This window comes from Macrosteles quadrilineatus, unplaced genomic scaffold (assembly GCF_028750875.1).
Source record: "Macrosteles quadrilineatus isolate MER2022 unplaced genomic scaffold, UCM_ALF_1.0 Scaffold_1__1_contigs__length_201487025, whole genome shotgun sequence".
NCBI classification, from domain to species: Eukaryota; Metazoa; Arthropoda; class Insecta; order Hemiptera; family Cicadellidae; genus Macrosteles; species Macrosteles quadrilineatus.
In genome coordinates, this window is record NW_026542594.1 from 143,765,067 (window position 1) to 143,886,962 (window position 121,896).

The following is a 121,896-nucleotide window of genomic DNA, read 5'->3' on the forward strand; positions in this document are numbered from 1 at the left end:
ACAACAATCTACTAACACCGGTACCTAACGTAAACATTGTATACTTTCTGATTAAGTATTGTACATTTCTACCAAACCTACAGTAAGTTATAGTATCAGTAACACAGGAGACAGAGATCTTTTAACGCTTTTAATTCATTATAAGTATTTTTAATACATTTTAATAGAATGTTTAATACTATTGATGAGTATGATTAAGAAAAATGTGTTAACCTATTCAAATAATTAAGCCATATAACTACTGTACTACTTGGAGGTACTATTACGGAGTTCCAGTTGAAAACCAAGAGGTGCTAGAAAAACTCCTTTGAATTTTACAACACTAAATCAAACTAATTCATCAAAATTAAAGACTATTTTAATAGGCACAAATTGAATTATTAGCCAACAAAACATAGATAATGTAAGAACATAAATACTGTATCAATAGATTTTATTTTTGTATATTCTTAGCCATGGTAACAAAATAATAAGTGACAACAGCATAACTATGTTGTGGTTACGTCTAGCCCCGGTAGATACTTGAAAGACGTTTCTTTTACATACTGCTTGACAAGTTCTGTTAGAGACAGGCCAATCTTGGTTTTGGGGTGGAGATTATTTGTTTCTTGACCACAAAGTCAAAACAAAAGCAAAGGGAAAGCCAATATGTGAACCAAATAAATATCTATTTAGAATCATTTTACTGTCAAATAAAACAAGTTCAATTTTTTTTCATCAATATATAATTTTTAAAATTAATTATGAGTTCTAAATTTGTTTGTCTGCTGTAATATTTCAGGCCTAAAACTCCATTAGTCGAGTGCAAAGATTTTAGTTACCGTGCTACCAAATGCAGTTTTTTTCTTTTTTTCAGCATAATCCATAGGTTGAGATATGGGCGTTATTGGCCCACTAATCAATTTTGTCTGCACTACAACTTCACACATCCATCAATGTTAGCTACAAAATGTCCTAATCCTAAAATTCCAGCATAATTACACTCCATTATAGATTTTTGGATCAATATTTTGATTGGAAATCCACAATATTGCTCGTTTCAAAGCATAGTATAAGATATTAAATCTTATACCTGGATATTAAGCTCTCCTCGGGGGTAATCATTAGTGTAGGAAAACCCTAAAAGAATACCTACTCTTAACAAAACCATCAATAGGATTAATAAGTTATATCTTTATATGCAAAGTACCAGGAGACCGAGCGCTCAGTTGTGGTTAATTGGGTTTAATCGTTTAAATATTGCAAACAGATATTGTATAATTTACGCAAATTTTTTTAATAACGGAATAATTACAACTCTATAATGTAAAAGTATTAAATTAAACAATAATAAAATACACTATGGTCTTGCTGAATTTTAAGTGCTACTCACAAAGAATGTGGTCTCTAGTCATTGAAACCGTTGTTTGACTTTTATTATATCCAATGACAGCAGATCAAGATATAATATACAGTATACGCAATCATATTAGTTTCAAAATGGCTTGTGCGAACGATTTTTCGCTTTTTTGCTACTACTTCTAAAGAAATTGAGATTATGTATGGTTTTTTTCATTGGGATTTGGTAATTTTTATGTTCAATGTATTCAGGGGATTAAGTTTTGGTGGGAGAGGGCTAAGTAAAATAATCAGTATTTGATCGAAACTATTTTCAACTACATTTAATTGAGTATTCTTTGTTCAATAGTTATACAACTGATGTTCTTCCCTTTGTACTGTATTTGGTAATTTGCTAGTATACTGTGGATGACCTGTTATAGCCTAGACACACGTGACAAGTCTTTTTTACAAAATAACAAGGAAAAATGTCCTTGTTACTTTGTTCAACCAACATAGTTCCTTGGCTACCCATCAGGCCAATGTTAATTTTTTTTTTCAAATGTGTTTTGTAGCAAAAAAAAATTTTTTCTGAGGCAGTGGCTGTCACTAATCACGTTAGGACTAAGAGTTCCTAATTCCAAAATGCAGTCAAAATCCTTCGCTGGATTTTGAGATATATAACAGACAGACAGACAAACAGGTAGCTTGTATCAGAGTATAGCATTCCAATGACATTTCTTTGAAAAGAATCATGTAAAAATACGTTTCTTTATGTAATAAAAGTGTGTGATTTGGTTGCTTATGACTAAACTAAATCTTTAGATTAAGTTGAAACTTCAGCTTAAGCCTTCAGCCCTTAAAATTATCATAATAAAGATACAAAATAAAATATATAATCTAAAATCTAACCAAATCAATCATCATTGTACAATGGTAATAGCAGCATTACAACAGGAATATAAACAATTATCACATGGGCTTTTGCCTGTGCGTGATAAGAGTTATCACTGGCTGCTTAGATGGGCAACTTGCTTGTGCCACACAAAGGAAAAACAAACATTTACACTTTTTTAGTCAACTTTAAATGTAAATACACATTTTTAGGCAAGACAAGAGGGCACTATGGATGGATATGGACTATTTGGTCAGTAATGGTAGGTTCAGTTTATATTGACATATGAATCTCGAGACATACAAAAATCTGTGTGTGTACAACTAAATCTAGAGTTCTACTGGACCGATTTTATTAATTAATGGGTCGTTGGAGAGCTTAAGTCGTGTAGATTTGCAAATAATTGTGAAAGTTTGTTTTTGTTATTGTTTATGGTGAAAAATAAAAAAAAACATGTTTTCCATAAGAAATACATTGAAAACGGTGTGTTTCACACTTTTTATTTGGGGGCGACTTTTGGCTGCCTTTTTTGAGTATTTCCAAGAAGTGCATGGTATCAGTTTGTAGGAAATTTTATTCTCTTTCAGAATATCACCTTCCACTTTGGTCGATTTCCTCAACATTTAAAAGTTATTTGCAAAAAAGCTAAGCAACCTCCAAATTTATAGAAATGAGAAACTATTGAGTTTGGGATATTTTTTGTTAAGTTTTGTACAACTAAATCTAGACTTCTACTGGACCGATTTTGTTAATTAATGGGTGATTGGAAAGCCTAAGTCATGTAGATTTGCAAATAATTATAAAATTGTGATTTTATTAAATATTTGTGGTGAAAAAGTAAAAATAACAAAAATACATTAAAAACTGTTTTTTCAAGTTTCTGTTTTTAATATTACTAGTGGAACCCCGTCGAAATCGACGGTTAATCTTGAGGTTTTATGTAAATTCAGCTAACTGCGATAGATAGAGTGAAGTCATTAAAATCTTAGTTAAATGAAGGGAGGTATTAGGGAGGATAAGCATAATAATAAGTATGACGATTGTGTTCCCTAAAAACGTGATTGTTGAATTCGTTTAACACAATATTTCCTACCTTTTTATCGGCTTTAAATCTAGCTTTAAATCGGCTTTAATTTTTTTTTATGTCAAAGCCACTTTCACTATATGGGAGAATGAGTTCATATAATTAGTCTATCATGTTACGGAAAGAGTCAATATTTATTACTAACAACTAGTTCCATCTGCTTTGGAAAAATCATTCAGATTGTATCCAGATTTATAAGTAAATCTTCATCTTTGGTCATAAAAATACAGAATTTTATCAGCATTTAAATAAGTTTTTTTTGTATTTGATAAAAATATCTGATTCTCCAGATAGCAGTAACATTCTTACTTCGATCTAAGCAATTTTAATTCCTTCTCTTGCCACATCGACCCAAGACAGGATTATCATCCTGTTCTTACTTGATAATTCATTAAATTAGAGTAGTTTTGCCTGGCCATATCTACCACATAAAACTGTGCATGTTTTTCGTGGATGGAATGAACCATAATTGTAAGAAATTTGATCACAAATCTTGAACATTTGCGGAACCAAATCCATAACCTAGTCCAGCCTTGGTAACAAATTATGCAAATGCGATGAGATGTGATGACACTGTTGTGTTTCCGAATGTTTTGTGAGTGAGGTTTAGATGCGTTGTTCGACCTAGCTACATGTGTACATCAAAGTAAAAACCCTGTAGGCCTACACATTTTTTTTAAATACCTGAATTGACATTAGTTCACCTACTTCACCAAAACCATAGATGAAACATACTCCGTAGTTAGTCTATTCCAAAACTTGAACACAGCTCTCATCCTCAACGTAAGTTACTCGTCTATGACACAATTTTCAACCCGATTATCAAAAACTTTCATACCAATAAATGAGTTTCTGGTGTTCTTTCTTGAATTCAAAAATAAATGGTGATTGAAAGTAGGAAAAAAAGGCAAGTGCCAACCTTACAACATATATAAGCTAACCCGATAAGGAATAATTATATGTTCCTTTGAAAATGATATGTCACACTTATTTCATAATTTAAAATTTTCTAAGAGCAATAAAGCATAGATTTTTGAACAAAACATTTAAAACGTATCATAAATTCATCATTTTGTTGAAACTATAAAAAAATTGCCATGCAGTGGAGAATCAATTTAAAATCATAAATAATAATGTAAACATTTAATTTTGACAGTTTCAGTAGACCTTTGAATACAATTTTAATATTAACAGCTGGTTCATTAAAAGTAGTGTAAAATTATCCATATGGTCATAATATAAACAAAATTGCTGAGTGAACTTTAAAGGCCTCTGGGGCAGAGCCCCACGGAAATTTACCTCGTTTCTCTTTTGAGAGCTCAACTACAGACCAATACCTTTCTTTAGACACCCCTACCAAGTTTCTACACCCAGCCATTCTCTCAAATTAGCTGTGACAAAAACCCTGTTTTCCTCCATAAGAATAACATGGGATGGGACTTTAAAGGCCACTGGGGCAGAGCCCCGAGGGAATTTACCACGTTTCTCTTTTGATGGTTCATCTACAGACCAAGACCTTTCTTTAGACACCCCTACCGAGTTTCTACGCCCAGCTGTTCTCTCAAAATAGCTGTGACAAAGAAAAACAGTTTCAAATTAATATATAGACTAGTGTACCTGTTGCTCGAATTCGAGCAATCGCGAAGCATTACAGGCGACTCAAAGATTATGGAAATACTCACGATCTACACAACAGTTAGATATAATCAAAATCTTTTGTAAATATCTTATCTTTTTTCGAAAAGGTGATCTTGTTTTTTGAGCGTTTTTAGTGTGAAAAAACATTATTTCCATTTCTTCTACTTGGTTCTATGACTTTTTCTATGTTTCCATTGTTTGCAAATCGGTTATTTCAATGATTGCTCAAGAAATGTAGCACAGTGATAATTGAGTTTAATTATATCAAATTGCCTATATCAAATTGTCCAGGATTTCTCGCTCTTTTCCATTGTAATAATTACACCAACCCAAGTTTCGTCTACAGATGCAATATGCCAAAGAATATCACTACGTACAATCTCCAAGAAGTGGTAAAAAGGCAGAAACCAACCCATACAATAGATATAAGTTAACTCCATAAGAAATAATTTTAAAATCTAGAACATTATATTGAAAAACATGACACGATGCAGAAGAAAATCAATTTTAAAATCAGAAAAATCCATATTGCAAATACTGTACTTCATTTTGACAAATTCAATGTACAATATTACAATATTAATATTCAAATCACAATTTAAATATTAACAGCTGTTGCATTAAAAGGTAGTGTAGAATTATGCATATGGTCGTAATGTAAACAAATCTGTAGAGGCAACTTTAAAGGCTTCTGGGGCAGAGCCCCAAGGGAATTTACCTCTTTCCTCTTTTGATGGCTCATCTACAGATCAAGACCTTTCTTTAGAGACCCCTGCCAAGTTTCTACGCCCAGTTGTTCTCTCAAATTAGCTGTGACAAAAACCCCGTTTCCCTCCATAAGAATAACATGGGATGGGAATTTAAAGGCCACGGGGGCAGAGCCCCAAGGGAATTCACCATGTTTCTCTTTTGATGGCTCATCTACAGACCAAGACCTTTCTTTAGACACCTCTACCGAGTTTCTACGCCCAGCCGTTCTCTCAAAATAGCTGTGACAAAGAAAAACAGTTTCAAATTAATATATAGATATTTGTAGCCAGCTTTTGGCTGCCTTTACTAAGTATTTTCAAGTAATGCATAGTAGTTATTTGTAGTAAATTTTATTCTCTTTCACAATATCACATCCACTTTGGTCGATTTTCCCTACATTTAAAAGTTATTGGCAATAAGCTAAGTGATCTCCAAATTTATAGTGGTGAGAAAATACTGAATTAGATATACCGTATTTTTGTTAAACTTTGTACAACTAAATCTAGACTTATACCGGACCGATTTTGTTACTTAATGGGTCGTTGAAAAGCCTAATTTGTGTAGATTTGCAAATAATTATGAAAGTTTGATTTTATTAGATATTTGAGGTGAAAAAATTAAAATAAACAATAATACATTTAAAACTCATTTTTTTCCAAGTTTATATTTCTAGCCAACTTTAGGCTGCCTTTATTGAGTATTTTCAAGAAATACATTATAGTAATTTGTAGGAAATTTTATTTTCTTTCAGAACATTACGACTTTGGTCGATTTCCTCACCGTTTCAAAGTTATTTGCAAAAACGTTAAGCAACCTCCCAATTTATAGATGCACCATTGACTTTAAATACACCAAATAGCAATTTCATTATGTGAACCAAATATAGGCCTACCATTGAGTTTGGATACTGCAAGTGGACTTTCCATTTACGTGAGCTAGACGCTAGACGTACCATTAATGCAGACTTTGAATAGGTATTGCAAATAGGAGTTCAATTTATGTGGACCAAAAGATACTTACAAGTAAAAATATTCAATTGACACTAACCAGACGTATTATTGAGTTTGGATACTGTAAATAGGCACTCCATTTACGTGAACCAAATGTACCATTAAGTTTGGATACTGCAAGTAAACAACTCGTTTATGTGTACCAGGCGTACCATTGACTTCCATTGAAAGTTTACCATCGGTATTTTTTAGGGATGGTCAAGTCTCGAAATTTCGGGAAATTTTCGGGAAATTTTCAATCTCGTTACACGAGACGAGATTACTTTTTAGCCGAGATTTTTATCAAGACGAAAAAAAAAAAAAAAAAAAAAATTTTAAACGCCTGCAGAAAGTCAATGCAATACCCGCAATACAGGAGCGTGTTGTAGTTGCGTTTCCTTTTCGAAGGCGTTCTTATTTAATTAATTCTTTTAATGTAAATATTACTTTAATTCTTTTAATGTAAATATTACTTTCATTATTTTAATAATATTACTTTAATAACATTTGAGAAATTTTGTTAAGTGTAAGCAGTGTGAGGAATGTTTTATTACTATAAAAAAAGTCAAAACAAGTAACTATTTTATAAAAATTAATATTGCTTTTATTTTATGATTTATTTTATTTTAGGATAAGTTGAACTCTATCCTAACTGATATCACCATGTTTCCTAATCGTAGGCATTTTTAATAAGTTAGGCGTGATTAATAAAAAAATGTTATGCTGATGTTATTTAATGAAAGATTGTAAATATTCTTGCCTATTATCATTATTTTAGTATTTAAACAGTCATCTAACAATGTTACAAAATCAGGTAAAAATTTCGAACGTGCATTTCCCGTTGTGTATGAGAAGAGAAATCTCGTCTCGATCTCGTCTCGAAATTTTATGAGAAATAAAAAATCTCGTCTCGTCTCGTCTCGAACTAAAAATCCAATCTCGTCCATCCCTAGTATTTTTGAAACAGGTATGGTAACAAAACTCTTCTTGTGAATTATGACAGAGGGTCAAAAGTTGCTGATGTACAAGCAGCTGATGAATCTTCTTTGAAAGGATAATCAGGATGTGTCTTTGCTCTAAAACAAAAATGTTCAAACATTTAATTAAAAAATTAAAGTAGGTATATGAACAATTACTGTTATTAGTTATGGATACCATTCTAGTTCATTAAAATGTCCTTTGCAATGTTTATAACTATCATGTTTGTAAATATAAACCTATTACAAGTTGATTTATTTTAATAGAATACAGTAACTGTACATAAAGTGTCTCTGATAAATAAGTATTGTGCATATTGTGTGTTAAATATTGTACAAAGAATTATATTATAAAAATACCATATTAGTCAATGGTCTAATATTTATACTTTTGACAATGATGTTAACATAAGAGACGCAAATTTACTTACGGGAGGTAAGGAAACATTCTGAGGTGGCAATCCAGTGAGGAAAGAGTCTCCATTTCTCGACTGCTCAGCTCAAAGTTGAATAGGTCCAGGTTTGCTTTGATGCGAGCTGGTGTCACAGATTTGGGCAACACAACTATACCTAGTTGTACCTGCATACAAATATTGATATTACAGTATCATCATAGTCATATTACTAACAACTAAAAAAACACATAATTATACAAGATGCCATTAACTTTGGTTATAACTAGACATTCTATTCTCATGTTGAAATTTAGCCAGGTTTAGAGTAAAATGAAGATAGCAGAATATTGAGCCATGCAAAAGTGTTTCTGACTAACATTACTGATTACTGAACATTTCTCTCAAATACACAAACTTGTTAACCAATCTGGAAGAACAAACTATTGTAAACTAAAGTATATTTTATGCTAAATCAACTATATCAGAGAAAATATCATTATATACAGCAGAACACTAAATGAGTGGTTCATTGAAGTACAGTAGGTATGATTTTTATAGAAAATTGGACAGTTGTCAATGTCAATAATTATACAAAAAAGACAGTAAACTGACCAGGTATCTGAGTATAACTTGGCCACTGGTTTTGCTATGCGTTGCTGCTACTTTCAGCACTTTAGGGTCGTGGAAGACATTGGCTGCATCAGACGGGGCATTGGGACGAGTGGGGGAACCAAAGGGGGCGTAACCTTCTACAACAATGTCTACACTCTTGCAGAACTCTATTAGTGGCTTCTGGTTCAGCAACATGTGGCACTCAACCTGCATCAGTGTCACAAGCAATGGATAAAGCTGTAAACAAGCTGTTACCAAGTAAGGGAGGTTGGATTAGATTTATGATATGATTTATACAACGTCTTCTGAATTCTTACATTCTTCTGAATGCCGAAACATAAAGGTCCATATTTTATTTATAGCAAAGATGATGAGTGTTGGATGAACAAGATGACAACTTTGGTACTGACTTATAGACTTAAAGCTTCAGTATCCAATAGTCAATGCTTAAAGTGATACGGACTTAAAGACTTATAGTGATACTGGTTATACCCACTATTTCTCTACTTCTCTAGCCAGGTCATTGGGTCAATTTATCAAAAGCTCAAGTCCATTAAAAATCTTAAAGACTTTTCTCAGGATCCCACTGGCAAATTCCTGTTTGCTGGGTAAACAGTTCTACTCAGCTTTCTCTTGGTAATCCTAGAGGTATTGATTGTAAACAATGTGACAGAACAGGAAATCATCTGACTTCAGTTAAGCAATAAAAGAATTGCCTATATTTTACTCATTGTTGTGGCTTGCCCCTGGACTGGTAAGACAAATATAATGGTTTATATACTTTATTGTCGTCCCATTTCAAAAATAGTTGAAATTACAACCAATGTTTTGACGCTGGTTTAGTCATGATCACATAGATAATATTGTCAGAAAATCATATGAAAGTTGGTCACTTGGACATTGTCAGGGGGTTTCTATTTACCCAAACACAAAATCACTGGGGCACACATTGTCAATGAAAAAAGACAAATAGGTAATGTTTTCACATACAGAAACCAAAAATTGTGACAAAAAAACCAGCCTGTGACAACGTGTATGTATTTAATTGTACTGTTGCGGGAGATGGCCAAAGAAAACTCCTCTACGCCAAAACCTTGGTTGTAGTTACAACTATTTTTGAACTGGGACAGAACTAAAGGTCAATTAACCACCAAGAAACCTGAGCAAAAATGTAAAATGAATTATATTTACTGATTCTATGTACTGATACTGTTGCAAAACCTAATAACCTAGAAATGCTTAATCTTTAACTTTCAGTAAAACAACCCATCGCTTTTTCTTTATTTTTTTCAACTTTTTTTTTATTATGTCTATTATTTTATTGCAATCTATTCCCAATCACTGAATAAAGTGTTAATGATTAACTAAGGAAATAAACTGTTTATGTTGTCATAGTTGGTACCTGGTTCACCACTGGCTTGATAGTGGCTGTGTCTAGGACCCTTTGCACTTGAGTTTGGTTGAAGTTGGACATCCCGATGCTTTTGACTAACCCTAACTCCACACATCGCTCCATCTCCCGCCATGTATCCTCTATAGAGGTTGTGTCAAACGCCTCAAATGGCTGAGGAATCTGAGGAGGGTGTTTTGACTGGAAGTCAGATTGACTGGATTAGTTACACAAATATCAATAAATTATTATAATCCTTTTTAAATCTTTGACCTGCTACATGAGCATAGTTATTAAAAAAAAATAGAAAATTAATTCAACCATTGAAATTTGATTTTTAAGCCATTACATTATTTTTTTTTAAGTAGATGGATTTATAAGAACAACAGTTTTGCATAGTGTCTTAGTAAAACTAATAAAGCAATTCAGTACCTAAACCCATAAAACATAATAAAAATAAACGGTATTAGCAATCTGACACAAACTTTTCCCATTCGCTCAACAACCTTTATCATGGCTAAGCGGTGGGAGTAACTATGATATTGTATAGGGAATAAAAGCTGCAATAGCTTTTGACCCATAATTTCTATAGCAATGGGTGTTGCGCTATTTTTTTAAAAACTATTAGTAATAACAATAACAGACCAATTTTTTTTAGAATAGTAATAATAATAAGTTTAGGGAAACAACTGTTTTGAATGTAATCAATGTCCCTGTGCCTGTGAATATTTACTGAGTTTTTTGTTAAGGCATAAACCTCTCATAACGATTGAGCTTTACTAACCTTGAGCCCAAAAGGCCAGTGGACGAGGTACAAGTCAATGTAGTCCAGACCTAGCCTCTCCAGTGACTGTCTACATGTAGGCACCACGTCTTCCACAGAGTGATAAGTGTTCCACAACTACAATGTAACAAATAAAACAACACTGAGTAATGGCACTCGCCAGGTATTATTTAGATTGAGGACTAGGATACTTACTTATCATATGTTATGGTACTAAAAAAATTACTGAAATTTGTAAACGTACTGGCAACAATGGGTACCATGCAGACTACATTATCATTGACGAAGATCAATATGGACAACCTAATGCGGCTATAAGTGGGAAACATTTGTAGAATACACTAAAAAACCAGATCAGCTTTTGAAAAATGATAAAATATTTACAAGAAATGTTGATAATGTGGAACTGTTAGGTACGTGATCTATGAGTTGAGTCTTATAAACCATCGGAAATTATGTCTTTTATTCGTTTTTAAATAAGTTATTTGTTTTTAAATAACTACTTAAATTCTTTGCAATTGCTCGATTTCGAGCAACATGTACACTAGTTATCAATTATCAATCATTGAGATGGGGACGCCACCTTAGGTGCATATTTTAACCCAAATTTGAGTGAAGGATGAGTGTAGAATGGTGTGTGATGACCTGTGTAGCTTTGTAACTGAATTATCAGCGGTTTCATTAGTCAAGATCATTTATTTAAAGCCCAATGATCAGGAACAGCTGGGTCCAGTTTCAAACCATCAAAAAGCTACTGACTTTTCTCAGGATCGAACCGGCGACCTTTTGATTACTAGGCGAGCACTATAACCACTCAGCTACCCAGCCAGTTCATTGACATTAAGTTTACTCTTGTCAGTATATTACATACTGACAAGAGAAGAGGGATGTCGGATGGTCAGATAGGAGAACATATGGATATACCCAGACCCAGGAATGACCAGAAAGGAAGAGAATATGTTTGTATAATATGCAAATAAAAGGAACTAGTAGTTTTATTGAACTAGAGTTTGTGGTGCTTAATGGATCAATTTTAGATATTTAGGCTTATAGAGAGAGCCCAGTGTTGGGTAATTAACCCCACCCTTCAATGAAAAAAGGGTGGGCGTAAAAGTGGGTTACTATAAGAGATCAAAGTCATTTAGGCGCTAGCAGCCAGACCCACCAGATGGATGTGTTGAGTCCCCAATAACCCCAGGTGCTGGATGGGCTTGTTGATCCTCAGGTACCATTTCATTTTTTTAATGCATGGGAGTGTTGAGCACACACTGATTGAGTCCATAACACTTCTTTACCTTTCCCTTTGGTACTGAACAGGCATGCTGAGCCCTCAGTACAACTCCCTTTTCCTCTGGTGTTTGACGGGTGAGTTAAGCCCAGCTGTCCTTTCAATTGACAATCTTCCTTTCAATGTATAGAGGATAATGTAATAAGGGTTTTAGGCATGGTAGCTGAAGCCAGACAAATGACCGATAGGTGTTCCAGCAGGTTGTTATTTAAACGCGGACTGTGCTACTAGAACTACTTTGGGAGACATGGCATCTCTTGGGACATTTGAGGAAGCACCAGGCACATCAGAGTTGCTAATGAGGTCTGTCCTGTGTTTTAAGGCAAAATCATTTACCTTGGAAGCCGAGATTCATGTGTAAATAGAAAATAGGGGTCAATATATTAGAAGGAAGGTCTTTTTATTTAATTCATTGAGTCCTCACTTAGACCAGGACTAAACCTCTATGAGAAAGTACATTAGGAGTGTGAAAGAACTTTTCTTCCTCAATGGGGAAAAATCCTTACAAATTCTCCTTTAATACATAACACAGTACTGGTAATTAGGTATAGGTTCTAGTTGTTTTTCTTTCATTTATATAGTAGACTACATATTTCAGTAAGGCTATATTGTTCAAGTGTACATGTACAGTGACTCGCCTTGGTGGTGATAAACATGTCGCTCCTGGACACAACACCCTCCTCCACCTTGTCTCTCACGGCTGCTCCAATGCTCTTCTCATTGCCGTACAAGTGTGCAGTGTCAATGTGGCGGTAACCCACATCTATGGCGTACTTCACTGCAGCTGAAACTTCGGCGTCAGGTGCCTTAACAAACCGGGTCATCAAGATTAACAGAATTACTGTAATGTTTTTTCTGTTGTTTGTTAGCAGGACAAAACAGCTTTTATCAAATTAATTATTGGTTATTGTGGATCTGTGTTATTTCTGAAGGTATAGTTAGTTATTACTGGTCTGAAGAAAAAGTAAAAAGGTTTGACGTTTTAGAATCAGAAGTCTCTCTTTCTGAATATGGTATAGTTAATTATTGTACTTTGTGATTATTTTTTGCTTTTCCTTTTTTTTTTAATTTTCTTTTATATGAGGAATGTCTGCGAACTAAGGTCTCCATCGATGTACTGTCACAACCAAGCAATCTAGTTCAAATTTGAAACCAACGTTGTGTTCCTTACTTCATTCGCTGCCATTCTAGGTGGTTTTTAACCCCCCTCCCCCCAAGGGATTCAATTCTATTAGTCTTGAAACAGTCTTAAAAAACGTTGCAAAATTAAATTGACACAACTACAAAGAATAAAATGTGTTTCATGATTTTATTTCTGTGTTCTATCATAAACTGCTATTGAAAAAATACACTTTATTACCCTCCCTGTAGCATTAAACCTAGGTAACATTTGGACCGACGTGTTGCATGCTATCAGTAAACAATTCTTCTACATAGGGAAGTACCTAAGGATAAAATATTAAGAATAGGGTCAGTTTCTGACATGGATAACATTATTTCTTTGAATCCAGTCCATGTTCGTCTGAATAAAAAGATGATGTTCTGTCTGCAATATCCGATGGAGCTTAATCTGAGCATTGAAACACCGCTGCGATTTCATAAATGAAAGCTATGAGAGGCTTGGTTGGAAGCTTACCTACGTTCTTGGTTGGTACTTTTTTGTTACTAAACAACTAATAGGATAACCATTGTAAAACTCATTTAAGAAATTTAGAGGTCCAAAAACTCTAAAAGAAAATAATATTCCACGCCGTAAGAAAAGTGAACAATCTCTTTTCATGGGGAAACAGAAAATTATTGTAAAATGCGTCCTGTGGACAGGACTATCCTCTATTCCAACCAGAGGAATTATTTTAACTAATCCCATAGTTATCAATAACCTTTTTGTTGTATGTTCTTGTATGACAAATGTTTCTGGTACTCACATATGCCAATTTGATAATGTGAACTGACTAAAAATTTAAATTGCCAATGAGGGCAAGTCGTACTTGAGAAAATGAAGAGAGTACAGCTTTTAAAAAGCCAAGAATTTATCCTGCCAGCTATTGACTACGTTTTTTTTTTAAATGTGTTTGAGCAAACTAAATGCCAGGCAACTTCCCCAAGCCTATGGTGTCAATTTCTCAGCTCATGGATAGTTATTCTGTAGGAATAGATAGTTAAGGTACCTGCCATGTGCCCAGTCCCACCAATGGGATGTTCAGGCCATTGTTGAGAGGTAGAGCTGGCACCACCATACTGTAGTGAGTACACTACTGTTATTGCTTGATAGCCACACTTCACCTAGTCCAAGGTCAACTTTCTATATTTAACTCTCTACTATCACTTTTGTCTGAATAGCTCACCTTCCACAAGGCATTCTGTATTTACAAACGGTAAATTAAAATCCAATATTGCATTATTGATTTTTTTCTATTAGTGATGTCTATGTGTTTGTGTTTGTGTGTATGTCTGTATACAGATTTTACAGACCTGTGATGTGTGGACCTGTGGTCCACATTTTTGTGGATATTTATAGGCATGATCTGTGGATGTGATACTCCCTAGTGTGGATTAAACGTCCGCACTAGTGAGTACTACGACTATCCGCAGTACTATCCTGATAATTAGACAAATTTGTAAATTACAATGTAAAAATGTGGTTCGGATTCCACAATAAACTGTAGAGTCTTAGTTGCCATTGGCTGTATAGGCTGTTAATAGGGCTATTAATTAATAGCCCTGTCTAAGGAACATGTAGGCCTTGGTCAGTAACAAGACTACAAGATCGTGCCACTCATCCTACACTCATCTCCATTCATACTTTGCTTAAAATACCTACCTTGTATGATCACTATTTCAATTAAAAGTATTAAAAGTATTTTGTTTAATTGGGTATATGGGTACTAATTCATGGTAGTGTATATCCAAGCACTACTTTCATTTTTTTTTTTTATTTTGATTTTTAATGGTGATTTTTCCATAAAACCCGACAAAACTTGATTTTCATAAAAATGTTCCGAACACTTTTGATTAAAATTTAGTATGTTGTAGCTCTTTTAACTTTAAACAAAATGGTATAATCCTCATTACTGTGAAAATTCAATGGTTTAAACGTTATTGCAACTTGTGTGATTTTCTTGACTGAAAAATCTTAAGGAATGTGGAAAAACAATGTAGAGGAAGGTGGTTTTAGAGGTTTAAAAGATTATTTTAACACATATTGAACCTTACTTGATAGGAATCATTCCAGAGGCACATGTTTGGGTGAGATGTGGGGTATTTTGAAAGGATGTGTACCTTAGTTTGGAAAATTACAATACAGTTACCTTTAACAAATTGTTTAATAGAACTCAAGATCTCCAATGGTATATGTTTTAATATCTATTTACAGTTACCTTGACTAAGGAACACAGTTTCTCTTTTAAAATATGACACTAATTTATTTACACACAGTGCGAAGTTAGTATACTTAAGATCTAGATGTAAATGTTAATAACTGAGCCTACAATGCTCATGAAAGTGTAACTTTTATTTCATAACCACTTACACCTCAATAACATTATATTTATAAAAAATTAAAATTGGATTGGAGTTTTAGCCATTCACCATCTAGTAACATTTTCACAATAATATGTTGCTTGTGTTATTTTACTTACAGTAATCACCTTGTATATAAAAAAATATTTTTCTGTAAAAAAATAAGTTCAGATAGAAAGTTGAGATTGACTTTAGCCCCACCAAAAGGGATGACTAAGCTAAGTAAGTACCGGTATCTGAGAAAGTTAAGTTTGGTACCAACATAAATGCTAGATCTGTTAGACTAGAGAACAAATAAATTGTGATAATGCTTTAAAATGCTTAGTTACTTTGTGTATATAGGACAATTTTATCATTATCACTTGAGGAGAACTGAAAATTTAAAATAGATCACACAACTTTATCAGGTTTGAAAACTTAATAAATTAATAGGCTTGTGAGTATGTTTGAAATGCTAATGTTTAAAATTCAAAACAATTTCTATTTTTTTCCTTGCAATGCCAGCCATAATATGTTTTACCTTTTCACAGTACATCAAACACATGTTACACAAATCAGAAAGAATTATGAAATCATTTATTTATATGCAATGAACGATAAGTGTTTTGTAACTGTTGATAATTGTTGTATTGTTAGCGAATTTCCCATATAGGGAATAAGCTATTACCGTAGTACTCATGGTAAGACCTGGACCCGGGACCGATTTTTTTTCGTTTTGAGGTCCCTAGAGGCCAAAAACACCATTCGTTCAAATTCATATATATATATATTTATATATGTGTCCGTTAGTGCGATAACTCGAGCAAAAACGATCCGATTTTGATGAAATTTGGTACAAACGTGTAAACCTACGTTTATTCAAACGAGTTCGCGAACCAGCATGATCGGACCATGGGAACGGGGGTTTATGGGGGGTTTTATGGGGTAAAAATGGGTTTTTCCCATTTTTGACTCAAAATACATAACATTTTGCAATTTCTTTCCAAACTATTTTGTAGAGCTTAAAAAAACAAATAATTTAGTATATTGAAGCGTTATAATGCACCTAATGGTTACGGAGAAAATTCAAAAAATTGTAAATTTAAAATTCCCATGTTATTCTTATGGAGAATAAGTAAACTGTTGTAGTTTGCTTGTTTATTAACATATTTTGCCCAAATTTGGAAAATGTTTTTATTTCTTACTAAACTATTTAACTTTAAAAAACATAAAAAAAACACTTTTACCCTCCCTGTTGCAGCAAACCTAAGTATGTGTTAAACTGATTCTATTTAAATAAGGAATGTGATATTTTTAAGGAGACATTTTAGTGTAAATCCAATCAGGCAAATGGAAATTCGCTTAGTCTGCAGGTTTGCTGCGGCGGGGGTATTTTTACTACTTTTAGCCTGTTGAAAGTTACGTTTAATTAAAATTAAAAGCATAATACACACAAAGTCTTGCAATATTAAGACCATGATTAAAAGAAATAACAGATATTTGCACAAAATTAGGAACAGAAGAGCATGTATAAATTGCAAGTCAGATCTATAACTTAGGAACTAATCAGCAACTAATAAAGATAAAAGCATAGTTTTTTAAATGCAAAATACAAATGTTTAACCACTAAGTACAGTGGAGGTAAACAAATCATTACTAAACAGAAACTGCATAAAATTTAGCAAAATAGGCCTAAGCAATGTTTTTATCAAAATGAAATCCCAAATTAGCAATATATTTAAGTTTCTAACAGTTTTTAGAATTGATCTAAAAAAATACTGACTCAAGAATAATTTAAACTAAATATGCTACATTATGTACATTTACAATGTCTCAATCAACAGACAAATAATTTAAGGTCTTAGAAAAAAATCAAACCTTTTATTTTACCACAAAGTCAGATAGAATTTAGTTTTATAGATTAGTCCGTGAGATTTTACCCCCAATGCCTGCATCACAACTCAAAATGGAAATACCACTAGCTAAAGAGTGTAGCTTTTAAAATAATTACAAAACCATTATAAACATCTGTAACCACAGAGAAGTATGATACAGAGGATACAAGGTAATGGGACAACCGTCCACTTTTAGCTGTGGTATGTTGAGGCGGAAATGTACTTGTACCAAGCAAGGTAGAGCCTGAACGGTGAATGCCACATAGCATTTTGTACAGCAGTTGTAGTGCACAGGGTCTTCCTACAGTGTGAGCGCTGTAGTACGTAATGGTGAGGGGGAAAGGAGAGCGGATAGGGACGACAAAAAGAATTTGCTCTTGACACCAGCGACTGGTGCTAGACACCACTTAAGTGTACCATTGAATGTATCCTCTGTTTCTTATTTCTCTGTGCTTGTAACCAATATGCCAATATTTAGTTCATTTCAATAGACTTACATTAAATATATTATATCCATACATCATTTTACAAGTTAACATTTTGATAAAACAAAATTGGAATATTTCTAATTTTGACAGCAGATTTTGTAAAAAAATGTATTCTTGGGACGTACTATATTTTCCAGGCCAATAAACTTAAAATAATTTTTCGATACAGATTTTTGATTGTAAGAATTTTATGTTACAATATACTATGTGACATTTGGGTATAACCATTGACTATTGGATACTGAAAGTATAACTTAGCTTTAACTCAAATTTTATAAAACTCAAAAATGTTTAAAAATGTTAAAAACATTACAATTATTGCAGGTTAAATTATGCACTTAATTTAAAGGGCCCATTTAAATAAACAATAAGTTCAAGACAAATTTTGAAATATTGGGTTGTAACGTTATAAAACCAGGTCAGGCCAACGTAGTCACTCTGAAAATATGATCCATATAATTTGTAAACCATCTGTTAAGATGGCCTAGTTAGCATAGCCAGATCAAAATGCTTAACTTTAAAGAAATGTGTACAGAAATGTTTTTACATGCACAGGAACAAATCGGTAAGTTAACTCCAACAAGATTTTCAAAGACTTAATCCTACCAACAATCACTGGGCAACAAAAGCTTTCAATTAGGTGACAATATAACCTGTATGTGTGTGGTGTCTTTAAGTACTGTATTTTCAGTTAACATTCAATTGATCTGTTGGGGTTGAATACATGTCTGAAAGTGAAAAGACGGTTGTACAGCTTAATATGAATATATAGTGATTTTACGTTACTCTCAAGGGGAAAATTTAAGGCTTAAATTATTTCAATTCCGATTCCGAGATATACAAAAATAAGATCACCTAAGACAAAGGATCTCACACTAGATCCACATAAATAATTATAAATGAAAGGTTTGTTTTGATTACCGCACTTAAGATAAAAGCGTGAAAATACTTTTTTTCAGTTTAAAAATTAGCTTTGATTCAGGCAAAAAAAATTATTAAAAAAACAATGACTACATTTAAAATAAACTGACAAAAATGTTACAATTAAAATGCAAATAAGCATGCATAAATAATAAAACTGTATAGTAACCATCCCCTGAGTTGACCAGTGCAGGGCAAGAGTCTTAACTTATGAGAAACATTACAATGGTTAAGCAATATAACCTGTCTGCCTTCTGGCCTTGTGTAAATACAGGTAGATACTATAGTATATTTCGTACCTAGGGCCGAAAATGAGGTTTTGACGGCTCGAGATAGTTTTTAAGTTCGAGACGAAGTCTCGAACTTAAATCGATCGAGAGCTGCAAAACCATTTCGGTGCGTAGTATGAATGCTATTTTTCACCACACTATACCCTATTACCACTATTCACCACTATAATGCACACTGATAGTCAACACAACTACAACTTTAAGGTTATGTGAAGAAATAATTTGAGGAATCAGCAAAAATTAAAATAAATAGTTGCTAGGCAACGGTGACAATAACACAATTCTATTGCAATGCTATGGATTTTTATTGTGTATTTCAAATGCATTCATGTTTTAAGTAAGTAAGCGGACAGCTGATTTTGCGGCCCCGGGATGTAAAAACCTGCTCAGTCCCCAAATTACGATGACAGCTGGCATGGCCAGCAAAACGTTACTTTCAGCCACCAATTAACGTATGTAATACAGCCAAAAACATCATAGTGTGGTGAAAAACTGTTTAAGAACAAATAGATTTTGTTGATAAGATTATTTTATACAAAATCTTTAAAAACTACTTTTCCAGTCACACATGACACATTAGGCTAGGATTATTCTAGGATGCTGGCGTCCAAGAGGCCAGCGTCCGGGACGCTAGCGGGGCATTAAATCAAATGGGGGCGATCATACTACGGATGCTAGCGTCGGATGCTAAAAAAAGCCACCGGACGCTCGAAGCTATTACCGTAGGTGGCATGGTAAGACCTAGGCCCGGGACCGATTTACTTTTTCATTTTGATGTCCCCGAGGCCAAAAACACCATCCGTTCGTATAGATTTAAATATTATATATATGCCTGTAAACGCGATAACTGGAGTAACTTTTGTTCTATTTTGAAGAAATTTTGTTTTGAGGTGAGGGGTGGGATAAACTTGAATGAGTTCGCGAACCAGCATGAACAGACCTTGGGAACGGGGTTTCATGTGCTATAAAAGGGGGTTTGTCATTTTTGTCTAAAAATGTAAAAAAAATACTAAAAATGTAAAACTGAAAAATTCCCAATTTTTCTCTAGACAATTTTAATGAGCTTAAAAACAAATAATATAGTATATTTAAGTGTTTTTGTACAGTTATTAGTTATGGAGAAAATAAAAAAAAGAGTATATTAAAAATTTCCATGTTATTCTTATAGAAAATGTTGTTATGTGTTGGAATTTGCTTGTGTATGGATATATTTTGATTAAACTTGGACGATTTGATTGATACTAAGCTAATAATACAGTATTTTACTAAAAACACACTTTATTAGCCCTCTTAAAGCATCAAACCTTGGTACTCGTTAAACCTAATGTTATTTAAATAGATATAAACAAAAAGTGACTAAACATTGAAATAAAATGGCAGTCCGAGAGGCTAGCATCCCAACACAAATCACGTCATTTTTCGGCTCGAGGTGGGACGCTAGCCTCTCGGACGCCAGCATCCCGGATGCCAGCGTCCTAGTATAATCCTAGCCTTAATCATACATTATACATAAATTAATGATAAGAGCACTTGCTGCTTCTCATAAAGTAACAGTACATACTATTATTTGAAAATATTTAACAATTATTTAAAAACGCCTTGTGTTTCAATCATTTGTCTTCAAAAGGTTTCATTAGAGATTCATAGTTACTCTTACAGAATTTTAGTGACCTATATAGTGGCAGCATGAGATTTCACAATCAATTATCACTGGTAGGTTGTGATGTTATCACCTGGTAAATAGTGTTCTGGCCAATTGCAAACAATTTATCTCAGTGTATTGGTTAATTTAGATGGTTTGATTAGTTTGGATTCAAATAGTAAACATTATAATATAAAATATCAACCATTTGATGTACAGAACAAGTACTCCAGACCTTGATTATCTGGAGGTGGATTCAATCCAAAACTAGCCAATAATTTTACTACAGAATTAAAGTTTTTCCTGATCACAAAATCCTTGCCTCAATGGTCTCGCTTACATAGACTGTTTTATCTAAAAGTGATTATTTTCATGATTTGTGGTAGCTATGGTTTTCACCAGTCTGTTGTCCCAGTTACCTTCATTACCCCAGATAAGCGAGGTTCTGTTTTACAGTAGAACCCCTCAAATCCAACCTTGGCATAACTGACTCCTCAGGATTTCCGAACCAGTGTCCGACCCTTGTTTCCTGTCTGAGTGTGTTCCGTTAACCGAGAGGTCAATCACGAGTGTCACCTAAAAGGGCAAACTCACTGCTGTCTTTAAGATGTGTTCTCAAGTGTTGCCATAATCAAGGTTACAAATTAAAATTATTGTCTGTCCGAGACTGCAAGACATGTTCACGGGTGTTGCCGTGATTAAGGGAGATGATTACATGTGTCACCGAGACTGTAAGACATGCTAACTGGTTTTGCCGTGGTCCAAGGAGACCATTACTGGTGTCACTGAGAGTGCAAGACATGCTAGCATGTATTCATGTGGTTGCCCGAGACGATTACTGGTGTCGCCAAGATATGCTCAAAGGTGTTTCCACGGTCTCAGAAGATGATTATTTGTGTCGCTGAGACCGCAAGATATGCTCCTCCGAATATCCAACCTTTTGGCCGTTGCCACCATGGCCCAATCCTGTCATGGTCTGATATGAGGGGTTCTACTGTACTTTTAAAAGCTAATAACTCTTGACAAGCAAATTGTTTAAACTTTTGTCTTCAATTTTTTTTTTTTTTTTTTTTTTTTGTCCTAGGACGCTAGGCACGAGTTTGGGACTGTTTTTCACATTACTTCAGGCTAGACCTAGGGGTTGCGGCATTATCACTTAGATAAAATCCATTGGTGACTTGGCGGGGATCGAACCCGGGACCTCAGGGACTGAAGTCCCGCGATCTAACCACTACGCCAGCTCGCTCCTTTGTCTTCATATTAGCAATACATAAAATTTGACAGATCCGTAAGATTTGTTTTATTGAGATTCTTCAGTAAAATAAGACAGTGGAAAATATTCAAAAGATATAGTGTCAATAAAGTTAGGAATTAAACATAGTTAGCTTGGCCCCCTCACAAATGGAATGTTATTTTGCCTTTTTCTTGCTGAGCTGGATTTGTTTTTGTTGAGGTTGTCCCCAGCATAACTATGTTAGACACTCAATAAATCTAAGAAAATAAGACAAGTCAGAATTTTTAAACGAGTCTTGGGTTTTTGTGGAAGTGAGATGAGGGATTGAGGGGTTCAGTCAAAGGAGTTACAGATGGGGATGACCCCGACACCGACCCCGCCCTCGTGAGCACACATGGTCGCCACAAAGGACCATGAGTCAGTGGAGGGGTCATAGGCCTCAACAGTGCTGAGGTTGGACACTCCATCGTAGCCTCCAATGGCCCACAACTTGCCCATGTTCGCTACTAGCGCCACCCTACTGCGCATCACATTCATCGGGGCCACGTACTTCCATCTGCAACAGACAACAGAAATACCATTGATGAATCCTCCATCACAGATTGGGCATTGTTCAATTAAGTATGCTACATGTTCCAAATATGTATACATGTATATATCAAAGTTGAGTACAGCAAAAATCTGTTTTGTCACTAACTGCACTAAATTTTGGACAACATTTTTTTTTCATATAAGCAAGTTTGGTTGGTTTGGTTAGGTTATGAAAGTTTAATTTTATAATAAAAAAATTATAAAATTGAATTTAAGACATTTATAATTTTATTTTTAGAAAAGAACTATTTTTTCGATTAGTAAACCTTCATTCGAGTTTTTCATTATCAGCAAGTTTGGCTAGGTTATAACAGTTTAATAATTATGTTTAATTCAAATTGAACCTACAAACGATACGTTTTAACAGTCACAGTGATAGAACCAACAATTTACCACAACAGTTGGGCTATGCTGATGCGCCGGTATGATTCGGAAGCGTACGGCATCGTGCGGTGGAGGGGGGTGTTACGATTGGGAGAGTCTTGTCAATATGATCAGCACAAAAATAAAAAATGTCAGACAGACATCATGAGAAAGCTAGAATCTACGGAAAACAATTATACCAATTTTGATCTAGTACGATCCGGTTCAGTCAGTCCCAAAGCCTTCGCCGTAAACGATGTTTGTGTGTCGCAAATTGGACTTCCAGACTGTGATTCCTATGACCTCGTCATATGCCCAAAATAATGTTTTAACACCATGGGTATAATACTGTTGTATAAATAACTTACCATCAGGGCAATACAAGTTATTTTTCATTGTTTACCCTGTACATTGGAAATATTATGATTAGCTCAAACTTGGTTATTGTTTTAGTTGTTAGGGGACAAATGAAAAATTAACAAACGGTTGAGGTAATAAGCTGGTAAATTTTTAGAATATGAACTTACTTGTCAGATATCGGATCATACATCTCAACAGATTGGAGGAATGTGGCTCCATCATAGCCGCCACAGACGTATAATTTGTCATTGAGAGTAGCTACTCCGAGGCGACATCGCTTGGTCAACATGGGGGTCACTGATGTCCACTGTCCAGTTGTAGGGTCATACCTCTCAACCTGCACACAATATCTTTGAACTATCATAGCAGACTTAAGTGTAGCAACTCTGCGAGATTTAGTATAAAATTTAATCATAGTAATAATACTATTAACTATCAGGGAAAACTCACCGAGTCAAAGATGGATAATCCATCGTGGCCACCGAGAGCGTAGACGTAGCCCTGGAAGCCTATGACACCGCCAGCACTACGATGTTTCAGCATGCTGTTGATGGTGGTCCATGTGTCAGTGTCAGGTTGGTAGCACTCTACTGTGTTGAGGGATGACACTCCGTCATAGCCGCCACACACATACAGTCGATCGTTTAGAGCAGCGGCACCCACAGCACTGCGAACACAACAGTAGGCCTATTTGTCAGGTGTATGGTCAAACCATTTTTCCTTGGTGCTTTTCTGGATTTTGGAACTGACAACCACTCAAAGACTATTAGGTAGTTAGCAGATTAGTACATTTAGGATTTGCCTCTATAATCAATGATGGGTGTGTAACAGTTTTTACAACCAATTTAAAGAACCACATCCTTTGCATTCTCATCCCGTTGTGAAGCACAGGCAGAGCAGTTTTTAAGTAATGTTTCAAGCAAGCAATCATTTAATTAAAACTACAAACCAAAAAATTACCTCCTTTTGCAGTTCATGGGTGACACCTGTCTCCACACTCGTTTGTCTGGATCAAAAACCTCAACCGTAGAGAGTCGCTCGGAGCCATTGTATCCACCAAAAGCGTACAGACGGTTTTTCATGACTGCAACACCAACTCTACTGCGCAACATGCTCATAGCCTCTGCCATCTGCCACCGCCCAACGATGGGATCAAACACTTCCACAGTGCTCAGTGAGTCACCTACAGTACGGTTACAGGCTTTATAACCAACAATTCCCATAAACTATATTCATAAAACTATATTTCGATATAAATAATAATAACCAGTTAACAAAATAATTTAAATAATTATATTAGGGCCTAATTATGTGTTGCTGATAATTTAAATCTAAATTGTACTTAACAATACTATACAAAAAGGGTTTTGCCTCTTTCCTTTACCTTTATAATTTTAAATCCTTCTAATTTTTGTGATCCCAATAGAGTAAAGTATTTTACAATAGATCAATATCAAAATTTAAAGTTTCAAATCCAATGTACCATTTTTAGTGAGTCCTCCAACAGCAAATATATGTCCCATGATGTAGTTACAGCATCGTGGTCGTGTGCGGAAACTCTGAAGAAGTGGCCTTCTTTCTGGCATCAGATGATAATCCTTGGCTTCATCTAGCAGATCTCTGTGGTGCAAGCAAACTGTTTTGTCATCAAGTGAAAACCAATATCTTTTGGTTATGTTAAATTCATATTTTAGGAATATAACGTTTTGAATTTTGAATGTGAACTGCAAAGCTCGCCTCTACCAATAAATATCTTCACACGTTTGTTAATAGATAAATATGCACCTGTTCTTTGATCCTATATCACAAGTCTGAAGGGACTAAAGAAGTCTCTTTAATTGATATTTCTTTTAATTTTTATTTTTTTTTTAATTGTTATTTGTCTTTATAGGAGGTTGTTTGTCTATTATAAGTTTGCATATCATGCCCGTCCACATAGGCCTCACAGCCGCGCGTGGAACTTAACCAGCAAAGCAAGGCGTAAGCCCATACAAACAAGAAATTGAACTGTACTGAGAAAATGTAGTGGTGTATCAGGATTGGAAACCACAACACCGCTGTCATGGATCCAAATTCTGTCGCGCTACCGATTGTCACCAGCTCACCTAGGTTAGATGTTCTATAATTTGTATAACCTAACAACTATCAAATGTAAAGTACCTAACAACATTTTAACCAACTATCTGAAAGTGTAGTAAAACTGTTATCCAGGAATACTCATAAAAATGAATGGTATTTCTGATCAACGATCGAACAGCTACTGACTTGATGTATGTTTCAGCCGTGAAAATTGAATCAGGTTGACTATTGACTGCAGTATTGGTTACACTTGTGTAACTTTACTGAGCTGTATGAAAGAGATCTACTTAAATATATACAGAGGAGTAAAACTTAATACTCTATAACAGATTGTAGTTTTAAGTTTCAGGGTTGTATAACTATTGAACAGGGTTGCATGATAAACTCACTAAACAGTAAACAAAAGGTGAATTTTTTTGGTTACCATTTAATACATTGAGGTTTCAATCAACCTATTGTTATACACATTGTACACCTATTGTTATTAAGAGGTCTATATTCTGTTGGACATCATGGCAATTCAAGTTAGTTTTGAGTCAGTGTTATTAAAGGAATATTCAGTGTTATTTGTGTTATTTGAAACTCATTTCGCCTATTGGGTCTGATGAAGATTGGAGTGTCCAATCGAAATCGATCACCACTTTCCATCTTTTGTATATTTACCGTCTTGTGAGTAACAGTAAAGCGTAAATATATGTTTTAAGTGTTATAAGACGTATCTTTATTTACTTTACGTAAAGGAATACATAGAGGTCCGTTACCTTAATTCTTTACAACGCTAGGATTCAAAATAAATATAAAATTTAGTCCTAATTTGTTGCAAACCTGCACTCGTGAGATGTGCGGACCAGCTCCTCAGTAGCCACACTGTCTGCCAAGTAGTGAGGCCGCAGCAACGGCAGTCTCACCGCAGACAATAGCTGCGGCAAGTCACTGCGGCGGATCTCTGGGCTCTTCTTCACCCACCTCATGATGGCCTCAAATACCTAAACATCAATTCTTCTTTAATTGTAAAATTGACTTCAAAGTTCTGCTGATAGTTTTTTTTTTTTTTTTTTTTTACTTTAAAAGACTATTGAAGAAATTATAGTACAATACTCCTGATTAACCAAGGTTGTTGGGTACCAGACTATTTGGGTTACCGAGAATCTGGGATAACATGGAGGTCGCTTAGTTATTGAGGTTAGGGGTTGCGGTGCAACATTAGAAAGTCAAAATACTGTAAAATATATGTTTAAACAATACATCGGGATCGGGAATAAAAAAGATAGGCCTAATTGGAAATTTCATACAAAGATAGTCTCGTGAAAGTAAAAGCTCGGCTACAGCTCAATTTCCATACTAAATGCTCGATACTCCAGCTGATACTCTAGGCTTGGCTCATCTGCTTGTACACCTCTACTATATTTGGTTCTGGCCTGAGTAAAATTTTTTTGTCAAATTAGTAATATAAGGGTATAATTTGGTTGTTAACAAATAAAAGTTCAATAGTTGTTTATTTTTATTCATAGACTGTTCCTTCTATTTGTAACTTTTAATTGGGTCAGTTTAAAATCAATTTTCAACTGACAAAAACTTGTGAACAAAGTTCAGTTGTACTGTAAACAGTTGGCCCAATCAATTTCTGTTTACCTGCTCCTCAGATATGACATGTAGCTCATCCCGTTTCACAATATCTAGCAACTCGGTGGCACTGAGAGTGAGATATTCCTCACAAAGACTGACATCGTGAAAATACTGCTGCACATACTTGTCAGCTGATTCTACTAGCAACATACATCCCAGTGTGTCTGCAAACTGTCTGATGCCCAGTACATTCTGAGGGTGGAACCTGTGAAATATAAGAGGCTGGTAATGTTGCGGTTTGGGTAACCACTGGGTGCGACATGCGAACTTGCTTTGCTCCGTGTGAGGTTAGCTTTCGTTCATAGACGTTCTCACATCAGTAGTACTTCTTGTCAGTCCGATATAATCGTAATACATATTTTATTAAGGATTAACTTACATGTCTTTAGTTTCCAGGTTTTTTGCCCTAGCTTGTTTCCTGCATTTAGCAGTACGATGGAACAGCTAACATCTGTCAAGAGCTGCTATCCCTACAGGTATTTTTAGTTGAATTACTAACACAAACACTGGAACGTAGTGCATGCTATATTGTGGCTCTTATGTTGGATAGAACAAAATTGAACATTTTCTTGCAACCGCAGCAAATGTTAACACATTACATCAAGCACACAAGAGCTACAGTTAGCACAATGTTTCCTGACCCGTGGAAAGCGTACCTTCAGCACCATGAGACCAGTTGTGTTGTTGTCAAGTTTCCAGTGTAGGAATGCTCACCACCGACTCGGTCAAGGATCGCGTATTACTATTTAGGATTTTTAGAAAAAGCAGAGTAGGAACGGTGTTCCTGTCCCACTAAATTAATGGCTTACTGGCTTAGACAACTTAGGTGGTACCTGGTGACAGTGACAAAGTATGAGTGAGTACTATTATATTTCAGGATTGTTTGGGTTGGTGCATTAGTTTTTGGCAACTGTGTAAAATCAGCAAAACAAAAGATCAGGACAAGGTTATTTTGTTAGTTTGTTAAAATAGTACTGTAGATAGTATAGGCTAGTACCTATAGTACTCTTAGTACCAAACTCTAAAGTAATATGAGTAAAATTAAAACTCACACCTGGTGATCAGTAGACTAACATTAATACAAATGACAATGTTACAAAAATTTGTATAGGCCTACTGACTTTTATTGAAAAAAACTATTTTGGGCAAAATATTTTTTTAATTCAAATTAACTTATGGGCAGATTAGGATTTAAAACGCTATAACTAAAAAAAACCAATGAGCTATAGATAAATAAAAGCTTAGTATCTTACCTCTTTTTTAAGAAATCTGCACAAGCGTTTCTAACTTTGGGTAGTGACAAGAACGAAGCACCCACCATGAGACTCTGCACATTGTTAGTGTTGATGGTCACTCTTCCACTGTAGGCAAAGTTTATAAGGGCTTCTAATGCTCTGGAAAGTAAGTTGAGCTTGTTAGATTATAGGTCATCATACTACTCAGGTAATGACCAGCAGATACAATTTTAACAATAAGTTATTAACTGTAAATAAATAATTAATCGGATCAATAGTTTTAATTTTCTGTAACTGTACTTTTCAGCTAGTCCTACTAATATTATAAATGAGAAAGTTTGGATGTATGTTTGTGACAAGTAAACACGAAAAATACTGGTCGGATTGGGCTGAAATTTGGCATGATGATAGCTCACATTCCCGATTAACATATAGGCATATTCTTATATCTCAAAAATCCTTTTGGGCTCCGCCCCAGTGGCTCTGCAGTTCCCCATGTTAACCTTATGAGTATTCATATTTAAAGGGAATTAAAGAATTTAGCCAGCTGTTTCAACTAAAAGGGTTGGTTCTATGATATGCAAAAGCATTAAAAATTTATAAGATTAACCAACAGGGTTCAGCACTATTATTTTTTTCATTATTTATGAAAACAGCTAATTTGAAGCAGCAACAAAAAACTGTGATAGGTACACAATGAGAACTGTCAAAGTAGGATTGTTTACAGTTATGTTTATGTTTTTAATTTCATGAATAATTTATGATATTTCACGAATTTTTAATAGTCTATCTTTCTCTATTGTGTACGTGAAGTAGTAGAACATTATGGCTATGGTATATGTGTAATACTATCGCATACCGTAAATTTGATGAAGCAAATTTTCTCAAACAGTGTTTTCTCACATCGCAAACGCAAAGATTGGGTATAACTGCAATAAGCATTTTATACTTATTTGCCAACCCTGTACGAAGGACGCGTACTCTGCTAGTATTAAATAAATAAATGTTTAGCATGCAAAATATCAGACCATGGCATGTTTCGCAAAACTGCCGCAGCCCGATATATCAGACCGTGGCGGCAAAAGGGTTAATTTTTAACATACTTACACTGCATCAATTCCATGAATTGTGATGTCCCTTTGTTTACTTTCAACCATATCATGAGTAAACATTGCATGAAAATATGGTATTGTTGCAGCCAAAATTATACGATGTCCACTAAATGACTGATCTTCAACCTAGAAAAGTATATAAAGTCAATAAGCAATGTATTAACAGGGCCCTCTAACAGTAAAAGAGTTGGAAATCGTTGAATGCACAACGGTTTCTAGAAAAATTAGAAACATACACATAACATATTAAGGAACACACTTTAACCACAAATGTGCAAATTGTAAACAACAAAATGTATAAACAAAGAAAAATCAAGAATATATTACCGGATTAAATATCAATATATCGGTTTAATATATTGCTTCCATGATATTATTTTTACCAATGTAAACAATGAATTGAGTTATGATCTCTTTACGTTTGTAGGCTATTGATGTTTATTATTATTGATGTCGCAGACTTAGCGAAATTCCATTTGCCTGATTGGATTTACACTAAAATGTCTCCTTAAAAATAACACATTTATTCCCTATTTAAATAGAATTAGTTTAACGAGAACTTAGGTTTGCTGCAACAGGGAAGGTAAAAAAAGGGTGTGTATAAGTGTGTTTTTTGTTGTAAAATGTGAATACTGTAGTTTAGTAGGAAATGAATGTATTTTCCAAATTTGATCAATCTATGTTCATAAACAAGCAAGAAGCAAACTACAACAGTAGTTGTATGTTGTAGTTGTAGTTGTATGTTATTCTCCATAAGAATAACATTAAACACATTAAATTTACAATTTTTTGGAATTTTTTCCGTAACCATTAGGCGCATAATAACGCTTCAATATACTAAATTATTTATTTTTTTAAGCTCTACAAAATGATTTTGAAAGGAATTGTGAAATGTTGTGTTTTTAGGGTCAAAAATGGGAAAAACCTATTTTTACGCGATAAAACCCCCCATAAACCCCCGTTCCCATTGTCCGATTATGCTGGTTTGCAAACTCGTTCAAATAAATGTATGTTTACACGTTTGTACCAAATTTCATAAAAAATCAGATCATTTTTGCTCGAGGCTAAAGTAATACAACAAAATTGAAAAAAATAAGACAGATGTAGGCTACATAAAGTATTTTGGAAAGTTATGTATAACTGAATTTTAAATATTACATTGTACTGTATGTGCAGTTATTAAACAAATATGCCTACATATTATTTGACACTAATCACTTTATATATTTGCAAAGCTTTTCCCAAATTAAATCTATATCATAAAAGAGGAAGTATGTATGTATGTATGTGTGTACCCTATGGACTCCGAAACCGCTTGACAGATTGTAATGAAACTTTCAGGAATTATTAAGTATTTTTGTGTGAAGTTTGGTGCAGATCCGTCAAAAGGGCTCCGCCCCAGAGGGTTTTAAGGGGTCCAATGTCAGACTTTTGGAACTAAAATGTTTACGAATAAATATAATTTAAAAGCAGATGTTTACTTTCACCAACTGTTTTGTAGGTTTGAATAATCAAAACATTCTGTATTAGTCATGATTTGAAATAGTCCCACACTATTTCCAAAGAATGCAGCACAGAAAACTATTTTACTTTTGGATAAGTCCAAATATATTAAACCCCAATCTCAGCACACCTGTGCACTCAACAATGTTTAAATTCTCCACTATTAAATATGTAAACATAAAAAGTAAAAACCTATCAAAGTATTATAAACAAAATAAAAGGGATGGCAATGCCTTAATATTTTTATCTTTTCTTCTATACCCACAAAATCTAACATAAATTATTAAGTGAATAATAATCGTGCTAATCTCAGGTATTGAAATTCCTTCCAATTTTTCATTAACCCACCCCATTACCATCTTTAAAAGAAGGAACTCCAATAATATTAATGCAAAACTTAAATGCACCCAAGCTGTACAACAGAACGTTACTGACAATTAAAAAAATTACACAATACTTGATTGAAGCGAAAAAGCCAAAAAGCTAAAAAATTATATATTTATACACCTAATGAAATAGGAGAAAAAAATTGTTTATCCACAAGCAATTTAGTAAAATAAATATTCTATTTTTGTTTTTGGTAGGGTGTACAGGGGTAAAAGGGATCAGAAAATCATAGGCCTATAATTCAACTTTAGGCCTGAGTGACACACTCAACATCTGAGTGAATACTTCAATAACATTCAAATTTTAATCAAGTATTAATAATCTCTTTCTTCATACTTTAGTATTTTTTCTGATTATTAAAATAAACTCTAACTTACATAAAAAACCTCTGTCCTTGATTCCAATTGCCCCACACACTTGGGGTAATTGGGATCACAGCTCCTATCCATATAATGCAATGCAATCAGATATGGGGCTATTGGGATATACAACATTTGATAAGCATTCTGGAACAATTAAAATTTTTATTTTATCTTAAATTAGTTTTTGAATTATGAACTTTTTTGTACGGTCTGTCAGGACTTCCTAAATTTGATTTTTTTTTTGTAGATAGTGTAAATACCTAACTAAAATAAAATAGGCCTACTAGCATTTATTCATACCTTTAGCTTAAATAAGAAGTTTCCACATAAAAATAAACGTTTTTCAGTCTTTTTTTGGCTAATTGATATTTTTAGGCATTGATTTAGGCATTGAATCACGGTGATTCCAATTGCCCCAACACCCGTGATCCCAATTACCCCATAATGCAATATTCATTCATTTTCTTCATTTATTCATTTATTTATATTTATTCATTCATGGGGTAAAAGGGATCACAGCTGTAACGTTTTCTTCTTAAGTCCTAGAGCAACTTGGTTTCCAAATTTAGATTCTCCGTAAAAAGTTCATAAAAACTCCATTTCTCATTAGGCCTAAACTTTTTAAAAAACTGGCAGTAATCTAGAACAAAAAGAAAAATTGCCGATCAAATTGATAAAAAAGTTGATTTACAGGCCAAATTTCAAAAATTCATAAAAAATATCTACTTTTTACATTTCAAACAATTATATAAATAGAAAGAGAAAGTTTTAAGCTTTCTAAAATCACTTGGTTTTAATTTTTTTTATAAAATTTTTTATTTTTACATCCCCTGATCCCAATTACCCCGAGATCCTAATTACCACTGTACACCCTATATATTTTTATTATTTATCGTAAAGAACAAATTACCATAAAAATAATGTTGTTAGCGCAGCAACGCACGGATGGAGTAAGTTTGCTGGATTTACTTGTATAGGCCTACTACTTTTAGTTTAGTAATAATAGGCTAGCCTAGAATAATGAACCCCACTGTGGACTTGAAGGCCCCGCCCCAACTTAATTGTCTTAATATAGGCTAAATCAATATTGCAATGTCTCAGTGTCGCTTTGTAGACACGAGTAGCTGCCATATTCTATTTTTATTTCACCCAACCGGCCGATAGTCGACCTTGGTACTCTGAAGATGACTCACGATAGTGTCAATGATTTCAAATACGCACGTTTTGACGTGTCGCCCCTCCCCCACCCACCACCACCCCTACTCCAATCACTCCTTTCTCTTACGGCAGTCTCTCTCAGTTCAGCTATTTGAGCTTAGTTTGATGAGTGATTACGAGTTATTTAGGTGAATATTATGTTAGTGTCCAATACATCCAAAAAGTTAACGGGAGCTCAGCAGAAAAATTAAATAAATAATATTTTCTTACGTTAATTGTATGGATTGATTGTCATCAATTTAAAAAGATTTTCATCAAAAATTAAAGTAATTTAATCCCCGATTCCTGACTCTAGTATTTGTGTAAGGTAATTCAATCTGTTTATTAGGTGTCTGTTGTTGAGCATTGGACCAAGATAGCGGCGCAACCCGCCACACAACTTTGTATAACGAGCTAGCATCACTCAATGTGTTGGGTGGGGGGGCACCTGACAACATCCTGCCCCGGGAGCCAATAAACCGCACGACGGCCCTGAGCAAATTAGATATAATTAATAAAAAAAATTAAGCTAGGGTAAACAAAAACCCTACAATCCAGAATAAGGTTTGGTAAGCTTAATTGCCTTTAGAAAATCGATTTAAAATTATCTTGACCTTATACTTAACTAGAGGTAGCCTATTCACATTAAAGATGATTCAAAAATTAAGACCTAACTTAGTTTTTTTTAGTCGCATATAAGTGTGTAGGATAAAATAAACAAACTATAGGCTAGGTTATGTTTTTTGTGCTTTTTTATGCGTTTTGTTTTTGTTAATTCAATGTGATATTAAGTTAATATTGAACCAAATAAAAAATTGATTTATCGATATTTAATTCAATAATATATTAAAATACAGGTTTTCTGTGGAACTGTACCAACCAAAACAGTAAAATTATGAAAGTAGGTAGGCTATAATAAACTAATTTTCTAAAAAATATTGAATGAATGGATTATTTCTTTATTCCAACAAAGTATTTACAGAATTTGTATACAAATCATTAAAGGGGGAAAAAACCTAGGCTAAGTGAATTTAAAAGAAAAGAATAAAATAAATTAACCTTTGAATTAGCGTACATATTTATAAGGAATAAGCTGACATGGGCAGCGGGCCTGTGCGTCGACTGTAGTTGCGTCCAAACATAACATTATTTTATCAAAATACAAAATCTAAATAAATAAATACTTAACAGAAGATATGACGAGGTGAAAATATGATCTAAATGGAATTACAAGAACAAACCATGTGAAAAAATAATGTACTACATGGCATAATTCATTTAAAAAAATAATATAACTGTAGTAGTGACAGGGATTCTACGTTTTTCAAAGTGTGTCTAAAGGTGGTGGGGCGGGCAGTGGAAAACGAGTCGTCAGAGTACAATGGTCAGGTCGCATGTCGTGTCAGGAGTGTCTGTGTCTATAATCAGCTGTGATGATAAGCTCAGCCTCGTCCCTGACTAGACCAAACCTACCTATTAATAGCCTACTTTAATTCATTTTCAAACGGTAAGTATTTCTTAGACCTAACGGATCTCATAATGTGTCACGTTGAAATTTGAAGGTCTGGTAGGCCTACAGCCCAGAACAGAACTTTTAGAGTGTTAAATGTTTTAGATTTAACTAATAATATTCCATTGTACTTACTTTTAAAGTTACATCACAAAGCTTTCCTTGTCTTCTAATTTCTTCCATCACAGGGAAACCACTTGAAAATAAATCTAACTGTTGAAAAATTATGCATTCTTCGGTTTCAAGAGTGATTGGTTTATTGTTAAATTGCTTCATTTTGTATTATGGTGGGAAAATCCTCCTACATAATAGATCAAACTTAACATAGGAAAGTTATCATTGTTGTTATTTTAAGTTTATTTAATAACTTAATGTAGGCTTAAAGTAAAGTGCCTCGTTCAGACCTGAAAATCATTGCGTTTTGTCTAACGTTATGTGAACTTTCTAGACTAAAAGTGACTTAAGTTCTTAATTTTACATATTGTTTTTACAATATTAATTTTACAATAATTTTTCTATCCTAGTGTAAATTTACAAAATTCAAACCAGTGGACCCAGCAACAACCAAATTTGACACCATTCACCATAACACCAACACCAACACCAACCACAGCCAGAGCCAGAGCCAGCAGCTGCAGTGTGCAGACGATGTCGATTGAAACATATGAGAATAATTCTTTTCTTTTTCTTTTCAGTTTAGGTTTTCAGTCAGCAAGAATCAGGAAACAGCCAGGTGCTGATTGTTGGAGACCGTAGAGTATTAGCATTATTAGAGAGTGTTAATACTTACTTACTTAATACTTGAATACTTGTTGTCTTAATCTTTGACCAAAGTATATCGGATAGATTGCGTCGTTATGCTAATATTTACAAAATTATTATATACAAAACTTGCTTTACAAAATACCATAAAACTTAACACTTAGGCTGTGTTAAGCGTGTCTGTTTCTCAACCTGCCATCAAAGGATCATTTGACAACTCATCAAGACTACAGGGGCCTATTTGTGAGCAAGTTCTTCAGCTCGGTCTTAAACGCTGTACAGTTGAGGTTCCTTAGGTGGTTTGGAAGGGAGTTGTAGATTTTGATAGCCGAGCGGGGGTATCTCCTTAAGGTATGGCTCAAACGGCAGCGAGGCATATCCAGGTCATGGGCCCTTCTTATTCCATACTCGCCTATCACCACGGATCACAAAATCACTAAGGTTCTCCTTTAGCAAGACCAGACTATTGAGTACATACTGGCTCACCACTGTGAGGATTCCCAATTCTCACCAGCTCAGGGGCAAACCACAATATTGAGTATATAAGATTATTAACAGGATAAGACAAAATTTGTTTAGAGATATTTTCTATATTATTTATCGCCGAAACGTAAAGTGCTCACCGATAAGTTACCGGTATTCAGTAGGTCTATAATACAATCAAATAGACCAATTATTTTAGAAAATAAGTAATATTTATTCATCAAATGTCCTACACACCTTTTGTTATAATGCTTGTATATAAATATACTACTTGATTTGCCTGTGCTCGAAAATGAATAATGTGGCTGTCTAGCTGTCTTAGTCCACTGTAAAAACATTTATATGTCTACAATTTACTATGGAGGTAAAACTCTATTTACTACTAGTTTCAAGGAATATCTTTGATTTATTTATTTCAATCAGCTATGTTGCAATATCAGAATTAAAGAACTTCATTGAGATTTGGCCAATAAAGATTTGGCGGTATCAAAAAATTGATACCATGAGTAATACAAGAACACAATTCTCTTTCACACAACTTTAACAAATTATTGGATCAGGAAAATAAAAGGTATTGCGTTATGAAGTAAGATTCGCATTGCTAATTCACTAAATCTTCAGACAACAGAAGTTGTACATTTTGAATGTTTTAGTATTGTTAAAAAACTATAGGTTATAAGTTTTAATTTGCCAAAATAAATTATAAACATATTTTAAGGTTCAAAACTACACAGTAATAAGCATTGCCTTTTCCAGAAAAATAACATATTCATTTGAAATGTTTATGTCAACAAATAAGTGTAGCAGAGCAGGTTGAGTGAATGTATGTTTGTGTAGAAGAGGTTCATACTACCTGCCGCCTCAGTAACCCACCGTTTCGAATGGTGGGCACGGCCCATTTTCCACCACACAGTGCGCTATCCAGTAGAGAGTATTGAGAGTATACATTGGTATATAACAAGTAAAAATGACTGTAATATCTAATACTGTGTTAGCTCACCCTATAAAAGTTAAACATCACTCACTGATTATGTCTTTACTGTTGAATCAATCGTCGGGATCATCTCGTCAATGATTTTACTGTCACTGCTGCAAATGTCATTTCCCACATTAATAACAAATCTCTCAGTCATTGCATCGATAGCTGCCATGTTGACCATATATATGTCCTGGTCCTGCATGTCCCAAACATGCTCGTACCTTTTTGACTTTCTTCAGAAGTTATGTGTTTCCTTGCTGAATTCAATGGAGTCATTTTTCTGAGACATAATTTTTCGCAACACCCTAGATAATTTCTATAGGGTTAAAATCTGGGTGGTAAGGTTTTAGACATACCAAAACAGTTGTGTAAAATTGGATCTATGCAATACATTTTACTGTCTTGATCATCTCTCCTGTTTTGCACTGCTGCTTAGCATTTGTTGTATAAGATATGTCAATAACCACTACACTTTTGGGAGGAAGATTTTGAATATTTTTTTCCTAAAGCCATTTGTTTTTAATTAATCAAATGCGTGGGAAACGGACTTTCGGCCTGCGCTGCCCCTGACTCGGCCTGGGCTGCCCCTATTGTGTGTTGTAAAGGGTAGGTTTCTCGGGAGCAGGTACCTGACCTCAGCTTGCACTTTACCCATTAAATCCCAGGAATCTCCCAGAAATACTTGTGGGGTAGTAGTCAGGGTCGTCGACACAGGAGGCATGGGCCAAGCCTTCTAAGAAATACATTACTATTGTTCTAGAATATTACTGTAATCTTTGGCATTAAAGATTCAGGAAGTGATGGTGTGATGGTGGTAGTGAATATCCGCCACAAATAAACGTCGTTTTGTTTCAACATTTAAAATACAAAAATATGTAAATGTCTACTACATATAATTCATCAGTTATGCTTCTTTTTATGGGATATTTTGATAGTGATTTTCTAAAAAACTAGTTTTTATCGATAATTGTACTTGGAGAAATACAACTTTTTAAACATGCTTCGCAAACAAGTGAACCACTCTAGGTAAAAGATAGTTGAGGAAAAAAATTGTTTAAAGTCAAAGACATCAACTGTCTTTGCTTTGAATTGTACATTATGTTTCTTGTTTTAAAATAAAACTAAATCTTTAGATAAGGAATTCCATTTAATGAGCTACAAGTAAGTTTGTTTACTAAAACATTGTTTACAAAAAACAACATAATAATAATTAAGAACCATATGACTTTATAGTCATATGTCACATTATGAAAGATTTCAATGTAATTGTTAGAACTTGAGTTCTTTATTTCGTTTGCCGCACACGCTAAATATAAAAATAACAGATTTTCGTGTACAGTAGTAAAACAATACAAAATAGTGCATTTTATCACTAGAGGGTGCCTGTTGAACTGTATTGCGAACAATTTAAATGTAAAATACCTGTAGCAATTTGAACTTGAATTCTTTATTTCTTTGGCCGTGTGCGCTAAATATAAAAGTAATTGTGTAAAGTACCTAGTAAAAGAATATAAAATTGTGCATTTCATCACTAAAGGGTGGCTATTTAACTGTATTACGAAATATTTAAATGTAAAATACTTGTAGTAATTGGAAATTGAATTCTTTATTTCGTTGGCCACGTACGCTAAATATAAAAGTGTTCAGTAAAAGTTAATTTTGACACATTTCCTCTGATATTTTACCTAATAAAACATTAAATTTAATTCTACCCAACTGATTTTTTTTTGGAAATACAATGTTGAATTATGTGTTCCAATTATTATATTGCAAATTGCATTGATTGTTGAATGAAATTCACAGATTCATATTGGATTAGATATATTATTATATCTAAATATATTATAAGATGAAAATGTTATACCAATTAAGCGAGATATATTGAAATATACAGGATGAGTCTTCTAAGGTGTCCTAAACAGATTGCAGACAAACGGCTTGACATACAGAGATGAAAAAAAAAAACTTTTCCCCACTAATTCATATACAAGGAACAACGTGGTTGATACCAGGGTTAGAATCTTAGAGTTTTCAAATGTAAACGTGCAGGACTGTATTGAAAAGTGTATCTGCATCCACTAATCTCCAGTACTGCACGTTTAACATAGGTTGTATATGGGCAATTGGAGTTTTTGGTTAATTACTAGAAAACTACTAAAGATGGGTTTAAATTTATAAGTTTTTTTGCAATACCTTCAAAATGATACGCCATTTGACATATGTTTCTATTTAAATTTTTTTATTTACATGGCTACCAATATAAAAAAAATCATTGAAAAAATATTTAGTTTTTAAAACTTTGACATATTACATATAATATTAAAGCAGAACTCACGAGGATTAAGAATTTTTAAACAGAACGAAAACAGGTTTAGTGGTTTTAACAGGGTATTCTGTAAATATCAATTAATATTTTCAATACAAATGGCCGCCATTTTGAAACGGATAGAGATAAAGGAGTTCTGTTTTCACTAAATTGCTTGTCTAGTTTAGAGCTAAAAACTATGCATAACATGACATATGTTAAAAAAACTTTTTACGTTGTTCCTTGCGTATGAATTCGTGGGGAAAAGTTTTGTTTCATCTCTGTAAGTCAAGCTGTTTGTCTGCAATCTGTTTAGGATAGCTTAGAAGACTCACCCCGTATTTGGTTGATACTATGGAGTTGTCTTTTGGATTTCGTTGGAATTATTTTAAATGTGACAAAAATAATTTTATTTTGGATCTAAGTCTAAATAGACGCCTCCATCTATAAAATAAATTGCCTTTCCGGATTTACCAAAAGGATTATGACCAGTTAAATTAATAAAATTAGAATTTCGCTAATTCATTGTTGTTTTGTTTAGCATAGTTTTATTTTTATTTTATTTTAAGCCTAACAACTCAATTGTATCTGTTTGTCTGATATGGGTGTGGTTGTTTGTTCATTTGTTACGCTTAAGCACCATATTTGTTACTGTAAAAAACAAGTGTACAATTATTGTTAATCAAAATGTTTAATGGTATAGTACCTATGAAATGGTGAGGTGGTGTTAAGCAATTTTTAACTAGGGTAGAAAGGAGTCCTAAATAAAAAAAAATAGTTTTCTTCATGTTAAGTGGTCTGGAAATTCTTGATTTACTCAACGTTTAAATTTGTTTCAATGTTTAACTCCTATGGCAAACAAGTCTTAATTAACTTTTGTCACCACAGATCGTTCCACATGACGAATTTTACGAAAAATTCGGTAACGTGAAAGTAGTTAAAATAGAGTCACGCAATTGCTTTTTTTTGTACAGTAATAATAACATTTTTAACATGCAACCGATTGTTATTTTTAAGTATACATGTATACGTCGTATAAACATTCTGTAAAAGTTAAATTCATCGTATAAATGCTTTTTCAAATAACGTGTACACGTTTCGTGTAAATAATTTATTTAATTTATAAATGGTTTATAAAACTTTAATACATATATTATGTAAGGCGGATGTTGTCCCCACCTTCTACAGTAGCCTGTCTATAAAAACTATAACGTCTTTAACTAATATAATGGTAAATTTATACATACACCACTGTTTTGGTATCTTTAACTTTTTGGGCTGACCCATACGTGGTCAAATTGTCGTTAAAGTCGGTTAAAAACTGTTTAAATGAACAATTTCAAGCTCGGTGTTTGTGGCTAAGCCAGTCTAGACATTGAATTAAATCCATCTAATGCCTGCTCTAGAGTGCCCTGGGGCTCAGGTCCTTCCTGGAAGTACTAATCCAGAATCCTATTCATAGTTTTTGCCCAGCTTGCTGTGTCACACACCCCTATCTCCCCTTCCCTACTTCCTTTTACCCACAAAACCCTTGAAATTAACCTATAGGGAATCTTTCGGGAGCAACAGACTCAGAGCTACCTATGTTCCCTATTGTTTGTTGCGGAGGGTAAGTTCCTCATAATCACCCCAGGCCGAAAGTCCTACACTCCAAATGCGTTGAGTCGTAATAATCACCACGCTTTTTGACCAGTCTTGTGAATCAGAGATGTAACGATGTAACAAAATCTGTTGCTAAAAACTCTTTTCATTTCTGGCATGTGTACTCTTATTGTCTACTGATCCTTAGAAATTGGTGTTAACAGACCCCTCTTGGTCATCACCAGTGGAAGAAATATGACAGGGTAAGAATTCTCAAGAATACATGATACAAACTTTATTCATCTCAGTTTTAAACATTACTTGTAACAATATAATTATTATAGTATAGTGGTCAAAGGTAAAAAACAAAACTTTAATTAAAAATGAATACACAAGATGAGGTACCTACATTTAAAATATTAAAATAATTGTATAAATTATCAATAATATTTCTTTTATAGTTTGTTAACAAAGGATAGCTTCTGGGGCATATCATTTTTTCTTGATATAAAGTCTAGAAGGATGTTTTTCACTTCCAGCATAATGATCCTGGAAAAAATAAAACAAACATAATTTACAGTTGTTATAAAACAAATTGAATTTTAATGGCTTGGATTTGACTGAGTTGATTTGACTTGAATGGCCTGTAGTGTGAGACTCCTGTGCTTATCAGACTACTCACTAAAACATCCTCTACTCTGTTGGACACAGACCTGGGATTGTTTGTCACATTACTTCATGTCAGGCCAACGTGTGACCTAAGCCGCGGAGAATACCCTGGACTAAATGTAACATACAGGTCCAATTGTCTTCACCCTCCATCATCATCGGAATGACCGAGTCTACCGACAACTGTCCTACATGTTATTGAGCCTCCAGGCGGGAACCTTGCCAACGATGGCAGCGGAAGGTGTGCTACGCGTTGTCGGGAGTGCCCAGGTAGATGCAATCGGGTGACACGGCTTTGCCCATCCTGAACAGATACGACCGGAAAAAACTGTGATCTGTCAGAAACTGGGTAAGGTAATAAATAATCCACTTCAAAATACTGTCAGTCAAGCCATGGTTGGACTTGCTGAATCAGTCTCCTGGTCCAGTGCCCCCGCGTCTCCTGTTCCCAGCTCTCCTGCCAGAGCTGGCAGGTGCATGTGGGTGTGCTCCTCCGTTTTTGCATGGTCCTCCCCACGTTGCTGATAAATCTCTTTCCTCTCCGCCGCCAAAAGTTTGACGGGGATTACTCCAGCAACCACCAAGATGGCAGGTTCAGACACACTGTTCGGTAGGCGGATGCTACCCTGAGTGCTGCCTGACGCTGCACTCTGGCGAGCCGCATCCTATCCGCCTCCTTATTGAGCGTGTATGCCCACACTTCCGCACCACAGGAGTACAGACTGAACTGCAGACATCAACCGCCTTTTGCGTCTGGAACCAGGACCTCCCACATTGGCCATTAACCGGCTAAGAGAAGAAAACACCTTAGCGGCCTTGTCTGACGTACGGAATATCTGGTCCCACCAGGTAAGCTTAGTGTCCACCATGACACCAAGATACTTTGCGGCACGAATGGTTTGGACTTCCACGTCCCCCACCCTCAAGGCAAAATGCTGTCAATCCGCTTTTTGGTCAGAATCACAATCTCAGTTTTGTTCAGAGCGTGTGAGACCGTGATCTGTCATCCATGCGTTTATAGTTCGCATGACTCGGTTTAATTTTAGCTGGGCCAGCTCAACAGTACGAGCAGCTCTTAAAGCAGCAATGTCACCCAACTAAAACAGTTTCCTCAGACATTTCAGACCTAAGGAGGCTGTCATAGGCAACGTTCCAGAGGTCCGGGCCGTGTATGGAACCTTGGGCAGCACCAGAAATGACACTCATCATTCGCAGGACTTCAGTGGTATCAACCGGAGGTAATCCTCTATAATGCGCATGAGGTATGCCGGGACATGGAAGGTGTTCACAAGAGCGTCCAGCACCATCTCACCAAATTAAATGCTTTTCGCTAGAGATGGGCCGATACCAAAAATTGTCGATACAGATACCACCAAAGTACTCTCAATACCTATCGATACCAATACCTACAAAAATAACAGCTGGAATAAAATAAAACATCATTGTTAATATGGACACATTTATTTTTGATCGTAAATAAGCATAATATCTTTGTTTATACATACTCATTAAAAGAAAACACTAATGCGTGTTGTGTTTGTAATAATTTAGACTAAGTTAGTAAAATTTGGTTTAGGTTTGTACCTTTAATTTGCTTACTATTTATTATGCTAAGTTAAGCCTAGATTAAATACTTATAGCAAGACAAATGATTAATCTGAAGAATTTCTTAACAATACAAATTTAATGAAATAAAAATAAGATATTACAATGATGAATGGGGTAAATGAACAGATAACAGATAAGTTAAGTTATAGGGTTGCCATCTTTGGTTTAGCCTAGCTCAGTAAAAACAGAACAATGAGTTTACAATTTAGTTTAATTACATAAATCTCAGGGAGGGGAACTCGGCTGGCTAAAAAGATCTTCAAATATTTAAATTTATGAAATAAACTATGTCAATTATTATGAAAAATGGGATAATTTTGATATTGCTCTTAGGTTTGGATAGGTAAATTAAATAAGTCCAACAATGAATAGACTAGGTGAAAATTTATTAAAGTTGAATTTAGTTCTCTTCTCAAATTGTTTTTCTGGGATTATTCTTGATGAAATAATGTAGTTTTTGAGTTCAAATAATTAGGTTCGATGATCAGAAAGTAAATAAAATAGGTCTATTAAGTTAAATTTCTTGAAGGTAGGCTAAGCCTATACAAAATGGAGAGTTCTCACCAGATCTTCAGTAATAGTGTCCAATTTATATAAATCTTGAGGTGGCAGTACAATTTTGAAATGAAAAAAATGTATATATAAAAACTAAACTGTTCTTCTGTTGTTAAATTAATGATAAGTTAAATAATTTTGATCACTTTGACTTTATAAATATTAGGGATTATACCCTCACTTGATTTAAGGTGTTGATGTTGCCATGTCCCAATAGAGAAGGAGGAAAATCTTTATTTTACACAGGATGATCAGAGTTCATTGTTGAAGCCAGCTGTCTTCTTTCTTCATCACTTGCACATGCACTAAATATTCAGGCTTTTGGATATTAATTTAATGTTGGGGTTTTAGAAATAATTTATACTATATTAATAATTTTGGATAAAAGTGTTATTGCAACTATGGACTTAATTGATTTTATTAACAATAATTGTTGAATATATATAGGCCTACAATATATTTTAAAATGTGATGATGGTTTCTGAGGGGTGATTAAAGGATAATATAATTTAAATTTACTATTATTTTTCTGACAATTTATTTAAATAGGCTATATGGCGAATTTTGGTACGATAAAAGAAGAATTATTATATAACTAAAGAATGAATGTAGTGAAAGGTCTAAAAATGACATGTAACATTGCAATTATCCCCTCAGAAATTTTTATCTGAGAACTCAATGAAAAATTTCGATAAAATGTGAAATGTCATGATGATACAGAAGTATGAAATAAAACATCTTAAAGTTAGAATGATAAACATTAAATGATTGATTATCTTGGAAGTTGACTTATATCTATAGGGAAAAACAAGTTTTTAAAAGAGAACAAAACATAAAAACATTCAAAAATTAAAACAAAACAAAAGATAATTACATTGTAGTAAATTGGGGAGTAAGGGTGATAGGTTTCTGAGCATAGAAAATAACATTTGTATCTTCTTGGGATTTGGGAGTTGCATAGATATGGGAATGATGGGGTACGCACTCGCGATTAGTGTCCGATATCACAGTTTATATGGGTATTCTTGGGAACGCACTCGCGATTATTGTCTATTCTGCATGCACGGTAACTGTATCTTCTGTATGTTTTGGTTTGTGGGATCTTGATGTGTCGGTTATATATTTTTTGTTGTGTAAAATGTGGCATAGTCCATAAATTGTTTAGTTCATATTCGTTCAATTGGAAAATTCCTGGCGTTTCAGAGAAAATATGTTTATATTTGAGAATCGGGTTACCTAACTTGGCTCGTTGTGTATCACTCAATAATTTATTATCTTTTAAAGATTCTTTAACTTTGGATTCAGTTATACTGTCCATCAATTGATTATTATTATTATTTGGTTGGTGCTCATAATGAAAATCCTTGTTATGTATATTTTTATTGTTATAACTGCCCTTAATATCGGGATCTGGCCTGTGGCTGTAATTATCAACAATGAAACAAGTGATTCCTTCAGTAAAAACTCGATCAAACTTCATTACAATATCTTGGTTATTTATATTCATTTTGATATTATTATTAACAAAGTTCACCTTCGCCTTCATGCTTTCTAAGCTATCACATCCTAAAATCACTGGTCTATAAAGATTTGGTACGAGCATAAACTGTAGATTGATGGTTTGTCCATTGATATTAATGGGAATGTATAAGATATGGGTGATACGTTTGGTTTTCGAGCCTGTAGCTGTACGTATTGTGGTGTTAGTTAGAGGTAACTGTTCGAATTTTCCCATAGAGTGAAGGTTCTCTTTAACAAAATTCTCGGAAATGCAACTTATATTAGCACCGCTATCAATTAATGTGTGTGTTGAACATTTGGATATCTGTATTGGAATTTCGGGACAATTGATTGAATATGTATTTTGTTCATTTTCTTGTTTATTATTTTCTTCTTCATTGTTCATTAAAAATTCTTGGTCACAATATATGTTATTTAAAATTACAATTTTTTCTATTTCTTTATTTAAAATTTGGTTAGTTTCTTCTTTATTGTTTGGCCGTCCGAGGTTTAAATGAGTTTTCGCTGCGAATTCTGCAGAAAGGTGAGACGTGTCCTCCTCACTGCAGCGGCCGTGAATTGCAGCGCTTAGAAGTTTGAAGTCCCCGCAGCCTGGTGATTTGGGGAATTGGGTATTGATAAGTTCTGTCGACTTTGTTGTTGGCCGAACATACTACACACTTGGTTTTGTTCTTGTGTGGGATAATTACGTGGTGGTGATCTATTTGGTTGATTTTGTTGTCCGCGTGGATAGTTGTTGGTGGGTTGATGGTATGGAGGTCTGTTCTCTTGACTTTGATATCTGTTCTGGCCCTGTTCCTGGTATCTGTTACTGTTATGGTGATTAGGTTGTTGGTGATATGGTGGACGATTGTTTTGGTGATGATTGGGACGGTAGGCGTTGTGATTGATGTTGTTGTCTCTTCTGCTATGTTGATTTTTGTACTGATTATTGTCTTGTTCTCTAGGAGGTTGAGGATTTGTGTTCCTGGTTCTTCGGTTAGGATCACGCAAGTCTTCACGTTCTAGCAGCGTAATAAATCCCTTGATGGTAGTGATGTTCTGTACAGCTCTTGCGTCATTAATCAGTTGGTCAAAACATTCAGACAAGATCAAAACAATTTCGTTTTCTGGTATGGGTGGGGTCATAGATTGAAGCGTTATGGCCCTTTCCATAAAAAAATCTGCTCTTGACAAACTGCCGTTTGATTTGTAGCGTTCCGTTTCAATTTTTCTCTTGATGTACTGCTGCACGTCACGGCTCCAATATTTCAGGCGGAATTCATTTGCAAAATTTTCCCAATTGTAGATGTCTTCCCTGATGAGCTGGAACCATCTCGCTGCATGATGTTCGAGGCTTACTTCGATAATTTCTCGGAGATTTTCAACCGCATCAGATGAATTTAGGTAGCGCTGTGCACTCCTGTCATAGTATCGTTTCAATTTCAATAAAAATTCATTAGGATTGTGACTTTTCCCATTAAATTTTGGTAATGTCCGGTTGGAAAGAATCGGATCACTGCTTGGACAGATAACATTTATGTTTCCATTGTGTGGTATTGTTGTTTGAAATTTTTGTTGTGAAATTTGGTTTACTGTGTCTGTTAATCGACTGATTTCATTTTGTTGCTGGTTGAGGGAATCAGTGTTCTGTTTGATTTGTGGAATAATTTTGTTTTCCAGGTCTAGTATAGATTCTTTCAATTTTTCATCATCTTCTTTTTTCGATATTAGTTTTTCATTTTGAATCTGTATTTTGAGGTTTTTAGCTTGTTCATCTAATTTATTTACAAAATAATTGGTTATTTGGGATGATTGATTTTTAAGGGCATTTTCAAAAGTTTGACCTTGACTTGTCACCCTTGTCTCAATTTCATGAATGAATTCTTGCCGGGTGCGCTGATTTTCAGTTTGGCATTTATGTTCAATATTTTGCATTTTTACTGCCGTGTTTTGATGTAATTTGATTGACTGATCTAATTTAATATTCATTTGAGATTGAGTTTCAAATAATTCCTCTATTTTTCCTTCGGTTACTTGAAAACGTTGATTGAACTTGTTTTCAAGTTGTTCGGTTAAATTTTCAATTTTTGAGTTCATTTCTTTCTGGGATTGTCCAATTCCTCTTATTTCTTCAAATAGTCCTGTAAGAAGGCAAGTAATGTCTGGGTTTGCCGTTTGAATTTGTTGCATAACTTTGGAATCGTCCTTTACGCCATTATCAACATCAGCTGTTAACGTTACTACGTTTTCATTACTCATTTGACGGTCTTTAAAAGATGAATGAAGCGGGTTGATTACACTTTGGGAAGGTTCTCGAGTGGTGCTGCTACTAGCGGCTACTTCAGTAACTACGACCTCTTTTTGAATGGATTTGGAGCCGGCGTTGTTGATTTCAAAATGGCTGCCGCCGTCGTCGTCTGGGTCGTCTGTAACTGTCACTTCGCCGTGTTCGTGTTGTGTCGTCATTGTGTGTAGATTATGCGTACTCGGTGGAATAAATGTGTTTTGCGTATCTTCTATGTCATGGAGGGTTTCTTGCGTAATATTTGATACCGGTGGAATGTTTGTGTTGTGTACAAATGCGTCAATGTCGCCTTCGTCCTCTGAACTATTGAATGCAATGTCGTGTAGGTTATCAGAGTTCATTGTGTTTGGGTATTTTCTAGGCCGTCGGAAATTATATCTATGCTCTGTCATTTATCATTGGGGACGCTTATTGCAGGGAGGATAACTTATTACTAACATAAAATGCTTATATTCAATATACTTAGATTAGGCTAGTTGCAATAACGAGATATTTGAAGACCTTTTGTAGCCAATACGTTGGACGCCATTAAAAGAAAACACTAATGCGTGTTGTGTTTGTAATAATTTAGACTAAGTTAGTAAAATTTGGTTTAGGTTTGTACCTTTAATTTGCTTACTATTTATTATGCTAAGTTAAGCCTAGATTAAATACTTATAGCAAGACAAATGATTAATCTGAAGAATTTCTTAACAATACAAATTTAATGAAATAAAAATAAGATATTACAATGATGAATGGGGTAAATGAACAGATAACAGATAAGTTAAGTTATAGGGTTGCCATCTTTGGTTTAGCCTAGCTCAGTAAAAACAGAACAATGAGTTTACAATTTAGTTTAATTACATAAATCTCAGGGAGGGGAACTCGGCTGGCTAAAAAGATCTTCAAATATTTAAATTTATGAAATAAACTATGTCAATTATTATGAAAAATGGGATAATTTTGATATTGCTCTTAGGTTTGGATAGGTAAATTAAATAAGTCCAACAATGAATAGACTAGGTGAAAATTTATTAAAGTTGAATTTAGTTCTCTTCTCAAATTGTTTTTCTGGGATTATTCTTGATGAAATAATGTAGTTTTTGAGTTCAAATAATTAGGTTCGATGATCAGAAAGTAAATAAAATAGGTCTATTAAGTTAAATTTCTTGAAGGTAGGCTAAGCCTATACAAAATGGAGAGTTCTCACCAGATCTTCAGTAATAGTGTCCAATTTATATAAATCTTGAGGTGGCAGTACAATTTTGAAATGAAAAAAATGTATATATAAAAACTAAACTGTTCTTCTGTTGTTAAATTAATGATAAGTTAAATAATTTTGATCACTTTGACTTTATAAATATTAGGGATTATACCCTCACTTGATTTAAGGTGTTGATGTTGCCATGTCCCAATAGAGAAGGAGGAAAATCTTTATTTTACACAGGATGATCAGAGTTCATTGTTGAAGCCAGCTGTCTTCTTTCTTCATCACTTGCACATGCACTAAATATTCAGGCTTTTGGATATTAATTTAATGTTGGGGTTTTAGAAATAATTTATACTATATTAATAATTTTGGATAAAAGTGTTATTGCAACTATGGACTTAATTGATTTTATTAACAATAATTGTTGAATATATATAGGCCTACAATATATTTTAAAATGTGATGATGGTTTCTGAGGGGTGATTAAAGGATAATATAATTTAAATTTACTATTATTTTTCTGACAATTTATTTAAATAGGCTATATGGCGAATTTTGGTACGATAAAAGAAGAATTATTATATAACTAAAGAATGAATGTAGTGAAAGGTCTAAAAATGACATGTAACATTGCATCATTTATGTACAGTATACATATCAGTGTGTTATGGATAATTATAATTTAAACAGACCCTATTTGAAACAGAACAAAAAAAACATTATTGGGAAACACAAAGAAAAACACAAACATTAATTAATGATAGCCTACAGTAATAATGATCATATATGTACATTTACAAAATCTTGAAAAAATTAGCAGAACCAGGGGTGAACCAGTCAACCGCACTAATAGTCTTATCCCTCGAGTCTATTGTGCGTTGTTGGAGCTGCTCGGGCAGCCGGTGACCTGGCCAGTGAGTCATCTTGCATCAGTGTCAGAGCTAGAAGTATGACTCACTGGCCAGATCACCGGCTGCCCGAGCAGCTCCAACAACGCACAATAGACTCAAGGGATAAGACATAAGACTATTAGTGCGGTTGACTGGTCCAACCCTGGTTCTGCCTCGCTCTGGCATGCATTTCAGTATAGGTACGGTACTCAGTTTATTTAATTTTCAAATTTTTTTTTAGAAATACTAACATTTGGACACGATGAGGATCCAAACGGTTTCGCTTCTTGTCACAAATTATGCCAGATGTCGAAAAGAGTCTTTCAGAGAATACTGTAGCTGGTGGAGCTGACAAAAATTTGTTGGCAACGTTCCCAAGCCTTGGAACGGACAACCGCTTCACCTTCCAAAAATTCCAGACGTTGCAGTTGTGTGGCTCCAAGGGTTCCAAAAAATACTGCATTACCTCATGTTCAACTGATCTCTGTGTCTCGGTGTTGACCTCCGTGTCTGCCATCAAGGCAGAGTAACGTTGCCACATCTTTTCTTGAGTTTTGTTACTTGATGTCTAAAAAAATAAGGGGAGGAAATTAGAATCATCATCAGCATATAAGGGTTTATTTATATTGTGTTAAAGTAAGAAAAATTTAACACAAATTTTGAATAGCCTATACATTTTTTATTTTTAACAAGTGTAAACTCTATCTGATTATAATGTGTTTGTTTTTATTATTCTTATGCAAATTTAAAATTAAAAGTTACCTGACATGAATAAGTTTTGATACCTACTTTTTATTTGTTCCTGGCTCTAAATATTTGTTTGGTGAGATACAAAACCGGTAAGTAGCTAAGCTAAAAAAAAATCATTATTATAGAATTACAGAGGAATTTGGAAAATTCTAAGCTGAAGGGACCACAAAAAACTTGTAATTATCCAAAAAATTTAAATTAACCAAGTTCATTTAACATTAAGGCCTAGTTCCAGGAGAACAATTTTAACCATCCAAGTTCGTGTAATTTAAAATTTAAGTTTATCTTAATTTGTTTTACAGTATTATGCATTGATAGAGATAGGTAGGCCTAAATTAAAAAAAGGTAGGCTAATAATCAAGTTAGCCTATCTTTGACTGGGAGGAAAAAATTCAACTTAAAAAATATTGTAGGCCTAAAAAAATCCAATTTTTATTAGGGCCTATAGGCCTAACAAAAGAAAAAAAACCAGTGAAATATTTTAGTTACCTGTGCTTGGAGATTGGCAGAACATCCATCGCTGGGTGAAAGAAGCTCAGTTTCTTCCAACAAATCCCTCTTCGCCTTCCTTAAATTGTCTGGTGAAATAAACACTGCACCCTTCAATCTGGGATCCAACAATGTTGCAATTGTATATTCCTTTACAGTCTCAACATCAGCATATCTAGTTTTAAGAGATTGCAACAGTTCTGTAGCGAATGTTTTTATTCCTGGTACCTGCATCAAGTTTTCAAGTTCTTTGACTGCACTGTTCACAATCGGTATCACTTCTGATATGGTAGTGAGCGAAGAAGTTGACTGGAAGGTGGCATCATCAAAAATCTTCATCACTTTCACAACATTAGCCATTAGCTCCCAATCAGGTGCAGTGATTTCAGTCGGTAGGTTTAAGTCTGGTGCTGCTAGAGATATCGCCCGTCGTTTTTCTATCATTCTATCCATCATGTGCTTGGTGGAATTCCAACGGGTAGGTTCATCTTGTACGAGTTTGTGTATCGGTAGGCCCAGTGTTGCTTGTGCCGCTCTCAGTGCTTTTGCAGAGTGCTTGAAATGCCCGACTGTTCTCCTACAAACCGCAGAAAGGTTTGCAATACTTCTCTGGCCTAATAGCCCATCTTTTATAACTAGTTGCATTGTATGGGCAAGGCAAAGTATTGCTTTAAAAGCTCCAGCATTGAGAGCTGCTACGATGTTCCTTCCGTTGTGGAACAACATGCAACTTATTTATTATGTTCCAATCAGTCAACACCTGGGTTTGAAACATACAGATTGCCTCGCCAGTGCGACTGATTTCCGGAAATGGAACAACTTCCAAACATATATGGTTCCATTTGTCTTCACTGTCAACAAAATGGCATGTTATCGACATGTAGTCATCGTTGGCTGTAGAGATCCACATATCAGCCGTTATACTGATCTGTTTGGCAGATTTCATGATATTTTGAACTTTTACTTTAGTCTCTTCATATAACTTGGGGATTGCAACAGTACTAAAATGCTTCCGTTTCGGTATCTCATATTGAGGTTCTATGTGGTTCAATGAGTTTCTGAAACCAACATCTTCAATCACAGAAGGAGAGCAAAAGCTGCTGCTAGTTGAAGTTGAACTTGCTTGACTTAAAGTGGGACTTACGATAGGCATATTTGTGGCAGATTCAATTTCATCAACATCAATAGACAGTGGGCTAAACTCATTTAAGTTTTGGTTTGGATTTGCAACATCCATGGGATGCACTTTCATCTTGGCCTAGGCCTATATTTTCTTCCCCAATTGATTTCTTGTTGATTTCTTCAATTTACTCTGGATGGTGAAGTTTCAGATGTTTAATGAGGTTAGAAGTCGTACGAGACTTACCCCCATGAGAAATATCTTTTTTGCACAGTTTACATTTTGCCACATCACTACTTTCACTAATAATATTAAAAAAGGTCCACACATCACTTTTACGCTTACTCATATTAAATAAAAAAAACTAAATCATTCAATAACTAAAATAAAAAACGATATTCAATTAGAAGTAGAACCAATGTGAAATAAATAACAAAAACATAACCATACAACTCAACATTCACTGTAACTGCAACACCACGATCGTGTATATAACAGGACTACTGCATCTCTAAAACGCTAACCGTGATTGGTTTATCGTCGTCCTCCGATTCAAAACCAGCCAATGAGAAAGGTTCTAATAAGTTAGGAAAGACACTAGCACTCGGTGCGACGTTCAACAGCAATCCAAATTTCAATGTCGCTAAAACATAGCACGTGATTGGTTGATTGTCGTCGCAGGGCAGTATGTGAGCCAATGAGATCGTGTCTATTAAAATCCCAATGACACTAGCGCTCGCAGTGGTGATCAACCACACCAAGTAGGCCTATCCACGTCGCTATAATATTACACGTGATTGGCCGAACATCGTCTCTGCATGAGAAACTAACCAATGAGGTCGTGTCTATCAAAGTGACAAGACCACTAGCGCTCGCAGTGGTGATCGACCAAACCAAGTATCCACGTCGCTATTACATTACACGTGATTGGCCTACACTAGTGCTCGCCGTGGACGAGCGCAAACAGCTAGGATTCGTAACGGCAATTTACCCGCTCTTAACTGACGTAATCCACACCGATACGTCAGTATCGGTATCGAACCTAAAACAGGCAAGTATCGAGTATCGACGATACCTCGATACTGCTGGTATCGAGAGTATTTTGGTATCGAGTATCGGCATCGGCCCACCTCTACTTTTCGCACATCGAGTGTAACAAGCAGCACAATCCAACGAGAGTAGTGATTAAAATACCATTTCCTCTGTAAAATTGATAAAACCTCTTGATGATTATTAACCAGGTTAATGCCTCTCCCCCAAAAAGTTACTTAACAAAGATGTAGTGTTGATGTCAAAGAACAGTTTAAAAGCGTTTTTAGAACATTATATGTGACGTGTGGTACGTAAACAATAACCACTCAATAATTTGTTATTGAATATTTGTAACCTTGATAAAAAGTCTACCTTGATAATGTGTGATGATAAGTCTTAAACGTAATAATCCTCTTCAGAGTTACTGAGGTTCTATTGTAGTTAAGGGTATACATGACTATAATAGCAATGATAATACAGTAAACCTCAGCAATTCGACAATTCGTGAAACCAAGAGGTTCTCGAATTGGGGGTTCTCAAGTTATCCAGAATATTGAAATTTTTAATGTGTTTTAGTATATGAATACATAATAGACTAATTTTTACATATATATATATAGCCTAATACAAAAAAAAAACTAATTGGCTTTACTTACATGAGTATTTATACACATTTGAGTAGGCTAAATAATGATCAAAAAAATTTTATAGGTACATATTTAATAATTAAAACCACATTTTCTGAAATAATTGCTTGAAAAGTCAAATGCACTAGTTAAAGAAAAGGCCAGATAGACATGTCACCTGTCGACTGTTGAGTTAGTGAGGTTTCACTATACTCGAATGTAACCTTTTACATGACTTATTTAGGAAAAGTTTCTGATAAAACTTTATGGATTCAATATTAAGTAGCCTATGTAAGTGTTTTTTTTTAATACACTGTTATTAGGTTTTTGCTACACACTCTTTTTATCTCTGTTGTCCAATGCACCAAACAAATAAAAAACTAACAAGATGCATTGTAAAAATCATATAAAAAAAATTATGTTGCATGAGTAGACCCTAAATTACATATTTCAGATGGGAGTATTTCATTTGGTCCAAAATCGTTTGGTCCAACAGTTGTAAACCAGTTTGTTTGGTCCAAAATCGTTTGGTCCAAAAGTACAGGCAAAACCAGAAGTACAATTTTGCCTTGTGGAGTAAACTTATGAAATAGACTGTACGTTTCACGGGGAGTATTTCATTTGGTCCAAAATCGTTTGGTCCGACAAATGTAAAACAGTTTGTTTGGTCCAACAAATGTAAAACAGTTCGTTTGGTCCAAAATCGTTTGGTCCAACAAATGTAAAACAGTTCGTTTGGTCCAAAATCGTTTGGTCCAACAGTATGAACTATTGCGTCACTCACATTGAAGGCGTATAAATAATCGCCGTCACGTCGTCAACCCAACCGCCTGCCTTCCGAGGCCTATATTTGTTGTTTTGTGTTATGTTTCTAAATAATTGGTATGTTTGCATTTACATACACGTACATATACATATATTTATTTATATATAATGTGCTTGTGTTCTGTTAACTTTTTATCCCCAGTCAATCTTAAAACAACGTGTTTTAATTCCATAGATTTGTGGATAAACATTGACCTTGCTTTGAGTTTGCATTTATTGTTAAACAGATGGTTTATTTAATTTATCTATATACTAGCTGTACCCGCCGGCTTTGCCCCGCTTAACTTCATAAGTATTCGCATGGCTCAATCACTTCCTGGTTGAAGTTCGTTCGCTACGCTCACTCACCTTCAGGTTGGAAATCGTTCGCTGCGCTCACTTGTTTTCAGGTTAGCTCGTTCGCTACGCTTACTCGCCTCCAGGTTGATGTTCGTTCGCTACGCTCACTCACCTTGTGGTTGCAAATTAGCTGTTGTCATAAATTTAAAAAAAGTCATCCCTTTAATTGTTTATAATACTTTGATAAAGGTTTTTATGTTTTAATATTTAACATTGGAGAATTTAAACGTTGTTCAGTGCACAGGTGTGCTGCGATTGGGGTTTAATACATTTGGACTTATTAAAAAGTAAAATAGTTTTCTGTGCTGCACTCTGTAGAAACACTGTGGCACTATTTCAAATCACGACTAATGCTAATACAGAATGTTGTGATTATTCAAACCTACAAAACACAGTTGGTGAAAGTAAACATCTGCTTTTAAATTATATTTATTTGTAAACATTGTAGATCAAAAAGTCTGACATTGGCCCACTTAAAACCCTCTGGGGCAGAGCTCTTTTGACGGATCTGCACCAAACTTCACTCGAACCATCCTTGAAAGATGCTTAATAATGCCTGAAAGTTTCATTACAATCTGTCAAGCGGTTTCGGAGTCCATAACGTATATACACACACACACACACACACATACATACATACATACATAGTTCCTCTTTTATAGATATAGATTAATTTCAATCTATATTTGTTGTGTGTTTGTCATGGTATTTGTAACAATCATTTAGTTAATAATACAAAATATATAAAGTGAATTTCTCAGTGAAGGTATATCCTATTTTTCTAAAACTCCCCAAAATGTTATGTTTACTCCCCATGAGAACCAAGAATAAATTATTGAAAAGAAAAGAGTTTGTATTTGTTGTGGCTTATTGTCAATAGTATTATCTTAACCATTAACTCTATATATATATATATATATAATAGAGGAGGTATGTATTTATTTATGTACAAAACATGGTATATTTAACGTTTAAAACATAGAAAGTCGGCATGTTTAAAGCAAAAATTGTATTAATATTATTATTGTATACGACGGTGGATATTTGAACGCCTTCAATGTGAGGGACGCAATAGTTTATAAATTTACTATTTACAAATTTACAAATTGTACAATTTGTTTAATACAACAAATTTACAAATTTATTTACAAATTTACTATAGCAAAGATGGCTAAGTGATACATCTTTAGCTATCCAGTTATGCCGAACATTTAATATCAGAATCACACAACTACACATCTATTGACAAGAACATGGAAATAGTTGAAGTATTACCAAAAAGTTTTAAACTTGATGCCAAAGAAGAATTCACCATCTACAAAGCTAAAAAACTCGACCCATTCAACATTTTAAATGATCAGACTTCCTTCCAGTCAAATATTATATTTGATACATATATTGACAAGCTACAAATCAAAGAAGTATCAAATAAGAAGAACAAAACAAACTGAAATACAGGTGGCACTGGAGAGATGAAGATGAAGACACCTCATGATTCAGTCAGTTTTATTTAGTCAGTGACAGTGATAAAGAGAGTGCTGGCCAGCCTTTACAGTTTTAACCAGTTTTATCACTTTTTATTCAATTTTAATAGTTTGATCAACATGACTAGTTTTTACTATTGTGATTCTGACAGTGTTTTTAAAGAATCTTTTGACATACCACAATGTACATACATACATTGAAGATGTGGTTGCATACAATGACCTGACGATGTTCTAAGGAACGAAACTAGTTGTCATACTAGCAACTGTGGTTGGATAAGGTAATTCTTCCATTTTATCAATAGTTTATACCGTTGGACCAAACGAACTCGTATTAATGTGTTGGATAAAACGATTTTGGACCAAACGAACGAGTTTTTAACTGTTGGACCAAACGATTTTGGACCAAACGAACTGTTTTACAACTGTTGGACCAAACGATTTTGGACCAAATGAACGGCAATATAAACGTACAGTATATTTCATAAGTTTACTCCACAATGCAAAATTGTACTTCTGGTTTTGCCTGTACTTTTGGATCAAACGATTTTGTACCAAACGAACGAGTTTTTAACTGTTGGACCAAACGATTTTGGACCAAACGAACGAGTTTTTAACCGTTGGACCAAACGATTTTGGACCATTTGAAGACCATCCTTTCAGATTGAAATATTTTGTTGAAACTTACCTAACTTAGCAATCATTTGACACTGATCTTATCCTTCCATGAAAACCAAAATTAGCTTTTTTACACTTTTCTATTAACTCGTGCTGTAACTCCAATTTACTTATACATCTTGAGCAAACAGTTTTTGGAAGAGGATCATCAAAATGTACCTAAAACACAAAAAATATCATTGCTAATAAATCCATCAAGTCTACAGACAGACAAACTTCTTGAGAACTGGAAAGCCAGACAGAATTTGAATCCTTGATCTAAGGTCTATAGCCTTCTGTCCATGGGGATGACACTTTAAATTGCTTGGTCATCATTTAGACTTAACAACCACTCTAACAAATGCATTAATGAGTTATAGTTCAATGTGTAGCCCCAAAACTGCAATAATGACTAAATAGGTTTTTATTACCTGTCGTGCAGTTCTAAAGTAACAATAGTGTTACATGATATGGCGAGATTTCATCGTTAGACATTTCAGTCATGGAATAAATAGCTACATTGAATCCGCTTGATTAGCTTAGTTGGTTTTTAAATATATACCAACACAGATTCAACATACGACATGTCATACAGATAGAAAATAAATACTTTTGTACAAAGATGGGCCTATCCCGGAGACACAACATTGCCTTTACAAGAGCAGAAACAGACTGTCCATTTTCCAGGAACATGGGTGTCATTCACCTCTTAGGCATGGGTAGCTGAACTGGGGACACCACTGAGGTTCAGCTGAAACAGAAGCGAAAGGAAGGGAGAAGGGAAGAAGAGTTTTTCCCAGAAGGAATGCGACAGAAGAGCCAGCAAAAGAAGTTATGCTGGTCATAGAACCCAAACGAAGAAGATGGGTAGTGTTAGAGGGTAGCCTACCTCAGGGTTGCCAGTCCAGAAGAAGCATCCTGTGTATTTGAGGCATCCTGTGTAATTGACAGACAATTAATCCTCTGACAGGAGTGCTTCAGATAAAAGGAGAATAAAGTTAGGCGGAAAGGAAAGAGGCCACCACCTAAGCCAGGATTGGAGGAGAAACCACCCCCTGGTCCATGGGGCTTTGCACAACCATATCCAGAGGTTTTCTGCCAAATCTGCTTACCATTTACAATAGGCCTACCCTAACACTTGATCTATATAGCAAGCTGCTCAAGGAAGTACACATTGCTAGATTTTTATCATTCAGTAATTGTTTTGTTGATTGCAATTATAGCAGCACTCTGAAGAATTTTTACAATACTGACACAGTAGGCTAAGTTTTGGAATAAACCTATTCAACATTTTTTGTCTTTATTAACTTGGACCACTACTCAGGTCTTTTGTTAGGCTAAATTAACGACATTTTTGAATGAGCTGACAATGGGAACTTGGCTGATTTTAAAGTCTGTCATCAACCACATCCATTTCATGTTTAACTAACTTAAGTGTGTTAGTTGTTAATGTAGGTATGAGTTGGCCTACCTATAAGTTTGACATTTTATAAACAAACTTGTTCTATGTCTTGTTTAGTCTCCATTTGTCGAGCAAACCCATTTGGCTTTCAAATATTTTGGTCTGATGAATAGCAAATGACATACGGTGATGTTCTGCTAACAACAGTCAACGAAGTTTGCTGAAACACTCACAGATAGCAGCACTGCCTGGAACTAGCTGGTGCCATTGTATTGCCAATAGGAGGGAGAAAGACAGGACAAGTTGACTACTAAGCTTGCTAAGTAGAAGAAAGGAGATTCTACGGAGAAATTTACTATCAACCTACACCACAATAAAGCGCCCATTCCTAGCTAACGCAGACATATTAAACGCAGACATAAAAATACCCACTCTTCCCGGTGTGCTGCTGTGCAGAAATTGAATGAAACGTAGACAATGTCGTCACTCAAGGGTGAGCATTCAGGGTGGCAGAAAGGAACAGGAGCACTCACCAATGAGTGGCTCACAGCAAACGTGTTAGGCCTAGGTCCTAACTCAATCCATTTTCAAGAGCCACCAGGTATGTTAGGCCTAGGTAGCCTTAAGTTTGTCATGGCCTGCTTTTATGTTTGCATTGCATTAAGACCTAAATTAACTTAAACTACAGTTTCATAACTGGGCTATGCTAATATTGATTGAAACTATCAAATTGAAAATATTGATTAATAATTGATATTTTTAAGTAGGTAGGCCTATATCTATCTACCGAAACGGTTCCCCTTAAACTTAAGAGGTACTTACGGTAATGGGCAAATATTCATTAATTTTCTTTGCTAGCTGCATCCGAGCCCCTTCTTCTCCATAAATATGAATAACAAACCTGCTCATTTCAGAGCATAATCGGCATATAAAACCTGTTATAACAGCATTGTCCAAACTTCCCATCTTTGAAGAAAAATAGAAAATCACTTAAATGTATAGATGTGTAACAGCATCTCATTTTATGGTAACTTGCAAGTGAAGAACCACATAACCTAGCCAACATTTAAGAAATGATCTATCAAAACTAATAGTTTCATAATAAAAATAAGTTTGGTTGTTGAAAACTAGTTTAATGTATTTATTTGGTTATTGTAAATCACTGTGGCAAAATCTTTCAAGTTTTCAACAACAGAGGGTAACTTAGTACAAATTACAAAAGTATGGCAGACGCATAATCAGATCAGAATGAGAATGAGAATAATGTTTGTTTGTCCTGCCTGACTGACTGAGACTGACTGACTGACTCCAGACTCCACTGGCTGGACACTGACATGGACAGTGGAAGTGGACTGACTGTGCGCTACGACCAGTGTTTCCATCCGCAAGAAAAAAATATCCCTGGGCCAACGTCAAAAAATCCCTAGTTATCCCTAGTCCGTGTTCTAATAATCCCTCCAATTATCCCTCTATATCAAATCTAGATAATTTATTATTTTTGCAGCAATACCAATGGATATCATCATAGACTAACCAACACAAGGGAGTATGTTTTATCTATGATATCATGTATAGCCACCTAAAATATGGTAACTGGTGATATTATTCTTCAATAACCCATATTATTTATAAAGTAATAGGTACTATATAAAAAACATTTTTGTAGCATTAAAACCACGGCCATCTTTAACTCCAGGCAGGCCGCGGCCTGGTAGAATTGGCAACGTTGCAAGTACTGTAGTAGGTATTGTTTAGCGCAAGACGTCCCATAAGTTAACATGGAAATAAAACATAATATAGAATCGAAAACCAAAACAATATAAATTGAAAATCTATTTCTGTACATTCAATGTGGAGTCAATATTTTCATAGCTCAGTAACCAAGCTTTCGTATTCTTAAAAAAATACATAAATATCATTATAGCTTAGCGTTCTCCAAACAAACACCTTTACAACAATAATATACTTGCAACTTGCAACGTTTCCACTTCGAAGGCCGCGGCCTCCGGCCTGGAATTAAAGGTAGTCGTGATTAAAAACTGTCTATGTGGTACAAAACAAGATTAATATTGGTATACAATCGTTTCAAAAATATTATTTAAGTGTCCAATTTTCAAACTCAATAGTCTTTTTCAAACATGGCCATCATGCCTTGGTGAAAAGGTTACACCAAGTTACTTACTAACCAAAGAACATCACAGACATCACAGAAATCACCGGCAAACAAAATCAAAACGAAAACAAACATTCGACATTGACACAGGGCACAGGGCTACTAAAAAAAAATACAGTAATCTAGATCCGCCATTCCATTCCACCGACCAACTCCAACTTCGCTTGTTTCCTGCAGTGTTGGCTGTTTGTTACTCTTCCCCGTGAGTGTCCCGACTTCGAAACACTACGTCACTACCATACCACTAACTACAACCATAGATAAAACATCCTCCTTGAAGAGTATCTTTTATCTATGCTACAATCGATTTGTTAGCAAAACCTAGGGAAAAAGTAGTACCAATCAATGTGTTATTAATACCTTGGAAAATTAGCCAAAAGGTCCTTAACGTTGTTGAAATACAGCCATAATGTATTATTTTATCAATATTTCAATTTTATAATGTCAAAGGACTGAAATCCCTAGAAAATCTCAAAAATCCTTCAATTTCGCTGATTATCCCTAGTTATCCCTCAATCCCTTTTCAATCCCTCGAAGGCCCTAAATATCCCTAGAAAGGGATTTTTATCCCTCAAATGGAAACACTGGCTACGACTACAGCGACAGAGGGTCAACATCAACAACCCGGTGGGGCACACGGGAGGGACGATGGCTAACATAGTGTCAGCGTTCGCCGATAGAACCGCTAAGTTGGAAATTTTAAATTAAGTTAATTTTATAATTTTAGTTATAAAATTAACTTTTTAATTATAAAATTAAACCGTCATAACCTAACCTAACCAACCTAAACTTTCTGAAAATATAAAAAGTATATAAGATAAAAATGAAATGAATGTTTACTTATAATTTTTAATTATAAAATCAATTTTAAAATTTAGTATTATAAAATTAAACTGTCATAACCTAACCTAACCAACCAAACTTGCTGATAATATAAAAAATATATAAGATAAAAATCAAATAAAGCAAAATCTTTGACAAAAAGTTAGTGTCCCCGACGGGTTTCGAATTCGAGACCTCCTGAACACTAGTCCGATGCGCTAAAGCATAGACAAAAAGGCTAAAGCCACGAACGCCGCTGGAATCTCATCGTCTCGTTACGGTAATCGTGTTGCTTCAAGAGAAGACATTAGCCACTATAGATATGACGTCACCACACCTTTAGCCATCGTCCCTCCCGTATGTCTATTCTGTCAACCACCAGCCAGCAAGCACCATTATTATTCCTTTCCCTGAAATAGACTAGTTTACATTTTTACCAAAAGGAAACAAAGAGGTCCGTGAAGTTGGCGTACCCATATTAGTGTAGGTCCGTGAAGTTGGCGTACCCATATTAGCGTATCCACTTTTGATCATACCAATCGTTAGTTCATCGTTAGTTCTCGATAGTTCCCAAATTTTTTCGTTAGTTCTCAAAAAATAAAAAAAGTTATAGCCGATAATAAGTGGGTACGCTAACTTCACACTTCCGGGTTCTAGCGCGCGCCGTTTTCTGATGAGAAATGTTTACATCTATATATCAATCGTTAGTTCTTCGTTAGTCCTCGATAGTTCCCAAATTTTATCGTTAGTTCTCAAAAAAAGTTACAAGGCATACAAAGTGGGTACGCTAACTTCACAATTGTACAATTTCCAGCGGGCACAGTTTTCTGACTATAAATGCCTATATCTATATACCAATCGTTAGTTCTCGATAGTTCTCCAATATTTACGTTAGTTCTAAAAAAATAAAAAAGTTACGAAGTGAGTACATACAAAGTGAGTACACTGTCTTCAAAATTATAAAATTTCCAGCGGGCACCGTTTTCTGACTAAAAACGCTTATATCTATATACCAATTTTAAGTTCTTCGTTGTTTCTTGTTAGTTCCCCAATATTATTGCTAGTTCTTAAAAAATAAAAAGGCAATAAGGTCTTAAACGTGGTTATGCCAACCTCACACCCAAATCATTCCTAGCGTGCACCCTTGTCTGACTAAAAGTGCCTATATCTTAATATTAATCGTAAGTTCTTGATACCTCACCGATTTATTTTGTTAGTTCTAAAAAAAAACATAAAAAATTGCACCTGATGAGTTGAAGCTGACCTAACGATTGGTATATAGATATAAGCATTTTTATTCAGAAAACTGTGCCCGCTGGAAATTCTATAATTGTGAAGTTGGCGTACCCACTTTGTATGCCTCGTAACTTTTTTTGAGAACTAACGAAAAAATTTGGGAACTATCGAGGACTAACGAAGAACTAACGATTGATATATAGATGTATAACTTTTTTTGAGAACTAACGAAAAAATTTGGGAACTATCGAGGACTAACGAAGAACTAACGATTGATATATAGATGTAAACATTTCTCATCAGCTTAAAAAACAAATAATCCAGTACCGTATATCAAAGTGTTTTTGTACGGTTATTGGTTACGGAGAAAACTAAAAAAATTTGTAAATATAAAATTCACATGTTATTTTTATGGGTATTAGATGGTATTAGGTACCAGTATTATTGTAAAAAGTTGTTGTTTGCTTGTTTATGGATATATTTTGATAAAACTTGAAAAATGTATTGATTTTATAAATTTTTACTTATTACTATTTTATTTATACGGCAAATAGTTTACACACTTTATTAGTTTCCTTGTATCAGCAAACCTAGGTACTCAATAAACATAATGCTATTTGCATAGATTATTGAAAATCATTTCTGGCAAATGGAAATTCGCTTAGATGGCAGGTTTGCTGTGGCGGGGATATTTTATATTAAAATTTCTCCGTTTATATGTGTAAATGCTGGGAAATTATTCCGAGAATGATTCCAAGGTGGCAGCCCTGTAAAAACAGTTATCAGTTAAACATGTCGGCTGCAGTGTCAACTTCAAGCCGTATCTTTGGCCGATTAATCAAAAAAGTTAACCTCAACCTCACTGTTAGCAGCACTATCAGTATCAGCCAACACCACGAACGTTGTTTCCACCGCGACTTTGTGCCGATAGTTAATCAGCAAGCTTTTAGCTCTAGGTTTTATAATATTAACAGTTTCACTGGACCAAACAAGAAACTTTTCTTTTTCTCGCGCAATTTCTTCAGCATGGCTAATGTTCCAACCATCAAATTTAACAATGGTTTGACTTGTCCACAGTTTGGTTTGGGCACTTGGAAGGTAAGCTCACTAGTTAGGTGTTTAACAGTTTAAATCGATTTATTATTAAATTTTCTGTTACTGAACAGAAAATGGGTTACTTATTTACAACCCCCAACTCACCTTAGACCACAAATTCATTCATTGATCATCTAAATACCAAATCGATAAATGTTATAAATTAAATTAATCAATATTTTCAATTAATGGTTTCAATCGATATTAGGGTAGCCCAGTTAAGAAACTTTATCGGGTACAGTTTCTTAACTGGGCTACCACCAGCCCAATCAAAGCTATCAAGGTTAATCAAAGCTAATTAAGGCTATCAAAGGTTAATTAATGAATCAGATTATACTAATGCCGATTGAAACTATCCATTTTGTTTAGTAAACCTGCATGCGATTTTTTCACCATCAGTAAGTTTGGTTGGTTAGGTTAGGTTATGATAGTTTTTATAATAGATATTTAAAAATATTGATTATTAATCAATATTTTCAATTCGATAGTTTCAATCAATATTAGCATAGCCCAGTTAAGAAACTGTACCCACTTTATCCATGATGGGTGTAAAATGTTTAAAAAATAACTTAACATTTTTACCAAGCATTTAGGCCCGGCGCATATAACTTATTGAGACGCAGTCAGAGCTAGGGATGGCCGATTTTCGATTGTACGATCGATACTATCGATTGTTTTAACAATCGATAGACTAATTAATGATAGTTTCTTTTCAACAATTGATTGTATTCCGGCGGCAAGGCACGCTGGTGGGGCGGGGGCACAAATTAATTATAGAAACTAGAAAGGACCCGGTATGGATCATAAACATAAACAAATTACGTTTATGGCCCGAAATTAAACAAAACCATACGTTAATTAATGCTATTAGTATAGGAGTTTGTTTACTTTATTTCGGTCCAAAAACGTCATAAGTTTATATTAATGATCCATACTGGTATTTTTCTAGTATTTGTGGGCAAGAATTTGTCTTTTTTATGTCCATAATGCTGATTTTTAAAACATTACACTTTAATTTGTTTACCATAATACATATTAATAAACAACGTTATTAGCATTTGTTTCATTCATGCAATTTCCTCTTATTTAAGTTTGATTTTAAAGTAGTACCATTGAGAAATACACATATACACGTGAGTACTTAAAAAGTTGATTGCCTATCGATACTATCGATTGTTAAGCTCGATATTATCGGGACAATCGATTGTAAGGGACTATCGACAATCGGCCATCCCTAGTCAGAGCAGCGCAGCACTGGACAGGGCAGTTTTTTGTAAACCAAATTTACGCTATAGCTCGCGTATATTGAGACAAAGCGCAGTGCAGTCCCGCAGGTGGACTGTGCGCACTTGTGGCCAAGACAGAAGTGCCTCCGTCGCATTGTTCACCTGCGCCGTGTGACTAGTGTTGTGTAATGGATTTAGAGAAGAAGTTTATAAAAACGGTGTGTTTTTATCCACTTTTGTTTGTTACCAGTCATAGTATATAAGTTAAAGAGTAGGCCTAGTTACAAAAATGAAATCTGGGAGAAAATACAAACAGAACTAAACATTGAAGATTTTTCCAATTTTTCTTTTTTCTCTGGTGAAGCAGTAACAATAAATCTAGATCAGCATCTGAATCTGTCTCAGAACTCAAACCTTATATTTATAACTACATGCTCACACAATAAACTGTATCACTCAGATAGAACTGTACAACACTGCTTCCCAATATGCGATGTTTACTGTTCGACACAGAATTTTTACTCCTGTGTAATGCTCCTGTCGCTGTGCTGCACAGCTCAATATGCGCCTGGGCTTATAGTGTTTGATGTATGCATGAAATAAATTAACACGACCAGTGTGGTTAAAAATAATCATTAACTTACTGAAATTATTATAAACTAGTTTCTAACTTTGTTCTATTAAATAATATTATTTACTTTTCTACCCAAAATGTCCCATTCATTTTAAGAGATTTAATTTGAAGGAAGAGTTACTAAAATAGTTTTAATTAGCAAATTGAATTAACAGATTACATCAGCACTGCGGTTTATCTAAGTTACCGCTCTTGAGGTTTTATAACCTATTTAATTATGTTAAGTAAAGCAAGGAAATATTGGACGTAACCTTGGAATCCAACCGTACTTTAAGTATTGTAGTTTTGACAAACGCATAGTGGAATTTAAGGAAGGATAGAAATACAATAAGTTGTAGGGTACCACAAAAAATAAAGATAAAAGCTTTATGATCATTTATTTACAATAATTATGATTTTTAGATGAAAACACTGTAGTTCGTTTTAGTAATTTGTCACTATATTTTATGTTTAATCTTAATAAAGTTGGCGTATATTATTAATATTGAGCTGTGACTTACTTTAAGCATTCGGTAATAAATAAATTGAACTATTTCCCCAAATCACATTAAACTTGTATATGAATACATATTTTTATTCCATAGGGTGATAAGTAAAGCCTCTTGCCGTTATATATTGTACTTACCAAGTGTTATATGTTCCTGAAAGTACAACATTAATTACCTGGTCCATAACTCATGTCGACAACACCCAGTTTGTACTACGACGTTGGCCCAGCTTATATGGAAATTACAAATCCTTAATTTATAACATCCCTTAAAATAATGAGTAAGAAACTTGTTTGACGATGCTAAGGATTAAATTTGATCCTGTTACCATTTGAAAATTTCGGTCCCAAGTATAACAACATTCTTAGGACATGTTTACTTTAGGTACCAAAAATTCCCTTTACATAATAAAACGAATAACAGTCATAATTTTCGATGACTTAAAAAGAGTCAACTCAATGATAATGTAATCAATCACTCCACTCCAGTTATCGAAACTGAAAACGAACGCTCTTGTGTGTGTTTACTATAAACAGCTGTTTTAGTATGCAATTAAAACAAATTATTCGTCTGTTAAAGTAATCATAATCATTTCTTCATAAGATTTACATTGGTATTTTGATGGCCTGTGGGGCAAAGCCCGAGGACCTTTATTACATGAATTTGTGAAAGGGGGCCTACAGAAAAAATACTTTATTTTGAGACATCGTTTGTAAAAATCCGTCCATTATTAACAGAGGAGTAGTGTTCGTAGAAATCGCCTGCACGTATTATATATAAGGATGTCCTCCCCTGGCCCAGATAACTGGTTTATGAAACTCAAAATGTTATAGGCTAAGTCAAACAAGATTTTGTCACTTTGGTAACATTTGTTCAACTTCGGTAACGACAAACATATAGGCCTACCTAATTTATGTTTCAATACATTTTTCAAAATTAAATAAACTGGTTTCCTCATGAACTTGTATCAACCTATTGCTAGGTACTAAAAAGGTCCATAACTTAATTTCATTAAGCCTATGACTAAAAATAGGTTAATGATCTTTACATTAATTTATATTTTAGTTCCCAACTTATTGCTTAGGCGTAGCAAGACCTAACAACAATTTTAATAAATCCATATTTATACTACAAATAATGATCTGTTACATTAACTAGTGTAAGGCCTACCAGTTGCTCGAATTCGAGCAATTGCTAAGTGTTACAGGCGTTATTTTAAATAGCAGTCATAATTTCTGATGACTTTGAAAGATGCAACTCAGATTATGTAAATACTTAAGATGTCATAATAGATTGATAATCAACATTTCTTGTAAAAAATATCTTATCATTTTTCAAGAGCTGATCTTGTTTTTTAGTGTTTTCTACAAATAGCCACATTAAGTTGTCCATAGTAACGATGAGGTATAAATTCTAAAATAAAAAAAAAACATTATTTCTATTTCTTCTCCTTGGTGGTGTTCTATGACTTTCCCATGTTTCCATAGTTTGTAAATCGGCTCTTTTAATGATTACTAAGAAATGCAGCACAGTGTTAATTTAGTTTTCTTTTTGGTTTTTAGAATATCAAATTATCCAGCCTACTTGGCTAAACTTGTTGCTGATTAAGTTAAATCATGTATTAGTATTGTTAGTAAGAAATTAGGGGTACAGTTCCGCGTAGATCCTGCGATATATTAATGGATTAAATATAGATATTAAATTATCGATTTTAATTCGGTTTGATAAATTTCTTTTTAGGTTTTTTTTCCGACGTAAACATCTAAATTGGGTTATATGTTTACGTTTTTATTGATGTTTAATAAATGTTAACATTGAATTGAATTACATTAAACATTTTAATTGGGTTAGGCTCTACCTTTTATTTGATATTTATTAAATTAAAATATCAATATTCAACCAAAAACAAAACATATTTTACGAATGTTCACAAAAATAAAAATAACATAATATTATAGGTTAAATAACAAATATAGTTTGTTCCATTTTTAGTCGTACAAATTTGGTATAAAACTAAGGATGAAATAAAAAAAACTTTATTGATGTTTTTTGTTTTTTTTATTTACATCTTAAATTTGATGCCATATTAATATCAAACAATAAAATTCTATGACATCGGTATTTAATCCGATAATAAATCGCAGGTTCTCTGCGGAACTGTGCCGAAAGTAGAATATTACAACATATGGTTGTTATAGTCAAAACCTGGTGAGGTGAGTGAGGCCGTTTTCCACGCCATCCAAACTGGCTATCGGCACATTGACTGTGCTCTTGTATACCAAAATGAGCGTGAGGTAGGACAAGGAATAGAGAAGGCTTTGCAAAATGGAATTTGTAAGAGAGAAGATCTCTTCATCACCACTAAGGTACTGTAATTTAAATGTTACATTTTTCAGCTAAAGTTATCTTAGAAAAATAAAAGATTATATTGCATTATTTACTATGCCTCGGAAACAACTTTTGAACCCTATTAAAATGTGTAAATTGCATACAGTACTCCTATTTTTGTAAAAAACATTTCTGTTTTGTCTTTCTGCTTCAGTAATTATAGATTCTTATTTAGTGAGGTAATTTTGTTTTACTTTTCATTATGTTCTGTTCTTTTTTACAACAATCCTCCAACTTGTGCAGTGATTATTCTCATTCTTCTATTTTTCTATATTGATTGTCCACTGAAGTCATTAGTAGCAAACTTATAGAAATTTACTTTTCCTGTCCTCCCATATTCAATATTTAATTTCTAATTTTATGTCTTTAAATGTGTTTTCCTAGGCAATTACTAAAATCAGTATTTTTAGGGAATTTCCCATATAGGGAATAAGCTATTACCGTAGTACTTATGGTAAGACCTTGACTCAGGACCGATTTACTTTTTCGTTTTGAGGTCCTTACGGTCCCTAGGCGGGGGGGGGGGGGGTCCTGGAGGTCCTTGGGGACATCAAAACTAAAAAGTAAATCGGTCCCAGGTCCAGGTCTTACCATGAGTACTACGGCAATAGCTTATTCCCTATATGGGATATTCGCTAAAAGTGGTTTTTGAAGTGATGTCTGTGTGTGTGTGTGTGTGTGGATGTGTACAGAGCTACAGACCACACCTGTAGTCCGTATTTAATGAAATTTGGCATGTAGGCACTTATCCATGGTATCTCTCTTTATAATTTTTTTGAAATTTTTAATTTTTTATGGTGATTTTTCCATAGAATAACGGAAAATCGGATTTTCTCAAAAATGGCCCCAACGATTTTAATAATAATGTAGTGTTTTATAGCCCTTTGAATTCTGAACAAAATATTTCAAATCCCATTTCCGTAAAAAATAGGGTTCCAAAGCTATTGCAGCCTATGTTATTATACAATAAAACCCCCATTAAATAACAACAAATTGGATTTTAGAAAAAGACCGGTTTTGAATAAAATTATTATGTTATGGTCCTTTAAATTTTGAACAAAATGGTAGCCTACAAGTCGCATTTCCGTAAGAGATACGGTTCCAAAGTTATTGTAACTCATGTTATTTTCCCATAAAAAAACCCCATGAAATAACAAAATTTGAATTTAGGAAAAAAGCCGGTTTTGATTAAAATTTATGTGGTATGGTCCTTATAACTCTAAACAAAATAGTACAACCCAGCATTGCTGTAACAATTACGGTCTAACTTCTTCTTCAAAATATCATAACCCACCACTTACCCATGATAAAGGTTAGTTACTCCCACCGCTTACCCATGATAAAGGTTGTTGACAAGCTTATGGGAGAAAGTATGTGTCAGATTTCTGATAGCCTACCGTTTATTTTTTCCGTTATGTCGGCTTCACTTTTTCTTTTATTGGATAATCATTGAGTACAGTACTTGGTATCTTTCAGCTATGGAATACGTTCCACAAAGATGAGTTGGTTGTGCCTTCACTTAAACAATCCTTGGAGAATCTCAAGCTGACCTATGTGGACCTTTACCTCATTCATTGGCCACAAGCTTACAAGGTAAGCAATATATTATATTATGTTTCTAAGTTTTACATGATAAATTATGATTTATACTCTTAAGTCAAAAGACTACGGGGCAAGTAATAATGTTCTAATAGATTGTTTTATTTGGTGAAATACAAGTTAATATTAAAATGAGCAAATGGTAATCAATAAATTATCCTCTACGTAAACCGGTAGGAACTAACTTTAAAATAGTCTTTAGCTGATCCGCCGTTGTTGGGAAATATTGAACATCTCCCCTGATCGCGGCAAAGTCTTTAACAACCCCGTTACAGTACAACTCCAACTTTCTGAACCAATTGGGACTGAAACAAATTTAGATGATAAAAAAATCGGACAATTGGAATTTTAATTGAAATCCAGAGTTTTTTTTACAGAAAATAGGCTGAGTTGACCCTAGCTTTTACTATTACGATCGCAGAGCGTGTCTGCAAAGTATTTGAGATTGAAAAATTCAAGGTTTCTGCCGTGATTGTGGGAGACAAAGATGATGTCCACAAAACCTAGGAAGATCATCAATTTTTGGCCACACTCACAAAAAAAGATTATGTTGTTTCCATGGAGGCGATGATGATGTCTACAAGACCGCGGCGGATGTAAGAGATTTTCTTCGATTGCATAATGATTACTATGTTTCCATGACCGAGGGAGTTAATAAGGATATCTACACAACCGTGGGATATACTTTACATTTTGCTGCGATCACAGAAGAAGATAATACGTTTCTGTGACCGCAAGAGACAATGATGATTTCTACAAGACCACGGAAGATGTAACTACGAGATTTTGCCGTAATTAATTTAATAGGTACTTATACTTGACTTAATACTTTTCAATGAAATGGCGACCATACAAAGTAGGTATTTTAAGCCAATTATGAATGGAGATGAGTGTAGGATGAGTGGCACGATCTTGTAGTCTTGTTAGTGACTAAGGCCGACTTATTCCTTAGACACAGCTGTTAATTAATAGCCCATACAGCTAATGGCAACTAAGGGACCTACAGTTTATAGTGGAATCCGAACCACAAGGCAAGTATATTGATAGTGTTACAGACCTCGACAACTGTAACTTTCAACATTTATCATCACAGATAACCTGATAACACATAAGCTTAACCAGACATCTTATCAGAAAGAAAGCCAATAGATAGATGGAACTTTAAATCCCACTTTGTTGGCCAATCCCCTTTTAAGCTCCTGGTTATTAATTTCTTATCTCTTAGTCTCATTCAACAGTAGCTTATGAAATATGTAGTTAACTTAGGGGTTTAAAAGTAATATCTGTGTGTAGGGTTGATTACTTTCATGGCTTTTAGCGAATTTCCCATATAGGAAATAAGCTAATACCATAGGTCTCATGGTACATCTGTTTAATTCACATTCATTCAAACAAGTTTGTGAACCAGCATGATCGGACTGTAGGATTAGGGTTGTATGGGGTTTTTCATGGGGTGAAAATAGGTTTTTCCCATTTCTACCACCAAAAAAAGAAATTTGCAACTAATAAACGTGTCCCAGCAAACCTGCAAAACTAGCAAATTTCCCTTAACCTGGTTATATTTTCACTAAGATATTCCCTTAAAAGTATCAGATTTATTTCTTAAAAAAATAAAATTATTTTAATGAGTTCTTAGGTTTGCTGCTACAGGTTCTTAGTATGTTGGTACTTATTGAAATGTTAAGAATTACACTAAAAGTTTTTTATTTACATTTTTATGGAATTTTCTTTGTAACTGTTCAACAACGCTTCAATATTACTAAATTATTTATATATAGTGGTTTAAATTACCTTGTTGCTGCCAAAACGGTTTTTTAGGACTACAGCTGCTTCATGCTTCAAATGGAACATATCAACAGGTCGAAAGAATGTCAAGTAGTCTTTATTTAAATATTCCTTGTGGTGGTGTTTGTCGAAAGTTTAATGAATAGGTAGCAAAACATATAACACAAACAATCTAAACAAAACCTTTTGCACTGGTCGATCAGACAGTAACAAAAAAAGTAGTACGGCGCTGGCTAAGGGTTAGTCGTGACTGGTCAACCATCCGTTCGACACTATATTTTATATTCTTGCTTATGAAGGGTTAACTGATCATAAAGGCCATGAAGAACCACCACTAAAGAGGGTGGATTGTCATAACAGAAATATTATTTTATCCATGTATTGTGAACAGGTAGACAAAAAGTATGTAAAACAATGTGCTATTTGGTTTTTGGCACTTTGATACGCCTTTTTAAGCCACCCAAAAAACCAAACTTGGTCATGCTAGTATGTCAATCAACCTGGATGTTATTTAAGAGTAATAGTGGATTCCCAGTGTTTGGCATTCTAAGTAGATTTGATTCTGCTACAATACCATGATATTTTATATTTTAGTTATTAAAAAAGCCGTGTTACCAATAAACATAGGCTATACAATTTTCAGCAATTATTGCACTGTAGATTCTACTGTTTTGACTTGCAAGCAATGATGGTAGATTGTTTCCCCGAAGGCTGTAACAGCCTAATGTTAGCGTGAGAGTTTGATTAGTGACCGACAGTGTTGTATGTAGGAAGGCGATGAGCTGTTCCCAGTAGATGCTGACAACAAGACAGTGTACAGCAGCACCCCCTACCTGGAGACTTGGAAGGCTATGGAGAGATGTGTGCAGCAAGGTCTGGCCAAGTCTATTGGAGTGTCCAACTTCAACAGCAAGCAGGTCGCCAAGGTGCTGGAGAATGCTACCATCAAGCCAGTCACCAACCAGGTACTGTGCTTAGGACCATGTCCAATCCATATCCTTACAAGCACAAAACCTTTTTTAAATTTAAAATACAAAATAATAGGTAAGAGGTAGGCAAGAAGTAACATACATTTCTATATACAGCCTATATTTATGTTAATGTTTTTAAAATTAAAATTTAGTGTAGCCTACTGGCTGGCTGACGAGCTCAGAGAGAAAGGCCGAGCGATTGAGTATTGGTAGTAAAAGTGTTGCACTTTCAGTCGTACTAGTCTTCTTCACCTTCAAAGAAAGTTTCCTATAGGTTGCCATTAGGTTTGACCTTTTCTTTTGTTACACTTTAAGAGTTAATTAATTATCTGCTGTATATAATAAATGATAAGTTACTTACTAACACCAAACCCATCTCTAGACCAAACATCCTTAAAAATTACAAAAATCATCGTTCCAATTACTTTCATCACCATACGTAATCGGATCTTCATTGTGTTCATCGTGAAAAATGTTTCTAACAACAGAACCACTTGGCCTTTCTCTTTCAGTACTTGACAAAATTCTCAATGTTCTCTCATCATCATCCATTAAAAATGACTGAAAAAATTACAAAAACAGCAACACCATAGGTGACACACGGAATTATACTCTGAGCGTCTAGTAGCACGATCGGTGACACACGGAGGCGAGCTCCGTGCTACGGGACTCTCTTGCTTCAACTGAATAATAGGGGTAGTAGAGGGGGGAGAGCGAAATGGTGTTCAATCAGTTCCTCATAAAAGACAAGTGAGGTCGGTTACTCTTGAAACTGCTGGCCAGCTCAACAATGCATTATCTTCTATGAAAACAAGTGCACCCAGAAGAAAACTCTGTGGTGTCACCAATGGAGGGTTAAGAGACCTTTTGAATTGAATGTCTATAAAAATGTGCAAACCTTTTTAGGCAGGTATGACTTAATTTTAGACAAACAGAAATCTATCCTATCAATTGTAGATAGTATATGTGAACCATTTAGGCGAGTTCTTCGACCTCATTTTTACCATAATTGCACACCACTTTAACTACTACTTTTGATAAGAATTCCTTTAACTATATCAATACCCTGTTACGTGTATCAATAGTCAAATTATTTAACTAGTATGTGCAATGAGAACACTACTTGAATACAATAATACAATGAAGTTTTGTTTGAAAATTTAAACTTTACAGTATCAGAAAACAATTCTGATAAGTAAGTGTATCAGTTACTGCACTTTTGTCTAGATAGTACATTTTCCAACTCGGTATAAAGAAATAAAAAAACTTTCTAAATATACTTGATATAACACTTGATATATTATACTTGATATAACATGTATGCTTGATTTGAGTTGAATGTGCAGTAGGAATACTCTATCCCGTGTTCTGATATTTTTACTAACATCTTCTTAATAACCTAAAAGGTGAAATATCAGATACAAATAGGCATCAGCCGTGTTCTAAAGCCATAAACATAACCCAACGTTCCAACCTGTGCTAGTCGATACAATGAATGAGTGTGTCTAGGTGGAGTGTCACCCCTACCTGAACCAGAAGAAGTTGAAGGCCTACCTGGACTCTGTAGGAGTGACACTGACAGCCTACAGTCCCCTGGGTTCTCCTGATCGTCCATGGGCCAAGCCTGATGAACAGCCTCTCTTGGCCAATGAGAAGATCACCAAGATAGCCGAAAAGTACAACAAATCCCCAGCTCAAATCGCCCTTCGCTGGCAGGTAACAGAATTACTGGCTAACCATAATTTAAGTGAATCTCCCAAAATTGGTTATTTCCTGTTTTTCGAAACAAATTTTTTATTATTTTATTTAACTAATTTAAACTTTTATGAAATTTGCATGTACGGAAAGACTTGTCACACAAACTGGCATTAGTTGCAATTATTTATATGAGGAAGGAACGGATCAAATTCAGTGATTCTCTGTTAGTTTAATGAGGTAACTTGTGAATCATTAAACAAGCATCAATATAAGAATCTACAATCAGTGACCATGGAAGCCTATCCAGGAAACCAGCATGAAGATTGTTTTACATAGTTAGTTGGCTTCTACATATGATGTTTCACACACTCATTTTACAGGAACTAATTGCCCTAGTATTTGCTGCTTATCAACTTCCTGTCACCTTGAATTATTTCAGTAACCAAACATGCTGAAAGTTTAACATTGTTTTCTAATTGGAATTGTCATTCACTAAAAAAATCAATTGGGTTGAGGTATCAAATACTTGATGGATTAGTCAAGAATCTGATAAACATTTTGCATTTTAAGCTTGGTAGTGTTTGAGATATGTAGGCCTAATGCTACTTTGTTGCTAAACTAAATAGAAGCAAAGATGTACACTTATGCACAGAAAGCATAATTGAGCGTGAAATATTTTAATTGTAGGGTGATGTAATAGGATAATAAGATTCAATTAAATGTTAACATTTAATTTGATCAATTTCACTAGCTATGTAACAAATTATAACATAAACGAAGATAACTTAGATTGTATTTCCTCTATAGCCTAGTGTTGTAGAGGGAAACATATACAGTCTTGTTTAATCTGCTTCTTTTAGCTATCTACAATTATCATAATTGTGAGTTTCGCGATGTAAATAGATAGGTGTTCACAAATGTTTACTATTTAAACTTGTACATTGTATTACAGATTGAAAAGGGCAACATTGTTATCCCAAAATCAGTTACCAAGTCAAGGATTGAAAGCAACATCCAAGTATTTGACTTCTCTTTGAAACCTGAAGACATTGAGACAATCAACAGCTTGGATTGTAATGAACGAATGGTCGGACTTGCTTGGTAAGCTCAATTTCATTTCTGTCAACATATATCTCGCCAAGTTATGTATCACATGATGATAATATTTTTCTGTCACAATTTGATTCCAAGATATAATATTTATTTAATTTTCATACAGGATTTCAATACTGCTTGAGGTTTATCACAAAGTAGGCCTACTATGTGCCATAATTTGTAACTTTTGTTATAAAATGAATCATGAAATCAAATGCAATCTTGCAATCATTGCGGGTTTGGTTAGCCTTAACTCTTAGTAAACATAACTGTATCCCCTTGACCATAAATTATCGTGATTTTTCTATAAGTAATTATTTTGTTTTGCAGGATTAAAGATCATCCCGACTACCCTTTCAATGAAGAGTTTTAAGTAAAGTAAGTTGAAAAAATATGTGTTAAACTTTGATAAGAAGAACAAGTGGTTCTGAAATGTGTTGATATTTTTGGTGCTAGGATTCGTTACAAACATTGGCAAGAAAGCCAAAGACCAATTAAGAATAGATATTTGTTGTGATAAAAAAAATATTCTTGTACTATTTGCTTTTGCTTGTGGTAGCTTTCCTTTTATTACTTTATCAGCTTTAAAATGATAGGCCTCATTAATAAAAGTGCAAGTAATCTTGATAATGTAGTTTTCCTTTTGTGCCCATCCAATATCATATAGGCTAATATGTTTGTCTTGGGGGTGTGGTCAGTCAACTTGTGTACATTTCTCATAATGTAACCAGAGATGATGACTTACTCCATTATCAGGCACTTGCATGTTAAACAAGTGTTTAAGATAACATGGAGGAAGTTAATAGCATGGTCAAGTACAGTATGTTACAATAAGATGAATTTGATTACAATTCTTAAAAGTTTTGGCAATTTCGCCACCGGATTGTTCTTGGATTATTCTTACGGTATATTTTTTTTATCAAGAGTAAGAACAACAATTACAGACTTAAATCATTTTAATTTAGGAAAAATCTTGTACAAATTCAAATTAAAAGGCTAGTTGCTAAAAACTATTGCACCAATCGGTTAATGTTTTTTAAGAAGGGCGATTGGCATCAAATGCAATGTTGATAATACTTTACAGACGATTACGTTTTACAAAAATTACCCTCATGCCATACATTTTATAATTTTTTTTAAATTTCAGTAAATCTTCATTATTAAAATCATCTATTAGCTATAATTTTTTGTTTATAAAATGAATGAGATACTAATAGCTTTGAACTAATTTTATTCGTGCTATAAAATCTTTGGCGCTCCTGCAAGGTCTGAACTTGCAGATGAAGATTATAAAAATTGGCATCCTTGGAAAACTTGCAATCCATGATAAATTATAAAAGCAAAACACACATCGTAAACAAATGGTTTATTTAAGTACAAAAGAATAATACTGCTATGTTTCAACAGTATTGTGGCATATATACAAAAATACAATTAATTATACAATATCAGTTCTCCTTAGTGACTAGAATGGTTGTGGAGGTGTGACAGCAATCACTTGTTCTGACCTCGGGACGGCCCTGACTTGTTAGGTTTGCCACGGTTGCCTCGTCTCCGTTGCCGTGCGGTCACTGTTGTCGCCTCACCGTGGCAGTTGCGGTTCATCAGCTCCAGTTGGTACAAGTGTTTCTCTTTACTCAACTGAGCTACTTGCTGCTCTTTCTCAATCAAAGCTTTCCTCAGATCCTCTACCAGTTTGCTGTCCGAGCTCTGCTCAAGTCTGAAATAAAACACCCAAGTCCGGGCAATAAAGACCATTTTGTACCAAATATTAAGCAGAAATGTTCCGTTTGTTTACAAATCTTACATTTAATTTTGATCCGTATTGAATCTAGATGAACCAACAAACAGTTAACAGAAAGTTTACATTTTTTATACCACACAAAAAAATACTGGAAAGGACATATTTTCCATGGTAAAAGTGTTAGCCATTTTTTGTAGGCTTTGCCTGTTGTTTTATAAACCTAACGTTATTTATGTCATATTACTCGAAAAATCGTAAAAGAAGGAAAACAAAATCAAACAAAAATAACACACTCATTCTTTGCTACAGCTGAACTTCGCTCAATTTCATCCTCGGCTCATCTGAACCAGCTAAAGCTATCCTCCATTTGTTTAAATTCAGTATATACAAGTCAGGTAATACAGTAGAGTCCCGCAAACTCGGCGTAATGTGGACTGGAAGGGTGCCGAGTTTGTGAAATGCCGGGTTATGGGAACTAGGGTTTAAAAGAAGAACAATACAATTTTTAAGCTAAAATTAACTACCTCTTTTATGTATATTTATATTTCAAGTTAGTATTAAGTCATCAGATATAGTACAACAAATTATTTGTACGAGCTGAGAATGATTTGACTTGAGCTGGTTAAAAGTTATAGTTTAAAAATACTCCCGCTGCAGCAAACCTGCAAACTAAATGAATTTTTATTTGCCTGTTAGGATTTTCATTTCACTAATATATTTTGTAAAAATTTCAGATATCTCCATATTTTAATAACATTAGGTTTAATGAGTCCCTACTTAGGTTTGCTGCTAGACGGAAAGTAATTAAGTGTGTGTTTCAGTAAAATGTTAATAATATAGCTTAGTTAGTATAAAATAAATAAATTTGCCAAATTTGATCAAAATATATCTATAAACAAGCAAACTAGAACTGATTACTTATTCCCCATAAGAATGACATGGGAATTTACAGTTTTTGTCGAATTTTCTCTGTAACCCATGAGCATACAACAGCTAATTGGGTGTTAAGCTCTACGTAATAGTTTGGCTAGAAATAAAAAAATTTAACGTTTTGAGGGTCAAAAATTTTAAAAACAAAAACCAATTTTACTCAATAAAACCCCATTCCTACTGTCCGATTATTCTGGATTGCGAAAATGTAGGTTTGTACCTAATCGTATCAAAATGGTGCTAAAACTCTTCATACTAGATATATAAATTTGAGTGGATGGTGTCTTTGAAAAAATCAGTCCTGGGTTTAGGTCTTACCATAGCTTATCCCCTATATGGGAAATCTGCTAAAATGTTAATATTGTTTCAAATATACATTTGTGCAGTTATTAAATAGCATTCCTTTTATCTAAGCCACAAAATAGGATATCACTTAATTCTTAATTTCATAAGGTCTTGCATTAACATGAAACAGAGTGTTTGAGTGATAAGCTTACTATTTTATTTGGATTCGTTGCATGACATTCAAGTGTCATCTCATCATAACCAACAGTACAGTAAATGCAAGAAACATAATCTCTCTACAAGGTTTGGACATCATGGAATTGGTCATCGTGTGACAGCACTTTACACTCTTAAAAAATAGCAGTTAAAAATAACACCACGTCCAAAGCCTAACCTAACCTTGTCCAGCGGCTTTGGTCGTGGTGCTATGGGCTACGTTTTTATGATTGCAACAGTTGAATAGTTTATTTTGGACGCCTGTGACATTGTACGTCGTGCAACACTCCCTTTTACTTATGAGTACCAGTAACAAGATAGTAGTCTTACTGTCTAGTCTGCTGTGTGAGACGACTCTGCAGCTGGTGAGCCGTGGTGCGCCAGTGATCCAGCTCCTCCGTCGTCTGCTCCAGCAGTCTAGGATAGGGACAAGACTGGAGGTGAGAGGAGAGAAGGAAACAAGCGCAAACACAACCTTCCCTTTACTTGTGTGGGTGGTTAAGTGTTAAATAACATGTATAAAAAGTATAAAATCTACGTTAACTAAAGAGTTTTTCCCTCTAAGGAGGCAAAGAAGTAAACTTCACCGTATACTACTTTTTGCAACTAATCAAGCTGTTATGACATTGCTTGATTGCACAAATATGTAATTGATAATCTTAACTAAACTATCAACATGCTCAAACGATATGAATATAACATGCTTATGAGTTACGAGTTAAATCAATGAGCAAAGCAGTGCAGCCAAACTGACAATAAGGAAGAAAAGGTCAAATGAAAGGGAATCCAAAAAGAGCCATGAAATTACTGGAGATAGGATCAGGGAGGCTAGGATTAAGAGATGAGGTTTGCTATAAAAAATAACATTGAGTTAGGTTCATGCAACTCCAAAAATATTGCACATTGTACTTTATAGGAGCAGTTTTCTTCTATTAGTACCAAAAGTTTGCTTTTTTATTTTGGGTCTTTGGGAGTGAAAGTGAGGCTGCATTATTTAAAAGCCAAATAATTATAAGCATTCTAGTTAAAGCTTCGCAGTTTGATTATACAATATGGGATTTTGGGGTCATACAAACTACTTCATTATTAATTTTAACTATAGTGTCTTAAGCATTTGTTTTTTTTATAGAATGAAGCTGGCACTTGCAAACAGTCTTGATCTGTAATGCAAATTATTTTTACAACACCTATCTCCCTATTTTAATTTTGCATCAATTGTTTCACTGTTGAAAAGTGTTGTCTCCCACAATTGAACTGAAGACAAAGTCTTCAATTATACCACAGAATAACATGTTTACCAACATAAACATAAATACACATGCTTCATGATGCATTCATTCTATCAAAGTCTGAGACAAGATTTAAAGTGTACAATACTATGTTTCATTCCTTCTCTACCAGTCAAACAATCCCATACCATATCTGCTTTCAGTAACAAAAGTCAATAAATCATCTACACAACCGTTGCAAATCTACTGTATTTATTGTTTATTTGAAGGCCTTTATACAGGGTGTCCAACAACAACAAGTAAAGTACAAAACTCCAGGAGCTGGTTTTATGGTCAAAAATACAGAGGAAATCAAGAAGGAAATGTTTTCCTAAGATAAAAATTTAAACTGGGGTTTTCTCTTTTTATTCTTGTCTCATTTCAAAAATAGTTGTAACTACAACTATGGTTTTGATGCCGGCTGTGTCATGATCAGGTAGGTGACATAGTCGAGAAAATCACATTGTATGGCATCTATGTGTTCATGACGCTACCAGCATTGAATGAACATTGGCTGAATGAGACTGTGAATATATTTCAGCACTTTTCCGCTATCATTGCATTAGGATGACAACCTTCAGTCATCTGGCAATGAACGTCAGCATCTGATATGTTTCTTGTGGTCAAAAATCACTGGCCTTATCTGGCACATGGTTGTCTCCAAGATTCAATAATAAAAAAAAAAGTTTTACACATATAACAAAGCGTACACCTCAGCTACAGAGCTGCAAATGGTCTAATTTTTGTTCACTAATGATGCCAGTAAGTGGCGAGGAGTCTTGTGGCGGCGTACACGCAAACCACCAAGCTATACACAAAAACAGCTCTTACTTAAAAAACTACCCTCATAAGTATATAGATAGATTGATAGATGTTTAAATAGATTAAATATATGTATGTTTTGAATATAGTAACTATATTAGTGTTTTGATACTTGTCCTTAAAGTCTACTTACTTAATTTTTTTCTCCATTTCCTCTTGCGCTTGATGGAAATGTTCTTTTTGATCACTATACTTTTTGCTAATTTCATTGATATTCTCTTCAAGCGTTTCGTTCTGCTTTGTCAAATCTCCTATGAGACGTTTTTTCCCACAGTCTTCATCTTGCAGTATCGATATTTTGTCAACTAGCTGCAATGTAATCAATTAATTTATAATCAATATAATCCAGTGCATTTTATACTAGTTAAATATATAAAATAATTATTGAAAATCCACAGTAAAATAGTTTTGCTTGGTTTTACTATAAACTACTGTAACATTTTTAGACAAATTAAAATTCAAAAATTGTTTTAGCATTATATAACACTACAAAATCTTACATACGGTAATTCATTAAAATTCTATAGGTTTTTAAACCTGAACAAAATTAGTTTTAAAAATAAAATTTTTAATATTAGACCATCAAACTTACTAAGTGAACTTTCTGAATGAAGGGCATGAAACTTAATATAAGGGTTGTCCGTAAATGAAGGTCTCTATTGAGCTCCCGTTGCAGCCAAGCAAGTGAGGTCCAATCTGTGATCGACATTGTGTTTCTTACCTCATCCACTACTATAATAGTCGGGTCCTACCCATACGGGATGATTAGTCTCATCATAGTATTCAACAACTTTTTGAAATCAACATTTACACCAAGTATGAATTGGGTAAGATTTCTGTGGTATCAATCGTGTCTCGGTTGATGGATGTGAAGGAGTAAGTGTGTATGAACGTAGAAAATGTGCGCTAGGGTTGCAGGGGGATCAGAGGGGGTTTTAAAAATGTTCACGATGTTTTCCATAGAATAGGCAGACTGCTTTCGTTATCAGTCTTTTTTGAAACAGTGAATAAAGTTTGACGAATTTGACACGTAAAATCTATAGTACCGGTAACTGAAAACCTCCCTCATTGTCATGTCTCAGTGAATACTATCAAGGACTACAATCAGTCCTGAAAGTCTGAAACATGCTGAACAGTTTCCTCAAATCCAATCACAGCCCCAATGATGAACACCTGCTTCCGACCCCGTTGTGCAAATGTGTGTCCTTAAATTTCTAAGTTGCTTATGCACATTTTCTGCATCAAATCCTGTCAACTGGAAGCAGTAATCAACAGGGGTTGACCCCCTTCCTACAAGAACCTAATCGCAGATTGTCATCCATTTCTGGGCGGGAGTGTCAAGTCAATGTTCTTTCACAATGTTTTTTAATACTATAACAAGACCTGAAGACAAATCATACCATAGGGAAGAGAATGCTAGAATAGTTAGTGGATAAAGTAAGGAACTTGTCGTTTTTCTCAGATTTGAACTAACTCACTCAACTGCAAAAATACCTTGACGGGGACCTTAATTTTTAACCTCAGAAAATAACTTTCAAACAAATATTTTTCTATAAGAAACATTGTATTTTTAATAAACAAAAAGCATTACTGATAATATAACTATGCACACGCAGAATTCTATATGGTTACTGTACTTTACTCTGATTGTATGGATTAAATTTCGTCAATAAAATAAAATTTTAGTTTACTTTACATTCAAGATCTTTCTACACAAGACACATGAAAATGTTCTACTTATCGCATGTAATCAAAATAAAAAGTTATTCTAAAAACATAAATAATGTGAAAGATGAATAATTATTCTATTCAAAACTAGGTTGCAAAAACTATGAAGGAAGTAACTGTGAAAAGCCAAAAGTTATGAACGCAAACAATATTACACAACCAAGGTCCTAGGGGCCTTTTTATATGACAGGTTTTAATCAATTAAATCTGCCAAAACTACATTCAGGAAAACACTAGTCACCAAATTATGCCATGCTTTTTTAGAAAAAAGCACAGATGTATTAATTTGTGCTGCTTCCACATCAGTTCAGGTAACTATCCCTAAGTAATTTACTTACTCTAATTAAGTAAAGAAGCCTTCATTCTGATTGTTGTCTTATACCTAACTGTAAAAGTATTTTTCATAGAACTGAAGAGTGGATAACAAACTACGTGTAAACCGATGAAAACCCTGTTTTGTAACATAGCGACTATTATTGAAAAGCATTTATTCCATCCCAAAGTAATAAAAATGAGCAGGACTCCAGTATAATTTAACATAAGAAACAAATCAACAAACACCAAGTCGTTGTGCAGAGTTGAGTAGTGATAACCTAAATTTGCAACATATTTTACAAGCAGAGTTCACTTGGTAAGTTTGTTAAATGTTCCTGCAATAGCAAGGCAATAGTTCTCTAATTTGTTCAATATGTTGACCTCTTGCTCTTTGGAGTTACAGCTCTTGTAAGTCGCCTCTAATTCAGCTTTCAGTTTCTCTATATTGGCTTTATGTTTCTCTTCTATCACAGCAATGATTTCATCTCTCTCTTGCGCTAGCTGGTCCCATTGTTCCTCTAGCTGACGACGGTGGTTGTTTTGCAGGGCCTCCTCTCTCTCCGCTGCTTCTCTCTTGAGTTGCTCTTTGACCAGCTCCAGCGTGGCCCGAGTAGAGCTCAGCTGCATCTGCCAGCTCTGCTCACAACTCTGTAGTCTGCGCTCCGCCTCCTCCACCAGCCTCTCTGACACACCAAAACTCAATTCAATCTTTACACACAATAACACAATAATTAATTGTGTTATTATTCAAAATAATAACAATAATATTAAGAAAATGTTCACAATTATTGTGAAGCAAGGCTGACAATTTTTTTTTGTTTCCTCTATTTACTTGATCTACAACTGTAAAATCTTCTTCAGTCAGAATCACTAATGAAAATCCCAATAATCAAAGCCAAAAAGTTCTTAATCTTCACATTACAATGTGAGTTCTTTAACTACTGGACCATATAACATTCCTCGTTTCCCGAATTAATCCTCAACTATTGTCACTTGTATTGAAATAAAGAGTTTTAAAAGGCAGAAGAGACTAAGCTGGTTTGTGATTATGGCTATCCGATCCCCTGCAGTCACCACTGGCTTTGCCTATATTACTTAAACTGTAAAACTATTTCACTGCCTTTAGACTGCACAGACCACTAGTCTGTGATAACGGGCAGTAGAGGTAAGAACATATAAATAATCGTCAAACTACAGGTAAACCAAAGGGAAGACAAATCTAATCCTCTTGCTCGTGTTTTTTTTATGGGTTTTTGATTTTTTAAATCCTAACCCCTGTATTCAAAGTTTTTATTTCTTGATACATATCTCTGCTTGCTGACACCATATTGTTTAGCATTTGACATACCCATATGGGCCCTACCTTTATACCATAAAATTCAAATTCAATGGTTACTGTACTTTGTAAAGTGTGAAAACAAAACCCATAAGTACTTATTTAGACCCCAAATACAGTAATGGTTAGAGGCATAAATATATCATTAACATAATAATAAATACCGTGATCAATTTTATATTTGATATTTTCTAGATATAAAAAGTCCTTCTGAAAAATTTTAACAAAATGTAATTTTACTTATTTGCTTTACCTTTTTCTGCTTCGTGTTCATTTTGGAGTTTTTCAATTTTGTCTTGATATGATATATCTATCCTATCTAGCTTTCTTCTTAGCTCAAAAATATCACAATCTGCACTGGTTCTTATGTTTTCAATTTTGTTCTTATGTTCTTCTTCTTCATCCAGAATCTTTTGTTTCAGAGCTTCAATCTGAAAATGGATAGTTATAATATAGGCTAATTTAAGTAACTCTCTTGAAATATGACCCACATTTATTATTTTGCTTTAATTCCATAAGCTCCCATTTGCAAAGAAGTTTATACAGGGTGAATAAAAAGTCAAGACCCCCCCCCCTCTAATATTTTTCCAAGTAAATATACAGAGATATCCTTTTGATGGTCGAGCAATCTTAGCAGGAAGTTTCATTTTATCATTTTGAAATTTTTGAGTGTCGCAAAAGGGGGGATTTGGGGGGCAACTCAAATATTTTAAATGTAAACCCCCTTCAAGTGACACCTCATTTTGAAGTGTTTACAAAAACTTAAAGAATGGAGAAAACTAGAGGTCACTATCTCATCTCTATCCAAAATGGTAGCCCGTCAAATGTTGTGGAAAATCAACGGTAAAATTGTTAATATTGGCTGCCATTTTGGATAGAGAAGAGATAGCGACCTCTAGTTTTCACCATTCTTTAAGTTTTTGTAAACACTTCAAAATGAGGTGTCACTTGAAGGGGGTTTACGTTTAAAATATTTGAGTTGCCCCCCAAATCCCCCCTTTTGGGAGGACACTCAAATATTTCAAAATGATAAAATGAAACTTCCTGCTAAGATTGCTCGACAACCAAAAGGATATCTCTGTATATTTACTTGGAAAAATATTAGAGGGGGTGTCTTGACTTTTTATTCACCCTGTATAGTAAATACTGTACTGTACTATACAGACTACTTTGTTGAGTTTGGATTACTATAGGTTGCACTTAAGAACTTTAACTGATAGCTTACTTTAAAGGTGTATTGTTAGCAGTTACTAAAAATATTCATTCTTAACATTTATTTTAAGTCTCACTGAAAAGAAAGAAATGTACTAATCTAATTAATAAGAACATTTTACCTTATATTATTAGAAAATATCATTCTTTTTAGTAGATGTTTTATTTTTTTAAATATTTCAAAACTACAGTTTATCCTACGATTTTAAGAATCTTTACCTGGTTTTGAAGCTCCTTAAACTGATGTTCCCATAGCTCCTTGGCCTTCTGAAGTTCTGCCTCTTTTTCCAGCCTTGCAGATTGCAATACCAATCGCTTCTCATCTCGATTGACTTGATCCAACTCAACTCTCAGTTTTATTGTTTCTTTTTTCAACTTTTCTTCCCACTGAAAGTTTTTATACGATGAAAAACTCATCCAAGTAAAAACAACAATATTTCCCACTACTTTAATACAATACTACTTTAATACTAATACAATACATATTTACTGTATTTATATATTGTCTCAGGGAAAATCCTTATATATAATACGTGAAGGCAATTTCTACAAAACACTACTCCTCCGTTAATAATGGACGGATTTTTACAAACGATGTGTCAAAATTAAGTATTTTTTGTTTAGACTTTTACCAATTCATGTAATAAAAGTCCTCGGGCTTTGCTCCTCAGGCCTTTGAAATCCCAATGTATTTCTTATGAAGAAAAGATTTTGTTTACTTAAACAGACAAATAATTTGTATTAATTACAGCTGTTTGTAGTAAAGGCACATGATACACACAAGAGCATTCGTTATCAGTTTCGATAATTGGAATGGACTGAGCGTTCGATTTTAGAGTGAGTTCGTTTCCAGTTTCGATAACTGGAGTGGAGTAATTGATTACATTATCTTTGAGTTGATTCTTTTAAGTCATCGGAAATTGTGACTGTTATTTGTTTTAAAATATATATAACACCTGTAATACTTCGCAATTGCTCGAATTTGAGCAACATGTGCACTAGTTTTCTAAATTTTCTGTGATGGCATTTACTTCAAATCCTAAACATGGTTGTGACAATATTTAAAAAATATTTATTATTGGTTTTAATATGTTTTATCCTAGTTTCTAAAACAGTTTTAGTTTTAAAAATTTACCAAATGAGTCAAAAATGTATATGAAAATGTTATTTTTGAGTGATAACGAGGTGGCAATTTTTTACTGTTGGGAAGGACTTAAGCTTACGAAGTTTCAGTGAATGTGCTTATAGTTTTTAGTCTCTTGGCAATTTGACATAAATCGAATCCTGATGTTTGCATGGCAATACTTCTGTAAACTCTATAAGTTAAAACATATTGTAGCTTTATTTTTATATATTTTCTGGATTATGTGCGTTGTTTCAGTGTTTAGCATATTTAAAACAAACCTTCTTTTGTATGATTGTGTTAATTACATTTACTAAACCAAAACTTTAATTTTAAACTAGCAACCCTTCATATCACATCTGTAGCTATAAATGTTTCTATTGTCTCAACACTTGTCATTTACCTGGTTATTTAGCTCAGTCTTTTGTTGCTCCAACCTAAATCTCATCTTCCTCTCCTTCTCGTCTATTTCTCTGTTATGAATTGCCTGAAATATTAAACAGTCAAGTATTTTTTACAAAAATAACACCTACAACTTAATATGTAAACCGAAATTACAAAACATATATAAAAAGTAGTACATGGTTCTACACATGGTAGTATATGGTACATAAGTACACATGGTTCTATGAGTGTGGAGTGGTTACACAAAGTGCATTTTAATAAATGTATGACTACCTATTGCAAGTATGGTTATTTAGAAAATACAGATATTTACTACATTTTAGCTTCTCTACAACAAAACTTCAGGAAATATTGGTGGAACAGTTCTTGTCAGTGCTCCCAATAAACAATTCCTATATCCTGTTCAGCTTGACGATGGTTGTGTTGTAATAACGGCCGAAACCTAAGTAGCAAGTTTTTCCACAGTTACTCTAGGCCTACTTGTTAGATATTGTTAAATATTAGTCTTGCAAGGTAATTTGTAGCTATTATTTGTCATTAAAGACAATCATTAAAGCTTACACTTTAGAAGAATATACAAGTACGCAAGCACTTAGCACAACTTTTGTAATAAATATTACTCTATTGTTATATTAAAGTGAAGAAATTAAAGCATACCATTTTATGTACTTAGTCTCATAAGCAGCCGCTAACATATCTTATCCACACACTGGAAATTAAGTGCTAAACAAAAATTCCAGACTTAAAATAATTTTTAAACTTTCAGAATGAAAAACGAGTACACTTTACTTGGAGAGTATTTTGTCCAGAACATATCCTACCTGCATGGTGGTCAGTGCAGACTTCTCCTTGTCCAAGAACTCTTTCAACTTTCTCACCTCCTCGTGCAGAACCTTCTCACTCACTTGCAGCTCCTCCTTAGCCCTCTCAGCAAACCTCAGAGCTCGTTGTTGCTCCAGGTTCAATCCCCTCAACATCGTCGCCTCCGCCTCGAACTGCTTCAATCTCTCCAACTTGGGAAAAAGGTAAAAGAAGAGTTCAAAATTGGGTATAAGTGTAATAACCACATAATCAAGAGTTTAACCTTCCAGAGGTCGCATCACGGAAGTAACCTCCAGGGATGTTTTATTTTTCGCGTTATTTTGAGTGGTGTCGGCAGTGTGAGTGTCACTGTACCTCATTCCTAGAATCGAGTGAAGGTCAAAACTCACCCCTACTATTTTATATTTCTTAGTTTTGTTCAGTTTTGTAAGAGGCTGGAACTGCGCTCTGCCGATTCTTATACAGCCTGGAGGCAACTTCCGAGATGCGACCTCTAGTTTAGTGTGTGCGTTGATTATTGGGTGTAAACGATTACTGTAAATAATTATTTTTTTACGATTTGTGGCATTATTTAGTAAATATATAGATTTTACAAGATGAGTGAAGAAGTTAAATTTCGAATTGCAACACTCTTAGCCGTGCTGAAAGGGAGATTCACAAACAACGTATGTACAGAGTCATTTAGTATTAAGATACCCATTATGTTAAATTACTTAAAACATCAGGTATTGCGAGAGTGTTATCATCTAAAACCACATTATAGGACATTGTGGTTAAATTTAAATTAACTTCTTGAATATATTCTTGTAAAAGATTTCTTCATATAAATTCATATAAATTGAATAAATGTGTTCATTACCTGAGTCAACTCTTGTTCGGCTGCATTTAGCTTATCTTCCATAGTTTTGATTCTCTGTTTACAAGAGTTTTCCTTTTCATCCAGCCTCTTTTTGCATGCTTGGTTCACTTCCCTCAGTTTCCACTCAAAGTCGTCCAGAAGTTGTTGTTCCCTGTCTGTGTTTACTGTCCTCAGTCTCTCAAAGTCTTTTTCAAATTTTGTTTGTATTGACTGCTTTTCAGCTAATGCACTGTCTAACGCCTGTAATTGTAAAAAATATCATTTTTTGCTTAATAAAAAAAATTGAAATGCATTTTCCTTAATTATTTATCATTTTTGCATATATATGTTGTATACTCCTTTTTATAATTTTTTTAAATTTTAAACCAAAGTCAAAACTCTGGACTTTTTTTGTTTCCATTAGTAAAGCTGTATTTCTATCATGTAATTAACAGTTTATATTTACGCCAAGCTTGGAAAGATAAAGTTAACTTTTGTTAAAAATGAAAAATAAAATTTTGTTGATGAAATATTAAGTAATAACCCAAGCATTGAGAAACAATGAGAATAAAATTGAAACATACCAACTAGAGCCTTGGTTACCAACCAATACCTCCACCACTACCAAAACTGGGTTTATCAATAATTTGAAACATATTATTACAAAACAATTAACAAAAGTCTAAAGTCTAAAAAAATCCAATTGATGCACAAAATTCCAAACAAGAAACTCCTGACTAGTCCACAAAGTGTGTCAGCAATATAAATCATTCATTTGAACAAAATAAATGAAATCCTAACTTTTAGTGTCATGATAGCTACCCACTTTCAGTTGACAAAACGATTTGTTAACTTGGATGGAGTGGATTTGGGATATCACTAAGAGGCAAACAACTGATAATTCTGCAATATTGGGTCAACAGTGAGTGTACATAAAAATGCATTCACCTCCTGAATGATCCTGCGCTCCTCTAATCGCTCAGTTTCAAGGGTTTGAGCTCTTTGTTCTAGTTGGTTCCTTTCTTGTCGAAGATGTTCTAACTGGGATTCTAGCTCCTTCACACGTAACGTCAACTCTTTAACCTGCTTCTCAACTTCCAGTAGGTGGTTGAAGTCAAAACAATCTTCCGCATCAATTAACTCCACTGAAATTAAGGTTAAATTTTCAATAGTAGTCCACGGTTTTCTGTAGTAAGGATCTGATAGGATCAACAAACTCTAAAAAAAGAAGTTGTAGTATAGAATCCATTTCCTACCACTGGAACGTCAAATATAAATTATAGAGATAATATTTTGATAATATACCCTCTGGCGTTCCAATATTTGTAGACACTACTATGTGTTTTGTCAGCACAGTGACATCATCAGGTAGTTAATTCGCTATGGCTTTGTCTTGAATATTAAAATGAAACATTCATGACACACAATAAATACACAAAATTACACTTAACCGATCGGTAATATCGTCGCGGTGGCCACATCACTCGTACGCACATGTTTAATTCTGGGTGGCGACAAAACGTGTATTAGTGTCTACAAGAATTGGAACGCCAGAAGGTAATATTATCACTATGTAGTATCTCTTTCAGTCTGCTCCACTTAAGGCATCTACCATCAATTACTGTTATGATATGAAATCTACAAATACAGTAACAAATAATTTCCAATGTTTAAGAGCCAAACATTACCAACAATTGAAAAACATATCTTGTGTTGCTCCTGCTACAAAAACCAAAAGATGGTCCTGTCCTGATGAGGAGTTGTAGCCTGCCAAGCACAAGCAGATCCCAGCAGGAAGAAGAAGCTGTGCAACCTAAATTTGGTTTTGTATTTGTTTTTTAATTTGTTGTTTGATTAGAAGTCGGACATGACTGCACAATTAAAGACTATTTTGCCAGAATTTTCACAACCTTATTAAGAGTATCTATTAACCTCTAAAACGATATTAACTTGTTATTTTACCTTACATTTTTAAATCCAATTACAGTATGACTGTTTTAAAGGAAAATTGAAACTTTTATTTTAACTACAGAATAGTCTGCAATTGTAAAGCTAGGTACAGTATTTGAATATCTACATGTTTAGTTTATCTTGTTATGTTAACAGCTCCCAAGGGACAATAAGAATAAGTTGGACCAATCAAGTAGTTTCTTGCATAAAAATCTTTTAATATGTACAAAATGAAACTATTCTGTAATCTATTAAAGCAGAATTATTTCCAGTACATATCGCAGTACATGCAATGAATTAATTGGTACATGTCCACTTTAATCAATGAATACAAATCCTTTGCTTTCATTCTGTGTGCCAAGGTTGTCTCCAAGTATTCAATTATCAATCGTTGAGATAGGGACGCCACCTAGGTGCATATTTCAACGCAAATATGAGTGAAGGATGAGTGTAGAATGGTGTGTGATGACCTGTGTAGCTTTGTTACTGACTAAGATCAGCGGTTTCATTAGTCAGGATCATTTATTTAAAGCCCAATGATCAGGAACAGCTGGGTCCAGTTTTGAACCATCAAAAAGCTACTGACTGTTAAAATATGTACCAACTTTTGTATAAGGAAGATGTTCCATATAAAGGACCAGCTGTCACCAAATGTTTATTAAAAAGAACGCAGAGAGATGCGAGCCAGTCTCTGCCACTATCTTAAATATTATTTTCTACCTTATTTTTGCTACTAGTTGACATAAAATATTCTTTGGCTTACAATATGCCATCCCATCAGTTTTACTTGGTTAAAAAGTTTGCATATGTGAGAGAAATAAGTAATTTAGTCTACATCAACATCAGCACAATCAACTCACATCAACTACGTCCATTTTTTATTTAAATATCTTTAACATTTGGATGGGCGATGGAATGTCTAGTTTTATCAATAGTCAAAAGATTGTACTACAACTGCAGTGTTCATATCCGCTAGTACAGTATATTACATATTAACACATAGGAGGTACCAGTACCTGACTTTTTCTCCAGTTCTTCCGTTAGTTCTGCATTCCTTTGTCTTAAAACATCCAAATCTTCTTCCACTTTCTTCAGCCGCTTTTTCACAAATTCAGATTCTTTGTAAGCAGCAGTCAATTCTGCTTGCAGACCTGTTCAGAACACATTATAACATATTTGATAGGTTATTTAAAACATATAATTTATTTTTAAAAAACTAGCGTTACCCAGCGCCTACATTCATTTAAAACAATTTACAAGGAACCTTTTTATAAAAAAAGGCCAAGCTAGTAAGGTTTGCCCCATTTTACAAATACAAATCGTAATATTTCACATATTTCTTATTCTGTCTTTTTGAACTTGGTATCGGTTATAGGGAATAAAGTGTTTTGTAATTTTTCCATAAAATCAGCCACTTTTTAGTAATTTTAAGTTTAAAAAATTAAAATGGCCGCCATTTTGAAATTTTATGACGAATGATGAGTTTTTTCCATCATGGGTCTCTATTACCTTAACATACATACCGGTACCAAGTTTCATAATGATCGGTTGAAAAACTTTGAAGATAAAAATGTTAATGTGAAAAAACAAAATGGCGAATATCTAATTAACGAAGAGATTTTGGAAAATATGTTATCTTGATTTTCTCCTTATTTTGACCCATAGAACCATTATTTCCCGGAGTTAGCTGTATACTTACGGGACACCCTGTATACAGGGTGTTCAAAAAAGGTGGGGACATAATTTTGGCAGTAATTCCTTGTGTCAAAATAAAGAGAAAATGAAGAATAACATTTTTTTCCAAAATCGCTTCTATAACCAGGTATCCGCCATTTTGTATTTTTTACATAAACATTTTTATCTTTGAAAATGTTAAACTGATCTTTATAAAACTTATGTATGTTAAGGTAGAAAAGACCCATGTTAAGGGGGAAAAATTATCTTGATCCAATTTAAAATGTCCAAATGGCAATCATTTACATTTTTTAAACTTAAATTACTAAACAATTGCAGATTTTATGAAAAATTGTCAAGAATACTTTTATTTAGCATTTTAAATTCCCTATCAAACGATACCCAAGTTAAAAAATATCGAACAATAAACAGCTGACGTATTACAACTTTTAATCGTAAAATGGGTTAGAATAAGGCTAAGCTAGTAAGGTTTGTCCCATTTTACAACTAAAAATCTTAAAATTTCAGCTATTTCTTATTCAATATTTTTTAACTTGGTATCATATGATAGGGGATTAGAAGTACTAAATTAAAGTGTTCCTGAAATTTTTTCATAAAATCAGCAATTTTTTTGTAATTTAAGATTAAAAAATTAAAATTGCTGCCACTTTGAAATTTCAAGATGAATTTTTTCCTAATATGGGTCTCTTTTATCTTAACATACGTAGGCTACCAAGTTTCATAATGATCTGTTGAACATTTTCAAAGTAAAAATGTTTATATTATTATGTAAAAAATATAAAATGGCGGATATCTGGTTAACAAAGCGATTTTGGAAAAAATTTTACTCTTGAGTTTCTCTTTATTTTGACCCAAGGAATCACTACCTAAATTACGTCCCCACCTTTTATGAACACCCTGTAATAATGGGCCATCAACATCGAACTAAAATGTTATTAATTTAGATTAGGCTACACCATTTTTATTGTAACCATCGTAGTGCCTCTTGATCTCAAAGTTAAATTGTCCTTGAACAACTTTTTTCTTTCTTAAAATAAAAGGATTTGAGACATGTTTAGATTAGTTCTTGCGCCTTTTTACTAAGTTTAACCGTGCCCCAGAGCGTGCGTGTGCGTGTGTGTGTGTGTATGTGTGTGTGTGTAACAAGTTGACATACCACATACCAGTACCACAGATTGTAAACAAAACAACCTAAATATAAAAAAGGGTGGCTGATAAAAATGCTGACTGGTAATCAAATAGCAGTGACTAAATGGCTTATATGACTTAAAGTGTAAAGAAGCTACTTTAACGCCGGTTTTGTACAGCCCTATAGCTGGATCCTGAATTACAGTAAAGCAGTTAAGAACAGCAGGATCAATTTCTCCGGCAATTAGTAGAGCCATTTGACCTGAATCGGAAACAAAACCTGCCACTTAAGCACAGGGCCGGATTTCCCAATAGGCCCGGTAGGCCCGGGCCTAGGGGCGCAAGCTCCCAGAGGGCGCACGGCCGAGAGGAAAAATATTTCTTCAATATCTAAAAATAAAATAAATAGCCATAGCTTAACATATTTTGCGAGTTGATATAAAAAATAACTCTTGCCAATAAAGCATTATAATTTTTAAATTCATTAGAAGAAATAACTGTTAGAAAATATAAACAGTTTTTCAACATTACTCATCAATTTCGTTACAACATTGATAACGAACATTGGTTATACGGGAGTAGGCTGTAGGGATGCTGTCGAGCGCCCGAGCAGTACGCACCGTATTGCCACTGTACTCTTTGCACTGCCACTATGCTGGCTCGGCACAACACAACTGATCGGAGTGATTAGGGGCGTATGCGTGTTAGACACCGTTACCACCCTTCAAAAAGAAAATGTATTAACTAATCTTTTGATCAGTTTAAAGCAACCTGCAGGGTCAAGTTAAAATATATAATATACGTTTTGAATATTAAAAATACGATAAGTTTATCTTTAAAATTCAATAACGAAAAAATATCTGAGTTTGCAACAGGTTTTAGAAAAATTAAATCCCCTCCAAAGCACCATTTGATGTCATTTTCTCCTCAGCTCAGACATGAGGATAATTATGGTTGGCCGGACTATTGCTCTGCAAATATAATCTGAATGCAGTACCACCATAGATTAACCATAAACTCAAGTCGACTAGTTATCATATTGTTAATCCTAAATATAGTTTTTAATGTCTAGTTCATATAGGTTGGTCACACTGGAAGTTAGTTTTGACCACTGAGCTATAATTCTAACTGGAGGTAGCACTGAATGTCAAAGATGCGTGTCGCCAGCCGCCATGTTTGCGTGAGGTGGGTGTCCATAAGAAGCCATGTTATTGCTATGACAAAAAAACTCACTGCTATACAACCTAGTTATAAGAAGCCATGTTATTGCTATGGTAAGAAAACTTACTGCTATACCAACCTAACAAAATCAGCGACTCGCTTTTGACATACTTCTGACATGGCAGTGCTACCTCTAGTTATAATTTTAGCTCAGTGGTTTTGACGTAATTTTGTTTCTATTATTCTATGTTGTCGTTGTGAGAGTTTTAGTTTCTTGTAATATAACCAGGGGATCTGGGGACGACCTATTGTTTATGATTAGATCGTTTTATTTTGGACAAACTAGGTTGAAATAACATATAACTTAAATAAAAAGAATTGTTTTCAGCTAATCCCTACGTACTGTTATGGAGTTCATGTTTTGGGGCCTGAAATTGGAATCAATGGACATGCTTTTTTTGCAGAAATGCTCTGTGGGTTGGATTGTTTTGTTTCAGTCCCACAAGCGTGAGCATTTGCTAAAAGCATAAAATTGCCAAAAGTGTTTAAGACGGCATTTTGTTAAGGCTAACCAAGACAATTCTTAAAAAAAACTTGCAATGATAAAATTCCGACGATGAGTGGTGTTAAGCAATTAACATAGGCCTTTAGGCATGATATAGTTTTTAATAAAGGTTTGTAGGAAAGAAACTGTTACCAGAACAGGGGGCGGAAAAACCATTTGGGCCTAGGGGCGCCAAAATGCTAAATCCGGCCCTGCTTAAGCAAAAAGATAGGACAGTGTGAAGTTTGTATTTGTGGGAATCATCAAAAACGTAAGCTCGTACATCTGTCCAAGCTTATAGTAGTTGTTAAATAAAACTTGCGAACGTTTAGTTTTATCTACATACATTGAAAAACTAACGATTAAAAAATAGGTACTTTTAGTTGAGAACTAAATCTGGAATATTCGGGCATTTCTCCAAATAACAGTATATTGGCGCAATATTGCCCACATATTACCAGTGGTTTATTAGGTTTATATTGAGGATGCATGCGCATGTCTGTTTATTTCCGTCAGTCTGTGGGACGTGCTCTGACGTCAGCGCACTTGAAAACTCTCAGACCTGACACTCTGGCCTGCCCAATGTTTGCTTGCAGAAACTTGTTTACTCCTACGGCCAATTTGCCCTGATTCTAGTCAATAACGTAATAAAATTCCGTTGATGTTGCTTACATCTTCAATAGGAATTTACTGGACATGTTCCAAAGGGTATTTTAGAAGAGTGAATATATTTGGGCTGGTTTATCTTTGAAAAGATATCCTTATAATACGTGAAGGCGATTTCTACGATCCACTACACCTCCGTTAATAACGGACGGATTTTTAGAAACTCAAAAAAACTTTTTTGTGTAGACGCTCCCTTTCACTAATCCCTGTAATTAAAGTCCTCAGGCTTTGCCCCACAGGCCAATCAAAATCCCAATGTATTTTTTATGAAGAAAAGATTTTGTTTACTTAAACAGGCGAATCATTTGTGTTAATTACAGCTGTCGTATGATTGATTACATTTAATTATCTTTGAGTTGACTCTTTTAAGTAATCGGAAATTGCTTTATTAGTTTTGAAATAACGCCTGTAATACTTTGCAATTGCTCGAATTCGAGCAACAGGCGCATTAGTATCAGAAAATGAGACAAAAAGCAATTAGAATAATTCAACATCGTGTATCTATATATATAAAATCCAATGTATGTTTGTATGTTTGTCCTTTATGGACTCCGAAACCGCTCGACAGATTGTAATAAAACTTTCAGGCATTATTTATCATTATTCAAAGATGGTTTGTGTGAAGTTTGGTGCAGATCCGTCAAAAGGGCTCCGCCCCAGTGGCTCTGGAGTTTCCCATGATAACCTTATGAGTACTCATATTTAAATGGAATTAAAGAATCTTAACAACTGGTTCAACCAAACAATTTGATTCTGTGATGTTAAATAGCATTAAAAAGTTAATAGGTTTACCAACAGGGTGCAGCACTGTAATTTTTTTAATTTATGAAAGGTGAGTGAGCGTAGCGAACGAACTTCAACTGGAGGTGAGTTAGCGTAGCGAACGAACTAACCTCAAGGCAAGTGAGCGCAGCGAACGAGCTCCAACCTAAAGGTGAGTGAGCGTAGCGAACGAGCTCCAACCTAAAGGTGAGTGAGCATAGCGAACGAACTTCAACCAGGACGTGATTGAGCCATGCGAACGAGTTCATCTTGAAAATGAACGAGCATTTGACATAAAACCACATTAGGACAGGACGACGTCTGTCGGGCCAGCTAGTTAATTATATAATTTATTTTTGTAAAAAAATACAACCGACTTCAAACGCTCTAAAAAGAATGAAATAATTTCAATAAAGTAAACTTTTGTATTAGGCAAGCTGACGTATTTTAAGTCGGCGCGACTCTATGATGATGTTTGATACAAAATTGAAAGAGGGTGTCCATATTGCAGGTGACTCTATAACTAAAGGTGTTAATCTGCATGTCTTTTTCATAGTTATGCGTTAAGTGTTATTTTATTACCGTAAGTCAGTAAGTAATTGGGAATGTTGCTGAAAGTCAACCGTCCCGGAAGATCAAATAATTTATACCTGTGCCGCTAGGTCAAAAACTACAATTTTTGCAGTGTCTGTAGATCAAAAGTCCCAGTAAGTCAAATAGTACAGTCCGAGCTAAAAACGTGGTCTATGTTAAAGCAATTGACTTATTGGGAATTTGACCTAATGCAACAGCAGTTTTAATATAACGAAATACGGTAAAATACAAGTTTAGTTTCGCTGAGTCAACAGTGCCGGAAGATCAAAAGCAATGAAAGTGAACGTCGATTCAGTGTAAAGTAGACCTCCTGCAACGCTTACTACACCAACAAAACTCGCTTTTAGATACTTCGTGTTTTGTCATAATTAGAATAGAGCTAAAATTATCATATTTGGTACATAGCTTATCTATTAATGCTTCTTGCCAACTGTTTGGTCAACACTGTAAATAGGTATAGTTTATGTAATAAAAAGCCTTTCGTCAAAATTTGTGGCATGAAATACACGCAAGGACGATCTGAAAATTTCTGGTTATTATATACGCTTGTAAAAGGAGATCCATTTAATTTTAGAACTATTTTATGAGTTATAATGTAGTCTACAAATAAAATGTGTAAATGTATTACGCCTCGGAAGGGTTGAAACCTTTCCAAACTATCATATATATTATTAAAACGTAAATGGGGTTTTTTCACATTCTGAATCAACCAGTCGACGGATTTTCATTATTTTTGTGTTGAAAGAAAGATAATTTTGAGAACTAGGGAATGTCAAAGCCATAATTATAATTAAGGGTCCCAGTTTTTTAGAAATTAAGTTTTAATTTTTAAAAAGTCTAGCAGCCGACGCTTACCTTCTAAGCTAGCTTTTAGTACAATATAATTTGCTTAACATAACAGCTGTAAACATTCATCATTTGTGACACAAATTCAGCATTTGGAAACAAATTTAAAGACATATTTAGAGTTGACATATTTATACTATGTGTAATGCTGACCATTGATACATTCAATTCTTAGGTATGAGGATGGCAAATTAATTAAATATGCATAGTACAATTGTAGGATGTTCAAATTATTTTTTAAAGGAATCTTTGTAATCATTGATTTGTTTTAGTCCCATAAAATTTGTTTTAACTAACAGCTGGTTGAATGTAATGTTGTTCTATATAGGCCCCTAACTATTAGGTTTTTGGCGAATTTCCCATATAGGGAATAAGCTATTACCGTAGTACTTATGGTAACACCTGGACCCGCGGGACCGATTTAATTTTTCGTTTTGAGGTCCCTAGAGGCCAAAAACACCATACGTTCAAATTCATACATACAGGGTGATCAACTCAAGGAGGCCACCATTGGGAAATCGGAAACGGTAAGAATTAGAGAAAACTTTAAATGGGGCACATTCCTTAATTTTTTGTGGCAGTTAAAAATATGATTTTAGTTTTTTTTTATCATTTTTTTGGATAGAATATGCAATTTAAAAACTTTTTTAGCCTTGACATTTTTTTGATAAACCCACTGTTTAGGAGTAAAGCCTATGGAAAAATGACTTCCGGTGTACATTTTACATCATGTAGCTCCTAAACGAGTAAGTTTAGAGCAAAATTTGAAACAGTAAATTAGTCTTAGAATTGCATCTACATTCCTTAAAGACTATAAAATAAAATGTTTTCCACTTTTCAAGTTTGCCGCCAGTTTTTAAATAATATAATTCATATTTTTAATTAATTTTATGGCCTTTTTGAAATGTGGCTGCAATTGTAAGACTTTTTTACTCTTCCCATTTTTGCTATAAACTTACTTGTTTAGGAGCTACATGATGTAAAATGTACACCGGAAGTCATTTTTCCATAGGCTGTAACTCCTAAACGAGTGGGTTTATCGAAAAAATTTCAAGTATAAAAAAGTTTTTAAATTGCCTATTCTATCCGAAAACATGATCAAATATAGGGTGTTCTATAAGAAATTTCAAATTTGGTCGCCATTTTGGAAACTGGCGGCTGAATAAAAAGGAAAACTAAAATCATATTTTTAACTGCCACAAAAATAAAGGAATGTCCCCCATTATAAGTTTTCTCAAATTCTTACCGTTTCTGATATCCCAATGGTGGCCTCCTTGAGTTGATCACCCTGTATAGCCTATATTTATTTATTTGTATATTTTTCCCGGGGGGAACCCCAGCACCCCCTCCTTTTTAGGCCCCCGGTGACCCCCCCCCCCAAATATATGTCTAGGACCGCCCTTGTCTTCTTTACCTATAAAACACATGGGATACACCCTTTCTTCACTGATCACGTAATGCGTGATTTTCTATAAAGTCTTGGAAAAATAAAAGATAAAATAGATAGAATGCAGGTGTACTGTATGTGGTTTACACACAAATATTCATCAAACTGTGTGATATTTTGTTATTGCAATGAACAATTTGGGAGCATCGTATTGTTTAAGTCGATGGAAAATCTCTGTTGATCCTGTTTTACAAGCAAACCAAAAAGATACAGTAGTCACCACTCTATGCGACATATTCTAACCAGAAAATTGTAATCGTATGATTCTATAAGCATTGGTAGGATTGCAAAGTACTACACAAACATTATTTCAAGGGTAATAACAGTTACAATTTCCGCTGACTTTAAAAGTGTCAACTAAAAAATTATACTAATGGACACACAACTAAATGGAACAACTAATGGAAATACTCACGATGTACATATAACAGTTCGATATAAGCATTGAGTATACACGTCAGTAGATACATGTATACCCAATGATATAAGCAACGGTTCTTGCAATTTATTGCTTATTGTTTTTTAGAGTTGTTTTCGGACTTACTCTGTTTTCGGACTTATTCTGTTTTCGGACTTACTCACACTCGTATAAGGTTGTCCACGTTTGTCATTGATAATGTAGCCATGTTACACCCGTTGTCACGAATATGTTTACAAGTTTTCCGTCTGTTTTTGAATAGCGATACATTTTTTCACATACTTAAGAACCACCTGATTTCGTGCGTTACATGTTCGTCTCAATTTTATTTGCTTTAGTAGGCATTCTTTTGGTTGATGAGGACTTCAATAGGTCCTTTCAATGATTGCTCATGAGATATAGTACTTTGTCCATTAATTTTTATTGTTTGATAAAATGGATTAAATTATCCAGCAAGCCCAAATCAAAATAGTAAATATAGTATTTCGAACAAATCAGTAACATGTTAATAATGTAGCCTACATTATTTCCTTGAATTGCATAACATCAATTAATTGAGCTGATCCTAATATAAATAAATCAATATGTTCTTTATAGGCATAACATGGGTTCTTTAAGAGCCACTGGGGCTGAGCCCAAGGGATTTAAAAATGTAAGGTTGATTTGCAAACGTACGTGACACGCTCTTTCTAATGAGACATGAATGGTCAAAATCGCCTGAGAAATGCGGATGAGTTCAACGGAAAAATTTCGTGTTGGCGTTATACAGTATGGTTTAAAAGTCCTGGATTGGCTATATTTTTTTAACAATATAGATAAAGTAGTGAGACTTGGTATATCAATAATAGCCATAAATATCTACTGTCTTAAGCTATTATCACTTTTTTATCCCTAAGAGGGATGGGCCACAAAGACCAAGACAAAATTCTTATATAATTTTAATACTATTTTACCTGTTTTTGAAATGGCGACCATACAAATGTATGCATTTTAAGCCCAGTATGAATGGAGATGAGTGTGTGATGAGTGGAGCGATCTTGTTGTCCTGTTAGTGACTAAGGCCGACATAATCCTTAGACACAGCTGTTAATTAATAGTCCATACAGTCAATTAATAGCAGCAGAGGTCAAGTTTGGTATCAAATTAAAGGTTTTATTCATAAAAATACATTGCCGCAAACCCAAACTCAAACGATGATGATGATAATAACATTAATGATGTCGCTAAAACGTATCGTTTGAAATTTAACAGCTGAAAATAAGTGAAATAGAAAAGGTTTTGGTTAAATCCGTCAAATTGTAATTGGACACTAGTAAGTACTAGTGCACTTGTTGCTACCTCCCCCCTTCGGTTTCATGTATTCCTCTCAATCAGTTCAAACCTAGGAGGATTAAACATTAATGTTAATCGTTATTTACCATCGTCTTTTTTTATATATTTTTCAAAAAGAAAGATTATATTGATTGAATTTGGATTTTAAAAATGTTAACGTTTTATTTTGTTAAAGATTTATGGTGATACGTAAATATTGTGGTGTAGTAAAGTATATTATATTGTAGTTAAGTGTTAAATTTTGAAATTTTAGGGTGAATTGAGATGAATATTTTTTTATAACATGGGTCTCTCCTACCTTAAACATACATACCAAGTTTCATAAACATTGGTTGGAAAAGTGCAAAGATAAATATTTGTATGTAAAAAATACAAAATGGTGGATATTTGGTTAACGAAACGATTTTGGAAAAAATGTTATCCTTGATTTTCTGTTTATTTTGACCCAAGGAATTACTAGGTAAAGTATCTCCCCGCTTATTTTTAACACCCTGTTTATGATGTATTCTTATAAGTGAAATATGTAAGCTGGTAATACAGAAAGATGTTTTATAAATAATACGAATGTACCGGTGATCTGTATATTCATCTTTTTCTTGTCCTTAGAACTGTAAATTAAAAGTCCACTCAGCTGTCGCATCGTACGATGTAGTTCTTTTCGTGCGTTGCGAAATGCTAAATTTGCCGTCCTCTTCAACCCAAGTTATCTATTGAACCACTGATTGTAATAAATAAAAAAAAAAAATATTTTACGCATCACACTTTTGGCTACAACTTTGCCACAGACAAAACCTCTCTAACCCAAAAACAAAAAAAATCTCGCATGCTAGCTTTTTCATGTTAGAAATCACGATTTAAAACTATTTCACCATACATATCAATTTTTATTAATTAGATCGGTAAATAGTTTAAAGTTCCAACAAAATAGTCATCGAGTAGGACTAACCAAGAAGCTCTGTGCCAATTTTCAAAATTTTAGCACAACTTTAAGTACACCAAAACACGAAATTATTGAAGTCATGCGTCGAGAGGACTATCGTAGTTTTTAACAGCTTATACTTTTGACCTTCCGGCACTGTTGACTCAGCGAAACTGAACTTATATTTTTATCTTATTTCGTTATATTAAAACTGCTGTTGCATTAGGTCAAATTCCCAATAATTCAATTGCTTTAACATAGACTACGTTTTTAGCACGGACTGTACTTTTTGACTTACTGGGATTTTTGATCTACAGACACTGCAAACATTGTAGTTTTTGACCTAGCGGCACAGGTATAAATTATTTGACCTTCCGGGACTGTTGACTTTCTGCAACGCGTCCGCTTCTTTCTAGACATATGAAAACGAAACGGAGTGGCAGGCTGTAAATTGGACTTTTACGATCCTGTTAATCAAACTCATTTAGGGTTGCACAAATTTAGTAGTGGTACGCTACTAGCTCACTGGGATATAGCTTGTTTCAGGAAACATGTTAACGGCCGTGAAAGTTAGTTATTAACGTTAGGAACACCTAGTAGTTGATGTATCACTCACGCTCCATGCCGCCGCTCTTGACCATCACGTCTCGCTGAAGCTCGTCTATTGTACACAGAAGCTTGTTGGACTCTGTCTCCCTTGCACTCAGTCGAGCCTCCAACTCCCGTGTCTCTTTGTTCACCTGGTTTTTCCTAAAACAATATTCACAATTTTACTAAAAACTATTAGGATTATACATATTTATCAAATGATGGTACAACGATACTTCAATTGTGAAGATCGGTTAATAAACAACTATTACAATTTTTGTGAGACCGATTTGAACCGACGTGACGCGGCGCGGCACAACAACTATTAAAAGAATTACAACATTTTAAAATTCATATACAGTACAAGGTCTCACAAAAATTAAATCATAGTTGTTTATTAACCGATTTGTACAATTATTTAATGGTAGTTTTCGAATAATCGTTTTGATGATGACAAGTTTAAGAACAACTTTTCTGACTTAAACTTTCGCCGTTTCAAATCGGTTCAATTTAGAAATTAATTGTATAGTTTGTGAAAAGATTGATGCTTTAAGTCAATACAAATCTACTAAGTTTGAACTCAATCACTTAGGGGATTCCAAAGTTATGGATTAATCTGTAATAATCACATACAGACAGAAAACCATACATATTAGACGTATTTTTACATGATTTTAAAAAGTGTTTTGAACAAATATACAAAATCTGTCGAAGGAGTTTGTATAAAATATAGTTAAAAGTGTTAAATTGTTATAAAATGTGAGAACAGGACAGGAGCCCATGATGCAGTGCCTACGGTTAGATGCTGACAGGCCAGATGCATAACAACCATCTTGCCAGTCACGACCTCTTGGAACACTATCAAACAGCAGACAACAATTGACACGAGACACGTACAAGGCTGGCAAACGGAACGCATCCGTCAAAGTCTTAAAATAAGAACAAGCAAGGATAACATAAAATATTACGTCTACATGGCGTCATCGTGAGGTGTTAGCCAGTACCGGGTCTAGGGAGAACCCTGGGCCCATCTCCCAGAATTAACAAAATAAAGTATCTACCGTAGCTGAAAACGAGTTAAACACTGTTTGAAGGTCAAATACTGATTTACATTTATGTGTTTATGTTTAACAAATTAATCGACAAAATATTGTAAAAAAATACTCTTTTTGAGAATTTGGTGGCTGAAGATTTGGCACTCTAGGCTATCAGTCCATATACAAAGTGGTGTCCGAAGTACTAATAGTCTAGTGATAGGTTAAGTAGATTGGAAAAGTATTCAAACGAATATTGTCAAAAATACAGTGGTTGAATATAAACGTATACACAGCATAATATGAGTAGGTGTGTGTATGAACATACTGCACTGATAAAATACCCCCACCCGCACCAAAGATATACGGGCAATAGTTGCGGATATGGGACGCTGTGGACACATTGAAGCGGGCAATTGCGGACACTAAGGTACCACTACCTGACAAGGGTTCGCTGGTACAGTATCTACAAATATTTCGAGCCCTAAACATTGCACATATATTTTATATCTACGACGGGGAAAAGGGTGAAAGGGAGGCCACTATTTTAAATTTGCATTTAATAACCGAGAAAGAAAAAAATAGTAAACTATTTAAAAACTGCAGTTTAAGGCCGATTTCCATCACACTTCTACCCAGGCGTTTGTTGTCATCGAGATAGTTATGAGATTCGACTAGTACCCCTAAGTTGAGTTTCTTAACATCATGTATTTAAAAAAAGCTTTTTAATTAATTTTACATTATTTTATAGGGTCGATTTAGGAGTAACAATTTTATTCTGTCATTATAGGACAAACTGTTTATCTTAAACAAATCTGGACACATTATGAGACTAACCCTGTTTATAATCACATATAACAAAAATATAATATTGTGTGTGTATACAGGGTGGTAATATACTATTAATACTAATGAAATAGTCAAATTTTAAGTTTCATTAGACCAATAATATTCATTATTTATCAAACCTCAGACCTGATAAGCAGCTCTTTTTCAGCATAATTTTGCCGGTGTTGTGTGAAATGACATGAGGCTCTTTAAGCCGAATTTTATTTAATAGTTTACTTACTTTTTATTAATTACTTACTTAATTACTACTTTTTATTTTACTTACTTTTTCGGTTATTGAATGCAAATTTGAAAATGCTGAAATCTCCCTACATTGGAATTGAACGTGTAACATATTATGAGCAAACCTATGTAGCGCTTAGGCCTAATGAGCTAGTAGAGTACCAATAACATACCTATGAGACATTTTTTTAGTTTGTATTGTTTATTTTTTAACACTCAAAAATGTAACGGGTTTTACGTGCCTGCAGCAGGGGGCATACACGTGTTCTAAGATGAGTTGTTATTGTTCAATCAAACATATTATTATAGAATGTCTTTATTCTACCCTACTGGGACGTCGTCCTGTAATCCAGGTCACAAATTGTGGATATTTATAGGCATGCATTTTGGATGCGATACTCCCTGGTGTGGATTAACGTCCGCACGGGTGAGTACTACGACTATCCGCAATACTATCCTAATAATTAGACCAATTCGTAATTACCAAGGCAAAATGTGGTTCGGATTCCACTATAAACTGTAGGTCCCTTGGTTGCCATTAGCTGTATGGGCTATTAATTAACAGCTGTGTCTAAGGAATATGTCGGCTATTAAATGCCTACTATGTGTGGTCGCCATTTCAAAGAAAAGTATTCAGTATTACTTCCGTGCAAAGATAGAATCGTACTAACTGCTATTCCTACCTTGTATATCAAGGAAACTATGCATTAGACAATTTCTAAAGAAGAATTTTGCATTTCAGTTCAATGAACAATAATGATCAAGAATTTGAACACGACATTTAGCCTAGGCGAAATGCCAGCAACACGGAGTCAGCCAAGTTTCACACGCATGCCATACTTACTTTGCTGAATGTTAACTATATACGGTAAAACCTCTCTAACTCGACACCCGGTAACTCGACAGTCAACAGCTAACATGGCGCACGCAAAAAACGTAATTTTGTCAGAAATTTATTTAGTTCTAATTGTTGAATATTCGACATTACTTTGAAGATTCTTTACTCTATGTAAAATGTTGTTGTAAGTACAGTAATATATTTACATGTAAAAATGTGTATATTGTTCTGTACAGTATTAATTTATTAAAACGCATTAAACATTTCAATGTTCTGGATAACTCGACAACCCCCCTGCTCGACAACCTCTGGTTCCACAAATTTTCGAGTTAGTGAGATTGCAAGTAAAACGCCATTACGGGGTTACGGTTGAACCATGGTGAGAAATACGGCCTGGACCGCAATACTTTTCCGTTTCAGGCCTCTAGTATGGTTTAAATAATTAACTTATGTATATGCATAACACGTCTGTAACAGGTTAAAATCGGTAGTCATATACGAGAGTGCAAAAACGTGAATTTCTCACTGTTGCTTGTTCACGAATAACTATTTCCATAATATAATCCCTAGACCCCAGTTTACTGTGGTTTTGTTGAATTTCTCAATTGATAAGTATATTTTGTCTAGCTTAGTCTTCAGGACAAAACGTCGATCCGAGGCTATTATCTATCTATTATTTTGACTTGTCCAACGTTTCTTGTATATAAAACTACACGATGTTTCTGGAGGTGGATCAAATACCCTCTATGTTTTCAAGTGCAATTACTATACTTCATTTATCTCAATTAGCCCTCATAAGATGGCCAGTCAAAAAACTGCTTATTGAAAACAACTGTTTACAACATATGATACATTATAATACAACGATAACAATACACTGGGTGTTCTTCAGATGGTAAACTATGCGTTTACATAGTCTCAAACTATATTCATATTCATTTGAGCAGATAACACCACCAAGTGGGCATTTTAACACAAATGAGTGAAGGATGAGTGTAGAATGAAGAGTGATGCTTGTGTAGCTTTGTTACTAAGATCAGCTAGTTAGTTTGCCAGGACCGTTTATTGAAAGCCCAATGATCTAGGACAGCTGAGACCAGTTTCCAACCTTAAAAATCTACACTCTTTTCTCAGGATCAAACCGACGACATATTGATTACCAGACAAGCACTTTAACTACTGAGCTGCCCAGCTAATGTAAACTGAAATAATTGACATTTCATGCCATCAATATCACCTATACAGTAGATTACGAGTGCACTGGTACCGTATCGCTGAGTTCTTTAGCAGGTGTGTTGTTATTTTTAAACGTAGTTATTCCAGTAATTGTATCTGATTAACATTAGACTTTTGTCGCAGATTATTACATTTTTAGCCAAAAATAAGAGAAGCAAAACTTGACCGGCTGACCAAGAGTCCCTCAGTCTAGTGTTCTGAGAAGATCTATTTTGAGAGGTTCTATTGGTAGTTGGCACCCACGACACTACTACTGCACATAGCCACCTTGTAGGCTTTATGTATACAATCACGATCTAATGTGCCCAAGTGCGCTTTTACACTTTGTATAACACGCACATAAATATTGTTTAATTCTCTATTGGCACGAAGGAGTGCGTTAACTGCAAGCAAATATGCAATAGTTACGTTACAAGGAAGTGGAGCCTATTGTTGTCAGGTATTTGACTCGGCGAGTGTGCCAAAGTCGTTATTCGTTCTAAATCTAATTCCACGAAAGCAAATTTAGTAATTTCATTGTAAAGATATTTTTATTCATAGGAAATCTTATATTTGGAAATGCAAGCGGTCAATGTACACTAGCCGGGAGAGAGAGGCTATAGGCTCCACTTCTATCATTTACACTACATCTCTCAGGATGAATGGTCGAGTACCCGAAAGATCAAATTGATGGGGAAATTATATTTCTATACCACATCTACTTTTACTAATTGTCTGGATATCCACTGGATATCCACTGGTTCGATTCCAAGCGAGATCATTTCTAGACCAAGATACCATTACGCTACCTAACAAAGATTTGACGTTGTAATATAGTGACTAGGCCAGGCTTTGGGGCCGCTCCCTTACGTACAAGTTTAAATGGTATGAAAACACAAGTGAACACAGGAAAGAGATAAAGAGAATAGAATCAAAGATTAGAACATGTGTCACATTCTTCTTTCTGTGGTATTATTTAAATAAAGCATGATACAATTAAGCTTTTATAGTTATACTTTTATACTACATGACACACTGTCCCCAGGTCAGTATTGGCTTAATCAAACTTAGAATCAATGATATACATAACAACCAGCTTAACTTTATTTATGTTTTTAATCGTTTCAAAGATCTGTGTCACTCATTTTACGGTACTGCATAGGTTACAAATAAATAATAATAAACATTCCTTGGGGTTTTGTTTCGTCCACGTTATTTACGATTTGATGGTGATGATTAATTCTAAGTTATAGCTTTGGCTATAGATAGAACTAGAAAATCTAGACATTCTAATAGGTTGTTAAAGTTGTCGCCAGCGTTTGAATAAAAATGGACTTCCTTTAATCGAGCCAGCAACAGAATGCGCTGATGTAAATAACTGATTTCTGTACAATACGGCAACTTTCTAACCAAGTCAAACTGATATGATGATTTACATTATTTGTAAGCTATGGTCTTTAATAACACACCAACCATCACAGTACTGGTAGCTAAAACAACTTTTTTTAGACTGTGGTGCATTCTCCGAGTGACTCGTTCTAACTATGGTCGTTTTGAATAAAAAAACAATCTACTACTGGTCCTTAAATATGGCATGTCTACTTCAGCGAAAAGTCAATAGTTATAGCATAGACTAACCAAGGGAGTTATCTATGGTTATAGTCACCTACAGTTATCATCTATCTATACTTATTTAATACGCAAGCAGGATTTTTGTGACAATTACTCCTCCGAAACTACTGAACCGATTGACATGTTTTTGGTCTCATTGGAAAGAGCGCAACGTGAAGTTGTGCAGGAAACTTTCTTTTTAGGGAAATAATTAGAAATTGAGGCCCTGGGGCCCTTTAGAGTTTTGTATGGGGCGATGTCTACTTGTACCTGCGTCTAGTTGTACCTGCTGCATTTTGGTGACAGGCGTCTAGTTGTACCCTGTCCAAAGCTGTAGGGACAACTTGACGATGGTGCGGACGTCTAGTTGTACATACGTCTAGTTGTCTCTACGTCTAGTTGTACCTCTTAAAAATCTACAGGTACAACTAGTCGGGAACGCCACCGTCTACTTGTACCTCATACGTCTGCGTCTACTTGTACCTACGACTACTTGTACCTACGACTACTTGTACCTACGACTACTTGTACCTACGACTACTTGTACCTACGACTAGTTGTACCTACGCCTACTTGTACCTACGTCTAGTTGTACCTGCGGCTAGTTGTATCTCCCCTTCAACTTGTCACCAGTTTAAGGGATTTATTTTATTTCTTTATAAATCATACAATCTTACAACAATTTATTATAAACAACTTGTTACAAAAGCCAGGAAAATTTGGCTTGTCCGCATCTCATTGAGAAACCCCTGTTCTTGATAACAACGTACCTGTGTCCCTTGGTCAGTCCTTATCCATATTACATCTATATTATCTTATATTACATCTTTGGTTTTCCTTATTTCTTGTCAAGATCTGCTATCGTTGTTTTTTCCACTTAAACTCTACCTTTCTATAGAAAACTAACATTTACTAGCTTAAACAACAACTTTAAACAATTATCTTAAATAAATAAATTCAGAGTTTACAAAAACAAGTAATTGAGTATAATAAAGTGTTTTTGTACGGTATTAGTCACGGAGAATATTACAACAAAAAATATTTGCCAATCATACTCAATCGACTCGGAACACTGCAGTTCCTGATTTAATTAAGGGTATTATTAAAAAGTACTCGTGCAGTAATCAATTAAACAGGGTAACGAATTGAAGGATAGATACAACTAGACTATAAGGACGCAAAATACGCGTAGGTACAACTAGACGTAGGGACTACTAGACGGAGGGACCATTAGTCGTAGGGACTACTAGTCGTAGGGACTACTAGTCGTAGGGACAACTGGTCGCATCCGTACAAGCTAGGTGATACTACTTGTCGGTGGGATACACGTCTAGTTGTACCTACGTCTACTTGTACCTACGTCTAGTTGTACCTCCTAAAAATCTGCAGGTACAACTAGTCGGGTGAGCCACCGTCTACTTGTACCTACGTCTAGTTGTACCTACGACTAGTTGTCCCTAGGCCTCGAGGTACAAGTAGACGTAGGTACAACTAGACGGAGGGACAACGAGACGCGGTCCCTTTTGTATTCCTCCATAAGATTAACATGGGAAACAAAAAGTGTTATGCAACTCCAGCTGTTGTCAGAAATTAAAAGTGAGAAGAAGAACACATGTTAATTGTAAACAGTCAATAAGTTTCCTAACTTAACCATTTACTACAAACATTTACTGATTTGGTTGAAATGAAATGTTTACTATTTGAATTTGGGTTGGCTAAATATTACAATGGAAAAAAGCGAGAGAGCCTGGATAAATAAATAAATAAATTGAAATAAAGATAACTGAATTAACACTGTGCTGCATTTCTTAGTAGTCATTGAAAGAACCGGTGTGCAAACTATGGAAACATAAACATAGGAAAGTCATAGAACACCACCAAGGAGAAGAAATAGAAATGTGTTTTGTTTAGAATTTATAATCGTTATTATGGGCAACATAATGCGGCTATAAGTAAGGCTATTTGTAGAAAACACTATAAAACAAGACCAGCTTTTGAAAAATGATAAGATATTTAAGAAATTTTTATCGATCTGTTATGTACCTACATAATGAGTATTTCCAAAATCTTTGAGTCGAATCTTTTAAAGTCATCAGAAATTATGACTGTTATTCGTTTTAAAATAACGCCTGTAATACTTAGCAATTGCTCGAATTCGAGCAACAGGGACACTAGTCTATATAAACACATTTACAGTTTGTAATCCCAAAACCAAAAAATGTGAAAAAGAGTCTGGATAAGTAGATACTATAGTCGTCACAATACTCACAGAAGATGAGATGAGGTGGTGTTGGTTGTTGGCTCGGACAACAATGAGATGGGACTCGGTCAAATGGAGCTCGGATAGGCTACGTACCGTAACGCAGTGTGGGTCAAGGCGACAGTGTAAATATACAGTCTGGCGGCGTGTTATGTTCCCATCTGGGTATAGAGGTTATGTTTATGGTTTATGTCGAGTAGGTCATTGGGAAACAACATTTATTATTTACAAATGCACTCCTTACTGCCTAACGTGTGTGAGAAACGAAACGCGTAAACATTGCAAAAGGACTATTCAAACGATTAACTATTCAACTAACTAGTCAATTAGGACTATCAATTGTAACCATTCAATAACTATTCAACTAACTATTCAATTATGACTATCAATTGCAACCATTCAATTAGGATAGAATTGAGCACATTAAATTAGCGTTGGAAGTTGTTAGTGTGAAAGCACATTTTGTTGTATTTATTTTCAGCGAAGCGTAAAACATGTTTGTAAAAAATTTGGTTTATTTTATAATTAGTTTGGAGAGTAGGAACCCCTACGGAAAAGGGAAAACTTTGATTTAGGAAATAGAACTACTTGTTCATATGGTAACAGGTATGTTTTGACCTTTATTAGTCTAAATATTAAATTGTGTTTGTGTAGGTATAGGTGCCAAAACTGTTCCAATGTCCCAAGATCTGTTCATTTTACTAATATGTGAGCTACTGCAGTTTAAAAACTGGGCCAAGAGAATACGGGCAATTAAAACCTTTTTTCGGGGAAGTTTCTGTACATATTTTCACTCAAACAATAGTAAACTTGTGAAAACCAATATGTGAACCTTATAAGATATTGCACATGGGAAGAATGGCTACTTCTTTGACCTCTTCTGTGTTAATATATGCGCCTTTTGTTACTGACATATTCATAAAATTAATTTCAACATAATCTAATCAAGCAACGGAAGATTCTGCGGGTTTTGGTGTCAGAATCGTATTTTGTTACAATTTATGACTGGATACATTATACTTTCGCTATAATCTTTTTCATTTTACCTTCTATAATGGATAAAATTGGAGTGTAAAAACGTAAAATATAATCTACATAAATTAATAATGTATAAAGTCGCATGTCTTGTTGATGAACCCCTCTTATTCTTCTTATCATAATTCAATGTTTGGGGTGTGTCTTTGAGCTACCTTGTTGAAAATGTAGGTACAAAACGGTATGAGCTTGAATGAGTTCGCAAGATCGGGTTATGGGAACAAGAGCTGTTTTGTGGGTTTTTATTTTCAAACGATTGTTTTTTATGTAACCCTTAAAACGTGGAAATTCCCCATTTATATTACATCAGTACGGTAAAGTTTAAAATATAAAAAAAATTGAATATTGAAGCGTTTTGTACAATAATTAAAGGTTACGTTGAAAACTGTAAATTTAAAATTTCCATGTTATTTTTAAGGAGAATCCGTATAGACGAGAAGATCAGTAAGATGACTAGACATGCATAAGAAAGCCACACTCACACCACAGCAATGATGCACTTACTTGATTATTTCGTCCGGATATTCGTCCTCGATGGTCGGCTGTGTGACATTGCCGCTGTCGTCATCCTCGTCCTCATCCTCATCCTCGGACTCCTCTTCCTCCTCGGATTGATCTGCCTCTTCCTCACTCGTCTCCTCCTCCGCTATGTCGTATAACTCTCCAGGTCCATGACTCATCTCCTCACACATGTCAGCCGATCTCCTCAGCTCACTCTCCCCAGGTACCGGCACACTGTCTGTAGACTCTAGGACTATATCAACAGGTTCTGATGGAGGTGACGCCGCCTCTTCTTCTTTGTTGTCACCAAGTGCACTAGAGAGGCCCAACTCCTCCACCGGAGGGTTTCCCGCGGGACTTGAGTCTACAGACCTGACACTTTCCTGTGGTTGGCTATGGTCGTCTATCACAAGTTCGTCAGACACAACAGTCAGATGCTTCGCTAACACGGGGGTGTTGGGCGCGGTTTTGAACACTACGTCACTGTCTGCTCGATCACTACTACCGGCTCTTTCGGAACTGTCACTTAGCAAAGAATCTTCACTTTTGGCGAAATCTCCTTGACGTATCACAGGGTTTGTATCGAGAGAGTCTGAAATATTGGTCAAATCACACAATGTTAGATCTTCCTGTTCGTCTTTGATATGGGAAGTGTTGTCTGGTGTAGGTGTGTCTATATCTATTTGGGAGTCGTGGCTCGTGTTGAGGGTGTACGGTGACTGAGAATTTGTAGAGCTAGGTAGGCCTACATCCTCTTTGGTGATGTCGATCGCCGCTACTGTCAAACTGGAATCAGAGAGTAAAGGCTCTAAAGTGGACGAGGAAGGTGTCGCTTCCTTCTTGTTAGAACTGTTACGTTTCAAAAAAGGTGAAAAGTGACCTTTATCTTTTGTCTTTTCTTTCTTATCCCCGTCATCTTTGGATTTGCGTTTGAAAAAGCTAAACATTACGCGTGACTTTGAATTTCGACAACAGACAACAAAGGACCGGACGAAAGACACCTGATGCTACTCGAAATACCGCGCGGTCGCGACTGCCTTCATCTATTTCTGCCTCTCCAGCGGCGGCTACGTGATCGCGGTGTGCGCTCTACGGACGTCGACAACGGACTGAGGAACCGTCTCTCCCCCGGTGACGTCAATGACGTCATACTTGTTGAACGTCGACCGTTAAATGAGTCAGCTGTTGTCTGACGTCTCTCTTCAGATTAGTACCTTTATTTATACGCTTTTCTGGAATGAGCAACTCGATCGCATATAACTGCTTTTAGTAGATACAGTCAACGGAATAGCATGTGTGTCGAGAAATTCCGAAATGAGTACAACAAATGAACATAATTCACGATTAGCAGAAAGCACCTCCAACCTTTTAAGCTTGAAAGGTCCGTGAGATTTGTGTTTTATTACAACTAACTGTGTAAGCTAGTGTACTAGCATTGACAGGTACTATGATCTACAGTGAGACAGCCTCATGCCAATTTATGCAGTTAGATTGTAAGGAAATGGATAAATATATAAGTTAAGAACCCACGTAGTTATTACCATGGGGTCTAACAATGAGTTGGAAAATTTTTTATCTGAATTTAACGTATTCTCTAAATGTTTCTCGACTCACTAAGCTCATTTACTAATACTATAGGCCTACTCCGTTCACAAAATTTAGGCAGTTTTAGGAGCAAAATCTATCACCATCACGTCTTGATCCTACCATTAAAACATAGCTCAAGAGCTGAGATTTTTCGAAACGTCAATCAGCTACAGCATACTTTGCCTTATGCATATTTGGAGGATCCTCTCTATAGTGTTCAGAGTCACCAGCGCTACGCCGCACCTCGCTCTCGCATCCAATGACCGTTGTGACAGTAGACAGTAATGCCAACTACTGGGACAGATGTTAACCATACAATGGTCTATATTTAGATCTCGCCAACTATGAGGTGCGCATTTGGACATTGGATGCGACGATTTTAACTTTACTAATTAGCCGATTACTTCATTCATAGTTTTATACATCTCATCCAAACCATGTTTTATTTCTGAGATGACCAATGCAACATAACTAATCATGTATAACTAATCATTAGCACCTAATTAAGTTTTTTTTTGTCACGAGACCTAGTTTAACGACCGTCATGAAGCCAAAGTTGGCTGATCAGTGAGGGCCGAGAAGACATCCCATTACATTAGACGCAACCGGGTGAAAAGTGCGAGGTTCTCACAACGTCCTACTCTACCTGTTTAATTCTTCTCATGATCATTGATGAAGGTGCCATTATTGTCTGTGTTTAATGACGAATGTTATTCAGTTCTGGCTTTTTCTTCGGTAATTTTTCTCCTAAGCTTTATGTAATCGGCCCACTTCACTTCGGCTCGTTTGCTGGAGTTGGACAATAAATCTGATTGACATACATGTTGTGTGTTTGATTCTTTTCTAATCTCTGGCTTGGCAGTGGATTACAATAGTTTTACCTTTTTATTCTAGTGATATTTTTTTATTGACCAGTTCTATAATCCAATTAACAACACGCCTCTCTTCAGGATTCAAGTAATAAATAAAGTTACTACGGGCGACACTATTCTTAACCCACAGATATTCCAATAACTAATAATTTCCAATAAATAATTTGTTCATACAATATTTAAATATGCAATTAAGCCTAATTAAACATCCCTCTAAAATAAATAGAACATTCCCCAATTTCACCTACTGTAGCACGTGTTACGGCTCAAGGCTCGAGTCCCTCGTATAACAATTAAAATCTGTCTTTTGTTAAACATGTTGAAATACTGAGATGGTATTCCTCTTAGTTTACCGGTTTGTTTATTTTGTTTTGAGTATTTTATACAGTATACTAATGAAATTTTTCCTACGTTTTGAAAGGGAACGGTCCAAACCCTGTAACTATCTAAAGTTAACCTTTTTGTTAGATAGCATCATTAATTCATAGCCCAATGACAAATGGTATTAGGGTCTGGAAACGAATCTCGCTTGGAATCGAACCAGCGACCTCCAAATTTGAAGGCGAGCACTATTACCACTCGGTTACCCAGACAGTTTTCTTGTTTATTTGCCACATTAAGTGGTTCCTAATGAAATGAAGAACCAGTAAAGAGAAGAGGAGCAGTCAGCGTGAGTGTGGCGAACCCAACACTAGAGTTGCTAGAGGCACATTTAGCCACGCCAAGGACGGGCCGACTGCCAGACATTTATAGCGGAAACTTGTGTACAATATGTTAAAGCTCACATAGCCTGATGGAACACATTCATATGATTGTCAACGGGTTATGTCAAATGGTCGTCCAATTGTCGAAAACTCGACCAAAAATATGTAATCTACAGACTTCTCTATTTTCACCCAGCGCTGTAAATAAAACAGGTGATTGGATCCTCCCTTCCATTCGTTTCGATTTTCTGTTTATAATTTGTTGCTATTTCGTCACCAGCATGGCAACCCATAAGGCTCATGGTAATTTAAATTAATTTTTTGTGATTATCTTTTAGCCTATTGTTATTTATAAATACCTCCACCGCAGCAAACCTACAGACTAAGCGAATTTCCATTTGCCTGATTGGATTTACACTAAAATGTCTCCTTAAAAATATCACATTTATTCCCTGTTTAAATAACATTAGTTTAACGAGTACTTAGGTTTGCTTCAACAGGGAGGGTAAAAAGGTGTTTTTTTTTTTGTAAAATGTTAATAGTTTAGTATGAAATGAATGCATTTTCCAAATTTGATCAAAATATGTTCATAAACAAGCAAACTACAGCAGTTTACTTATTCTCCATAAGAATAACATGGGAGTTTTAAATTTACAGATTTTTTGTATTTTCTCCGTAACTATTAGGCTAGGCGCATAATAACGCTTCAATATACAAAATTATTTGTTTTTAAGCTCTACAAAATTGTTTGTTAAGAAATTGCTAAATTTTAAGTTTTTAGGGTCAAAAATGTAAAAACCCCAATTTTTACCCCATAAAACCTCCCATAACCCCTGTTCCCATAGTCCGATCATGCTGGTTCGCGAACTCGTTCAAATAAACGTAGGATTACACGATTGTACCAAATTTCTTTAAAATTGGATGATTTTTGCTCGAGTTATCGTGCTAACGGACACGTATATAAATATATATATGAATTTGAACGGATGGCGTTTTTGGCCTCTAGGGACCTCAAAACGAAAAAGTAAATCGGTCCTGGGTCTAGGTCTTACCATGAGTACTACGGTAATAGCTTATTCCCTATAGGGGAAATTCGCTAAAAGGGATTTCGCACATCTAATCCTACAGGAAAATATCTTTATAGCAGTATGCGTAGATTTTCCCTGCGATGAACACGAGCTAAGAAAAATTGTTTTCAAGAAACATGCTTACCTATAAATATACAGATGCAGAATATTTATACCCAGTCAAAATGAAGTACTTACTACTCTACAATGATCTGACGTGGTCCTGAGTTGGTATCTTAAGAAATGTAGGAAAATGTAGGGGGGAACTCATTTAAAACTCACCCTGTATATAAGATATGACACTGATGTAATAGACCTTGCTCATTTTAAAATGCTAAACGCCAAAATGTATGATGAACTCCACAATACTTTTAATATAGTACAAGAGGGAATAAAGGGGATTGTCCATTTCATTGTATTCTTAGGTTTTCGTAGAGACAATTATGGGTTGGTAAATCTTATACTTTATTCTACGTGAAGTACCGATGCACTTTTCGTATGCTAGTACATTTCATCACATGGGCCTGAATTTACTCTTTTCGACACGAACTCAAGTTTGCTGACTGAGACGAAGGCTGGAAAGGTTTTTTTTTATTTTTACTCGTCTACAGTATTGCCTAGTTCTAGTTGAGCTACAGTTTTTGCCATTCTGCAATATTGTAAACAAACCAAATTACAAAACTGAATAATTGTTTTTGTGAACAACTTAACTCCCGAAATAACCTCCATTTATTTCCCAGCGTGGCAGTCATTCTGTTCCAAACAACAACTGCTAACTGAGATATTCAATCGTATTTAGACTCAGATGTCGTTTGTTATTTGACAATCAATAATTTAATTATGTTGTCAAATAAAAGATGGGCGTTAGATTCGTAGGTATACAAGTCCAGGGTTTGGACCATTCCCTTGCAATTGACGTAAAAAATGCCAATGACGCAAAAAAACACAAAATATAAAAACAATTCTTTGGTCTGTCATTATTTTGTTAGGTACTGTACACTAGACTGACAATGATAAAAGATATTTCCAACAATTTGAATTGTTGAGTACGAAATGGATTTGGGTTGGGTTAGTACCTCGTGGTTAGGATAATTAATAAATGAGTATTCATCCAAAGCAAGTTAAATACTATAAAATATATGAATTTATCTTATAATTATAAAGGAGGATGTTGTTTTGTATATAATGTTTGGTAGTGATAAACTCAGACACCAAGGAGCCGTTGACCATGAAATAAAGGTTTAAACATCATCAATTTCGTGATAACTTTCAGGGTTTCACCCTGGGACCGTCTTAAAGGTATTCATGTCAAGGATTTTGAAAGAATTTTAGTCAGTTTTGTCATTGATGACAAAAAGAATTAAATACACTTTTGTCTACGGTTTGTTTTCTAAAAAACGTATAAAATTAAAATTTAAAACAGGCAATGTAAATTAATGGTATGTTTCGTCCTGCCATTTTAATTGTATTTGTTTGTATGAATATTTGTTTCTTGGTGTCATCCATATACTGTATAAATCCCAAAGTACCCATGCACTTTTGAGAAAACTACAAGTTACACCCCTATAAACCATATACTTAAATAATTCCTTTCTAAGAATTTTAAAGAATTTTCATAGTCAGGAATTAGGTACATTTTCTACAAAACACTCTTATGCGTTTTCCAAAAATCGCACTCTTTCACCTTCAAAAATCGCCCTTCTTCTAAAATGTATAAAGTTTCTCGGATTAAGTACGGTGTTTTTATTGAAAAAGCATGCAAGCTGTCACACCTTTGAAAATGCTAGTTCAAAAGGGGGCGAACAATTCAAATTTTGAACTGCCATAACTTTTGATAGGATTGACGAGATCTCTAGTTCGCACAATTCTTTTTCTTTTTTCATACCACACATTTCATATGTCAAAATGGGTACCTTGGAGTTTAAAAATTTCAAGTAAGGGTAGGGCGAGGAAGGGGGTGAATGGGAACTTCACATTAAATTCACAACAATTGTGGACCCTACGTCAAATAGGTATACGATTCCCGCAAACTGCATATTTCTATATATTGCAGATTCTACATAAAAAACTAGTTTTATAAAAAAAAAACCTTTATATGATAAACCCGAGTATATACATTTCGTTATTGTAATCAATAAAAAAAAACTCTATGATTTTTAAAGAAACTTAAGGTTTTTAACGAAGTTCCGGTACCATATAAAACCCCTACATCAAAATACTACAAATAGCACACATTTCAGGCATAAAGTCCTTACATAAACTCTAATAAACGGACGTTAATGTGTACAAACCATTTATTACGGATGTATTTTCGTAAGAACCGTAAGGGCCTATTATATTTAATTGTTAAAAGGCCGTCCAAGGTCATAAAAGTATATTGAGAGTATCAGTAGTCCATCACTTGACAGATGGCTACAGTATCACAGCTCCATCCCCACCCAGTGCTACCTTAAATATAGGGTATCGTTAGCCGATCACCTAGTGAACAAGTAAAGTATTTCAGCTCCAGTTCTACCCAGTGTTAACATAAATATAAAGAGAGTCGGTAGCCGATCACCTAGTGAACAAGTCAAGTATTTCAGCTCCAGTTCTACCCAGTGTTAACATAAATATAAAGAGAGTCGGTAGTCGATCACATAGTGAACGAGTAAAGTATTTCAGGTCCAGTTCTACCCAGTGTTAACATAAATATAAAGAGAGTCGGTAGTCGATCACCTAGTGAACAAGTAAAGTATTTCAGCTCCAGTTCTACCCAGTGTTAACATAAATATTAAGAGAGTCGGTAGTCGATCACCTAGTGAACAAGTAAAGTATTTCAGCTCCAGCTCTACCCAGTGTTAACATAAATATAAAGAGAGTCGGTAGTCGATCACCTAGTGAACGAGTAAAGTATTTCAGCTCCAGTTCTACCCAGTGTTAACATAAATATAAAGAGAGTCGGTAGTCGATCACCTAGTGAACAAGTAAAGTATTTCAGGTCAAGTTCTACCCAGTGTTAACATAAATATAAAGAGAGTCGTTAGTCGATCACCTAGTGAACAAGTAAAGTATTTCAGGTCCAGTTCTACCCAGTGTTAACATAAATATAAAGAGAGTCGGTAGTCGATCACCTAGTGAACAAGTAAAGTATTTCAGCTCCAGTTCTACCCAGTGTTAACATAAATATAAAGAGAGTCGGTAGTCGATCACCTAGTGAACGAGTAAAGTATTTCAGGTCCAGTTCTACCCAGTGTTACTGTTAACATAAATATAAAGAGAGTCGGTAGTCGATCACCTAGTGAACAAGTAAAGTATTTCAGCTCCAGTTCTACCCAGTGTTAACATAAATATTAAGAGAGACTGTAGTCGATCACCTAACGTTTAACAGAAAGTATCTCAGCTCCTAGTGCTAACATATATAAAATATCAGTAATCGATCACCAAACGTATATAGCGATGCGATAGCCTAGCTCGAGCCCGGCCTATTGTTAAGACATTGTTGAAAATAGTAGCTCGTCTTATCCACCAACATTAGGCTTAATGTCTAACCTGATCAACTGTTTGATTTCATTCGTTTTAAGCTAGTTTCTATTTGGACGAAAATAATCAGGTGTGTAACAATAGTGTAGGGTGTTGCAATTGCTGAAGGCGTAATTACAAAAAGTATATTGTCAAAACGTCAAATAGTATTTTTAGTCTTTGATCAACTTAGAATCTTCACCAAGTTTCGAAGCCGTCTGTCTGATTTGCGTTGTTAATACGACTTTATTTGCAGTATCATATTTTTATAAAGGCACATTTGTATCTGAACAGATTAAAGACGTTAAGAAAAACGAAATTAGTATGTGAAAATAATTTACCGAACACACGCAATCGTTGGTCAAACCAATTCAATACACAAATCATCGGAAATAAAATGTAGGTTATGATAATAAGTCCATACTGATAACATAACTGAGTGGTCAGGTATCATGAATATATTTTAGTATACTCAACATTTTTATACTCAAGAATTATACAAGTATACTCAAGATGTAGGAATAACGAGTTATTGGCCACAGTATGTGCCATGTGGTGTGTGCAGGTTGGGACCTACCCTAGCCTCTGGGCGAACTGCAGCAACCCGAACATGCCTGACTCCTCGCACTTCACATATCACCACTACACTCGCCACCAGCACCACCACCGCCTACTCCACGCTCTCGGTGTACGACCGACAGAGAGGCTATTTCTGTAGCGGCCTGTTTACACTCACTACCTTGACATCATCTCTCATCTATTGTTGCGAAATTCAATACTAAACTGTTGTCATTGTATGTATCGTTGCAAAACTATACTCAAATGTAATGTTGTATGACACTATCGCATGATTTGTTATGAAACCCTATTTCCTACGAAAGTGACATGTAATATCATATTATGTAAAAACTAGTGCACCTGTTGCTTGAATTCGAGCAATTACAAAGTATTACAGGCGTTATTTCAAAACGAATAACATTCATAATTTCAAATGACTTAAAAGAGTCACCTCAAAGATAATGTAATCCATCTCTCATCTATTGTTGCGAAATTCAATACTAAACTGTTGTCATTGTATGTATCGTTGCAAAACTATACTCAAATGTAATGTAAACCAAAACAACATAATGATAGGTAATGTTTCTTATGGGACTATACTAAAACGTCAAAACATCTCTTACATTGTTGTGAAGCTGTGCTCGATACGAAACTGACATGAAACATGACATAATATCTCATTCGTTGTTTCTAAGATTCAAAATTGCCATATTAAAACATGACATGATATCTCATGTATTGTTGACAACATCTATTTTAAACGTTCAGGCGTTTTATCAAAACTTCATGTGTAACATATCAATAAATAAAACAACGACAATTTCATGACAATTTATTGAGTCCGATATTGTTGCGAAAATCTTCAAGAAACTCATACAATATGACGCAATGGCTCATAGGTTGTCGCGAAACTATTCTGATATGCAAGTCATACTTAATACGTGAAGGCGATTTCTACGACACACTACTTCTCCGTTAATGAACGATTTAAAAAAAGATGTGTCAAAGTTAGTTATTTTTGTGTAGACGCCCCCTTTCACAAGTTCCTGTACATGCCATCAAAATCCTAATGTATTTCTTATGAAAAAAGATTTTGTTTACTTAAACAGACGAATAATTTGTATTCATTGCATACTAAAACAGATTAATACGATACAAGAGTGTTCGTTTTCAGTTTCGATAACTGGGTGTAGTGATGGATTACATTATCTTTGAGGTGACTCTTTTAAGTCATTTGAAATTATGAATGTTATTCGTTTTGAAATAACGCCTGTAATACTTTGTAATTGCTCGAATTCAAGCAACAGGTGCACTAGTTTTTACTTAATATATTTCCTACCGTAATTCTGCTTTGAACTGTTTTGGAGTAAATTAAGTAGAAAACATACAATATTTGTAGGCTTTAATGTAAGCTTACTAAGTAAATAAACAAAATTTACTACATCATTATAATTTTACAAAAACGCTAGCTTAACGAACAATTCTTTTTTAATATAAAAAATGTAATTTATACACTAGTATACTGATTGTAATGGAGGATGCGGACTATCCCCCAGCTTATTATTTTTTATGGTAGGCTAGTTAAGAATAAAAAATCGTTTGCAAAAGTTTAAATTTTAACTAGCTTAGTTCATACTACGGCTCTAGGGTGTCTAATTAAAAATGTTATTTTATGACAATTTCACACTCCCAAAAAACACACCATCACACCCTCGAAATAAATACGGTTTCAACAGTAAATGGGTAAAACAGATCAATCGAATCGTCTGGTTA

At 34.6% G+C, this 121,896-nt stretch overlaps 5 protein-coding genes across 10 annotated transcripts; 1 reads left to right on the forward strand and 4 right to left on the reverse strand.

Annotated features, from left to right (window-relative positions):
- Positions 1–7,444: 7,444 nt before the first annotated feature.
- On the reverse strand, positions 7,445–14,362 carry LOC128986115 (aldo-keto reductase family 1 member B1-like). Its single transcript, XM_054406267.1, has 7 exons — positions 14,288–14,362; positions 12,758–12,925; positions 10,832–10,948; positions 10,060–10,248; positions 8,658–8,864; positions 8,082–8,230; positions 7,445–7,749 (listed from the first exon to the last, which is right to left on the reverse strand). Exons 1-7 carry the CDS (start codon positions 14,354–14,356, stop codon positions 7,668–7,670), a joined length of 981 nt encoding a protein of 326 aa, XP_054262242.1. The 5' UTR covers positions 14,357–14,362; the 3' UTR covers positions 7,445–7,667.
- A 6,126-nt stretch (positions 14,363–20,488) lies between these two features.
- LOC128986101 (kelch-like protein 18) lies at positions 20,489–35,045 on the reverse strand. Of its 3 annotated transcripts, none has more exons than XM_054406243.1 (11): positions 34,959–35,045; positions 34,548–34,713; positions 29,449–29,579; positions 28,360–28,500; positions 27,113–27,311; positions 26,306–26,466; positions 24,885–25,021; positions 24,362–24,584; positions 23,852–24,068; positions 23,569–23,738; positions 20,489–22,643 (listed from the first exon to the last, which is right to left on the reverse strand). In XM_054406243.1, the coding sequence occupies exons 2-11, from the start codon at positions 34,686–34,688 to the stop codon at positions 22,421–22,423; spliced, it is 1,743 nt and encodes a 580-aa protein (XP_054262218.1). In that variant the 5' UTR covers positions 34,689–34,713; positions 34,959–35,045; the 3' UTR covers positions 20,489–22,420. The 3 variants fall into 3 exon arrangements, with proteins under 3 accessions (XP_054262218.1, XP_054262228.1, XP_054262210.1); XM_054406253.1 differs by having other exon boundaries at positions 34,948–35,002; XM_054406235.1 differs by having other exon boundaries at positions 34,548–35,014.
- A 5,757-nt stretch (positions 35,046–40,802) lies between these two features.
- Positions 40,803–49,810, reverse strand: LOC128986123 (zinc finger BED domain-containing protein 4-like). The gene is made up of 2 exons (XM_054406279.1): positions 49,496–49,810; positions 40,803–41,071 (listed from the first exon to the last, which is right to left on the reverse strand). Exons 1-2 carry the CDS (start codon positions 49,783–49,785, stop codon positions 40,978–40,980), a joined length of 384 nt encoding a protein of 127 aa, XP_054262254.1. The 5' UTR covers positions 49,786–49,810; the 3' UTR covers positions 40,803–40,977.
- A 13,188-nt stretch (positions 49,811–62,998) lies between these two features.
- Positions 62,999–75,808, forward strand: LOC128986130 (aldo-keto reductase family 1 member A1-like). The gene is made up of 7 exons (XM_054406291.1): positions 62,999–63,297; positions 67,841–68,008; positions 69,507–69,623; positions 72,185–72,379; positions 73,895–74,101; positions 75,036–75,184; positions 75,509–75,808. The coding sequence occupies exons 1-7, from the start codon at positions 63,226–63,228 to the stop codon at positions 75,549–75,551; spliced, it is 951 nt and encodes a 316-aa protein (XP_054262266.1). The 5' UTR covers positions 62,999–63,225; the 3' UTR covers positions 75,552–75,808.
- Positions 75,809–76,529: 721 nt separating this feature from the next.
- LOC128986144 (myosin-10) lies at positions 76,530–120,223 on the reverse strand. 4 transcript variants are annotated; one of them, XM_054406323.1, is made up of 14 exons: positions 120,143–120,223; positions 111,841–112,623; positions 102,301–102,434; positions 91,189–91,323; positions 89,171–89,367; positions 88,244–88,483; positions 87,384–87,575; positions 86,561–86,644; positions 85,254–85,421; positions 84,076–84,253; positions 82,868–83,169; positions 80,577–80,752; positions 78,684–78,770; positions 76,530–76,898 (listed from the first exon to the last, which is right to left on the reverse strand). In XM_054406323.1, exons 1-14 carry the CDS (start codon positions 120,175–120,177, stop codon positions 76,673–76,675), a joined length of 2,937 nt encoding a protein of 978 aa, XP_054262298.1. In that variant the 5' UTR covers positions 120,178–120,223; the 3' UTR covers positions 76,530–76,672. The 4 variants fall into 4 exon arrangements, 2 of the variants coding, with proteins under 2 accessions (XP_054262298.1, XP_054262291.1); XM_054406316.1 differs by lacking the exon at positions 120,143–120,223 and having other exon boundaries at positions 111,841–112,951; XR_008490102.1 differs by lacking the exon at positions 120,143–120,223 and having other exon boundaries at positions 76,857–76,898; positions 78,684–79,204; positions 111,841–112,952.
- Between the last annotated feature and the right edge of the window lie 1,673 nt (positions 120,224–121,896).

Coding starts and splice junctions, on each gene's coding strand:
- LOC128986115 (XM_054406267.1), bottom strand. CDS start 14,356: ATGGTGGTGCCAGCTCTACCTCTCAACAATGGCCTGAACATCCCATTG. Junction 8,231..8,657: donor AAGTTATACTCAGATACCTG/GTCAGTTTACTG, acceptor ATTTGTATGCAG/GTACAACTAGGTATAGTTGT. Junction 7,750..8,081: donor AGAATGTTTCCTTACCTCCC/GTAAGTAAATTT, acceptor TTTTTGTTTTAG/AGCAAAGACACATCCTGATT.
- LOC128986101 (XM_054406243.1), bottom strand. CDS start 34,688: ATGAAGCAATTTAACAATAAACCAATCACTCTTGAAACCGAAGAATGC. Junction 29,580..34,547: donor TTTGTGATGTAACTTTAAAA/GTAAGTACAATG, acceptor ATACTTTTCTAG/GTTGAAGATCAGTCATTTAG. Junction 28,501..29,448: donor ATTCATGGAATTGATGCAGT/GTAAGTATGTTA, acceptor CTTACTTTCCAG/AGCATTAGAAGCCCTTATAA.
- LOC128986123 (XM_054406279.1), bottom strand. CDS start 49,785: ATGTGGCAACGTTACTCTGCCTTGATGGCAGACACGGAGGTCAACACC. Junction 41,072..49,495: donor GATCCTCATCGTGTCCAAAT/GTTAGTATTTCT, acceptor TATTTTTTCCAG/GATCATTATGCTGGAAGTGA.
- LOC128986130 (XM_054406291.1), top strand. CDS start 63,226: ATGGCTAATGTTCCAACCATCAAATTTAACAATGGTTTGACTTGTCCA. Junction 69,624..72,184: donor ATTGGCCACAAGCTTACAAG/GTAAGCAATATA, acceptor TGTTGTATGTAG/GAAGGCGATGAGCTGTTCCC. Junction 74,102..75,035: donor AAATCGCCCTTCGCTGGCAG/GTAACAGAATTA, acceptor ATTGTATTACAG/ATTGAAAAGGGCAACATTGT.
- LOC128986144 (XM_054406316.1), bottom strand. CDS start 112,784: ATGTTTAGCTTTTTCAAACGCAAATCCAAAGATGACGGGGATAAGAAA. Junction 83,170..84,075: donor TGAACACGAAGCAGAAAAAG/GTAAAGCAAATA, acceptor TTGGTGTGTCAG/AGAGGCTGGTGGAGGAGGCG. Junction 76,899..78,683: donor CTCACACAGCAGACTAGACA/GTAAGACTACTA, acceptor GTTTTATTTCAG/ACTTGAGCAGAGCTCGGACA.